General features: G+C 46.0%; 1 long non-coding RNA gene across 1 annotated transcript; it reads right to left on the bottom strand.

The window, feature by feature from the left end:
* Positions 1-31,446: 31,446 nt before the first annotated feature.
* LOC138258709 (uncharacterized) lies at positions 31,447-113,386 on the bottom strand. Its single transcript, XR_011198516.1, has 3 exons — positions 113,274-113,386; positions 71,566-71,666; positions 31,447-31,555 (listed from the first exon to the last, which is right to left on the bottom strand). It is a non-coding gene; the product is annotated as an uncharacterized lncRNA (long non-coding RNA).
* Between the last annotated feature and the right edge of the window lie 30,793 nt (positions 113,387-144,179).

Below are 144,179 nucleotides of genomic sequence, written 5' to 3'. Positions count from 1 at the left end.
TCCCTAGGAACACAAGACAAGCACCGCTGAACAGGGCCCCGCCGTGAGAAGCACCGCTGAACAGGGCCCTGCCGTGAGAAGCACAGCTGAACAGGGCCACGCCCTGAGAAGCACCGCTGAACAGGGCCCCGCCAAGACAAGCACCGCTGAACAGGGCCCCGCCGTGAGAAGCACTGCTGAACAGGGCCCCGCCGTGAGAAGCACCGCTGAACAGGGCCCCGCCGTGAGAAGCACCGCTGAACAGGGCCCCGCCGTGAGAAGCACCGCTGAACAGGGCCCCACCGTGAGAAGCACCGCTGAACAGGGCCCCACCGTGAGAAGCACCGCTGAACAGGGCCCCGCCAAGACAAGCACCGCTGAACAGGGCCCTTCCTGTCAAGCACCGCTCCGCTGGGCCCTTCCTGTCAAGCACTGCTCCGCTGGGCCCTTCCTGTCAAGCACCGCTCCGCTGGGCCCTTCATCTCAAGCACTGCTCCGCTGGGCCCTTCAACTCAAGCACCGCTCCGCTGGGCCCTTCAACTCAAGCACCGCTCCGCTGGGCACCGCCGTCTCTGAACTGCTCTGCTAGGCCCTTCATCTCAAGCACCGCTCCGCTGGGCCCTTCCTGTCAAGCACCGCTCCGCTGGGCCCTTCCTGTCAAGCACCGCTCTGCTAGGCCCTTCCTGTCAAGCACCGCTCCGCTGGGCCCTTCACCTCAAGCCCCGCTCCGCTGGGCCCTTCATCTCAAGCACCGCTCCGCTGGGCCCTTCAACTCAAGCACCGCTCCGCTGGGCCCTTCAACTCAAGCACCGCTCCGCTGGGCACCGCCGTCTCTGAACTGCTCCGCTGGGCCCTTCATCTCAAGCACCGCTCCGCTGGGCCCTTCCTGTCAAGCACCGCTCCGCTGGGCACTTCATCTCAAGCACCGCTCCGCTGGGCCCTTCATCTCAAGCCCCGCTCCGCTGGGCCCTTCATCTCAAGCACCGCTCCGCTGGGCCCTTCATCTCAAGCACTGCTCCGCTGGGCCCTTCAACTCAAGCACCGCTCCGCTGGGCACCGCCGTCTCTGAACTGCTCCGCTGGGCCCTTCATCTCAAGCACCGCTCCGCTGGGCCCTTCCTGTCAAGCACCGCTTTGCTGGGCCCTTCCTGTCAAGCACCGCTCCGCTGGGCCCTTCCTGTCAAGCACCGCTCCGCTGGGCCCTTCATCTCAAGCACCGCTCCGCTGGGCCCTTCATCTCAAGCACCGCTCCGCTGGGCCCTTCAACTCAAGCACCGCTCCGCTGGGCACCGCCGTCTGTGAACTGCTCCGCTGGGCCCTTCATCTCAAGCACCGCGGGCCCATTGGCAGGGCCGGATCTGTGTCGGGCAGGGCTTCACGAAGCACTCTGGCCAACATGCCTCCTCCATAACCAGTGGAGTCTGTAATCCACCTGATGGACTGTGGCTTTGCACTCCCCAGGATGGTACAGTGGGCAATCTACCCACTGTAGAGACTTGACAGACTGTGGCTTTGCACTCCCCAGGATGGTACAGTGGGCATGGAGGCCCATCGTGGTACTGGCGTCGTGGACTCATGTGGCTGAGGTGCCCCCCCTTCCCTTCCCCCTGAGGTGCCTGTCGTTTTATTATCTGATGCCCCAGCAGTGTTCTCTCCAATGGAATCGGGTCTCGTGTATGGGCTTTGCCCATGTGTTTATGCACATTGGCCCACGAACAATGGAATGTTGCCAATATGTGCCGGACTTTTGGACTATGTACATATTGTTCATGTTGTAATATATTTATTTTATAGATTTCATATTTCACTTAACTTCAAATATGCTATAATATACTTCAATTTTAATGATCTTTTTATTTTGTCTTTGCATTATTCCGGGGGGGGTTGGGGGGTGTCACTCTGACTTGTTGCTCTGCATTGGTGTGTAGGGATTTGGGGGGGGGGGGGGGTCGCGTATGTGTGTGCCCGTAACCTTTTCTCCTCCCCCCTCCCCTGTGTCGTAGGTGCAGTACTCACCGTTGTCTCCTGCGGTGGCGTTCGTGCTCCTGGTAGAGGAGCAGGTAGACAATAGCTGGTAGGATGTTTAATTCGGGTTCCATGCTGTCCAGATTCCTCGTGGAGTGTATAGAGGTGAGCGTTTTCCCGTTCGTGCTCTGTTTCCGCCGTGTTTTTATCGACGGGGCTCCCGCCCCGGAAAAGGTGGCAGATTGGTGGGTCGTGATAGGGTGGGCGGTACATTGTCTGCCGCCTGTCTGTTGGCGGTGACCGCCGCGCTGTTTGTTTGTCCCGCCGTGGCGGTCGGAGTGTTAAAGTGGCGGGCTGTGTTGGTGGTTCCCGCCAGGGTCAGAATTCCATTTTTTTAACCGCCTGCCTGTTGGCGGGTTGGCCGCCGCTTTAACACCGACCGCCAGGGTTGGAATGACCCCCTGTGTGTCTTTAATGGAAGAGGGGGATGGCCAGTCTAGGATAGCCTGGACTTTCTCAGGATCCATGAAAATACCAGTTGGACTGATGTGATATCCAAGATATTTCACTTCTGTTCTATCGAATTCGCATTTCTCAGGTTTTCAGAACAGTTGATGTTGTCTAAGTCTGCCTAGGATTTGAGTTCATGCACGGTATGATGTTCAGGATTTCTAGAGTATATCAAGGTGTCATCCAAGTAGATGACCACAGTGTGATTTAACAGATCAGAAAATATTGAATCCATAAATCTCTGAAGTATGGAGGGGGCACTGGTTAAACCAAAAGGCATTACTTGATACTCATAATGACCAAAAGGAGTGCGAAAGGCAGTTTTCCATTTATCGCCTTCTTTTATTCTCAACAGAGCGTAAGCTCCTCTAAGGTCTAACTTTGTAAATCTGTGCGCCCCTTTGACTGATTCCAAGATATCTCTTATTAAGGGTAAGGGGTATCGGTCTTTTATGGTGTGTTTATTTAACCCACGGAAGTCTATACAGGGTCGTAGATCCTTCGTCTTCTTGGGCACAAAGAAAAGAGGAGCCCCAGCTGGGGAAGAAGATGGAGCAATCGGACCACTCTGAAGATTTTCCTGCAGATAGTCCTTGAGTATCTTTTTCTCTGATTCAGTGAGCGAGACATTCTACCAAAGGGAACAACAGCACAAGGTTCCAATGGAATAGTACAATCGTACTCTCTGTGTGGTGGTAGCATTGGTCTTGATGGTTTTTTAAACACGTCTGCATAATCCATATAATGAATAGGTACCCCTTTGATATCATTTATGGAACAACCTACTCCTGGTGCTGTGGGTAACATCTTCTTTGGTGACCAATATGTTCCTGAAGCATAACAATGGTCTTGAAAAAATTGCGAGGAAAGAGAAATAGTTCTGGTTTCCCAGTTGATATATGGTTATGCCTTGTATACCAAGGTATACGTAGGATTATAGTGTGGTTAGGTGTGGATATCAAATCAATAGAAACATGTTATTGATGTCTCCCGAAGTGTAAACACAAAGCAGGGGTAGCGTTGATGACAGGACCGGAGGCTAGCAAAGAACCATCAACGGTATGAACTTGCTCTGGAATATCTTTTAATACTCGAGGGATCCTGTGTTCCATAGCCCATGTCTCATCCATATATATTCCACTGGCCTCACAGTCTAATAAGCCTAAAGTTCTTTTTTCCCAACCGTCAAGTAGCTGTATGGTAATTGGTAACAAAAACAATGTAGTGGCATTCTCGTTAGAAGAACTGACAGAAGATATCGCAGAGAATGCCGTCCCCTCCCTTCTGGTAGAGGATGGCAGTTGGCGTTTCCCGAGGATTTTACAGGACTGACAGGACAAGTACATAGCAGGTGGCAAGCAGCTCCACAATAGAGACACAGGCCCTCAACACAACCCTGGCGGTATATCCCGCTTACCGCTGTGCAGAAGACTGCCAACACACTGCTGCAGCGGTGGAATTCCGCTACAGCTAGTACGACCCACAGCTCGGATTCCGCCAGAATCCAGACACCCACACAAGTCCGCCACACCAAAGGTCAGTGATAAAGTGGCAATAACAAAACCAACACCGTCACGCCAAAAGGAATGCACCCACACTATCACGACCCACGAATCCACGTGGCGGTCTTTCAACCGCAGTATTCCACTGGCGGTACACACCGCTGTGCTCAAAATACACACACATTTACAAAACACAACCACATTGGACAATTCGAAATACACACACCTGATTCACATACACACACCACACCCACACACCCAATCCAATAAAAAAAACACACACCCACATCACCAACAAACTCTTACTACCAGAATTCTGATACCACACCAGAGAGAGACACCACCAGAAACAACACCAGCATCCACAGACACAAAACATCCTCAATCACACAACATCCACGCACCTCAAACAACACACAACACATCTCCTCACACATCAAAACACACACCACCTCACACAGCACCCACACCACATCATGGCACCTCAACGACACCCCAGGTTCTCTGAGGAGGAGCTCAGGGTCATGGTGGAGGAAATTGTCTGGGTAGAGCCACAGCTATTCGGATCACAGGTGCAGCACACCTCCATTGCTAGGTAGATGGAGCTATGGCGCAGAATCGTCGACAGGGTCAATGCAGTGGGACAGCATCCAAGAACTAGGGATGACACCCTGAAGAGGTGGAACGACCTACGAGGGAAGTTGCGTTCTGTGGTCTCCAGACAGCAAATTGCTGTATAGAGGACTGGCGGTGGACCCCCACCTCCTCCCCCACAACTAACAACATGGAAGGAGCAAGTCTTGGCAATACTGCATCCTGAGGGCCTAAGGCAAATCTTTACTACCTTATCCCCCCACCCCACCTGCATGCCATCACATACTCCCACCCTTACCCTTACCCTCACACCCATCACCCCACCAACCCACCGATACCCCACCAACACAACCCACACATCCCAAAACCAAGCCCTGCATGTAACACCAATGCATGGACACCCATCACCCAAGCATGTCCACTACAGATACCCACACAGACCCCAAACTAATTATCACACAAGGACCTAGACAAGAATGCAAGCACTGGAGTAGAGGGTCACTCACCCATTGCACACAATGGCACACACAGATGAAATAATCATGCCTTTACACCCCTCCAGGACCCCTACCCAACGTCACCGAACAGGAGGTACCAGACATATCCAGTCCCCCCACAGAAGAGACCCACAGTGATGACAGCAGCTCTGCACAACTGGATCAAGATGACCAGCCTGGCCCATCAGGGACCTCTGCACAAGCCACCACAGAGCCTCCCCCCTCAGGAAACACCACCACAGCACCCACCCAGCGGGCCCATCCCTCTGTCCCCAGGACACGTCAATCAGCAGTGTGTCCACCACTACAGGGAACCCAGGCAAAACCACCAACCCAAAACAATCAGGGACCTGGGGGCAGTGGGCACACGGTTCAGGGGACAGAGGAACAGGAAAACAGGGTGACTGGGAGGACTGCTGTGCAACAGGGGGAGGACAGGCCCAGGGAACCCACTCTCCACGAGGCCCTCTCCAACATCATGGGAGCGTACCATCATTCCCAGGAGACGATGGCAACGGTACTGGCCAAGTTTCAGGAGACCCAGCGGCTGCAGGAGGAACACTATCTGGGGATCAGGGAGGAACTGAAGTCCATTAACACCAGCCTGGTCACCATTGCAGGGGTGCTGCAAGACCTTGTCAACACCAGGAGGGACACTGTGGCACAACAAGGGGCCCCTGACACTAGCCTGGATGATGAACAGCCCTCCACCTCCGCTGGCGCTAGTGGACAGGAGGCCCCGCCACAGGAACACGATACCAGCACCCCACCCCTGCAGATGGAGAGCCACCCCGCAAACGGTCCCTGGGATCCAGGAACAAGACAGAGAACATTGCCAAGACCCCCGCCAGGAAATGAGACCCCGTGAATGTCACCCTTCTGTCCCACTCTGTCACCCTGTCCATCCATCAACTGACCTTGCTCCACTTCCTATGCACCTTTCGACAATGCACCTGTGAAACAAATAGACTGGACTCTGCCATGGACATTCCTCCACCATCACCCCTGCCCATTTTACAACCCCCTCCACTTATTTGCACAGAAATAAACACACTTCAATCACAAAACAATCTGGAGTCAGTCTGTGCTTTCACAAATGTGTAATTGCAATAACAATGGAATATAGCAATGTCAATTTAATTGTTCACATACCAATGAAACACAGCTGTAGGGCTGGAGGAAATATAGCAGAGGTCACAAAGTGGGACCCACATCTGTTAAATGGAAAGGCAAAGTGACAAGTCAGGGTCCTTACACTGAGTGAAAATGACGGACTTGTGCTAGATCCAACAATAGTATGAGATGTGTGAGGCAGTGACATCTTCTTACCTGTCTCTCACTGGAAGTATTGCTGGATAATGTTGCTTCTGTTGTCGATATCCTCTTCTTCTGCCTCTTCTTCTTCACTGTCCACAGGCTCCACAGCTGCCACAAGACCACCAGCTGGACCATCCTCCTGCAGAAAAGGCACCTGCCCTCGCAAAGCCAGGTTTTGCAGCATACAGCAGGCCACGATGATCTGGCACACCTTCTTTGGTGATTAGTAGAGAGAACCACCTGTCATATGGAGGCACCGGAACCTGGCCTTCAGGAGGCCAAACGTCCCGTTCAATCACCCTCCTAGTTCGCCCATGTGCTTCATTGTAGTGTTCCTCTGCCCTTGTCCTAGGATTTCTCACTGTGGTCAGTAGCCATGACAGGTTGGGGTAACCAGAGTCACCTGCAAATGTCGAGTGACAACTGTTAGACACACACTAACCCATAGGGACAACCCCAGACCCAGACAACTATTCACACTGTATAGGGTTCTTGTCCTCACCTATTAGCCACACACGGTGCCTCTGGAGTTGCCCCATCACATAAGGGATGCTGCTATTCCTCAGAATGTAATGTCATGCACTGAGCCAGGAAATTTGACATTCACATGGGAGATGTACTGATCGGCCAAACACACCATCTGCACATTCATCGAATGGTAGCTCTTCCGGTTTCTGTACACCTGTTCACTCCTGTTGGGGGGTACCAAGGCCACATGTGTCCCATCAATGGCACTTATGATGTTGGGGATATGTCCCAGGGCATAGAAGTCACCTTTCACTGTGGGCAAATCATCCACCTGAGGGGACAAGATGTAGCTGCTCATGTGTTTTAGCAGGGCAGACAACAATCTGGACAACACGTTAGAGAACATTAGCTGGGACATCCCTGATGCAATGGCCACTGTTGTTTGAAAGGAACCGCTTGCCAGGAAATGGAGTACTGACAGGACCTGCACTAGAGGGGGGATCCCTGTGGGGGCGGATGGCTGACATCAGGTCTGGCTCCAACTGGGCACACAGTTCATGGATTGTTGCACGATCAAGTTTGTAGGTGACTATTACGTGTCTCTCTTCCACTGTCGACAGGTCCACCAGCGGTCTGTACACCAGAGGATGCCGCCATCTCATCACCTGCCCCAGCAGACGTGCCCTATGGACAAGAACAGCAAGCAGAGAGTCAGCCAACACTGAGGTATCACAAAATGTCATTTGCACACATTTATTCATTCGCAATGTGCCTATTACTGTGTGTTTGCAAGGCCTACATTAGTGTGACGCAGTTAAAATTAATGCCATGTGGCCCCCTGAAATGGCGGCTGCCTGACTTGTAAGGTGGGACAAGGGGATGTGAGGTAACTGCGCTGGCATTGTACACAGTTGCAGTAGGCGGTCGAAGACCACGTCGCAATCCTGAATTGGTGAACATTGGACCCTATGGGTCCCAGGAGCCAATGACAATGTACGCCGGCGGTGACGGTACACACCGCCGCGGACGTGACCGCCATTTTCTGTCTGTTCCCCCACTTGATACCTGACCTTCAACAGGAGAGGACCTACACTCCAAGAGCTGCTGTGACCTCAGTCTGGAAGCGATGATGGCTCATGTGTCTGGGGAAAGGGCACCTGCCTTCACTTCGGAGGAGTTGGAGAAACTAGTGGATGGGGTCCTCCCCCAGTACACACAACTGTATGGTCCTCCAGACAAACAGGGGTGTACACTGTGAGAATGCTTCATGGGCAATGCCTGTTTGGAGTGGCGTGGATGAAAGAAAAATGGGGGGGGAGCTGAGGCCTGCATGTGCGGACGGTGAGTGTATGTGCGTCAGGGCAAGGGTGGGAATGTGGGCCAAAGAGGATGACGGTCCGGACGGGTAAAGATTTTCCTTTTCCCCTGTACTATTCCTCTAGGTCAGCACCCACCAGAAGAAGGATATTTGGAGTGCCATCGCCAAGGACGTCCGGACCCTTGAGTCCACCACAGACGGAGCACCCACTGCCGGAAAAGATGGGAGGACCTTCGCCGCTGGAGCAAGAAGATGGCGGAGGCCCAGCTGGGGCTGGCCTCCCAACGTGGGAGGAGTGCCCGTTGCACCATGACCCCCCCTGATGTTCCGGATCCTGGCGGTGGCGTATCCGGAGTTGAATGGGCACTTGAGGGCATCACAGCAGCCACAAGAGGGTGAGTACACTATCATTCTGCTGACTTTGCGCGCATTACAAGGTGTCTGGGCGGGGTGGTGGGCAGTGGGTTCCCCTAGACCAGGGCGAGCTTTGTAGGCAAGGTCCCTTGTGAGGCAGGCTCTGTGGCACCCCAACCCCACTAGTGGTTAGTGCCATCTACACATACTCCTGTGACTTCCAGGTGTGCAGCAATCAGGCTTAGGCCTTGTACCCCATGGGCATGTGATAAATCTAGGAACTATAAGTGCATAGAGTAGTACAGAGGGCTGCTGTGTCTGTTGTGTCCGCCAACGGTAGTGGTGTTGCATGCACTGAACATGTCTTTCTTCTGTCTGCCCCCCCCCCCCCTTTTTGTGGTCTCCCTGTTCTTGTGTGCAATAGCATCATCAGGCAGAGGAGCAGTGGCACCAGAGCAGGAGGGCGCTGCATCCCACTTGACCCTGGAGGGCGAAACAATGGAGTCTGAAGCTACCAGTGGGACGGAGGGCGAGGGGAGCTCAACGGCGGGGACAGGAGCAGACAGCAGTGACAGCGACTCCTCCTCTGATGGAGCTCCCTTGCAGTGGCGGGCCCATCTGTGCCCCCCGCATCAACAGGTACAGCCGCCACCCCCCCTACCAGCATGGCCCTCCCAGCAGCCCCTCAGCATGTGTCCCGTGCCCACTCACCCAGGAGGGTGGGCATCTCCTTCACCCCAGGCACCTCAGGCCCTGCCCCAGTCAGCCCTGCTGCCCTCAGTGAGGAGGCTATTGACCTTCTGAGATCCCTCACTGTTGGGCAGTCTACCATTCTGAATGCCATCCAGGGTGTTGAGAGGCATTTGCAACAAACAAATGCATACCTGGAGGGCATTCATTCTGGGCAGGCAGCCCAACAGAGAGCATTTCAGGCTCTGGCCTCAGCACTGATGGCAGCCATTGTCCCTGTGTCCAGCCTCCCCCTCCAACTTCCTCCACCCGGACCCAATCCCCTGTACCTCAGCCTATCCCAAGCACACCATCAGACCAGCATGCACACACCTCAACACACAAGGGTGGCTCTGGCAAACATAAGCACCACACATCCCACAGGTACTCACACAAGCACCATACCCATGCACAGATATCAACATCCACTTCCTCCACTGTGTCCCCCTCCTCCACGTCTCCCTCCTCCCTCCCAGTCTCTTCTCCACTCACACTTGCATGCACTACATCCTCAGCCACTACCACCATCACCAGCACGCCCATCACCACACACCGCTCACGTGCACTCACCACCTCCACTACCATTCACACATCCCCAGTGTCCTCTACCAGTGTGTCTGTGAGCCCTCCTCCCAAAGAACACAAACGCAGGCACACACCCACCCAAAAGCCATCCACCTCACAACAGCCTCCAGCCCATGCACCTTCACCCAAATTCAGCAAAATTACATCTCCTACAACCACTACCTCTTCCTCCACTCCCAAACCCCCTCCATCTACCCATCCCAGTGTGTCTAAAAAACCTTTCCTGTCAAACCTTGACCTCTTCCCTTCACCTCCCCCCACCCATCCTTCCCCTAGGGCCAGGCTTTCCAGGTCCCAGCCCAGCACCTCAGCCACCACATCCCCAGGCACAGTGGTGCTAGCATTTGCAGGGTCATGGAGTGCGCCAACCATCAGGGCTGCCAGTGTGCCACGGAGCGAGGGCAAGAACATTCCGCCACCTGCCAAGGTGAAAAAGGTGCCCACATCCCGGAGGGAGAATTCCCCAGCTACATTTGGCTTGGCCTGCCCAATGCTCTGACGTATTCCTTACACTCCCACAAGGCAAAAGCCAGGACACTTGCTCTATGTTGGTCCAAACAGTTTCTCACTTCTAACTGGGGAACAGACAAAACGCCAACCCACCAAGATTGGCTGTACCAACCATGTGACCTGGTACTGGTAGAGAAACGAATGGCCCCCTCTAGGGAACAAGACTCCTCAGTTTGAAAAGACATGGGTGCCCTGTGTAAGTTGTCTGATAGATTAATTCAGAGACCCCATATATTTAGTAGAACTACAGCTCTCAGCATCTGAGAACTCAATCTCTACACATTGAACTGGACAGGCTCCAGACACCCCAGCCAGTGGACTGATGCAACCCCCGACTTCAACTGTACCTATACAAGACGTCTTCAAACTAGGGGGCGGACTCCCTAAGGGGGCCTCAAGTGATCCCCGGGTGAGAGGGTGGGGGGGGCAGACACTGGTCAAAAGAAGCATTATACAGATAACAGGCCTTTGTTTTATTCAGAAGTATGTTATTGCATTTTTAAAAAGGTAACAGTACTTAACTGCACTGTTTAAATAGGTCTCGAAATATTTAAATATTGCCATCTTTATAAAATAATTGTGAATAATTCTGGGGGGGGCCCAATGATTTTTATTTTTCAACTGGGGGGGTGTGGCATTAAAAAGTTTGGAGACCACTGACCTATACGGTGACACCCTTATAGAGGTCCCCCAAAACCCATAGCCCAGTTACCTTCTTCCTCTCTGACCCACACCTATCTACTTACTCTTGCTCCCTTCCTCACTGACCTCAGGGATGTGGGTGAGCAACATTGTTTAACTCTAAGGGCCATATTTACAAGGTCCTAGCGCCTCCTTGCGCCACACTAGCGTCTTTTTTTTTACGTCAATGTGGCTCAAGGAGGCAATTTTCACCACACCATATTTACAAAGTGGTGCAATGCATGCATTGTGCCACTTTGGGACCTGAGTCAGGCACAATGTATGCAAGGGGGGCATTCCAGTTTTAGGAGGCCCACAAAAATGGCGCAGTGAAATCTACTAGATTTGACTGGGCCATTTTTGGCATAATTTTTAACGCCTGCACAGAACAGGCTTTAAAATGATGCACCCATATTAACCTATGGGCCTCCTTGCACTTTGCTCCACTAGCACCAACATTTTTGATTCTAGTGGAGCAAAGCGCCACAATAGCGTCAAACTTTGTGACGCTATTGACCTAACGACTGCCATGGTGCGCCGTATTATAAATAAGGTGCACACATGGTGTTGTTAGGTGGGGCAAGAGTGATGCAAGAAAACTGGTGCATCAGTACTGACACACCAGTTTCTTGTAAATCTGGACCTAATTTGCAATAAACAGGTTTGAACAACTAAGTAAGTAGCTATTGCATATGTTAAAGAAAGTAGCTATTGCAGATGTTAAGTTTGATCTACATTCCATGTCGGTCAGCCACCAGGTGCTCAAACACCATCCAGCCATAGTATTCCTCTGTTCCACCCTGATCATCACTTCTACCGTCCAGTATGCACGTCTGCAACTCTATGGGTTCCTGATTTTGGATCAGGTGTCTCAATTCCCTCCCTGAAGCCCGTTTCCGGCTTACTGCGGGAATCTTAGTATCACATCAGGTTTCTGCATAATCCTTTTTAGTTTTGCTTTTCACTGTACTTGCCCGGCCCTGTCCTACATTTACGAACCATTCTCATTACGGACCTTTTTAGATATCCATTTTTGCCTTTCTCCCAGGCATCTTACCCATTTACACACTTGCAAAATGTCACCCGACATTAACTTGGCTTACACGTCCAGGGGTGTTATAGCTTTGCAACTCGTCCCCGAAAGTTGATCCATGGCACCAGACACGGTGACATCTTAATCACTGGTCATCTATCTACACCGACAGCCCAGGTCCGCCGTTCCCACCAGAGCGCATTGACGCCCGACATATACAGGTAACCCGTGGACAATGTTTCCACAGCCATCTTCGCTCCCTTTTACTAACCCCGCTTGAATCTACGTATTTGATGAGCCATTGTTCTTTTTCCTGATTTAGCAGATTTGGGAACCCTGCCTGCTACTTTTTGCCTGAGTTTTTCTGTTTGAGAAATTGTGGAATGCCTTTCTTGCAGGTTTATATTCACTCATTGTGCATTTATGAGCTAGTATTTTCCAAGTGACAATTTCAGTTGGTAAGCAGCCTGTCTTCGTTGCTCTCCTTGACCAGATTTCACCATAGTATTCGACAACCTCTTTTTCCCTCGGGAAGTCAGTTTGCTTCGTGTGTGTGCTTGTTGACTTTCTTTACACTTTGTTCTCTCTTTTGTAGTTTCTCTTCTATCGGTGTCTGTGAACCTTGTTTCATAGAGATCACGGTAGCCGTATGGTAACTTAGTGATCCCTTTCTTTTTGCATGTACGTTGTCTGTGGCACTGAGTTGCCTTTATCATGTTCTTGCCTCTATCATTTTCTTGCCTCATACTTTGTGGATTTCCTGTTTCATTCTCTATGTGCACTTCTGTAGCATGTGAGACACTGGAAAAGTATACTTATGAAGGCAGCTATTTAAACCTATGCTTCCTTTTTACTTGAAACATTTTTGTACTGAATAGTTTGTTTGCCAAGTAGGGGGCTTATTATTTTCATGTACTTTCTTCCCGCTTCTGTACTGGCCGAACTTGGTGCCCTCTGTGATGCGCATATTATTCCCTGTGGGACCCGTATGTATGCTGATTTCAATATGTCACTATGGTTTTTGCTCATGAATATCGACTCCTTATGTTATTACTTTATTATGCGGTCTATAACGGGCGTACTGCCCATGGATATACATGATTATGGCTCTCCTATTTGTCAATTAAATAATGCCTGGCGGACGACCTTGCTAACTTTGTACATTACCTGGATATTGGCTATGGGACCAATGGGTCAATTTCCTATATTCATTTTATTTTTTATGGATGGTCCATTTCTAATCGTTCCTATTTTGTGTTTGTTGTGTCACCTGATCTCTACTTCTGCGCCTCTGTATATTTTTCTCTGTGATTCATCTACCATGCTCACACGTGTGGGACTTACATACTGAACTGGTACAACTTCATATTGAATAAATCATATATTTTTGTTTCTAACTGGCTTTTTCAAGTGCCCGGCTTGGTATCTGGCTCATGCTCCCTTCATCAATATGAATTGCTTGAGGTTTTAGAATGCACTACTATGTATTTCTTAACTTAACATACAATTGTATTGTGCTGTCCACTATTTTTGATCCTTCCTCTTTTTTCATTGCTGTTTCCTTTTTCTGTTTCTACCATTTTCTTATTGGCATCCCTGCCTTATTGTTTCTCTCTATATTGTTTTTGTTCATTTCCCTGCTGATGGATATATTTGCCCTTTCTCTATGCATGCACTCCCCATTCTGGGCTTTTCCCTCCTGGTTTCCTCTTTTGATATTTTGGAATTTATGTTGTTGACTTGTATCCTCAGCCTTGAGAAAGTCCGGGGTTTCCGTCCCACAAAGAGGGAGAAACACATGTTTGCTGTGCATGTTTAGGGGATGCCAAATTTTGGGATTCTCATGGGATCACCTGGCACATTAAGTAAACAACAAATGGCAACTCATTAATTGAAATAAATGCACATTCTAATTGTGTATTCGAAAAGAAGTTACGGGTGCTCAAACACTAAGACACATCGTTGCCATGATGTGTAGTACCGGGTTGCTGGAAAGCAAGCCCGTTCTGGAAACAAACAAATAAAATAGTGGAGCACACTCCAATGATCAATATATCTACACTTTGAAAACAAGTAGTGTCTAATACATCAAATTGAGAAATCACAATAAATTACACTATAGTCCCATTTCTTAGACGGTGTTGATGGACATATTCAAACAAAAGAAACAAGTATACAAAAAACAATCTTATCCACAAAACAAACAGTTTTAATACAAAGAAAAAATATTTTTATTTAACCACATAGCTATACATATAAAGACAAAAACCTATATAAATACAAAATACGAAAACCATCAGCCGACACGTGTTTTGTCCACACCGGACTTCTTCAAGGCTTTGATCACTTAACCGCCCGTTACGCTCATAATCCACTTTGGAGCTGTTTGCAACCAAAGTTAACCGTCTCTTAGACTCTTCAGATTAGGTCTCAATACTATGCGTCACAACTTCCTTTTGTTTATCCCGGAACAGGCTCCCTGTGCCTCTTCAACTTTCCTATTTCACCAACGTCGCGCCAACTGGTTTGCCAGGACTTGATGTCCATGAATTCAGCCCCTCGTGTATGACTCCAGGCTTGAGTCATACACCTGTCACACAGAAAATGAAAACGGATCCTGGAAGGGAACCAATTAGCAGTCTTCCCTAGAAACAATGAAGGTCCTCACTCAATGAAGTGACATGCTTTAATCAATGGGCCCCTCCCCACCAGGATTACTCGCAGATTACACAGTGGGGCCCCTGGAGCTCTTCAAGAGGAGAAGAGATTTGTGTCCTTATGATGGTGTATCTGGGGACATGAAAAGATGTTCAAAATGTGAAGGGAAATTAAACGGATTTACAAGATTTTATTGACATGTTTCTGTCTAACTGTTGTTGGCCGTTACTGGTCTCGCACCTTGCCTGTTTGGCGATGTCCGTTCTCTAACTTTAAATTATAATGATCGTGGAGTTAGTTCTAAGGCATAGCATAATTGTGGGTATCAAAACATTACCTCCCAGTATATGGAGTGTATTTTGTAAATTCTCTTCATGCACCATATCTTATAATGAAGCATGAGAACAAATGTGGTTACTGCAAACAACAGAATAAAAATGTGCACCACCAAGCACACATCCCACCGCTATTACAGGGAAAGAAAAGGTTATGTTTTGGGCTTTGAATCATTTGCTCACGAGATAGTGGGGGTTTCAGATGCCTTACCTTTACACACTATGATCGGGCACGCCTTTCTGGCAACTGTGAAGGCCGCACTGAAAGGCTTGTGTTTTAAACGTGACCATTTTTAGCGGCGTCCAACGATCGGAACACCGTGCCACTTGTGTCTGCATGTGGCGTAGCGTCTAACGTTATTCAGGGTCTTGTGCTCGTTAATAGGAACTGGTGGAGCATGCGCCATATTAGTACAGAGTGAATCTAACAGTACTTTAAGACAAAGAGTAGGTCGAAGGAATTATGTAAAACAGCATTAATGTTCATGGTGGTAGCATTAATGCCAAAAACTATAGGCTCTAGTATGTTTAGTGCTGTGGTGAAAATGTTGCAGCAGCTTGTGTCCTAGTCCAGCCCTGCCAAGTTTCCCAGCTTGATGTGCTACCCATGTCCAGGTTTCTTCTTTGAATTCTGGGACTTGTAGTATTGTTTATTCTATGCTAAAATAGGAATATAAATCCAGGAATTCAAAGAAAAAAGCAACTTGGGCTGGAGCAGCACATTACGCATGGACCTGGGAAGGTTGGCAATTACGATATTCACACGTGGTTGTATCAACAATGTAAAGATATTATAACTGAAATCAAGAACGATTTTATAAGCTATCTGTATACTGTAACGTGTGGTTCCGAAGATGGGTTTCGATCTTGACAAAAATGTCTATTCTCGGTTAATTTTGAAGAGGTTACTATCCTGCAGGTTAATTCACTTAGTGATAATTTTAACCACAGGATTTGGCAGGGTGATGCATGTAATGAAGTACCATGCGTGTTGGACTGGACCACTGATTATTGAAAAGCGCTGTTGTCAAAATTCAAGGAACCCACCAAGAAAACAATGATCACAGTCCCAAAGAGACCATAAATGAAAGCTAAGTAATACCTAAATTCAAAATCCAACCACTGCATTCCACTGCACTTGCTCTCAACTACAAATCTCAGTATGCACCACATTGCCTTGCACTCTTTTTGCACTCACTCGCACCTTTTTGCACACTTTGATCCTTATTGCTACTCACTTTGTCATCTTTGAACAGCTGGATTAAGACATGTGCTGGGCCAATTTGAATCTCAGTGCGCAACCACCTGTACCATGAAGGCACAGTTCCTGGACTCTAAAGCCAATTTACCTCTGAAGGTCTAAGCAGTACCTGATGGCTCCAATTGGAACCATCACCTCTCCTCCCAGATCTGTCAGCACTTCTATAAACTGAAATATGCTCTGCAGACACAACCGGTCCAAATCCTCATTGACAGCCCCCCAGATTGCACTTTGCATTTCTTGTTCTCTCTAGGCTGTGCCCCTTTTTTTAGGGAAATTTTATGAACACACCTTATAAGATCTGCAAGACTTTTCTGGAACACTATAGAACAGTTACATTTGTTCACTTCCTCATTTGAGGTCAACACTTGATTGGGGTGACGGGGATCTAATTTGACATCTAATCTTCACTGTTATCTCCAACACTATATATAATTCCATTCTATGTATTCTCTTTCCTTCTGTACTCTGTATATAATTCTTGTAAGACATGGGCTGGGCCAATTTGAATCTTAGGGCGCAACCACCTGTACCATGAAGGCACAGTTCCTGGACTCTAAAGCCAATTTACCTCTGAAGGTCTAAGCAGTACCTGATGGCTCCAATTGGAACCATCACCTCTCCTCCCAGATCTGTCAGCACGCAAACCCGCACCTTTCTTGCTTTACTCCTCGATGCACTGATTTTCTCTGACAGGGAGCAGGGAGTTCCAATACGAATTTTGGTGCTCCCATATAGACGTCCCTATTGTAAATGAAAGTTCAATAGTGCCTTCTCATTCACTCACAATGGAGTCTCAAAAAGGACAGATATGAAAGTCACAAGTTTAAGGTTTACGTCATTAATGTTAAAAAACTAAGGCACAGTTTGCAACTAGTTAAATGGAAATTCAGTGAAAGTGCTAAGCCCACAATTACAGAGAATCATGAACTTCATGAACTCAGGAGTGCTTGAGACAAGATGGCAGATTCACCTGGTTACCGCCATGGTCATCCGCCGGTTCTCCGTTCCGCCCGCCGGGCTGGAGACCTGGGTCTCCAGCCCGGTGGCCGTCACTATACCGCTGGCGGTATTTGGACCCGGCTTACCGCCGTGGATTTCCAGCGGTTTGAACCGCCATGAAATCCATGGCGGTAAGCACTATCAGTGCCAGGGAATTCCTTCCTTGGCACTGATAGGGGTCTCCCCCACCCCCACCCCGACTCCCTCCCCTACACCCCCCACCACCCCTGCCACCCCCCAAAGGTGGCAGGGCACCCCCTCCCCACCCCGACCCCCAACATCACATAACTTACACACACCCGACACACATGCAGGCACCACCAACACACACACGCACACACCCCGACATACATGCCAACATCCACACACACAGTCAGACACGCACACCCACATTCACACATACATGCACACATCCTTACAGACATACCCACAGACATACACGCACTCATTCCCAAAACACGCAACATCCCCGCAAGCATACACGCACTCACACACCCCCTCTACATACACAGACGCACACCCCCATGCACCCACACAACACACAACACCCCTCACCCCCTCCCCTAACGGACGATCGACTTACCTGTTCCGTCGATCCTCCGGCAGGGGAAGGGAGCCATGGGGGCTGCTCCGCCTACACCACACCGCCAACAGAACACTGCCACGCCGAATCACAGGACGTGATTCGGTAGGCGGTGTTCTGTTGGCGTGGCGGTGAAGGTGGAGCAACCTCCACTTCCCCACCGCCCGCCAGTATGGCTGTTGGCGGCTCTCCGTCGGAAAAAGGACAGAGAGCAGCCAACAGTCATAATACGCCGAGCGGCAAACCGCCACTACTGGCAATCTTCCGCACGGCGGTCCCTCGGCGGTCTGGTAAAAAGACCGCCGAGGTTGTAATGACCCTCTTAGTGTAGTACAATGTCACATTGAAGACGGACTACTGACACTAAGTTAGCCTGGTTCATTTAAAGCAAGATTTCTGTATCTATCGACATTAACTTCTACACATTTGGGTTCACAACACTGACCCTGTTGATGTTTTTGACAGTGACCATCAGTGACTTTAAGTTATCTTTTGGTTGAGAGGTGGTGGCAAGTATGATCACATCTTGCTTGAATGTGTTGATAGGAAAGTCCTTATGACATTGGAACTACTGGATGGGTATAAATATACAAAAACTAAAAACTTCCTGCACTCCAATTTGGCATAAACCAGCACAGCAGAAGCAGGTGGTGAAATTCCTGGCAAATCAGCAGTGTGGTTACGTGGGGGAAGGGGTTGCGAGGCACTCTGTAAAGAAAAAAGAAGAAGCTGGTTTATAGGGGAACCACTGTAAATATTCCCACAAAAAAAGCACTGGAAAGAGACAAACAACTGAAGCAAAAACATCCTCGTCACAGCCCGTTCTCTTTACACTGCTTTGTATCTCTCATCATGCTGTTCTAGCACTGAACAAAGACAGAAGTGGAGTGGCAGAGCACAAGTAAAGGTAGGGAAGACACACGCTGCACAGGGAATTCACAGCACAACAAGCATTGGTGCAAAACATGTAATGTTGAAAGTTGTGCAGTGAGATATTCTAGAACCATTGGAGAGACTGTTTGCCCTGTTTGTGGCAGGTGGTATGTGTTTGTTAAGTGACGATTGTGTGTATGTGTTTGTTAAATGACGAATTGAGATGGTACAGTGACAAATTCACTCCAGATGGATTGGAGGTGTAGATCTGTTGGTGGGCACGGAGGGAAGGACACGGTTAAGGATACTGATTAGGTTGTTTGAAGGTTCTTGGATGTGCTGAGGGACACTGGAAGGCGTCCAGACACACCAGCGGTGAGATTGACACTTTTGTGTTGTTCCTGTTTCCTAGCCGGTAAAACTTCCTGAGGTAGATGTTCATGAGATTAATCGATATCCTGGTGATGGTCTTAGCTTATCAATCAACAGAGGTATTTCTGTGTGGTTGGTAGAAGAACTTGAAATATATGGTTTGTGATGCAGGGATAAAGAAGTGGTTTAAAGCAGTTACATTTAAGAGAGTTTGCAGGGTTCTCGTAGTGTGCAAGTAATCATCACTGTAGAGTACAGAGATGCTGCCACATAACATTTAAGTGAAGTAAGTGTACTATATTTTGCAGATTATGAAAATGCAGACATACTGAATTTGTGTGGAAGTGGTGGTGAGCATTGCTGTCTGTTATGAGAAGAAACTCAAGGTTGTGCGTACTGATGGGGGACATGCCAGCTGCATGTCAGGTAAATTATTATCATGGACAGTGTAATACGATGAAGTGGAAACGTGTGCTCCTCCATACTACTGCTTTGTAAAAATACATGCACTTTACAGAATCTGGGTGCCTGTATGCCTTGGTAGACTTCCCTGGTTTTAAAAATTTGAAGGGGTGAATCTGGCAAAAAATGATGTATGATGTGGGTGCTCTTGGGGCATCCTCCTTCACATTATTGGATATTGTGCATATAGAATCCAATATGAAGTTTGTTTCACTACAAGAATTATATACAGAGTACAGAAGGGAAGAGAATACAGAGAATGGAATTATATATAGTGTTGGAGATAACAGTGAAGATTAGATGTCAAATTAGATCCCCGTCACCCCAATCAAGTGTTGACCTCAAACGAGGAAGTGAACAAATGTAACTGTTCTATAGTGTTCCAGAAAAGTCTTGCAGATCTTATAAGGTGTGTTCATAAAATTACCCTTAAGAAAGGGGCACAGCCTGGAGAGAACAAGAAATGCAAAGTGCAATCTGGGGGGCTGTCAATGAGGATTTGGACCGGTTGTGTCTGAAAGCATATTTCAGTTTATAGAAGTACCCTGGTGGTTGGTACCTTTAGTTTGGGAATGCAATACCAATAGCAAAATTCACGTGTGTGGATTTATGTGGCTTTAAGTACTTCATGTGAGTAGGCCTTCAACCTCCACCTAATACCACTGAAAATCTGGATATGCTGCAGATCAAAATTAGTAGTATTTTTGCTTTGTTTAATGCCTATCACTAAATTCCATTGTAAAATGATTCATGTAATTTGACATAATTCATTAAGCAGGAAGGTTTTTAAGAAGTTGATGTCTGATGAGCACTCAGCATCAGCGTTAAATGCACAACTTACAAAGTTTGGAAAATGTCACCTATTTTCAGAATTGCATTTTAATGTTTGGGGTGAGATGTAATGCTGATTTACAAAAATCATGACAATTCTCCATAAAATTAAATTATGTATATAAACCAATTAAAAAATCAAATGTACACTGCCACTACACTGCAGTTGGCAGGGTCATAAATATACAAAAACGAAAAACTTGTTAAAATTCGAACAAGCTGCCTGATGTAATAAAAACAAAACAATTATTTTATTTGCTGGCATTGCTACAGGACGTCTTTATCCTTTTAACTATAAATGTAACCACACAACCTACCGCTACTGCTCCGAAATCTTGAGCCCGTCCTATTTTGATCTACTTGGGCTAGTGCAGCACAAATACTTTTATTCTTCCTACTGCAGATAACAGATTTGTTAAATCTGATTGAAGCTGCCGCCTAGTATAACTAGCTATTACATTATAAGACGTTTTCTTCATTTGAAACAGTGTAAGGCCCATTACAAATAAAAGTTATTTCATCTTGCTCTTCACTGCAGCTTTAAAGGTTGGACAGATGTTGAGAGCAACGCAGCACATGGGCTCTCATATACAAAAGTTGTGTAAAATACAAAGCGATTAGCAAAAAGATTATGATCTTTTTGATGTGCGACAGATGATGCTGAACAGCCTTAATTGATGTAATTGCTCAACGTTGCAAGCCAATACTGAAGCATAAAAATACGACCATATGGTGAAATGAAGCATTAATAGTGCTTTGCATACCTTAAGTACAAATGATTCCTAATTTTAAATAATCACAAAACAACCAAATTGCATGTGAAAAATACCCTCAAGTGGAACCATGTGGTAACAAGGAGCAAGGTATAAAGCCACATCTAAAATGAAGCCCATTCATCCATAATTTCTGCTTTCTGTTGTGAAGCGAAGGTGTGCTTTGGGAATACAGCATTGAAGTAGTAACTATAGGAGCAGAATTTTAGACAACCAGCCAACCTATTTGACGACTGAGGAGTTGTTATATGCCGGATACAGGCTGAGCAAGACTGTCATACTTGACTTAATTGAGCTACAGCCAACACTAGCCAGACAGGCTCAACAGCATGGATATCCATGTACATGTTCAGGTTTTATGCTCGCTGCATTCTCTAGTATGGGGGAGTTACGAAGGGACTACTGCAGTAAAAGGAGGCATAGAGGAGTGATTTGTCAATGGTATTTGGAATGTATTTGCCGGATGCCATACTGATCAGATACATGCATTCTCTGAACATCCAACTGGTGTGCACTGAGGGTACACTATTACTGACTTAGTTGCCAGTTACCTTAGGAGTACACACAACTCCGCCACATTTCACCATTGTACAATATGCAATGTATTTCATTTATTTACATAAAGTATGTAAGGAGAGTGCAATCACCCAATGATTTTGTGGTGCTACAGTAGATACCTACATCATTTTTATACATGCAACACAATCTTAATTACCACAACCTAAAATGTCAAGTCATCAGTTTATTTTTGAACAGTAAGAAATTGTTAGAATCCCTGATCTACAAGGGCAAATCATTCCAGGTCACAGCTGCCTCACAGGAAAAATCACAGCCTCCCTGTCTTTTCCTTTTAATCTTTGGGACTGCTAGAATTGATGCTGAATTAGATAAGAACGCACTCATGGGGCAATTCCAATAAAACATTTATTTGGTAAAGGCTGGAGCTTTGCTATTCAGTGACACAATGCTGATGCACGGATTCTTAAAAAATAATCCTCTTCACCAGAAGCCAGATTGTAGAACACCAGGTATTAGAGTCAAGCAAGACAGACTCAGTAGAAGAAGTGTGGTCACATTTTGAGCAAGTTGAAACTGTTTGTTAGAGTGGTTCAATTGCTGAGATTAGGAGTTTAAGCATAATCCATCCAGGAGCCCATTATTGGTTGCAAGATATAGGGGGTCATTAGGACCCTGGCGGATGGCGGTATTTTGGGGAAAGGTACTGCCAACAGGCTTGCGGTACCTTTCCCCAAATTATGACATTGGCGGTTTGGCTCAAGCCAAACTGCCAATGTACCACTCCGTCCGCCAGGGTGGTAACAGCCGCCGGGCTGGAGACTTTGGTCTTCAGCCTGGCGGCCGTCACAATCTCACCCTCGGGATTATGAACCCGCCTACCACCATGGTTTTCGTGGCAAACTTACCACCACGAAAACCATGGCGGTAGGCAGTATCAGTGCCAGGGAATTCCTTCCCTGGCACTGATCGGGGTCTCTTCCCCCCCCCTGCACCTCCCCAGAGTCCTCCCTCACCCTCTTCCCCCTTCCATCCCCGCAGACATCCAAATGTACACACTCATACACATACGCATACCCACATCCACCCATGTATGCATACATACATACACACACACCGCAGCACACACACTAACATACATTGAAGCACACACGCATTCACAACACACAACATACACTTACACTCACATTCATTCATTCACACACGCATTCCACGCGACTCACACCTGCATGCATGCATAGAAAAACAGACACACTCACCCCACACACACAACACCCCCTCTCCTGCCGGAGAACCCAACTTCCCTGCTTGCAGGGGGTCCTCCGGCAGGAGATGGGACGTGGCGCTGCTGCCACCAGCAGTGTCCACCTGCAGAACACCGCCAGGCCGTATCATGGAACATGATACAGTAGGCAGTGTTTTGCTGGAGTGGCGCTGCTGCTGGCAGCAGCACCACCTTACCGCCGTCACCGCCATGACCATCGACAGAATTCTGCCAATTCCTGTTTATTCACTGTTTCATCTTAACATTGAAACAAGAAAATGGGTGGATCACAGATGGTGCCTCACCAACAGCAAAGGCAATTGTATTTTTTAAAAGAAATAAACAAGTTATAAACAGCCAAATATATATCTCACAGTTTTGCCTTTGATGCTAGTTGACCTGTTCATGCCCACCTGTCTTGGACCACCTTATACATCACCACTTCCCCTGCCTTTTCCAACTGCATTCTCTTACACTGACACACTACTCACACTTGACGCCTCCTCATTCTCTGAAAGTGGTAGCAGAGCCGTAAGGCCAGCATTAGGCATTGTTAATTCCTCTAATACACTTTTAACCTGTACCAGTGTTGTTAGTAAGTCCCCATTTTGGAATGTTAACTCAACTTGTAAGTATGCTGTGCACCTACACATGGTAGACGTGGTTACTGCTATTTGCTGTACAAAATGAGAAAATGCTTCATGGTGACCCGCAGAGTGATGAAAGTTTGGCCTCTGTGCTTTCCTTTCTTCAGCTATAGCTCAACATAGTGTTTCCACTGCATCCAACATGTCAATTCCATCACGTCACCAAGTCAAATACATTTAAACCATCTTTTTGTAATTCCTACCCTGTGTTCCAGTGAGCAAATGGTCTTATGCTTCTTTTTAGATACCCAACAATGCTTTCTACAGCATTCTGAAAAGTGACAATCAGTGTAACCCTCTACTTCAGAGGTTTCAAATAGGTAGCTTGAGAGCTACTGGTAGCTCGCCAGTACCCTGGAAGTCACTCTGTGAAGTGCAAATCAGAGGGTCTAGCCATTTTGAAGATGTACAGCACTACACATCACAAGTAGCCTTGAAGTGGGTGTCAGACAAACATAGCAGAGCCCAATGCTTACACACAAACGTACACTGTGACAGCCTGTGGTACCTACAACATGACCACATGTCCTCGTCCTCAATTTAGCAAAGTTACTTGGAGATTGGTCACTTTGGTAGCCCTACTCTATCGCTCATTCAGTACCAGTTTAAACTGGGCCAGAAAAGAAGTGCCAGCATTTTTATATATTTATGATACATTTATTTATGATATAATCAATATCCTGAATATGTTTTGGCATGACAAAATGTTGTTACTCGATACTGTGACATAAATGTGAGTGTTTGCCACTAGTAATCCTCCAAGGGGTAGACACTATTGTGACTGAATTTGATGTGGTTACTGCTTTAGCCATGGAAAAAGACATTAGTAGATTGGGTCTATCTTCAGTGAACAACGATCAGAAGTAGCTCTTGTAATAGAAAAGGTTTCAAAATATTCTGCAATGCTCCTCAGTCACATCGGTCCCTCTCCTTTATGGGTTACTGTTCCTGTATGTGAACTAGACATAGGGGCTGATACGAGATTGGCGGTCCTGTGACGGCCATGTTGGCGGGCTGACCGCCAACAGTCTGGTGAAGCGGACTGCCATAATATGAGTTTGGTGATGTAACAAACAGAAGACCGCCAGCGGTCCGCGGCCACCACCAGAGAGCACAGACTACCGCGGTCTCATGGAAGCACAAACAGGTTGGCAGACATCATGTTTCCACTGGAATTATTATGAGGTTGCTAACCACCAATGTGACCACTGTGGTCCAACCACCACAGAGCACCAGTCGGAAACAAACAGTATAAATGGAGACACTCACCTGCAGACAGCCATACACGTCCGGAGCCGCCATCAAGCCATTCCTCAACATCATGCTGCTGCTGCTCCTGCTCACAAAAGACAACAAAATTAATGCCGACGTAGACGACAAAAATCTAAGTACTAACACCTACCTGGATTGTTTTAATCTTTAATAAAATTGTACCGCAAACAAACCCATCATAGCGGTGGACGCTAAGGCCAGCACCTAAACCTATCATTCATGACACACACACTAATATACTGCAACCTATACACCAACACATTCACAACCCGTTCACTTCAGCCAGCACATACTCACACTGCACGGCAATATCACACATATATGCACAGCTACACAACACTGGATCAGGGACAGAGAAGCCCACACAACATACAGACATGCACACACAGCAACAACAACACAACTAATGCACATATACAGACACATTCCACACACTCACAGACAACACTGGCCAGGGCCTAGCCCCACATACAACACACATATACACACATCTGCCATGGCCCATACACAACACGAACATCAATCAATACTGCAATCGACACACACATTACACACACACACACACACACACACAGCAAAATGGATCAACTATACCATGCACAATACACACTGACACAAACATACAAAAGGCACAAAGTGAACCAAAACAACACCTGTACAGCTGGAATGGGAGCAGCTTGACCATACTTGGGAGGAGGCTGCATTGGGACACGTCACTTTCATCAAGGCCCCAAACAACATGCGCACTGGAATTGCCCACAACTGGATCGCAGGGACAACCAATTCCAATTTTCAAAAACAGTCACACAATGGGGGAAGGCCAACGCTACAAAGCACACACAACTCACACTCCATGGACATACCCCTACACCAACCAACTGCCAGGAACACACCCCTAAATGGACATATGCACATTCAAATGCAAAGCAAACTACCACAGCCCAACACACTCCACGTCTGCACTGACACAAATCCAGAACACACACACCACATGTACACAGTACCCATATCAGGGAACAAGTCATACACCATACATGTCCACATCACACAACACAAAATAAAACCACATAGCACAGCAAACACACCACAATACCATGACCCCAACATTTCAACTACATACACATACCTATCACACAACAAACACCCTACTCTTGGGAGACAACAGCACTGCACACAAAATCCCAGACTGCAAAAAATGTAACATGGAGCAGCAAGCAGCACAAACAGACACAACTACACGCACACAAATAATGGCAGCCAGGAGCAAAAGAAACCTAGGGAAGGAAATGCAGGACAAAGGTGTAACAAAAACACCAACAGGTTGGGTTTATTATAAAATTATCAATAATGAATAAACAAGTCCAAGGCCATGGGTGAGGGGATTTGGGGGTGGGCTTGGGTTTGGGAGGGGGAGGGTTTGGGAGAGGGGGACCTTTTTCGGAGTGGTAGATTTTTGGGTGGAGGGAGGGGCATGGTGCTTGCAGGGGGGACAGGGGAGGACTTGGAGGTGGAAGGGATGGCCTTGGGGAGGGAAACAGAACTTTTGGGGTAGTACGGGGGGAACAGGGGTAAGATCAAGGTCAAAGAGGAACAATTTTAGACACACAGGGACGTCATCAGAAGGGGGGTGGGATTTCGAGGTAGAAGGAGTGGTTGTATGACGTGTAAGTGTGGATGTTTTGGGTGCGTTTTGAGGGAGGTGTGCATGGTGGATGTCTGTTGGGTGGGTGAATGAGAGTGTTTATGTGTTTGGGATTAAGGTGGGTGGAGGTGCTAGGGGATGCCAATGTCTGATGGGGTGGTGACCTGCAGGTATGGTGGATGTGCTGCATGTAGGTGTCTCTGTGGTTGGGGTGTCTGCAGGTATGATTTGTGTGGTGGCTGGATCAGTGACTGTTGGTTCAGTGTCTGCAGGTGTACCAAATGTTGTGTGTGTGATGCTGGGGGTAAGGGGGTGTCAAGGGAAGTCGTAACAGTTGATATGTCTTCAGGTAGATGTTGTTTGTGTGCATGCCGGTGGCGTGTCTTGTGGTGCTTGTGTGGGCTACCCTTGTCTGTTGAGGTGGATGCATGTGAGTCTGTCTGTGTGCTTTGGTTGGATTGGGAAAGGGGGTTTTGGACTGGGAAAAGTAAGGTGGAGGGGGACGGAAGACAAGGGGTGACTGTATGTTGTCAGTGTGGAGGCCAGAGCCTGAAATGATCTCTGTAGGCCTGAGATTGCATGGTGAATGCCCTCCAAGAACACATTGCTCTGTTGGCTAGATGACATTCACGATGGGCATCTGACCCACAGAGATAGACCTCAGGAGGTCAATACCCTCCTCACTGGGGGAAGCAGGGCTAACAGGTGCTGGGGCAGAAGTGTCTGTGGCAAAGGAGGCACCCACCCTCTTGGGTGCATTGGCACGGCAAACTGGCTGGGGAGCAACAGGGAGGATGGTGATAGAATGGAGGTTGCAGACAAAGAAAGCACAGGGATGGTCCCCGATTGGTGGCCACCGTAGGAAGAATCCATGGATGATGATGTTTATCCTGTCTCCCCGGTGGCACTTCTCTTGCCCTCCGGGCCATTGGATCCCTTTCTGTCGGGGTCACATGATCTGAGGTCCCGTGGCCAGATGCTTCCCCACTTGGCTCGGCCCAGTCTCCTTCGCCTGCAGGTGCTGATGCTGCAGAAAAGAAAGAAAAGTAAGGTCATAACATCTACGTAATGACAGTGCAATTACAAATCAGAGAGGCAAAAAATACCATCATGTCAACTGCCCCCCCCCGAATGAAGTGACAGCAAAGTGCCACCATCATGTGCCAATACTAAACCATGCATGCCATCTGGATTCACAAAGGTAACACATAAGAAAATCTTGGTCTCAGATAACTACAATAGCATGGATAAAGTCTAGCTAGCACACTAACGCTACCACAACTAGGTGACCACTCCACATCAAACTTGTGCAACATGCAGCACGCCACATGGAAGCTGTAGCCAAACTATGGATCCCTTTGTAAGGTACCCTAACAATTACACTGACACAAGCCTTAACACACATCTAAATTGTACTGATATGATGTCTCCACAGCAACTGATGGTGCTAAGAAAAGGCAAACAACAATGCTAAAATCTTGCCATGCCTAGATTAGGTGACATGGAAACATCCATTTCACTAGGGTCACGACACAACAATGTACAGCTCCACAAGTCACACCTTACCAAAATGAGTCAAGGCTGGTAGTTGCATGGCTCATTCAGATGTGCCACACGTCTGATGTTTCAAGAATCTACATTGACATCAGGTCCCAAACCTCATGGAGAGATGTCACCTGATTACACACATGAGTGGTCTAGTAAGGCCCAGTTGTGTTTGTAGGAGACAACTGTACTGTGCAAGGAGGGACACAGATCTTGCCATCACTATCAGGAGGATACCAAATTGCTTTACTATGAAAAACATCACTACCCACATCACAGACATAAGCATGGCATCATGTCATGCAGACATCACTGCAAGTCAATTCCTGATGCATCCATGCAGTCAGGGCACAATTCCTAATCAACACACACATTCTGTGGACCCACAACCATCATACCACATAAAGGGTACAAACCATCATCAACTGGATCAACACCCTGCCCCTAGCTGTCCTGTCCATCATGGCGATGGCTACTGTGACTAACAACATACTATGAGGCATGAATGTGTCTGATTGACTACATATGATGGTGAAACAGTCCTGTCTGGGGCATCACAGTAAATGGACAACCATTGCAAATGTATCATAATAACAACAGGACCCCATGAACATATATGTGTGAGATCGGAGACATCATGTCATCCGCATGGCTACCACATGCCTACATCTCATGCATAGATATGTGTCCTATTGGAAATGGAGCACATGCAGACACGTAGGCACAAGTAATGTTGGCTACACTGATGGCACTTCACTCATGACAATTCACATTCCCCACTTACTAAGGAGAAGTACCTTGCTACAGCTGTCAAGACATTTGCCATGTAAGTCATGTCACATGTACGACGGACAGCCATGCATCACAGACTATTGTGAGGCACAAGCACCTAACATAGAATGGAGAAAACGTGCCCCTGGATTGCAGATGTCAAGCTACACATATCCCTAGACACATGACAGACAACGGTGGCCCATATCCTACTTACCTTTGGACTGTAACATTTGTCAGGAATGATATGTTGTTGGTAACTTAAAACCACCGGGATAGTTAAAAAAATATATGGACAGTAAACACAGTCATATGTGCTCCAAGCTGGACAATTATACTGAGGGTTCACCATTGTTTAGTCCTAGGTCCCAGCTCCAAAAGGATGAGCACACCAGTTGGGAACACATGGCTTGTCTACACCAATTTGATGCCAGAAGATGTGTGACACATGACGCCATACCACCTGGTCGGGGAGCAGTCTGTCCCTCATTCAATCACCTGGCAAAGGGACAAGCATGTATCACATAAATATGTACTCACCCCCTTATGGCTGCTGTGCTGATCTCAAATACCCATTCAAGGCCAAATAGGCTATCGCCAAAATGCAGGCTATTAGGGGGGGTCATGGTCCGACGGGCATCCAGTCCCCATTGGGAGGACATCCCCAGCTGGGCCTCCACAGACATCTAGGCCCAGCGTCTCTGGTCCTCCCACCTCTTCTGACAGAGGGTGCTCCGCTGGCTGTAGACCACCCAGGGTCTGCACCTTCTTGCCGATGGCTCTCCATATCCCCTTCTACTGATGGGCGTTGACCTGCATGGATGCATAAAAACAAGACAAGAAATCATGTCCACAATTCCAGTAAAAAAATGGCAGAGTCACATACATGCCAAGCCTAGAACATCCTGTCTTAACCTTCCTGCCCACTTGTGGCACATAGCAGTCATTGTAGACAGGGAAAAAACTGCAAACACTCCCCAATAAGGTGCACTACACACACCCTGTGGTCATTGGGCCCTCCACTGACCAGTTATAAATACAGTGACATTTGTGGAACATGACATGATCACATGATATTGATTAGGAACACGATGAAACACACTCCACAAAGTGGCAAGTGACAGCTAAACCTCACTGCAAACAATGCACAAAAGCCTACACTACCTCCAAATATCACATGCTGCCAATACGCATGAGATGTAACAACAAGCCTACTGATAGACCCATTGTGCTTGAACCAGATGGAAGAGAGTAACATGTGGAGCACACGTAGAGGGAATCCTGTCCATGCGGTCACATGTGCTGAGACAGATGCAGCACATGCTACTTCAGGGGGTGGGGGTTTCAGTGTTACATCAATCAGAAGGTACATATATCCATATGTATGTGTACACAGAAACTATGACACTATAGGAAAATACCTGGTTCGGCATTGTACTCTTCCAACTTCAAAACCATAAACACATCAAAGCTGTATGATAGAGAGAACATGGCTGAGTGATCAAGAGCTCTGTCATGGCTATGTGACACACATTGTATGAGATGATATTAGCATTCAGACACATATAATGAGCCTGCCCCCGATGTAAATCCCGTAGTAATCAGTGGACATGAGACTAAGAAGCTGTTTATATGCTGAGAGGCATGAACTGACACCATCACATGCTATCCAGGGAAACAAGGAGTGGGCACAGTGTCACTCTTGCAGTGCAAAAGGGAATCAATACCAGGACAGATGTCTAGTTTTGCAGTGAGCAAACATACACAGGCACTAGTGAGCATCAATGTTTAGTCATTCTTGGCTATGAGAGTCCAGAGATTTTTGCAGCCTTTGGGCTGTACAGTGTAAATAAACAGTTTGGGGTGACAGGTCACTTCTGTTATTGTTTTGGTAGTGATCCTCAGCCTGACACAATCCGTGGCATATCCCTCCTTACATTGGCATTCTCATAAAGACCTCATTTGCATCACATGATTTTCACATGGAACATCTCAAAATATTTGAATAAACAATGTTAGGGATAGATTGAGTGCTAGTTGTGTTTATTTACAGGTGTTTTGAACTCAAAGGTGTATATTAAGGGAAAAAAGAGAAAAACAGTGAAAGGATCAGTCATGGTGGATGTAATCAGAATATCTGCCACAACATTTGAAGTCCAAAGTCCAGTGTCCTACTATCCTGGAAAATGGTAAGTGGTTGAAAAACAGTCAACAGAGTGAATCTGTGGCAGACAAAGGAGTTCCATCAGAAGAGCTCACTTCCTGGCAGTGTTGAGGTCTTGGCATCTGCACCTCCTGGATTTTTGGGTGGACATCCCCGCTTGCAGGGGGGTTCTTCAGCTGTACAGGCAGCAGTTTCTGAGGCAGGCCCCTACCACTGGGTCCAGGTCCATCATTGTCCAAGGTTTCTAGATGGGACTCAGGTACATGGATTGGGAGGCACAAAATGGTGAAATCTGTCCTCGAGACACAGGTTTGGGGGGTGACTGGTTCGCTGAGATGTCGCAACGGGGCTGGGAGGAGGCGATGTGGTCAGGGTGAGGCTGACCGATGTCATCTAACCAGGTTCCCCTGATGAGCCAGCGTCGTCATCAATGTCCACATGTCCAGGAGTTGTATCCTAACTGAGGAACTGAGGGCTTCATCTGGGGGGGAAGGTGGCGGTCAGTCTCTTGAGGGATCTCCATATTCCCAGTGGTAGATAGACCTGTTGAAGCGAGAGACAGTATGTTAAAGGTTGTATTGTGATATGTACCTCCAACAGTTTACAGTGACATTTGCTTAACTAGAAGTACACTTTAGTTTTGCATTTTTCCCTTTATGTGAGAGGCACACCTGCTATCAGCTGTATGGACCTGACGTTTGAGGTAGTGAGCAATTCTATTTCAAGTCACCTTGCTACAGAATGTGTGATTATCTTGGTACTTGGATGACTATTCATGGACTCCTATCATTCCAGCAGTGCAGTCAAAACAGTGGCTGGGCATGATGTGGCTTAGGTCATCTTGGGACCTAGTAGACTGTCATGTATGCAGAGCCAGAACCATTTAGTTACATATGTTAGCTATCAACAAATTGTCAGTGCATTGTGAATTTGTATACTGCCACATGCATTTAGATGAGGCATCTTGATACCTTTGCTTGTCTTTCATTGATTTTGTACACAGGTTTGGCTGTCCTTTTTGCCCACACTGTTTACATCTTGGCTAAGCAGCTCACGATGGATCTTGTTGATTGTGCACATCGCAGAGTGTAGCATGGTCTGTTTCTTGCTCCCTCCCACGTGTGTAAAATGCACTGGTGAGTTAACAGACAGCAGCACAATCTCATGTGGACAGTGTGCTGGTTATTGTAGTCAGAGGGACTGTTCCTCCTGGAATTACCATTAATGTTACACCAAGTACTACAAACAGCATATGTATGTCATCCTCTCAGGTGAGTATATTTTCATTGCAAATTGATGTGATAGGATGTTTGAACAGAAGCATAGTGTGCAGGTGTTTTGCATTGGGTAGACACTGCCTGCTGGCCTTTAGCATTGCTATCATAGTCTGCCCTCCCCACACACTATACAGTTGAGATCCCCTCAGGTGGGTACATTTGAGTAGCTTAGTAGGGGTACAATGGTCATAGTACCAGAGTACACTGTATTGGCAAAGTGTAGTGAGGGTCCCAGTGCCTGCTGGCCTTATTATTGCTGTCACTGCCTGTCCTACCCACACACTATACTTTGGAAATGCCCTCAGGCGAGTGCAACTGAATGGCTGATTAGAGGGAGAATGTTCATAGTAGAAGAGAACACAGTTGTGGCTGAGTGGAATGACATTACCAGTGCATAGTGGCCTTATCATTACTGTCATTGCCTGTCCTCCCCAAACACTATACATTAGAAATCCCCCCAGGTGAGGATAGTGGAATGGCAGATTTGAGTGAGAATGGTCACAGTAGAAGAGAACACATTTGTGGCTGAGTGGCGTGACATTACCAGCCTCTGCTGGCCTTAGCATTGCAGTCTTTGCCTGTCATTCCCACACACAATACATTTAGGTTGGATCACTCCAATGTGTTGTCAAAGGAGGTCATGTTTAGTAGGATACACTGTTCTGGTATTAGGGATAGTGAAACAGTGCCTGCTGGGCCTTATAGTGCTGTCAATCCCTGAGATACACCCAGTATACTGAGATGTTGTTCCCCCACATGAGTGTACCTTGACATTTTGGAGGCCAAAGAGGGTGGACACTGGGCTTTTGAGTGGGGTGGAATTGTGGGTAGGCAAAGGTGATCAGTGAGCATGCATGCCAATACATTTTGGTGAGCTAATTTTGTAGTTGTGACGTACCCGACTCCACTCCCCCAGGTATTCTGGATGCAGGATGGCTAAGACCTTCTCCTCCCATGATGTGAACTGTGGGGGAAGTGGTGGAGGACCACCACCAGTCTTAACTACCGCCAGCTAGTGCCTGACGACCATGGAAAGGACCTTCCCCCTGAGGTTGTTACACTTTTCCTGACATTGGCCCTCATTCTGACCCTGGCGGTTCTCTACCGCCAGGGCCAACGGGGGCGGGAGCACCGCCGACAGGCCGGCGGTGCTCCCTTGGTCATTCTGACCGCGGCGCTTTGGCCGCGGTCAGAACGGGAAAACCGGCGGTCTCCCGCCGGTTTTCCACTGCCCCTTAGAATCCTCCAAGGCGGCGCAGATCGCTGCGCCGCCGAGGGGATTCTGACCCCCCCTACCGCCATCCTGTTCATGGCGGGAAAGCCGCCATGAACAGGATGGCGGTAGGGGGGGTCGCGGGGCCCCTGGGGGCCCCTGCCGTGCCCATGCCCATGGCATGGGCACGGCAGGGGCCCCCTAACAGGGCCCAACTAGACTTTTCAGTGTCTGCGATGCAGACACTGAAAAGCGCGACGGGTGCTGCTGCACCCGTCGCACGCCTTCCACTCCGCCGGCTCGATTCCGAGCCGGCTTCCTTGTGGAAGGCGCTTTCCCGCTGGGCCGGCGGGTGATCTGAATCAGATCGCCCGCCGGCCCAGCGGGAAAGTCAGAATACCCCTCGCGGTCTATTGACCGCGGGGCGGTATTCAGGCGGCTTCCGACGGGCGGGCGGCAACCGCCGCCCGCCTAGGTCGGAATGACCAACATTGTCCCTTGTGCGCAGATAGCTGCCTACAGAATTCACTCTGTCTACTATTATTTGCCACATTTTTATTTTCCTAGCGATAGTAGTCTGCTGGAATTGGGCGCCAAATAGATGTGGCTCTACTTTAATGATTTCATCCACCATGACCCTTAGCTCCTCATCTGTGAATCATGGATGTTTTGGGGTGACATAGTGACTGAAAAAAAGGTGGGAAAATAAAATAAAACAATTTGTAGGTGCTGAGTGATGAGTGTGTGGTGTGCAGTGAATGTTGTGATAGGGTGCAAACGTGTTTGGGGGGGTGAGGATGTGAAATGTGTGGCTTTTGTGAGGTGGAATGGTGCCTGTTCTAATCTTTGCACTGCTGTTGCTGTATGTGGTGTTGTAGATGCAAAGGACTGTGTTGTGTGAAGGGGTGTTTTTATGGTGTGGTTGGAAGGTGTATCGGGTGTGTGAATGTGTGTCAGCTGTGTTGTTTTCAAATCTATCCAATGTGGTGTTGTGTATTACTGGTGGTCACCGCTGTTGGAAGACCTCCATGGCGATTTGTGACTTGTAATAGGTTTGGTAGTTGGTTGGGGGGCTGCTGGTACCGGTGATCGGACTGCCTCTTTCCTGCCCTCCAGAGTCCTGGCGGTGTCGGCATCTTGGCTGGATTTCGGCGGGCTTGGCTGTGTAACTCGTAATACAGCGGTCTGTATAACCACTAACATGGCGATCTTTTGGGAGCCCCAACTGCAGCAGTCTGGCAGTCAGACAACCAAACTCATAATGAGGCCCCTAATGTGGTGGCGATCCAGGATCGGCAGTTTCCAATTGTCCTATTTACTATAATGGAAGGAAGCAAAAGAAATAACATATTTCGACCATAGTCTTTATCATATCACTAGCCTCTCCTTTTTATCTCTGTCTTTAAATGGCCCTTCTTTCACTACTCTTGTTGCATGTCCTTCTGGTTATCGTAGTGCATTTGCAGAATGTGAAGCTGAAAAGATAATATAACCAAATTGATGCTTAATATCACTACACATTCAATGCAAATTATAGTGTTATAGATTGTTTAGCTCTATGGTATTTGATAAATATTACAGAAAAAGCGTCCTGTTAAGAGCTTTTAAGCCAAAACAGTCAATTAGAACCTGTAAGTGTAAAGCTCAAACCATATCTAAGTTCTTGACCCTCAAATGCATTTTTACCAGTATCAGCCTCAACTAGCTTTACCTCATTCGTCTGTCTAAGGAACAAGGTTCATCCTGCCCTCTAGTGAGCTAAGTTGTGCACATTTCTTTTCATGCACATTCTGATGGCATTGGCAGGGAGGCCCTGCACTTGTTCTCTGCTAGCCTTTTCATGTTGGTGAAACCGCCATGAAAAGGCTGGCGGAGTATAAGGTTGTAATCAGCAGGACAGTGCTGAGTGCAGCGCTGCCCTGGCTGATTGCAACCAAGACTGCCGTCACCCCATTGGGATCTAGGATCGTGGTGGAGATGGCGATCCGATAGCGGTCCGACGGCCAAACTTGTAATATGACATTTGGACCGCCATGGCCACGGCGGTCCGACCATCACAGCAAGGCTGGCGGTCTTGTGAAAGCCACCTCGTACTGATGCCCTTAGTCTTTACCATGCAAAGGAGCATTCAAACCAAACTAAGTACACATTTTTCTAATTCAGCAAACCAGAAAATCATTGATCAATAAAAATCATTATAGTTTTTAGATGCTCAGTAGGATCTAGATCAAAAAATGAATGAGCCTGTCGTTGAGGCAGCATTAAAAAATGATGCAGCATGGTGCAATAATCAGGTCTTCTGGCCCAGGGTGTGAGCTGGTGCATGTTCACGACAAGTTCTAGCACCTTCTACTATTCTGCTTCAGAGGGTTCAGAGAAGATGAGCCCTGGGCTCTTCCCTCCCTAGACTGCTAGAATGAAAGAGTGCCCTGCCTCTTCCTCATCGGTGCTGAGCATGAGGATGAGGCTTGCAGCTGCATCTTACCGTGAACCCAGCACTGTTCTCTCCATTACTGGAGGTGCTTCTCACAGCGCAGTTTGTGCACAGCTCAGATTACAAATGCCATACTTGTCTCTCCAGAGGTATTCAGTGTTACACCTAGGGCAGAACTGGAAAAGTGTAAAATATGTACCATCACCCTAGGTGTAGTCTCCAACATACAAAAGAGAAAACTCAAGGTTGTCAAGGCTGGACTCCGAGGGCATGATGCGTTGAAAGCTAACGATCGGTGACAGTCAAGTCAGAAGTCCTGGGAATCACAGGGGGAAACTTTCCACAGCACAGTGGTGTTGTTCTCATCATGGTGTTCGAAAGGCAAGTAGCTAGCGCCATGAAAACTGGAATGAAGCACATCCATTGTGGACATGTGTCCGATCCCGATAGTGGAAGAAAATAATCTGAGATGGAGGAGGTGCCCTGGTACACTGTCGACCAAGGGTGGAGTCTTGAGACACAAACTGCTTGGAAGAACAAGTTACAAACATCCGGGTCAAAAACTAGATGGAAAGGCCATGCAGAGCATGTGTATCTACAGCCACATATGGTACAATATATGTATATTTCTCCCTGCCTGCACGGGATCCATTGTCTCAAAGTAAATAAATTGATTCAGTGTGACCAAACCATGACGCGTTTCGGGCATGTGACCAGCCTTTCTCACACAAGTAAACACCATATTATTGCTTATTACATTTATATTGTAACATGTTGAACAAACAACAAAAAGAAGAAACACCTAGGAGCGATACATGTCAAAAATGTATGTAATTCATTGCATAATCTAAACTGTTTTAAAAAAAAGCAATATAAATTGAAAGTACAATGATGATCTGTTTACATTTTGCATTTTAACACTACCCCAAGTCGTGTGTGGTCTCAATTTGAAATTTAAAAGTTGCACAACTGCGCGCGTTCTTGAGTGCTCTGTCTAACATAAAAAGTATAACACAAATCATCCTGACACTGAGCCAAAATTAAAATTAAATCACCTAAAGCATATCAACTCAAGCATATACAGCAAGTGTAAAACTTCAAACAACATGGTTAAGTCAAACTCATTTGGCGAAATATTACATATTGTCAATTGCGTCCAATTACACTTAGCATAAAGCCCACGTGGGCTAATAATTTATTGCAGTGTCGACATAAAATCATCCATTTCTGAGTCATACACACATATAGCCCAAGTGGGCATTTACACATTACACTCATCAAAATGCGCCACAAACCATCAAAATGAAATTCCATTAGAGAGTTACATATCTAAATTCAGACACGAAGCACTGTGCTTTCTGTAGATTCAAGGGGTAATTCATGTGTACTACTTTACTTTAGAAACACTAGAAATGTTAAGTGCAGAGGCATGTACCAATCTAATTGGTTGAGAAAACTGAAATGAAAAATAAAATAAAGCACTTCCTTGCACTAGTGTCTCTCATCAGTGATCCAACAAACAAAATACTGAAAAACTAAACAGAACTAAATCACTTCAAAAGTTAAAATGACACTCAAATCACAGTTCCACTTGTTGGCTGAAAGGAACAGAGAAGATGTGCTGAGAAAATCAAATTACAGATATGTGTAAAATGTTTCTTCAGAATTCAGCCCGGTGGGCATTTTACTATTCAAATTGAGCATGTGTCTAGATTCAAACCTCCTCAATCGCTGTTCAAGTTATGAATATGTAGAGTTAAGAATAGTAAATCTTTACTTATCTAAATAAACTTAAATCCACAATATTTTGGGACTCAATAGTTAGGCTACAATATTTTTGTATACTGATATTTCTGCCACAGTATTCTAACATACAACATTTAAAGATAACTATAAGGTTTCACATTTATTTTTATTCATTTATTTACTCATTATCAGCACTGGTAAAGGGGCCAAGTTCAGAAGGCATTATTAACAACTTAATTCTCTTGAATTCTCATGGAAGGCAAAAATAATGTGTAGAGCATTATTGTGCTAGTTCATGCAAAATCAGGAGAGCACAAAATATACCCATAATATTTCTGAAGTGGCTCTGTGCAACTCGCCTCTTTCTGTGCCCTATATTTTTATTTTGGAATGTTTTCTGGCACCAAGGTAACTATAAGTGGCGCCCCCGCCATGCACTGTTTTCTCATCAATAATTTCACTGCAAATGTTGCAGTGATATTATTGATGATGTCATGAGTAATGTAATATGGGAGGAAATTAGTAATGCATGGCGAGGATGCAAGTTATAACTGGTGAATTTCTGTGTTTTTGTGTTTGTAGAATCTGAACCTAACTATAATGCCCCTGTAACCTTTGAATGTTTACCATTTTTAATGCTATCTCCTAACTATAATGCCGCTGTAACCTTAGTTTTTTTAAATATAAATTGTACTCCAATGTGTAAGTGGGTCCATGGGTGGCTGTGTGGGTGTGTGAGTGAGTGTGTGTGTGAGTAGTTTTGTGGGTCTGTGACAGGGTGTGTGAGTGTGTGAATGGGTGTGTGACTGGCTGTGTCAGTGGCTGTGTGTGTCTGTGAGTGGTTATGGTAGTGGTATGGTTGGTCTGTGTGCCGGTGTGTGGGTGTGGGTGTGAGAGTGGGTGTGTGAGTGTGTGACTGGGTGTGTGAGTGGGTGTGTGAGTGGCTGTGTGGGTCTGTAAAAAGGCGTAGTAGTGGTTTGGTGGGTCTGTGAGCAGGTGTGAATGGTTGTGTGAGTGGGTGCGTGAGTGGCTGTGTGGGTTTGTGACTGTGTGTGGTAGTGGTTTTAAGAACTGTGAGTGGGTGTGGGAGTGTGCGAGGGGTGTGAATGGCCAAGTTAGTGGCTATGTGGATTTGTGGTGCATGTGTTAGTGGTTTTGTGGGTCTGTGAGTGTATGTATGACTGTGTGAATGGGTGTATGAGTAGCTGTTTGGGTATGTGAGCGGATGTGGTAGTGGTCTGGTAGGTCTGTCAGCCAGTTTATGAGTGTGTGGGTAAGTGTGTGAGTGGGTGTTTGAGTGTCTGTGTGGGTCTGTGGGTGGGTATGGTAGTGGTTCTGTGAGTGTGTGAGTGGGTGTATGAGTGGTTGCGTCGTGTATAAGTGGTTGTGTGAGTGGTTGTGTGAGTGCTCTGTGGATCTGTGAGCAAGTGTGTGAGTGGTTTTGTGGGTCTAGGAGTGTGTATATGAGTGGCTGTATGGGTGTGCAGATAGGTGTGTGAGTGGTTGTGTGGGTGTGTAAGGAGGCGTGGGAGTGTGTAAGTGTATTAGTAGGTGTGTGGGTCTGTGAGTGGGTGTGTCTGTTTTTTAAAAATTGGAGTCAGGATCCATGAATCCACCCGAATCAGTGAGGATCCATGGATCCACCTGAATCCACCCCAATCCGTGAGGATCCAGGTGGATCTGTAGATCCTTGTGCACAAAAAAAAAACCTTTCTGGACAATTCCTTGCCCATGAGGCACTCCTTCATTTGAGCTTGTCGTTTCTGGTGCTCGGCATCGGCACTTAATTGCCAACACCGGCATTTGACAGCTGCCACATGGTGGTGCTGTTTTTTTGTAATTTAAAGATGAGCAGGACAATAGTTGGTTACTGATTCAAAATACAACTAAGACCTGCCCAAGTCATTCTTATAGATTTGGGGGCCTCAGACAGTATGGACTGTCACACTTGTAGCATTGTGATGGTTAGAAGCTGTGTAGGTAGAGCCATTGGCATCACTGGCAGTGACAATATGTAGTGAAAGCTGCTGTGGCCTCCTGGCAAGGGCCCTGACACATATGATTTTACAAATTAAGCACTGCCCTGAGGGGTTCCTCACAGACCCCCTCAATCAGTTCCATGGGGTCAGAGAACCTCTATTCTAACACCTTCTATCACTTTGAAATGTTAGATTTCCTGCAGGGAACGAAGTCCAGATGAACAAAATGGCGGCTGCAACTTTCCTCTAAGGTTGAGGCCAGCCAATCACTGCGTTGCTATTGGCACGTGGATCCACAAATCCCGGATCTGCAGAGGATCCGTGGAGATCCACATCTCTAGATATACATAAATCTTTCTACTTTAATAGCTCCAAAACTACTGAACAGGTCTGCACCAAATTACAAGAGAGATCTTTCTGGACCAAGTTCTAGCTTCCTGACAAACTTGGTGTAATTTTGTTCAGTGATTTGGGTTGTAGTCAGGTTTAAAGTCCATGCGGGAAATTGCATAGAGAAAGCGTGTTTTGTGACCCCCCCTTCTTCTCGGCAATCACTTGACAGATAACCCTGAAACTTTACAGACAATAGCTGTAGTGACTGGCAAACTAGTTTTGAAAATTCAGTGAGAATTTGTCAAAAGATGCCAAAGATATTAGCAAAACAAAAAACGTTTTTCGTATGGAAACTAGTTTGTAAATATAATTACTTACTGGTAACCGCCGGTAGGTTTTATATATATGTTTATATATATGAGGATGTATAATGTAAGACTGTAAGACTATTAATAAAAAAAATATTTTCTAATTTATCTTAATTGTTTTTATTTTTTTTATTTTCTACTACAAAAACATGATGTATATTTATATAGATTTAAATGAAACATACAAAAAAGAAAACATAAATACAAAACATTAAAGTAAATGACCAAAGAATTAAATATAAAAACTATAAAATAAAAAAGTATTAAACAAAAATATTACAACATTTTTTTAAAATCTGTATGTAAACAAATAATATAAAATTTAAAAAATATATATATATATATGTGTGTGTGAAAAATATTACAAATAAATATTTAAGTCAGAAAATAATAGATACACTATTTCCCCTCGAGTCTGTGCAACAATCGGAAAGGGTTGGACTTCGGATGAGTAAAATTTACTATTACCACTTCAGTCTGTACAACAGTAGGGAAAGAGTTGGACTTCAATGGTATAAATCTTACTATTCCTACTCCAGTCTTTGCAACAGTAGGGTATGCGTTGGACTTGAAGGGGTTAAATTTACTATTACCACTCCAGTCTGTACATCAGTAGGGAAAGTATTGGACTCCAGAGGGCTAACATTTACTAATCCCACTCCTGCCAGTGCAGCAGTAGGGAAATATTTCACTTCAAACACATAACATATTTTAATAACCATATTAGTAGACCACAAATAGAAACCTCTTCTTAAGAATAATATATATATATATATATATATATATATATATATATATATAAAGAAATACAATTAAACAATTTACATGATTATTAAAACATGCAATAAATAATTATGAATTAAAACATGTTATTAATGTATTATTTAATTATGTTCCCACACTATACTCCCACAAACCTAGCAGCCCACACTTAAAATATATGTAAAATAAATAAGTATAACACAATTAACATATTTAATAATTAAATAAATAAATGAATATTTATTTGTTAATTAACTGTTACGTAAATAACTTCCCATCCTATGCCCCTACAAACACAACAGCCCACACCTAATACATAACCTAAAAAACATACAATGATTGCGCAATATACACAATTAATATTCAGTTGAATAATTAATAAGAAACTAATAAATAATGGTTAACTTCTAACCCATACCCCTAGAAACCCAACAACCAGCACCTGATAGATAACTTTAAAAGTATACTTATTTCACAAATTACATAATTAACAACCAATTAAATAATTATTATGTTAATAATTAATGATTAATCAAACAAATAATTTCCCACCCTATACCCCTACAAACCCTACAACCTGCACCTAATATATAACTTATAAACATAATAATTACACAATTTACATAATTAACAATCAATAAAATACTTAATAAGAAATTAGTAAATAATTGTTAATTATACTTAATTGAATTCCTACCCTGCACCCATACAAACCACATAAACTGCTACAACATTAATAATTACTATTAGCGATTAAATAAAAAATGATAAATCACTAAAAGCTACAAACAATGGGCCACGGGCATGGGCAGTGCAGAAGCACCCCTGTGGCCCCTGCATCTGTGTTCCGCCAGCCTTTTCATAACAGTAAAACTACCATGAAAAGGCTGATGGAGAACCAGATTTTTTTTTAGTTTATTCGTCTAAAATTAGACCATTAAAAAGCATAAAAATGAACCATACATCCAAAGAAAAACAGAGATACAATTAATACACTCCTTGTCCAACAGACCAAATGTTAAATGATACTCCTTAGTTGATGGCTCCTAGCTTATTGGATACCATTTACCAAGACAGTTTAAAAAAGAAACAGATAGTATACTAAATCTTTTCTAATGTTACCTATAAAAACTGTTCTAATGCAAATTATACATAAAAAGTGGTTCGTAATAGTTCATAAAATATTTCATACTTGCGAGAATTAAAAACCAAACATTTAAAAGGGTACCATAAAATTAACCTAATTTCTTGAGTAAATTATGAATGAGAAATTAATTTTACCATTTACAAAGAGCTATATGCTGCGCTACTATGAATCAGTTACATGAGAAAACCCAGTAAAAAACACAGACAAGGATAAAATCTAATATCATAGGTGAACCAACACAAATAATCGTATTTAGGTTCCCTAATCGTCTAAAATCCTTGTCCACTAGCTGCTGGTCCTCTCTTCAGCAATTAGACTAAGATCTAAAATAGTCCTGCTACGAATTGTCCATGCTGCTGACAAATATTTGGAGACAGAGCTTACTATCAACGTGGAAGTATCATATTTGCATAATCTATGGGCAGTGGTTCGATCATGCAGTAGCAGTACCTTGCACAAGGGGATAATCCACTTTCCTCTAGGGAATGTATACAAGGGGCAGAAAAATAAAACATGCTCAGGAGTTTCCTTACATAAGTGTCAGTTCATGCATTTATCAGACATGGGACTGATGATCGACCAACGGGCCGTGTAGCTGTTGACTGCTAATGTTCCATATCTGAACTGAAGGAATAAGGCTCGGGCACGTGCTGGTATGGGGAGATCCAAGAAATTCTCGGGCCGGGGTTCGTGTTTGGCCAGCAGAAACTCTGTTGTCAGCCGATCTAGCCCATTGCGGTGAAAAAAATCATCATAAATTGTTCCCCAATGTCTCTCAATCAATAGTTTATTCGGTCCAAATTTGGGCCATTTAAAAGATTTAAAAATATATACATACGTACAGAAAGATAAAAACCATAAACCAGTACACAATAAAAGGAACAATAGTAAAAAAAGTAGGGGTCCAGTAGCTGCCTGAGAAAGATTACATAAATAGGTGGGGTGAAAGAGGTGCTCGGAATAGTCTCTGGATCTTACCCTGTACATAACCCTGAACAGTAAAATAATAATAACGTAAAAGCTGTTGTGTGGCACATCTCTATATAAAATCAGGCATTGAAACTCCAGACAGTAAAACTGATTAAAAATTTAAGAAGTCAGACAGTGATAGATGTCTCTCTTTGATCAACAATCTAGCGTTAGCAGGGATCATCTCAGGATTCTCCCAATAATGGGGGCAGCCCAGCTTAACCGAGGCTGATTTCATCTCCCTCAACCAACGAACCTTTTCCCATCCCTGGGAAGGTGGTATAAGATCTTTGATTGCTGTCCTGAAGGGCTCAAGTTCTTCCGTTTTCCATAATCGAACCCAATATAGAAGTGGCCTTAAGCTTCCTGTCTTTAATGCTATTTATACCCAGGTCTAATCTTAGGGGAATCATAGGTGTGCCCTATCCTAGTCTAGATATGTGTCTGAACAAATTGTTTTTTTTGGTTTGAAGGGTATCCAATTGTCTGTATGAACCCCAGAGTTCCGCTCCATACAGGGCAGCAGCACGGATTTGGACTTTATAAATTTCAGAAATAAGGATCAGAGGGGGGCTTGCTACGGTATTAGCCTTTCGTTCTAGCACTCCACCTCTTTGGCTGATAATAAGTGCCCCTTTTCTTATGGCTGCATCCCAAGTTCCCTTGTCCGATAATCTAATGCCCAGATAATCGTACTCCGTTGCCCTCTCCAAAAGGACTGAATCCATTACTATATTTGCTTTTATCTTCTTGTTCGGGGTGCTATATATCATAAGTTTTGTTTTCTTGGCATTAATATCCACCCCATAATCTCTACAAAATAGACAAAACTGATTAACCAGATTTTGGATTCCCATAGATGTTTTGGCCAACAGGATAGTGTCATCCGCATACAGCAGGCATGGCACTTTATTCCCGGCCAATTTAGGAGAATTATTGGTGCAGTTTGCTAGATAATTATTGCAATTATTTATGTATAGGAGGAAAAGGGTAAGGGCTAGGACACAACCCTGTCTGACTCCTCTTTCAATGGCGACTGGATCTGTTAACTCGCCGTCCTTACCACTCCTAATTTGTGCGTAGGTGTTCTCGTATAGTCGGACCATAAGTTTCAGAAGACCATTGGGGATACCCATATCGGCTAATGTCAGCCATAGCTGGTTCCTGGGGACCAGATCAAATGTGGCTCTGAGGTCAATGAAGACCACAAACAGGTTACCCCCTCCTACTTCCACAGTCTTCCATTTGATTGTTAGGAATCTTAAGACTTGATCTATGGTACTGACTGCTGGCCTAAACCCTGCTTGCAAATTAGAAATGGCATTAGTTTCTAGAATTCATTCTTCAAGATGAAACAGGACTTGCTTTGCAACAATTTTTTGAAAATTGTCAAGTAAGGAAATTGGACTGTAATTGGCAGGGTCAGAGGGACTGCCTTTTTAAAAAATAGGAACTATCTCCGCTCCCTTCCAGGAGCTCGGAACAGGCGCTCCTGCAGCAACTACGTTAGAAACCAAATTCAGGTATGTGGCCCATATATCTGGATTTGACTTGTACAGGTCACCTGGAATTTTATCAAGACCTGGGGCCTTTCCCCATTTCAGTGAAACAATTGCAGCCTTGGTTTCTGCCAGGGTGAATTTAATCGGGGTGGCCTCAAAGGTCATAATATGGTTCAGTTCCCCAGTAGTAACATCTATAGGCCCTGAATATAATCGGCCAAAGTGATCTGTCCACTCTACGGGGAGTATTGAAGCACCAGGCAGACGGCTAGGTTCCCCACTGGCGTCGGCCACCAGTTTCCAGAATCTCGCGGTATCATTAACTTTTGCAGACTCCAGAAGGGAAGCCCATCTAGACTCATCCCATCCCCTGCGGACCCTGCTAAGTACCTGCTTATAATCTTTCCTTGCTTGCCTTATAAGCTCTGACTGGCTCCCTCTTAGAGCTCTGAGTAGTTTGTGCTGTGCTTCCCTGCATGCAGCACTAAACCACCTTGCCTTACACTTCTTTTTTGCTTTACTAGCAATCTCTTTGGTAAAAAGGTGTTTTAAATAATTAAATAATTGTGTATGGGCTGCTATGAGCCCTTCACCATCTTCTGAAAGCAGGGACATGCACTCCATTTGATCAGCCAACAGGCTATACAAAGATGTCATAGAACCTAAGTCAGTGTTCACAAATTCCCATTTGACATTCCGTCTATTATTTGTCAGTGCAAGCTGTTGTTCGTAAATCTTAGGACAAGGGGCTTCAAGTAGAGGTAATAGACCCCTGACCGATAAGATCAATGGCTCATGATCACTTTCCTCATGTTCTAAAGTCTTCATATCAGCCATATGACCCCACAACCGAATGTCAAGCAAAATATAATCTATCTGGCTCTTCTGGGCTCCACGCCTGAATGTAGGATGAAGATCAACGTCCGAGCGGGAACGACCGTTGCAGGCCCGAAGACGATGTGCCAGTGTGATGTCCACGACTTGGTGTGTTAATCTGTTCATTCTCAGTCTTTTGCTTGACACCAATTGAGGGATGCCCCAATATGCGTCCTCTTCTTTATATAGTTCCTGGGCCATCGAGTAGGGCTCAAAGGTAACATTAAAATCCCCTGCGATAAGAACATGGTGGGAGGAGGTTTTGCAGGAGAGAAAACTGTCCAAAATAGTCAAAGAGTCTGACTCATATTTACTGCCCAGGCTCCTATTGTAGATGTTAATTATTAGGAGCGGTTTCTCCTTCAGGGATGGTATTGTTAAACCCATGAGATCGGGACAGCCCATATCTACTGCTTCAACCCGACTTTTGAGGGAGCAGCTGAGCCATATGAGCAGCCCGCCTGATGGTCTCCCGGAGGTCACCTTGGTTGCTGGGATCCAATAACTTTTGAAACCAATTCTATATTTGGGCTCCAATGACCACGTTTCTTGAAAAAGGCATATTTTGTGTTCATCTATAAATTTGCCCCATTCAGGGATACCCATTTTATTCTCCAGCCCTTCGATGTTCCAGCTAAGAACTGTGTCTAAACCGTCTGTTCTGCCTTGGAGAGTTTTAGCCGTAAAACACCCTCTAGCGAGTGAAGTGCCATGGGAAGATTTGGTACCCGTAACTAGACTAGCCTTGATTAGAATTTCTGCTACATTATCACCCTAAGTGTTACTTGCCCCACTTAAATTGGGGCCTGGCATGGTCAGTTCAGGTACCTGGACCAGTTGGGCAGACCCATGGTTGTTAGAACCTATTGATTCCGGGGCTGGGTTGCTCTCATGAGCCTCGCCCTCCTTACTAGCTCCCCAAGTACAGATCTCCCTACTCTGACCACAAAGGGAAGGAGGGAGGCTATTTTCCATCCTGGAAAATTCTGTCTGGGCTGGTGAAAGGATTAGTGTGGGGCCTCTGATATCTACAATAAAGGTCTGGTCAGTCTCAGGAGTACCTATTCCTATTCCTTGTGTTCCACTGGTTCTGGTTACAAAATAGTTCTTATCCCAGTTTCTAGTTCCTTGAGGCTTAGGTGGGCCATACGCGGGACTAACTTTTAGTCAGTCAACTTCAGAAAGAGAGGGTGAGAGGGAGCTGCATCCTATCTGGGGGGCAGGCTGCGTCTGAGAACTAGTATAACCGCTGGGTGGCATTGGCGCCCCCTTAATAGCTGATGTAACTGTGTGAGGGTAGAAAGCCTGGAGTCTACACAAAGATACTTCTTCCCCTAGAGGATTGGATTTGCACACATTCGAAGAGAGCTGCTGAACAAGGGTGGGTGAATCAAAATTGATAACAATACAATCCTGTGCCGGGGTTCTTAATTGGATCCACCCAACCCACCCTCCTCACCATTATTATTGAGGATACCATATGGAATGCAAATCTGACATTACTGTGTAACCAATGTATGACCTTGTTTTTCAGTTCTATACATGATTCGGAGATGTTGGTTTTAAGTTTAGGGACACTCGTGATAACAAGAACATATGGACAGGATTCCGGCAGTAGGTGTAAAGTTCTCAAGTTGGTTCCTTCGTCCCTATACATCCGATCTATTGATGAATAGTTCTGATCAGGAATTTCTTTGTAGGATTTCATTCTCTTAACGTTGGAAGAAACAGCTCCTCCATTCCCCCTCGAAAAGGGAATGGCGGTCTTGGGACCCTTGTCCTTTGAGGCGGTAGCCAGCCTGCCAGTTAAAACCCTCTCTGGTTGGTACCGAGGATCAGGACGTTCATTGAAGGGTTGTGATCCATACCTGAAGGTAAGGGGAGGTTACTGGTGCTGTTGCCCGGTAGGCTCGAGGGGAGAATTTGGCAGGGAAGCTGCAGGTCTGGTGAGTGGGGAGTGGCCATCTGCTTGGACTCGATAAGACCTCCCAGTTTCTTCTCAATGGCTTGTAGGCGAGCTACTATAGGGTGTAGCCTCTTGGAAAACTCATCTTTGATGTGTTCTATTATATAATCAATTGCTAGACGATCATCAATAGATGCTTGAGCTAATATGTGATCCTTGCTCCGAGTTGATACGCCATGATTGGGGGAGCTCAAGGTACGGGCCCTTTTGTTCCTTAAATTTACCTCACCTCGTTTTCTTTTACCCTTTGTGTTGTGCTCTGGATTGGGTACGGACCTATCTAAGAGCGGCTGTGTCAAATCTGGTGGCTGGTTGGCATTGTCCTGGATCTCCACAATAGACTCTTGGGAAATTGGAGGTGAAATAGCCGAAGCAGACTGTAAATCGGGTGGGTGAAGGGGTTGTGTTGGGATTTGCGGTGGGGATAAGGATAGGCGAATAACTGCCATCAGTGGGGGGGCAGTTAGACGGCGCTCCACCAGTTCAATTTCCGACCGCTTTCTGGACAAATCCATCTAAGGTCTTATTGTTACCGGCCTTTTCCAAGGGTGCCCCCCCCTTCCTTCTGCCCATCTTATATCTTTAGATTCCTTTTAACCAACGGGTGTTTTTAATCTCCTTGGCCAGTCTTTTGCTATAGGCACTTGCCTCCCCTGTTCCCACCCTATTTCCACCCCACTGGGGCCTTGTTTGGAAGACTGAAACGTCAAAAGGTACAAATAGTGCAAATACAGCTCACCTATAGCGGTGTATTGTCCTAACGTCTGCGGTGGGTTCGACCGCTGGTCACCAACCCCAATACCAAGAAGAAAATAGTATGGCCCAGCCTCCTCCGGTCTCCAACGAGGGCACAAGAGTTCTTAAAGGGGCCTTCGTCCCGCCCCTACTGCCTGCTGCCGTCTCCAAGTGCGTCCCGCAAAGAAGTGGGTGCGTGAAAGTTCTTGAAGGGGCCTTCGTCCCACTCCTGCTGCCTGCAGCCGTCTCCAGGCGCCTTAATTTAGTACCCTCGGGTAATATCCATGCTGGTTGGGAACTTGCGAACTAGGTCCTACGTTCGTAGGGAAGTTCTCAGAGGGGTGGCCCAGCCCAGCCTCTGCCAGCCGCTGACGGGCGCAGGACGGGCCCGCCCTTGGCCCGAGCACCGCCCGCGAGCGTCCCGCGAGGATTCATTTAAAGGGCTCCTGCCCTTCGTGAAAGTGGTGCCGCCTCCTCCTCCAAAACAATCGCGCGTCCCGTGAGGCGGGAGCGCGAGGATTAATTTAAAGAGCTCCTGCCCTTCGTGAAAGTGGTGCCGCCGCCGCCTCCTCCTCCAAAACAATCGTGCGTCCCGAGAGAACCAGGTTGTAATCAGCATGGCAACGCATCGTGCAGCGCTGCCCTGGTTGATTGCAACCTGCACCTGCTGTCAGCCCATCGGGATCACCGATTCTGGTAGAGACAGCGGTACCCTGGTGGTCATAATGTGGAGGTCGGACTACCACAGCAGCTGCATTCCAGACCGCCACTGCGAGTCTGGCGGTCTAGTGACCGCCAGACTCGTAATTAGGACCAAAGTATTAATTCTCTTTGTAAAGTGGCTCTGCACGTTTCTTTAGATTCAATAGTTATTTTACTAAACATGCCATTAGAAATCAATGCATTAATTTAATCAATGTTCTTTTCCACCCCTAATTTGTAAAGTGTGAATAACCCTCTCTGGGTACAAGGCTTTGCGCTACTACAAAATGACGCATAAGAGAATTTACTATCCAACAGAAACGGTGTTTTGTGCTGATAAGGTGTTTTTGTTCTCACCAAAGAAACACCTTTGGGGTGCTCTATGCTAACGGGCGTTAATGGTGTGAACCAGCACAAACACCCATGGGTATTTTGAAGCAAAGCTCACTCTATTGAGATAGCCAGACGGGGCTTTTCGCCAATAAATAATGCCTTCTTGAAGGACGTGTTAACAAAGGGAAATACATTTATTTCTCAAAAGACCCATGCAAGTCATGTGTGCTGCAGTGCACAGCACACATCCAAAGCATAGGATTCTTCTGAGTTTGTCTAGGCATGGGAATTAGTACTGGAAGGATACACTTCCCATACAAATCCTTCACTAAATAGCCCACACTCACCTTGTATCATGGTGCAAGGCTGTGCATTGCGTAAGGCACTCTGCATGCCAGCGCAGGGGATGATACCAGCAGGATTCCAAATGTAGTAGCTATAGCTCTGCCCTGTGTCTTCCCTCCTGCACAAAACAGCACATTTGACTGCTGAGCTGCACTGCATGAAAATGAGTAAATCCTACCATTTTTGTGTAATTTGGGTATAAACGTTGGTTTTGGGGGTGAAATTTATACTTTGATGAAAGTTTGATGTATGGCACATTTGCAAATTTGAGTTCAGTCTCCCACACTTGAACAGCACCATGGGATCTGCAGCGCATGGAAGCTTGGGACTGTAGATGCAGATCCTTTACAGTGTTCATAACGTAGTCACCGGTAAATGGCTGTGGAGTTAAAATGTCATCTAGGTTCAAAAGGAGGGTGTGTAGTACCTGAACAACCTCTGCTAGACCCTAGATTGTATATTCCAATCCCTCCCAATAAACACCATGTTGCAGCATGTCAACTATCAGGTCAGTCAGATATGCGTTCGATACATTTCTAGTGAGACTGGAGTCTATCTGCTTGATTAGCTTGCTTAGTGATAGCTCAGGATCCTCGATTTCTGAAGTATACTTGCCCTGCACCATCCTTACTATGAACACAACTGGTATTAGATAAATCAGAAACAAGATCAGTGTTAACACTATCTAGAACTTAAGTACATGAGTACAATACATATATGTACAAAGCATGTTTAAAATGTACTTATTTATTTTGCATCAACCTTTCTGAAAGTTAGTTCATATCTATATCTTGACTGTTCTGCACATAATTCCTTGACAGCAAATGCTTTACATTTTGACAACTCTGAATCAGAATCTTGTGAATCTGATGCTCGGAATTAGCTAATTTTCAGCAAGTTTTGAACTTAATTCTCCCTACTCAAGCAACAGCCACAATTTCACACCAGGTGAAGTCACAAGCAAACTCCAAATTAACCTGAGCTTATCTCTCTGGAAGCTTGGCACAAAGCAGCCAGGCTTAACTTAGAGGCATTATGTTAAGCATTTAAGCAGCACCTCAAATGGTAATAAAGTGGAAACACAACACAAGAAAAATCACTCACCAATTTACAAACATATAGTGAAATGTATTAAATTATTTGACACCAAATGACAATAATCCACTCAGTAGAACCAGAGCTATGCAATTTTAAGGATTTAAGTAAAAATAGTGCCTAGAAGCACAAAGGACCAATTGTGGTTATCTGGTCATATCGGACAGGGACGAAGTCACAAGTTCAGGCCGATCACCATGGACTGCGGACCAGTTACAGGGACCCAGTTAAGCTTGCTCAACAAAGTACCCTAAATCCTGGTTTGTGAAGCATTGCGTGATCCTGTGTTGAGGTTGCTTCGTGCAGCTGCAGTTCCGGGGAAGCTGCTGAGCTTCGACGGGGAGGCTGCATCATCATCGAGGATGCCCTCGATGAGGGACTTACATTGAGAAGTCTGGCGTAGAGGATGCTTTACGCAGAGGCGGTTCTGAAGAAACTGGGGAGCTGTGATGCAATGTCCTGAGCCGTCATTGAGGATGATGTTGATGAGGAGCTTGCGATGCAAAGGCCTGTGTTGAGGAGTCGTTTCACAGCAGCGCTTTTAAGGAGACTGTGGGCTGTGATGCTAGGTTACGCGTCGGGGATGCATCACACTGTGGTAGTTCTGATGCAACTGCAAACAGATGCATTGAGTTGGTTCTGCTCACAGGACCACAGCTGGGCTGGTGGACTACCTTTAGGCCCACTTCGAGGGGTCCAGGACTGGAATGGCACCACTTGGGGGCAGGACTCACAGCAGAGTCCAGGTGCTGGGTTCAAGGTGGTTGGGGCCTTTTCTGACCCTTAGGCTATGTTCAGGAGGCAAGCCATCTAACCCTTGAAGTCACCTTAATGTTCCTGGGATCAAGATGCAGATCCAGTCCTTCTAACTCAGGTAGCAGGACAGCGGAGTAGCAGTCGATCTTGTAGAGCAGCACAGCAGTCCTTCTGAGTCTTCCACTGGTCCACATGTGTACTGAAGATTTGGGTCTGAGGGTCCATTAATTATACCTGGTGCCCACTTTGAAGTAGGAGATGGTTCTGGAGGTTTCCACCCCAGAGGCGTTTGGAATTTCCTGCCTCCATGCCCTGACTCCAGTTTGTCTGGAGTCACACAAGACTAGTGTAAAAACCCTTTGTGAGTGTGCTGGACATGGCCTTTTGATGTGCAATGTGGTAGGTGCAGGTCCTTTGTCTCATCAAGTCAGAGATGACCCACCTGCCAGCATCTATTTCCCCTTTGTCTCACTGTCTAGGAGTAATATACAGAAGATCTACTGCCAGCCATACCTATTTATGTGACCCAGGATACAAACTACAAGCCTTAAATAGTTGGGAGAAGACAAGGCAAACTTTCTAAAAGTGGCACTTTTAAAACTGTGACATAAAATCTGACTTTATCACTAAAGAGGATTTTTAATTACAATTCTTTTGACATCAAACTCAACATTCCTACCTGCTCCCAATTTAAACTTATCACCTATTAAATGTAATAAGTTAACCCAATCTTATCCAATGGGAGAGGCAGGCCTCGCAGTAGTGAAAACTACATTTAAGAGTTTTTCATTACCAGGACCTGTAAAAGTTAACCGTGCATGTCCAAATTCTGAAAACACTGCACCCTGCCCTATGGGCTATCCAGGGCCTACTCCGGGGTGACCTATATGTATTAAAAAGGAAAGTATAGGCCTGGCAAAAAGTTTATTTTGACAGGTCTGAAAGGCAGTTTAAAATTGCACACACAGGCAGCAGGGCAGACCTGAGACATATTTTAAAAGAATACTTAAGTGGGTGGCACAATGAGTGCTGCAGGCCCACAGTAGCATTTAATTTATAGGCCCTGGGTACATACAGCACTACTTTACTAGGGTTTCCAAGTAAATTAAAAGTGTCAATTGGGTGTAAGCTAATGTTACCATGTTTTTGGGAGACAGCACAAGCACTTCAACACTAGTTAGAAGTGGTACAGTGTGCCGAGTTCTAAAAGCCAAAAAAACAGGTTCAGAAAAGAGGAAGATGAAGACCAAAAAGTCTGGGGATGACCTTTGCAAGCTTCGTGGGGTCAGTAAGCTTGCAGTCAACCAAGTTTTAGCGCAACTCTGTGAAACAGTTACTGAGCATGTGCACTCTCCAAATTAGATTACACAGCCCTTCAGAACTAGTCACTAAGATGCTTTTCACCCTGCCATTCAGTGCATTTCTGAAGAAGTTTAGAAAATCTACCCAAGAATGGCGAGTCAGTCTGTTACTGTCCCTGAAAATTAGGCAGTAGCCCTCTGAGGTGAAGCTAAACTTAGCGATCAGGGCTGCTTTCCTGATGCTTTGGGACCTCTGGTAAGCCACCATTAAATCCATCCCTATAGCTGGCATGTGCCTCCACGTACTGCCCCTACAAAACTCCCCTGAACACTACATATTCTAAGGGCCACCTCATAGGCTGCAAACCATACATTAATATCATCCCCACCTCATAGTTGGGCACCAGGTCTTTAGGTATGTTGACTTTTTGATCTCATTTGGACACTTGTATAACTGCCACCATTTCAGCTGGACTCTGACAGCTGTTTGACCTTCAAGTCCAGTTCCTTTAGACTCAGTTTATGAGCCAACACATTTTTTTTCTCATCTAAGGCTCTTCCTGCCTCAGACTTCATTGCCAGTTTATTTTCATCCATCTTAGGTTTGGCCATATGCAGCCTAAACTTCCTACCAGCTTTCTTGTCCACCAGCTCCTTGTGGGACAGATCTTGGGAGGACCAATTGCTTTCCATTCAAGGTTGGTTCTCCAGTTGTGGAGGCAAGCCACCCCCTCACCTGTGTACTGCATCTCAGGACCTGCATCTAGGTCCTCTCCTGCTCGTCCACATTATCCTCCTCATCCTGATCATCTGTTGCTGTCAGCCACTGGTGAGCCTCCATCAAACTTCTCAGAGCTTTCTGAAGCTCCAACTTTTTAGTGCCTTTTTTGTTTGGAAGTCCCCTTTCCTTAAAGAACTCATTCAGCTCAGCCAAAGTGTAGCTTTCCAGACTGATGAGCTTAAGTTTCACTTCTATTGGTATGGTAACTGACAGACAGGCCAATCAAGGAGAATGTAAATAAAACTATAAATAGTGTCAAATTATTTATCTGGGATTTTAGTGGCACACAATCAAGGAGAATGTAAATAAAACTAGAAATAGTGTCAAAATATTTATCTGGGATTTTAGTGGTCCACTGTATGGCACTGCACAAACACAAGTCTTAATTCTCACAGCTGAACACAAATGTTGGAAATGTGGCTACTGGTTGAGGGGGGTGAAACCCTAGTCAAGCAGTAGCCACAATTTGGGTCAGGGTGAAGCCACAAGCATACTCCAATTTAACCTGTGCTTTACCCCCTGGTAGCTTGGCACAAAGCAGTCAGGTTTAACGTAGTGGCAGTGTGTAAAGTATTAATGCAGCATTTCAAACAGTAATAAAATGAAAACACAACACAGGAAGAATTCCAAACCAAATAGGAAAAAAAGAGTAAATGTAAATTAATTGACACCAAAATGACAATTCAATCAGTAGAACCAGAGATATGCAATTTTAAAGATTGAAGTGAAAATAGGGCCTAAAAGCACAAAGCGCCAAGTGTAGTTATCTGGTCGCACCGGACTGGGGCAAAGTCACAAGTTCAGGCCAACTGCCATGGAATGTGGGCCGGATACAGGGACCCAATTAGGCTCCCTGAACAAAGTACCTTAAATCCTGGCTTGCGGTGCATTGTGAAATCCAGTGTTGAGGTTCCGTCGTGCAGTGGCGGTCCGGGGAAGCTGCTGGGTTTGAGATGGGTAGTCCTGTATCATCATCGAACATGCCATCAACAAGGGGATTCAGTATAGAGGATGCGTAACACAGCTGTAGTGCAGAAGAAACTGAGAGGCTGTGATGCAATGTCCTGCATTGTCATTGAGGTTGTTGTTGGCAAGGTGCTTGCAATGTAAATACCTGCATCGAGGATGCGTCACACAGGGGTGGTTCTGGGGAAGCTGCTGGGCTGAGTTGAGAAGTTCTGCATCATTGTTGATGATGCTGTTGACGAGGGGCTTGCGATGCGTGGTCTGGAGTCGTGACCGCGACCAGATGTGTCGTGCTCTGTCAGTTCTGCTCACAGAATCACAGCTGGGCTGGTAGAGTACCTTCAGGCCCCCTTCCAAGTGTCCAGGACTGGGGTGGCACCACTTGGGGGGTAGGACGCACAGCAGACACAATCGAGGCAATGGGTTCAAGGTGGTTGGGGCCTTTTCTGTCCCTGAGGCTCTGGTTACAAGGGCAGCCAACTTGCCCTTGGCATCACTCTGGTGGTCCCGGGATCAAGATGCAGACCCAGTCATTCTTACTCAGGCAGCAGGACAGTAGCTAATTAGCAGTGGTAAAGTGTGCAGAATCCTAAAAGCCAAAAAAACACGTTCAGAAAACAGGAGGGCAGAGGCATGAAAGTCTGGGGATGACTCTGTAGAAAGACCAACAATGCTGTTGATGAGAATCTGGCAGCCTCGCTCCAGTTTTTTCAGATGAGCTGCAAATCCTGCAGTCGATGAAGGTATGACTGATCATAGAGATTCTTCCCATCTGATAAATCTAGTACGTGTATCCTTGCTCAGAATGGCAGTTCATAAGACGTATGATTTAACAAAATGGGTCTTGCCATTATATTTACAACTCTCTGTGCACTATATAGCTTTTTTTACTCAGGGTGCACAATTATATATGACCCTTATAATCTAGGCTTACTTAAACATACTGCTAGGTCGCTCAATAACCCAATTTGACTTAGGCCTTATAAGGTTTGAGAACAAAAAACATGCCGCCACTTCACAAGTGTTCTGCTCTTTATATTTCAAAGAGCAATTTCATCTACGTTATCAATGTTACCTATCAATTTCATACCCAGGCCCACAGTAAGTGAATCATCATGCTCCTTCCCAATTTGCTTCACAACTCAAGCAACACGTGTGTTGAGGGTCTGACATTTGCAGTGGTTTAAATTATAGAAAATATACTTTACTATTACGAACTTAGGTGGTCATTACAACCCTGGCGGACGGTGTTAAAGCTGCGGTAATACCGCAAACAGGCAAGCGGACAAAATAAGGGAATTACGACCCTGGCGGAAACCGCCAACTAAGACAGCCACTTTAACACACCGCCCGCCACGGCGGTACAAACAGCGCGGCGGTCACCGCCAACAGACAGGCGGAAGACAATGTACCGCCCACACTATCACAACACACCAATCCGCCACCTTTTCCGGGGCGAATTCACCGTGGATAAAAACACGGCGGAAACAGCTTTTGCTATGGGAAAACGCTCACCTCAACACATCCCACGAGGAACGAGGACACCATGGATCCAGAACTACAAATACTCCCTGCCCTTGCATTCATCTACGACCAACAGCGACGTAGGCGCAGAACATACCGGTGAGTACAGCACCTACGACATGGGGGAGGGGGGAGGCAAAAGTTACGGGGACACCCACCAAACACCCCCACCCCCACCCTTGCATATTACAACATACACACCAATGCATTCACAAAAATCACAGTAACAACCCACAATCCCCCTGGAAGAATGCAAAGACAAAGCGAATAGCGGTCAAACTTTGTATTGTGCCAATATACTACTCATTAAAAAATATACGGATATATATATCACGAAAGCTGTCAAAAATAAATGTACAATACAAGAAGTAGTGCAGATATGTACACAACAATGTCCGTGCACCAACAGTCCAAAAATGCATGGGCGACGCCCACAATAGATACCTGACCAAAATCCGAGAGAACACTGCCGGGGCATCAGATAGAAACACTACAGGCACCTCAGGGGGAAGGGAAGGGGGGGCACCTCAGCCAGATGAATGCGAAGCCAGATCCACGACGGGGCTCCATGCCCATTGATGTATCCTGGGGAGTGCAAAGCCACAGTCTCTCAAGTCACTTCAGTGGGTGGGTTGCCCACTGTGCCATCCTGGGGAGTGCAAAGCCACAGTCTCTCAAGTCTCTACAGTGGGTGGCTTGCCCACTGTTACATCCTGGGGAATGCAAAGCCACAGTCTCTCAAGTCTAACAAGTGGATGGGTTGCCCACTGTTACATCCTGGGGAGTGCAAAGCCACAGTCTCTCAAGTCTAACAAGTGGGTGGGTTGCCCACTGTTACATCCTGGGGAGTGCAAAGCCACAGTCTCTCAAGTCACTTCAGTGGGTGGGTTGCCCACTGTGCCATCCTGGGGAGTGCAAAGCCACAGTCTCTCAAGTCTCTACAGTGGGTGGCTTGCCCACTGTTACATCCTGGGGAGTGCAAAGCCACAGTCTCTCAACTCTCTACAGTGGGTGGGTTGCCCACTGTTACATCCTGGGGAGTGCAAAGCCACAGTCTCTCGACTCTCTACAGTGGGTGGGTTGCCCACTGTGCCATCCTGGGGAGTGCAAAGACACATCTTCGCAAGTAGATGCAGTTCTCTACTGGTACTGGGTGGGACTGGTGCCCAGACTGGATGAGTCTTCCCGTGAGTCTCTCACAGTCCCAGCTGCACATGGGAGAACGATGCCTGATGTGCCGGACTATTCATACCCACACGGTCTTTGCCCTGTTCAGCGGTGCTTTGCCATGGAAGTCTTTGCCCTGTTCAGCGGTCTTCACCATGGCAGTCTTGGCCTTGTTCAGCGGTGCTTTGCCATGGCGGTCTTTGCCCTGTTCAGCGGTCTTCACCATGGCGGTCTTTGCCCTGCTCAGCGGTCTTCACCATGGCGGTCTTGGCCTTGTTCAGCGGTGCTTTGCCATGGCAGTCTTTGCCCTGTTCAGCGGTCTTCACCATGGCGGTCTTGGCCTTGTTCAGCGGTGCTTTGCCATGGCTGGCTATGGACTGTTCAGCGGTGCTTTGCCATGGCAGTCTTTGCCCTGTTCAGCGGTCTTCACCATGGCGGTCTTGGCCTTGTTCAGCGGTGCTTTGCCATGGCAGTCTTTGCCCTGTTCAGCGGTCTTCACCATGGCGGTCTTGGCCTTCTTCAGCGGTGCTTTGCCATGGCTGGCTATGGACTGTTCAGCGGTCTTCAAAATGGCGGTCTTGGCCTTGTTCAGCGGTGCTTTGCCATGGCTGGCTATGGACTGTTCAGCGGTGCTTTGCCATGGCAGTCTTTGCCCTGTTCAGCGGTCTTCACCATGGCGGTCTTGGCCTTGTTCAGCGGTGCTTTGCCATGGCAGTCTTTGCCCTGTTCAGCGGTCTTCACCATGGCGGTCTTGGCTTTGTTCAGCGGTGCTTTGCCATGGCTGGCTATGGACTGTTCAGCGGTCTTCACCATGGCGGTCTTGGCCTTGTTCAGCGGTGCTTTGCCATGGCTGGCTATGGACTGTTCAACGGTGCTTTGCCATGGCAGTCTTTGCCCTGTTCAGCGGTCTTCACCACGGCGGTCTTGGCCTTGTTCAGCGGTGCTTTGCCATGGCTGGCTAAGGACTGTTCAGCGGTGCTTTGCCATGGCAGTCTTTGCCCTGTTCAGCGGTCTTCACCATGGCGGTCTTGGCCTTGTTCAGCGGTGCTTTGCCATGGCGGTTCTGGTACGGATATTGATGTGTGGCATGACGATCTCCACAATGGACATTGGTGTGTGGCATTACGATCTCCACAATGGACATTGGTGTGTGGCATGACGATCTCCACAATGGACATTGGTGTGTGGCATGACGAGCTCCACAATGGACATTGGTGTGTGGCATGACGATCTCCACACTGGACATTGGTGTGTGGCATGACGAACTCCACACTGGACGTTGGTGTGTGGCATGACGAACTCCAAACTGGACGTTGGTGTGTGGCTTGACGTTCCATCATTGCCCAGCGGGGCTGTGGGATTCTGGACCGTCATGGGCTGTGACTCCGGCGGTGGCGGTGGTCTCCTGATCAGTAACGATACTTGGGCCCTCCTGGGCTATGACTCTGGCGGTGGTCTCCTGACCAGTTACGATACTTGAGCCCTCCTGGGCTGTGACTCCGGCGGTGGCGGTGGTCTCTTGACCAGTAACGATACTTGGGCCCTCCTGGGCTATGACTCTGGCGGTGGTCTCCAGACCAGTTACGATACTTGAGCCCTCCTGGGCTGTGACTCCGGCGGTGGTCTCCTGACCAGTAACGATACTTGGGCCCTCGTGGGCTATGACTCTGGCGGTGGTCTCCTGACCAGTTACGATACTTGAGCCCTCCTGGGCGGTGACTCCGGCGGTGGCGGTGGTCTCCTGACCAGTAACGATACTTGGGCCCTCCTGGGCTATGACTCTGGTGGTTGTCTCCTGACCAGTTACGATACTTGAGCCCTCCTGGGCTGTGACTCCGGCGGTGGCGGTGGTCTCCTGACCAGTAACGATACTTGGGCCCTCCTGGGCTATGACTCTGGCGGTGGCGGTGGTCTCCTGACCAGTAACGATACTTGGGCCCTCCTGGGCTATGACTCTGGCGGTGGTCTCCTGACCAGTTACGATACTTGAGGCCTCCTGGGCTGTGACTCCGGTGGTGGCGGTGGTCTCCTGACCAGTAACGATACTTGGGCCCTCCTGGGCTATGACTCTGGCGGTGGCGGTGGTCTCCTGACCAGTAACGATCTTGGGCCCTCCTGGGCTATGACTCTGGCGATGGTCTCCTGACCAGTTACGATACTTGAGCCCTCCTGGGCTATGACTCTGGCGGTGGCGGTGGTCTCCTGACCAGTAACGATACTTGGGCCCTCCTGGGCTATGACTCTGGCGGTGGTCTCCTGACCAGTTACGATACTTGAGCCCTCCTGGGCTGTGACTCCGGTGGTGGCGGTGGTCTCCTGACCAGTAACGATACTTGGGCCCTCCTGGGCTATGACTCTGGCGGTGGCGGTGGTCTCCTGACCAGTAACGATCTTGGGCCCTCCTGGGCTATGACTCTGGCGGTGGTCTCCTGACCAGTTACGATACTTGAGCCCTCCTGGGCTATGACTCTGGCGGTGGTCTCTGGACCAGTGACGACGGTGCTGGCGGTTGTGTCTGGACCGCCGGTAATGATGGCGCACTTCTCCGCCATGACACTCACAACAGGTTGGGGAGACTTCCTCGGGACCTTCCCCACCTTCTTTTGAGTTACAGATGACTCACCAATCGCCTTGGATCCCATTTCACTGTTTGTCCCACCAGGAGTCTTGACACGGTCCCGTCGTCCACTCTCCAATTTCGGAGCCTTTACAGGGGGTGGGCTGACAGTGCCTTGGCTCCGGGTCCTACTGCCTGCCCTGGTGGACGTGGCACTCCAAAAACCTGGTACACGCACCTCTGGTACTGGAGGCTTTTTGGCTGAGGCGCTACGACGGGACTGATGAATTGGAGGGGGGTGGGGGCAAAAAGATCAATTTGACATAGGGACAGTTTCTGACGTACACTGGGATGGGTAGCTGGAGGGGCTCTGGGAGTGGAGGAAGAGGAGGTGGTTGTAGGAGGTGTCACTTTAGCTGTTTTGGGTGCAGGTGCAGGTACTGGAGGCTGTCGTGAGGTGGATGGATGTTGGGTGAGTGATTGCTGGCGTTTGTGTACTTTGGGAGGGGGCGTCACAGACACACTGGGAGAGGACACAGGGGACGTGTATATGGCAGTGGAGGTGGTGAGTGCAGGTGAGCGGCTTGTGGTACTGGGTGTCCTGCTGCGAGTCCTAGTGCCTGTAGATGTGGTGCATGCAGGTGTGTGTGTAGACGACACTGGGAGGGAGGAGGGAGAAGAGGAGGAGGGGGACACAGTGGAGACAGTGGATGTTGCTGTGTCTGTATGGGTCTGATGCTTGTGTGAGTGCATGTGGTGTGTGTGGTGCCTATGTTTGCTTGAGCTACTTGTGTGTGTTGACTTGTGTGCATGCTGGTCTGTAGGTGTGCTTGGGATGGGCTGGGGTACAGGGGATTGGGTCTGGGTGGAGGAAGTTGGAGGGGGAGGCTGGACTCAGGGACAATGGCTGCCATCAGTGCTGAGGCCAGAGATTGCAGGGTTCGCTGAAGGACAGCCTGACCAGAATGAATGCCTTCCAGGAATGCATTACAGTGTTTCAACTCTCGTTCTACACCCTGGATGGCATTCACAATGGTAGACTGCCCAACAGTGAGTGACCTTAGGAGGTCAATGGCCTCCTCACTGAGGGCAGCAGGGGTGACTGGGGCAGGGCCTGAGGTGCCTGGGGCGAAGGTGATGCCCACCCTCCTGGGTGAGCGGGCACGGGGCGAACGCTGAGGGGCTGCTGGGAGGGCGGTGCTGGTAGGGGAGGTGGCAGCTGTACCTGTAGAAGTGGGGCGCACAGATGGTGCCGCCACCACAGGGGAGCTCCCATCGGCGGACGAGTCCGTGTCGCTGTTTGGTGATCCTGTGGCCGACGTGAAGCTCCCCTCGCCCTCTGTCCCACTGGTGAATTCAGAGTCTGTGGTGTGGCCCTCCATGGCCATGCGGGATGCAGCTCCCTCGTGCTCCGGTGCCACTGTACCTCCACCTGTTGATGCTGATGGACAGAAGGACAGGGAGAGCAGAAAAAGGGTGGAGACAGAAGAAAGAGAGTTTTAGTGCATGGCATACCACTACCGTTGGCGGACAAGACAAATGCAGCAGCCCCCTGCATTACGCCGTGCTCCTGCCCTCTGCACATGCATTTTCTGGGATATGGCCTACATGGCAATGGTAGAAATCTGCCCACATGGAGGGCAAAGGGGCAACTATACATCAATTTGCCTTTTTTTTTTAGCTGGGGTAGAGTGCCACATGGCCTACATAACGGAGGGGCCTTGCCTACCTAACTCACCCTGGCCTAGGGACACCCACAGCCCACCACCCCCACCCAGACAGCTCCACTGCACGCAAAGTCCATAGGATGAGGTTGTACTCACCCCCTTGTGTCTGCTGTGATGTCCTTAAGCGCCCATCCAACTCCGGGTAGGCCACCGCCAGGATCTGGAACATCAGGGGGGTCATGGTGCGACGGGCACCCCTCCCACGTTGGGAGGCCATCCCCAGCTGAGCCTCCGCCGCCTTCTTGCTGCAGTGGCGAATGTCCTCCCATCTCTTCCGGCAGTGGGTGCCCCGTCTCTGGTGGGCCCCCAGGGTCTGGACTTCCTTGGCGATGGCACGCCAAATGTCCCTCTTCTGGTGGGCGCTGACCTACATGACATGCACAAGGAAAGAGGAAAAGTCATTACCTACAGCACTGTTGTTGTAATTGGCCCCCTCCCAACTCTATCCCTGTGGCCCATTCATCCCCATGCATGACTGTTCTATGTACTCTGCCCCCTTCCCTCATCCACCCAGCCCTGTCCACCCAGGCCTAGCCCATACAACGTGCTCCCTGTGTACTAACCTGGTGGTCTGGAGGACCGTAGAGTAGCGTATACTGGGGGAGGACCCCATCCACAAGTTTCTCCAACTCCTGTGCAGTGAAGGCAGGGGCCCTTTCCCCAGACGCAGCAGCCATCGTCGCTTCCAGACCGAGGTCACAGTAGCACTAGCAGTGTAGGTCCTCTCCTGTCGAAGGTCAGGTATCTAGTGATTGAAGAGATAGAAAATGGTGGTGACGTCCGTGGCGCTGACGTCCGCGGCGGTGCGCATCATCACCACCAGCGCACCTGTTCATTGGCTCCTGGGACCCATAGGGTCCAATGCTAACCAATGCAGCATTGCGCCATGCTCTACAACCTCCTACCGCGACGGTGTCCAACGCCAGCACAGTTACCCCACAATTCCATTGTCCCAGTTTAGAGGTCAGGCAGCCGCCATTTCAGGGGCCCACATGGCTTCAATTACTGGCGTCACACATACCGAGGCCTACACTCAAAACCTTTCCCGGATGGGTTAATTGTCTGGTGTAGTCTTGTGTGTGACTGTGGGTACATACCTGGAGGAATGCTGACAGTTTTCTCGCTGTTGCCCTTCTTAGGCACCGTCAGTTGGGACATATTGGAAGATGGTGGAATCCGCCGCTGTACCGACCGCTGGTGGACCTGTTGACAATGGAAGAGCGACATGTCATCGTGACCTACCGGTTTGACCGTGCCACAATCCGGGAACTATGTACCCAGTTGGAGCCAGACCTGATGTCACCAATCCGCCGTCCGACTGGAATCCCCCCTGACGTGCAGGTGCTGTCAGTGCTCCATTTCTTTGCAAGTGGGTCTTTTCAGACAACAGTGGCCATGGCATTAGGGATGTCCCAGCCTATGTTTTCCAACGTGTTGTCCAGAGTGTTGTCTGCCCTGCTGAAACACGTAAGGAGATACATCATTTTCCCTGAGGTGGCGGATTTGCCTACAGTGAAAGGTGACTTCTATGCCCTTGCACATATCCCCAACGTCATAGGTGCCATTGATGGGACCCATGTAGCTCTGGTCCCCCCACAGTAATGAACAGGTGTACAGGAACAGGAAGAGTTATCATTCGATGAATGTCCAGATGGTCTGTTTGGCAGACCAGTACATCTCGCAGGTAAATGCAATGCTCCCTGGCTCAGTGCATGACGCCTACATCCTGCGGAATAGCAGCATCCCTGATATGATGGGTGAACTCCAGAGGCCCCGTGTATGGCTATTGGGGGACTCTGGTTACCCCAACCTGTCCTGGCTACTGACCCCAGTGAGGAATCCCAGGACCAGGGCAGAGGAACGGTACAATGAGGCCCATGGGCGGACTAGGAGGGTGATCGAGCGTACCTTCGGCCTCCTGAAGGCCAGGTTCAGGTGCCTCCATATGACAGGTGGGTCCCTATTCTACTCACCGAAGAAGGTGTGCGACATCATCATCGCCTGCTCCATGCTCCATAACTTGGCATTGCGACGCCAGGTGCCTTTTCTGCAGGAGGATGATCCAGATGACGGTGTTGTTGCAGCGGGTGAGCCTGTGGAGCCTGTGGACAGTGATGAGGAGGAAGCTGATGAAGATGAAAACGACAACAGGGAGTCAGTCATACAGCAATATTTTCAATGAGACACAGGTGAGTACAATTTCATGTTTCACATTATATTACATTTCACACGTCTACCTCTATCCTCTACCTACATCTCACTCCCTATTTGGTAACTGAGTTGTCCCCTTCCATTTCAGTTTCAGTAATGTGGTAACCTACGTGTCAACAGCTTGCACCCTTGAAAGGCTTGTGATGTGTGACATTGGTATGCTGACCTTCCAATGGGTAACCTTTTTTAACACTGTAATTGACAATACAAAGTTCACAATCATTGACTTACTCCAATATTATTGAGGTTTCAAGGGTGTTTATTGAAGTGCATAAAAATATAGGGGGGTTGTGAAATGGGGAGAGGTCATGGTGGAAGAGTGTCCATGGCAGAGTCCTGTCTATTAGTCTCACAGGTACATTGCACATCTGGCCATTGGAAGTGGAGCTGGGGCAGTTCCAATCGGGACAGGATAACAAAGTGGGACAGTGGGGGGACAATCAGGGTGGTCTTATTTCCTGGCGGGGGTCTTGCCATCTTGCTCTGTCCTGTTCCTGGATCTCAGGGCCCGCTTTTGTGGTGGTTGTCCGTCTGCATGGGGTGGGGTGCTGGTGTGGTGGTCCTGTGGCGGGGCGTCCTGTCCACTAGCGCCGGCGGAGGTGGTGGGCATTTCATCGTCCTGGCTAGTGTCAGGGGCCCCTTGGAGTGCCACGGTGTCCCTCAAGGTCTTTTGAATGTCCGTCAGCACCCCTACGATGGTGCCCAGGGCGGAGGCGATGGTCCTGAGCTCCTCCCTGAACCCCAAATACTGCTTCTTCTGCAGACGCAGGGTCTCCTGCAACTTGTCCAGGATCGTTGCCATCGTCTCCTGGGAGTGGTGGTATGCTCCCATGATGGAGGATAGGGCCTCGTGGAGAGTGGGTTCCCTTGGCCTGTCCTCCCTCTGTCGCACAGCAGCCCTCCCAGTTCCCCGGTGTTCCTGTGCCTCCGTCCCCTGGACCGTGTGCCCACTACCACTGCCCCCAGGTCCCTGTTGTTGTTGGGGTGGTGGGTTAGCCTGGGTGCCCTGTAGTGGTGGACACACCGCTGATTGACCTGTCCTGGGTAGGGAGGTATGGGCCCGCTGGGTGGGTGCTGTGCTGGGGTTACCAGAGGGTGGAAGCTCGGTGTTGGGCTGTGGCTGGGCAAGGGGAATCGACTGTACTGAGGCCCACGATGGTCCGGGCTGGTCATCAAGATCCAGTAGGGCAGAGCTGCTGTCGTCACTGTGGGCCTCTTCTGGGGGTGGAGTGGTGTTGTCTGGACCCTCTGGTGTGGTGACTTTCCTTCGGGTTCCTGCGGGGGTATAAGTACATGATTATTGCATGTGTGTGTTTCATGGTGTGCAATGGTTGGGTGTGCGTGAACCCCAGTGCAGGCATTCCTGTGTGGGGGCTTGTGTGGTGATGGTTGGGGGGTGTTGTGGGTCTGTGCAGTGGGCATGCTTTAGTGATGGGTGTCCATGCTTAGTTGTGTCATGCAGGTCTTGGGGTTGGGATGGGTGGTTGGTGTTATGGGTAGATTAGTGTGGAATTAGGGTGATAGGGGAAGGTGTGAGGGTGGGGGTGTGTGATAGCATGCAGGTAGGGTGGGGGATATGATAGTGAAGATTTGACTTACCAGTGTCCGTTCCTCCAACGACTCCTGCGAGGCCCTCAGGATGCAAGATGGACAAGACTTGCTCCTCCCATGTTGTTAGTTGTGGGGGAGGAGGTGGGGATCCGCCGCCAGTCCGCTGTACCGCGATGTGATGCCTGGATACCGTGGAACGCACCTTCCCCCGTAGGTCGTTCCACCTCTTCCTGATGTCCTCCCTATTTCTTGAATGCTGTCCCACAGCGTTGACCCTGACGACTATTCTTTGCCATAGCTCCATCTTCCTGGCTATGGATGTGTACTGTACCTGAGAGACAAATAGCTGTGGCTCTACCCTGATGATTTCCTCCACCATGACCCTGAGCTCCTCCTCGGAGAAGCGGGGGTGTCTTTGGCGTGACAGGGGGTGGTGTGTGTGATGTGTGGGGTGGTGTATGTATTGATGAGTGTGATGAGTGTAGTGGTATGTGGTGTTTTGTGCGTGGATGTTGTGTGGGTGATGGTGTAGTGTGCCTCTGTGTGATGGTGTTATCTATTCTGTGCTGTCTCTCTCTGGCCTTCATCTCTAATTTGTGGTCGTAGGGGTTTGTGGGTGATGTGGGTGTGTGTTTTATATTGTGTTGGGTGTGTGGGAGTGGTGTGTGTATGTGTATCAGGTGTGTGTATTTGGAATTGTCCAATGTGGCGGTGTTTTGGAGATGTGTGTGTATTTTGAGCGCGGCAGTGTGTATCGCCAATGGAATACCGCGGTTGAAAGACCGCCGCGTGGATTCGTGGGTCGTAATAGCATGGGCGTGTTTCTGTTGGCGTGGAGGTGGAGGATTTGTTTCCGCATATTTATCGCTGACCTTTGGTGTGGCGGACTTGTGTGGGTGTCTGAATTTCGGCGGATTCCGTGATGTGTGTCATAATAGCTGTGGCGGTCTCCCGCGGCGGCGGCGGCGGTGTATTGGCGGTCTTCTGCACGGCGGTAAGCGGCTTTTACCGCCAATGTTGTAATGACCCCTTTAGTAGTGTATTCGGTACCATTCCCATTGAAAGTTACATGTTCATTATCCGGTGATTATTTTGGGGAGTTCAGTGAAGGTACACTGCTTCCATACTATACCCTTTCTTGGCTACTCGAAATGAGATTCAATTTTATTTAGTTAGGAAATGTCCCATTATTGTAGTTACAGTTTGTGGATTATTGGCAGTTGCTTAGGTGTGCACGGGTATCTGAATTGTGCATGTGCCCTCAGTGCCTCATTGTTTATGTTTTATTTCTGTCAACATCTCTCTGGTTTCTACTATGTGAAGTAGATTCCTATGAAGGTACTGTGCATATGTGACTAAAGCATGCCATCTCTGTTCTGGCAGTCAAAAAGACCTAAGCATACATTCTGCATCGTGTGTGGTAATAACTTTTGAAATTTGGTTATGTGCTCTATATAGGTTAATGGTAAAAAAGAAAGACATACAAATCATATTGGGCAAGAGAACTGCAATGGCATATTTTGCAATCAGCCCTGCCTCATCAGCATCTCCCATTTCCATCCATGAGTAGAATACTTCAACAGTATACACAGGGCCTGCTCTGATCACCAGTGTGATTTTGACCACAATTATTGGGAATCCCTTTTCTGGGAAATGGGCAGTAGGGACGGAGTGCACATTTTCTGGTATGGTATTGTCTCCTATTCTACCTTTTCAATTTCATTCACCATTGCTCACAATCCGTACTAGAGACTTGGGCAGATCCTTTGTAACTGTTAAGAGTTTAGAAGCCCGCAGTCACATAAGCAAAATGTCTTTCCATTTGGTGAGGTGGATTTTACAATACTTCTGGACGTCTCTAGTTGAGTACATGTGTGCTACTTATTATTTGGGGATCTCGAGCTCCATGTTGAGTAATATGTTTTGTTCAGCCCAATGTTAATGGGTCACATCCGGTAGATTCCTTTAACCCCAAAGGTAAATGTACCATTTTTAGAGAAAAGAAGAACCGACCAGTGTTTCGCACTCCTCTTCTAGAAAGTTATAATCTGTCAGACAGGGAGTGTTAAAAGTCTGATAAACCCTTCATATTGGTATCTAGCAATCATATGATTATTTATTACACAGTATTTAGCTACAAATCAATTGTATCAAAATTATCATAATTATAATAAGTACCACAACACATAATATGTAAATCAGGGGAAAAATTTGAGAAGCCCTAATCGTATTTATTCACATATCCAGAACCAATCAGTCTATTTCCCGCTCAAAATACCTAAAATGTTGTCATCCATCTACGTTATAAAGGCTGCATTTGTTTACTAAGGTTATATTATGCCAAGTCATGTATAGTTTACCCATGTATCTTCTGTTGTCGTTGGGGCAGCAGATAGAAATCAGTCATGCAGCATCTCCTCCCAACAAACGGAACTTATGTACCTATATCACCACTGATAACTTGTGGCGTGACTAGAGCTTCACCCATGCACACACCTACTTTTCTAGACAATGCACAAACAGTGCCTCTTAGCAGAAGCATACAGAAAGTAAGGGCCTGATTCAGAGTTAGGTGGATTGGGTTACTCCATCACAAACGTGACAGATATCCCACCTGTCATCTTTCCTTGCAGCTGCTATTACAATGCATGCACCAGAGAAATGGAAAGTTTTCCTTCTCTTCCATGTTGGTTTCAACAGTATCATAAAAGGAAAAGTTACATGTCTGTAGTCCTAGTTCTGCATCATAGGTATCTTCATTGGAGTCATAAACACTGAATATTTTCCTGCAGCCTGTGCAGACCCCGGAACTCCTTCTTTAATATAAACTTCAACTTTATGAAAACTAAACTGAAGAATGTTCATCACTGAAAATAAGTTTCCCTAAAGTCTCAGTGTAGTCTGTCACCAATGTATTTTCCTTCTGAATGCTGTAGAAGAATTGTTGAAAAACACTAACATAGCCTTTGCATGCTCAACCCTTTGTCATTGAAAAAAGGCTGCTGTGTACAAAGAGTATGAGGAGAGAATGCAGCCTGAAGCTGGTAGAAGCTAAAAAAGAAGCTTGTTCCTTTAAGAACCTCAGAATCACCTTATCCCACAATGCACTGTAGTGGCTGTTTGCCTGTGAGTGTTAGTTCTTTTTTATTTGAAGTACACAATACATTTGTTCTGACAGCCAGGGACGACAGAGGGTGGTTTATGACTTCAATAACGATGCCTATGATGCAGAACTAGGACTACAGGTATGTAAATTCCTTCTGCATTCTAGGATCGTCATTGATAGTCATAAAAAATATTGTACTCAACAAGCTGACTTCTGATGCTCAAAAAGTCTGTGTGGTGTGCCTTATACATTCACACCACACAAAAGGACGTGACATTTGTCAAAAATCTCAAAGAGGACAATTAAGGACAAAGAGGGCATCAGACTGTGTAGTTTGATGAAAGAGATGAAGGCCAAAGAAGAGAGAAAGAAAAGAAAGGATTGGAAAGATTATCCTCTCACCATTCTGTTAAGAAGTGTTGAAAATCAGGTATGGATTCCCACAGAGGGAGATCTAAAGGCAGAAAATCTAATTCTCAACATTGGCATCAATGCCTTTCTCATCAACGTCGTTCACTGATGTCAAGAACATCAAAGTCAAGAGGTTTGGCCCTGTCTTGTTCTCCATCCAAGGAAGGGTCAACCTCGACATGCATTCATTACTGCCCAGCATCCAAGTCAGCGGTGAGATTTTCAACACTACCGTTGATGCTGAAGATTACAACGGCGCTACCTTCACCGCCGTCACACTCTTGTTCTGCATTGAAAAGTCACTGATTAACATCAAGATCCCATTATTCAGCATCAAAGTCACATCACGTGACATCGATATTAAAGATAAAGACTTATTTGACATCAAAAAGACATCTTTCTCTATTGAAGATGCTGATTCCAGCAAAGAAGTCTAGTACTATGTCAATCACAACTCTCTTGACATCGAGGGTACCTCAAGTCAGCCTATCCTCTTCTGTAGAATGGTCCAGATCTCCTTCTACGCATTCCTCTGTCTCTCAGCAGTTAGAATATTAGTTGGCTAAAATGGATACTACCCTTCCTCCTATAAGGCCCATAATACCAACAGACGATCATTTGCAGATTCCTTTATACCCTTTGAATCTGCCTCCAGTGGAAAGGTTTTCAAAAGTCATGTCCATATCGCCTATCAGATAATGGAACTCTCCATCTCCGATAAGAGCTCAGCCACCAAGGATGCCTTCTGACAGAGGATCCGTGACCCCCTCACGCTCCAAATCAAGGTCAAGATCACCTTATGCCACCTCAAAGCACTTGTCCTATACTCCAACTTCTCCTTCTGAATCACTGGCTAGGATTTCACCTAGGATTTCACCAGGGGAGAATATTCACTTTTCAGGATGCGTTAATAAGAGGTGCTACAAAGCTAAATATTACTGTAGATACGCCTCAACCAACAGTATCAGTTATCTTGGAAACTCTACAGCCAAGCGCAATGTCAAGACCTCTTCTTGATCTTCTTCCCAATGTCCTGAATATAATGAAGGAAAAGTTCCTTATTCAAGCCGCAGTGAAGTCTGCTATGCCAAGGCTCCTAACAAAGTACACGCCTCCGCAACAGGATCCAGATTTTCTTAGGACAGATGTGAAATAGGATTCAATAATTGAAACGGCGGTGAGGCGAAGATATGCTTATTAAAGAAAGTGCTGAGGCTTCCGCACAGGCTGCAGGAAATTATTCAACGTTTATGACTATCAATGAAGATCCAACGATGAAGAACATAGAGTTGCTAAAGAGAAAGATTGGTGATTGACAACACATTTGTTAGCATCACCATTCATGCAGTTAGTCTGCTTTTCTAGGCATTGTGCCTATGTTTTTTTACACATTCTCTGATATCAAATACAGCCATGTTTAGATATGGTCAGGCATGTTCTGTATGTAACATGCATTATCATCATACAACACCCCATTATTGTGCAACAATCCTCACCAATGACAATCAGTGTCCTGCTTTGTATGCAGACTAAAAACTTTGAGAACTTCAGTATCTCTCTAACACCAATGTAATGTAGTATACGTATTATCGTATTGAATAAGACTCATAAGTGGACAAAAGTTGTTCAGTGAACATTTAGAGGGCTATTCAAACCATCATTTCTCCATGGTGCTATTCTTAAGTGAATCAGTGGATCACTGAGATCCATTCCTGTTGCACCTCCGTGGAAAAGCAATTCTCAGGTCAGAAACACTCAGATCAACATCAATTGAATTAGTCAGTTGTATTTTTAGCTGATATGTTTGTATTTGTGTATTGTCTTTGACTCATCTTCATTAATTTCTTGATTCAAATTCTGAACATGTTCTTCAGTCTACTGAGCTCATTTATTTTGTGAACAACAAAATCACAACATATGTGGCTGCACACACAACACCATCTTAGTTGAGTAAGTGACAGGTCTTACCACAGTCATTCTAGTTAGTTGGAGATGGAATCTATGTAAATCTATGTAGAGTGGTCAAATGCTAATGGCCTCGGTATAACTGGGAAGAGAGATGAGGATTGTATTTTTGTAGAAATTAATGTATGCTCAGTTGTATGCCAGCCGCTATTATGTTGTCAGAGATTAGCTTTATTTGGTGGGTATAGCAAACAATGAGATTTTAGACCTGATTTAGAACAGGGTATTAATAGAAATGCCTCCTTATCTTTATGAAGAAAGTGGAAAATCCTTCACTGAAATTACCATCCGTACAAGGAAAGTATGACAGATCTGTGGGATGATACTTGGTGAAGAATCCTCCAAAAGATCATCTACAACTTTCTCCACAAATCAAAGGATTTTCCATTACCACCCAATTCTAAATCAGACCAACAGTCGTAAAAGTTTACATGTACAAGTCTATGGCTTGAATGGTTTGATAGCAGTTCATGCTGTCTGCTCCTACAGAGGAATTTGCAGAGTCGTCCTTGGTGGAATAAACGTTTTCTTAAAGCCTTCTTCATGCTGCTACATCACGCTTTTTCAGAGCTTTTGCTAAGCACAGTGCTTGACTTCTGCTTTACTCTGAAAACTTTAATCTCTTCCCTCCTTAGGAGCAGATTATGTTGCACATTTTACCATTTACAACTAAAATGCATATTGTGCTATAATTGTTCGAGAGTTAGACGTGGATTTACCAGTGCTTAATCAAGATAAAATATCTTACCTACAGATTCAAGGAACTTGCCTTCATAATCATGGGTGTTCAAGTAGAGAGTGATGCCACTTGACCTTTACCATGGGCAGTCGAAATAATACACAGATGGGCTGTGTGGGGAGAGAAAACTTGTGTTACCATCTCAAGGCAATCTGAACTTTTTTCACATTTCACTTGTGCGTGAGACAATAGCCTTTAAATTGAAACTGTATTTATGTGTATTTGGCAAAAAGGGATTAATATCTCCAGGAGCTATAAAGGTGATCTTTAGGTCCGCATAGAGGATTTCAGAGAGCGTGACCTGACAAGATGGTTGACCTGATGCACTTGGCTATAGCTCTGAGCTACTCCACCTACTCCTACATGTATCCTGGCAACAGTAACCTATCCACATGTATGCAATCATTAAATACCTGTAACTGAGTTAATGCTAGGGGCGGAAGCACCCTACACACAGCATCAATGGGAATGCCAGCATCTGGACCTCGCAAGTTGAGGGTGGATGATTGCAGCCAAGGCCGCTATGAATTGGGATTCCCAATATCTAGGCCCGACGCAGTATGGTCTGGGGACATGGGTCGAAAACAGAGCAGCATTCGGTTGAGGCGGTCAAAGACCTAGGGTTAGAATGAGAGCTTTGGCTCAGCAACATTGGATAAGGCCTGAGCGACGTGGCTGCTGGGACTCCCCACCTTCCCAATGGTTAGGAGGTGGATGCTTTTGAAGCCCTGTGACCTGGTTATGCTTCCTGTCCTATAGGTGGTAGCGTCAGTCCCCCGATGGGGTAGAGAGACAGTGACAGGCCAGATGGAGTCGGGCTGTGGCTGGCTGACGAGCACTGGAGCCTTCAGTGGGGTAAAGTGATCACCCATGGTCCTGCTGAGCCATCTGGGAACTGCCACAACACTTCACTAGTAGGTGCATGGGTGGGCCCCGGCGATGTGGGAGATGGTCTTGACTGATTGGGGAATCAATGGTCTCTGATCTATATGACCGTGTAACAAGATTGTTTGCCCAAGACATTATGGTTGCTAATGGAACCAATGGACTAAATTGGTTATGACTACAGTACCTACAAAGTACCTGTTTATCCTGTTGTGAGGGTGAACGAGTGTGTCCTTGTAGTGCTTTCCTCTTATTTAGTTTCTAAGCACTAACATAACACAACAGAAATGCACTTCTGAGGTCAAAGAAGACTTTTATTGTTGTTAATTCTTCCCCAACCACAATATTTTATGTATGACGAATTAGTAGCTTTCAAGTCCGCGTTAATCAAACAAAATATATCAGTTTGCAATATACACAGCAGGTTATATTTATAAGATATTGAATGCAAAGCAAAACAAATACTTCACCGTGTGGGAACTATTTACAGCTACATCTTTCTAAGGTCTGCAAGCTGATGACCCCTGTCAGCCGCGAGAAAGAGTTTCATCTACCCACACGGGATGCTGGCAGCTGGCGCCAAGCTCCAGCACGAGGTCCGGCAGATTTGAATCTGACTCTCTGCAGCCTGTTACATTCGTTACAAAGGTGTGCCCCCTCCTCTCAGACCTGGGAAACTGAGCAAGCCTTTTGGAGACTGGCCAGGTCTCCAAGACTACTCCTGTTCCCAAGCTCAAGCGAAGAGAAAACAACACCCATGTACTCTCTCTTATCATGTCTAGTCTACTGTGAGAAAAACATCTTGGTTATCTGGTGCAAAAACACAGCTTGGAAAAATACAGCTTGGATTCTCAACTGCAATGTCTAACTCCACGTTAAAGGCAATGGGCAGCTAACCTAAATATCAAATGCAATGTCATGTTAAAGGCAATAGGCAGCTAACCTAAATATCAAATGCAATGTCTAGTGTCATGTCAAAGCCAATAAGCATCTAAGCTGAATACAAAATGCAATGTCTTATATCATGTCAAAGCCCATAGGCAGCTGAGCTGAATACAAAATGCAATGTATAATATCATGTCAAAGCCAATAGGCAGCTGAGCTGAATACAAAATGCAATGTATAATATCATGTCAAAGCCAATAGGCAGCGGAGCCGAATACAAAATGTAATATATGATATCATGTCAAAGCCAATAGGCAGTTAAGCTGAATACAAAATGTAATATATGAAGCCCATAGGCAGAATATCTAATAGCATGTCAAAGTCAATAGGCAGCTAAATTGAATACATCATGTCAAAGCCAATAGGAATGCAATGTCAAAGCCAATAGGCGGCTAGACTGGATACAGCATGTCAAAGCCAATAGGCAGAATACAGAATGTAATGGCTAATGCAATGTCAAAGCCCATAGGCGGCTAAACTGAATAAAACATACCATGTGCTACTGGTGAACATTGAGCAACTAATATGCGCAGTGGTGAAACACAAAGTCATTGGTCAAAACAAAATTTAACAAATGGCAGTACAGTCCTGTATGCCGGTATGCTCCTGATCAACAACAGTTCTGAATGAGGGCTGATGCTGTACATGGGCTGCTGCAACGAGTCACAATAAAAGGTACAACCTCCACTAAGAGAACATGCAGCAATATGAAGGCTTAAAACTAGGTCCTACCATCTGAAAGTGATAACAGGCAAGGGGACTCAGAAATTGGCAATTTGGTGCACTTAGATGTGCGACAGTGGAGCCATCTTCTACAAGTGGTGATGGAGAGCTTAATAAAAACAACAAAACTGGCAATAACACTGGAGCAAAACTCACTCAGAGCACAAGATAGTGCATTTTTCCACTCCCTGAGGGGATGAAGATCATTCTCTAACCCAGAAGTGGGCAAGGCAACCAGAAACTACAGGAGAGCCTTCCCCATGGTTATTATGACTGCCAAACACAACTCTAGAACAGTACTAGAGGGGAAGATTGACACTGTCACCATTGAGGTCAATCTGCTTTGTGAAGACTTACAGAACGTTGCTGTGCGAGTTACTGAGCATGTCGCCATGTTGCAATATGAAGTAAGTACCCTAAAAGCTATGGTGACTTTCCTGATGGGACATACAGTCACAATGGAGGAAAAATTGAGCACGTAGGGGGATGCTTGAGGTGTACCAACTTGAAATTTCTCTGATTCCTGGAAAAAACTGAGGGCCCTGCTGCTGAAGTGTTCTTCAAGGAATGAATAACAGTTGCCCAGAGGCCAAAGTTCTATGCAATAGAGAGGGACCACAGGTTGCTGGTGGTGCCCCCGGGCATCCTGCCACAGGTATAGATTGCTAGACTTTTCAGGTGTAGTGACCAAGATGCTATTTTGCGACATGTACAAGTGGCTGGTGCACCGCAGTATGAAAATAGAACTACACTCATCTTCACTGACTATATTTAAACAGTGCAAAATGTGCATAAAAACCTTTATGATGGTCAATAAATATTTGAGAGAAATGAAACTAAAACTAAAATACAGTCTAATGTTCCCAGGGAAGTATGATTGCAAGGCCCATTTCTTCACTTCCTAAGATGAAGCAATGGAATGGCAGTGGTGTAAGGAAACTTGAGGGGGCCCACCTGCAAGGTACATGCATGGGCCCCTTCCAGCCTTACTCTTGGGCTCTCAGGCCAGGAGACTGTGTTGAGGGGCTCCCTGGAGTTCCCCCTCCCCCCCGGCAACTCAGGTGCTGCGGTGGCCTTTATTACGCCACTGTGAAATGGATGGAGATTATGGCCGGCATCTGGCTGTGGCTGGCTGGAAAAAGGGGCATCACAAAGGATCAGGGAGGCAGCACAGCGCAACATGATCATCAAGCGCATCACTGATTGTTGGAAGTCATACTGCAATTTTACTGTTGGGGTGAATCACAGTGCAAGGTCAGAAGTGGCGGCGTTGCAAAATCATGGTGAGAGCTATGTAGATAGATCCAGCTCCATCATGCGGGCCAATGAAGAACTTAATGAAGACAGGACAGGAGGAGTCCTGCACCATGATCATGGCACAAGTGGGTTGATAGAAGGTTAGAAGTCAAAGAATCTGACCCATGTATGACCTATGTTGGCTGGGAACAGTAGAAAATATATAAGTGGGTTATGAAACAGGTATTAAGGGATAAGATGAACAGACTGCCTGAATCTTAACTGTGGGCCCTAATGACAACAGAATGAGGGCCCTGCTACTGCATTAATGGATGACAGATAGATCTAAATATCTTATTTATAGTATACTTGTGACGCTGTAAATGTATGTGCCAGATCACATGAAGGTAACGATCTGCAGTGGGTCTAACTGAAAACTCTAGTGTTAGGGTGGCTAAGAAAACTACATATATGCATCGTAGATGCCCACCCAATGATGTGGGGAAGTGCCCTGGGTTAGAATTAGGGCCTCCTCAATGAAATCCTACATTATGGTAGCCTGACAGCTAGTCAGGAAAAGGGGCAGCACTGTTACTAAAAATTGGCACGCCACCACAGGGTGAGGGGGTGGAGGTTGTGGACAGATTGATGAAGTTAAAAGTATGCTAAATGTACACCTGTAGATTTTGAGTAGCCCATACATGCACATTGATAAGCCTCAGACAGCTAATGCTGAGTCAGTCCCAGCTGAGCCTATCAGTAGCCGAGATGAGATGCTTGGTTAAAATATGGGAGGAAGGTGGAAAATGGTCAGGAGACTGACTGGCTTCACCAAGTGGCACAGATTATATGATGCCTGCGCCACAAAAGGGATATGCACAGGAATTGCTACGTTACAGGAGTCATATGTTAGTGGGGAAGGAACAGCTAAATCACTCAAGGGTCGGTTATATGCCAGAGGTGTGATGACCTGATTAGCACCTAGCTTCTTTGAAAATGAACAATGAAAGAACAAATCCAGTGGACAGATATTTGCTAGCGCTTGGAGCGTTAGTGGCTTGTACACAGATGATGGCGAGTGTTTTAAAAATGTGCTGAAAGTAACGTCCTCATACTTGCAAATGGAAGTTATATGGGCAGTTGATCTGACCTGCGTGCTTGATTTTGGACCGAACAGGCACGACCCATGCAATTGTACTAAGTCTGCCATGACAAGAAGTGTCAGAGATGTAATGGCGGGGATGGGTCTAATGAAAGTGTGCTGAGCCCAGTACCCTGGAGACTAGGCCTACTCTCGATTCACGCCCGCAAAGGGGGCACAGTAGATTGGACTACTTCTTACCACAAGCTAACCATAGTTATATTATTGCAGGGATCGCATAACTGGCAAGCTACCGGACGGATCACTTACCACTACTGGTCACGTAGAAAAGTAGAGAGGATAAACCCAGAATGCCAACATGGGGACAGGGTGCGGAGTCCCTGGCTTTCTTCAAGTGGCTCACTGAAACAAGTACACAGTATTTCACAAACAACTGGGGCAGCAGCAGTGCTAGATACACCAAAAGGAAGTGGGTAGTGCTCAAGATGGAATGATTAGCTAAAACATACAGGGGGTCATTCTGACCCCGGCGGGCGGCGGGAGCCGCCCGCCTGGAGGGAGCCGCCATATGGCCGCTCCGCGGTCGAAAGACCGCGGAGGCCATTCTGGCTTTCCCGCTGGGCTGGCGGGCGACCGCCAGAAGGCCGCCCGCCAGCCCAGCGGGAAACCCCTCCCCACGAGGAAGCCGGCTCCGAATGGAGCCGGCAGAGTGGAGGATGTGCGACGGGTGCAGTGGCACCCGTCGCGAATTCCAGTGTCTGCAAAGCAGACACTGGAATTCAAAGTGGGGCCCTCTTATGGGGGCCCCTGCAGTGCCCATGCCATTGGCATGGGCACTGCAGGGGCCCCCAGGGGCCCCACGACACCCCTCACCGCCATCCTGTTCCTGGCGGTCGGAACCGCCAGGAACAGGATGGCGGTGAGGGGGTCGGAATCCCCCATGGCGGCGCAGCAAGCTGCGCCACCATGGGGGATTCCCAGGGCAGCGGAAAACCGGCAGGAGACCGCCGGTTTTCCTGGTCTGACCGCGGCCAAACCGCCGCGGTCAGAATGCCCTGCGGGGCACCGCCAGCCTGTTGGCGGTGCTCCCGCATCCCCGGCCACGGCGGTCCTTGACCGCCGGGGTCGGAATGACCCCCACAGTGTCAAAATGCATCTGGGTGGAAAAACTCGCTAAAGCCACAAGAAAGACGCCTAGAGGTCATATAAAAGGAGCTACCAGTGAATCTGGAAAGTACAGCTGAATGGATATATTTTAAAATAAATATTACTGACACATGGGACAGACTAGACCAATGCACAACCACACCACACAGATACTGCACAGGTAAGGTGGTACAACGGCAGATTACTAGTGTGCCTAGTGAAGAGAAAAACACCTCCTGCCCCCGTAATGATAGTGAGGGACAAACACAGGAGGGATATACAAACAGAGACAGTCATAAATGATGCCTGTTTTACACACTTACAAAAATTATATAGACAATTCCATGGGGCTGACCCTCAGCAAATAAAGACCTACTTAAGGGCACTCCCGCTAATAAAAATTACCCCAGAAGAGAGAAAAATTTTTGAAACACCACTCAACAACCAGGGTATATATGCTGCAAAACATAACATGCAGAAAGCTAAGGCTATGGGTGGCGAAGGCTTCTCTGATGAATTGTATCAAGTCAAAACTGCTGGAAATCTATGCATAGATTTTAACTACAGGAGTACTGCCAGTATTAATGCAGAAAGCGGTGATTGACCTTATTCGAAAGCCAGGCAGGTATCTCACAGATATGTCAGCATATCGTCCATATCCCATGCCCCACAAAATGGAGAGGGAAGATTATGTTCTGGCCCAGTTAGATTTTGAACAGGGATTTGATACTGCTAACTGGTCCTATATGTGGGAGGGACTGCTGGCAGTGGGCCTGGGTGGGATTACATGAAGTGGGTCAGATTACTGTACACAGGCCTTGGCTAGGGTCCGAATTGGAAGTATGGTTTCAGAAAGATCTGGAATGGAAAGGAGTTCAAGGCAAGGCTGCCCTTTGTCCCTGTTGCTATTTGTGTGGACTATTGAACATTGCCATGTAGGCTGGGGAAATTTTTAAAAATTGGAGGGGCATGAAGGAGCTACCAACCACGTAGTTTCACTATACGCAGATTATACATTGGTATTCCTTAGACACCCAGGCTACTCTGCCTGATCCTTTTATCCACATTAACAGAATATGGAGAGGTTTCAGGTTTGTGTATTAACAGAAGCAAATCAAAACTGTTCTCATGTTCCCACGGGGTTGGATCAAGGAACTAGTAAGGGACACATTGCTGGATATAGGCACATCCTGGGTAACCACAGAATTCAGATACCTGGGAATTTGAATATCACCTGAAGAGGTAGGGAGACATAAACTAAATATGGGCAGTGTGATTAGTGGTCTGAGGACCTCCATTAAATTCTGGAATACGCTCCTTCTCTTGGTGAATGGCAGGGTAGTCCTGGCTAAATTGTGTTTTTACCTAGGTACATTCATGTAGTACAGGGATTAATCTCTGAAGTTTTGATTCCCAGGGATATATTCCATGTTGAAACAAAAACTTTGTAATCCTAGTACCCATCTGGCTATTTGGGGAGGGCTGTTTGATGCCCCTTTGTTTGTGAAATTGTAAATGAGAGGTTTATGGTCGGTATGTATATCAAATTGTATGCCCTACAGGTAAAATGTAAAATACTTAATGACCCAGAAGCAATGTAGTGCGTCCTTCTCTACTACAGAATAATTCATTTCAGATTTGTTGAGGGCCCGTGAAGCAAAGGCAACAATTCTTTCTTTGCCTGCAATCATTTGAGAAAATGTGGCACCTAAGCCTCTATTGCTGGTGTCAGTAGTTAGGATGGTTTTCCTATCATGCTCAAAATTACATAAATAAGGAGCTGACACTATGTTTTTTTATAATTTCAAAAGATGTTTGATGATCATCAGTCCATTTATACCGTGTGTGGTTTAGCAGGCTGCTCAGGTTGCGTGTCAAATCTGAAAAGTTCTTAACATATTTGACATGAATTGTGCCAATCATAAAAATGATTTGAGTTCATCCTTAATCCTTGGGGCATTAGCTTTTTTAATAGCTTCTAGTAAACATATTTTGGGCTTGCATCCTTCTTTGGAAATGATGTGTCCAAGATATTCAACTGCACCTACACCAATCTGGCATTTTTCTTTTAAAGTGAGTCCTGCCTTTATGAAACTATTAAGTACTAGTCTAAGATTTTTGTTATGCTCCTCATTGGTGGCACCATAAATCAGAACATCTTCATGAAAGCATTTAGGTAATCCTTCTAAAATATGCTACATGATCTTTTGAAAGACTGCAGCAGCAGTCCAATGCCAGTCCAAATGGCATTCTGCGGACCATGAAGGTGTCCATAGGTGTGATGAATGCAGTAAACCACCTGGGCTCTGGGTGTAATTCTACCTGATGATATGCACTGGATAGGCCTATGATGTAAAAACACACAGCTTCCCCAATTGTGCTTAACATTTCATTAATGCGAGGTTGGGGTGTCTTTCTATCCATATATTCTTATTAAGGTTGTGTAAATCTATGCATAATCTAATATCTTTGCCATATTTTTTCTTTACAGTTACAATGGTAGATAACCAGTCAGAACTTTCAATGGGTTATATTATCTCTAGTTCTTTTAATCTATTGCTTTCTCTCTCTAATGGTTCTTTCATCAGATGAGGTATCAGTCTAGTTTTATCAACAACTGGTTTAGCATCTGACTTAAATTTAATTTTATGACGAAAATGTCTTAGCAAGCCCTCTTCATCATTGAATATTTCAGGAAATGCGTTGCAAATTTGGTCACCAGTAAGGGAACAATTAACAACCAATACTTGCTCTGAGATATTTAGATCTAATTTAATCCTTAGCTCTTTTTGGTGCTGCCATCCTAACAAATTGGGTCCTTTTTTTTGGCAATAAACCTTGCCAACTGTGGAGGGATTCTTGAAAGTTATGCATGTTTAACATACCTTTGAGAGGAACAGGGTCTCTATTATTTCCACGAGGCAATCTAGCAGGAACATGTCGATTCATATTGCTATTGTCTGTCATTTTATGGAATTCAGAGAAATTAATAAAAGTAAATGGAGAGCATGAATCAGAAAACATTTTACCTTCCATGTATATGTCGCAGTCATGGTAGCTAATTTGCTTGACTTTAATTTTTTCATTGACTTGTAAGACTATTTTTCTTACAACTTGGTTATTTTCTTCTGGTGTTGTGTTCTCACTGCGTTTGTCACTTTTGGATTCATCACTACACACCATAGTGTCCATTCGTGTTGCACTTCCTACAAATAGTAGATCTCGCTTGGCAGTTGGAGGTATTGGCAACATGGTTGCTACTACCACAAATGCAGCATTTTAAATTATTATTTTCTGCTTCCTTCCCTTGGCGTACATTAGTGGTGTTTTATTTTTGATATATTCAACTGTGATTTTTCCTCACTTCCTTCTGATACTTGCTCTGTAGTAGAAGGGGATCTCATTTCTTTTAAGCATAAAGCTGCTTGCTCTATGTATATAGCAATTCATGTAAATCAGGTTGTTTCTGAATTTACTTTTCTTGTATTCTGTGGTTATTAGTACAGCGTAGTAGTTGGTCTCTTATGAGAGAGTCATTTAAATCTCTGAAATCACACAATTTACTTAAACCTCCGAGGGCTGCTACATAGTTTGTTACACTTTCAAGCTAGCCTTGTGTGCGGCAGAAACACTTATGACATTCCAGAACAACGTTTATTTTGTCCCGAAACTGATTCTCTAATTTCATGAAGGTAATTTTATATTCATCAATATCCTCTTCATCATGTTGTATTTCTGGTTAAAATTTTCCTGCCATGAATGCCCAAATTGTGAAGTAAAATATGTTGTTTTCTTACAGGGTTGAATTTCTCTCCTCCTATTGCTATCAAGCATGATTCAAAAATCTTTACCCATTCTTTCCAAGGTATATTGGGTTCACCAATCTCATTTAAAAATGGAATTGGTTGTGACATACTTGCAGCTGCCATGACTCAATGGTGAGATTCTGAAAAAACGCACAGTGCTAGAGACTTCAAATATATATATAAAACTAATTATGGTGAAAATGGAAGGTACAGAAATCATTTATCAAGCAGGAATTTAGGGAGGGAAAGAATATATTTCAAATTCACCCGAAATAAGTTGAATTCATTGTATTAAACTACGCTAACATTGAGCTTACACCTAGCTCCGAGACATACAGTATTATGCATACACTTTGTACTAGGTAAAGCAGAGAAAATACAACACTTTGGAAGCTTTGTCACCAAATATATACCAAGAAACTGTTTACATTTGCAAAATCTACAATCTCAAATACCATGCAAATTAGAGCAATAATACATATTAGGCACTTTACTACCATATAATATATGTAATAATTGTATACATTTGCAAAATCTACAAGGTATTTATGCATACACGGAATAAACTTTTTACTAGGTTAAAAAGAAGACATACAAGACCAAACATATAACATGAAACTGTATAAATTTACAAACACCTTAAATCAAGTATTTACTCTCTTTTGTGGTATAAACATAACTCGAAATACTGTCATTCAATTATGTAAATTGTTATAATTTAATAGGTGTGTGTGTCACTGTGAATATGTATATACGCTAGCTTTTGATTAAATTAGCTTCTGTGGGAGTACTAATTAGTAGACACGGAGAATGAAAATAAAGGGGAGCGTGTCACCAAAAAGTTCATACACGCTGTATGGAGATGAAGGTGAGCTTGTCATCGAACAGGTCATACACACTGAATGAAGATAAAGGGGGTCATTCTGACCTTGGCGGTAAAAGGCTCTTACCGCCGGTCAGAAGTCTGCCATTCTACCGCCGCGGTAAACCGCCACGGTCATTCTGACCCACAACTGCCAAACCGCCAAAAACCCGACATCCACGGAAGGCCGCCTCATCAGCGGTCAGCGATAAACTGGAGATGACCAAACCTCCACCGTCACGCCAACACAAACACGCCCACGCCATTACGACCCACGAATCCACGCGGCGGTCTTTCAACCGCAGTATTCCATTGGCGGTACACACCGCTGCGGTCAAAATACACACACCTTTACAAAACACAGCCACATTGGACAATTCGATATACACACACCTGATACACATACACACACCACACCCACACATCCAATCAACTATAAAACACACACCCACATCACCCACAAACCCCCACTACTAGAAATTCGGAGAGAAGGCGAGAGAGAGAGAGAGAGAGCACAGCTATCGAAAACCCCAACACACAGAGGAACACAACATCATCACCCACACTACATCCACGGACAAAACACCACACACCACCACACACACCACCACACACACCACACTCATCACCACAAACACCACCCCACACCACCCCATGGCACCCCAAAGACACCCCAGGTTCTCGGACCAAGAACTCAGGGTCATGGTGGAGGAAACAATTAGGGTAGAGCCCCAGCTATTCGGCACACAGGTGCAGCACACCACAATAGCCAGGAAGGCGGAGCTATGGCAAAGGATCGTCGACAGGGTCAACGCTGTGGGACAGCATCCCAGAAACCGAGAAGACATCCGAAAGCGCTGGAACGACCTACGGGGGAAGGTGCGGTCGATGGTGTCAAGACACAACATCGCTGTGCAGAAGACTGGCGGCGGACCTCCACCCACTCCACCCGAATTCACAGCATGGGAGCAAGAGGTCTTGAACATCCTGCATCCTGAGGGCCTCGCTGGAGTAGGCGGAGGAATGGACTCTGGTAAGTCTAATCCCAACTACTTCACCCCCCCCAACCACCAGCATGCCAACCCACACCCCCACCCTCACCCCCAACCCCCCAGCACACATCCTCCCTGCCAATGTCTCACCAGCACAACCCACCCAACACAACACCAATCCCTGAATGCCAACACAAACCATGGACACCCATCACCCAAGCATGACCACTGCACATACCCATCCCCCCCCACAAACCACCCTCACAACTCCTCCCACAAGGGAATGCCAGCACTGGGGGACAAGGGCACCCACAAATCGCACGCCATGGCACACACAGAAGCAATAACCATACTCTTTTACCCCTGCAGGGCCCGAACGCCAACACACCGGCCAGGAGGGTCCAGATTAGTCCATCCCGCCCCCAGAACAGGCCCCCAGTGATGACAGCAGCTCTGTCGACCTAGAACCTGATGACCAGCCCGGACCATCGGGGACCTCTGGACAGTCGGTTCCCCACACACAGACACAGGCCACAGCAGACCCAACCCCCTCTGGGAATACCAGCACAGCTCCCACCCAGCGGGCCCATGCCTCTGTCTCCAGGACGCGTCAATCAGCGGTGTGGCTGCCACTACAGGGCACCCAGGCTGACCCACCTCCCCAACAACAACAGGGACCTGGGGGCAGTGGTAGTGGGCACACCGTCCAGGGGACAGAGGCCCGGGGAAACAGGGCAACTGGGAGGGCTGCTGTGCGAGAGGGGGTTGACCGGCCCAGGGAACCCACTCTCCAAGAGGCCCTCACCACCATCATGGGAGCATACCACCGCTCCCAGGAGACGATGGCGACGGTACTGGCCAGGTTCCAGGAGATCCAGGCACAGCAGGAGGAACGGTACATGGGGTTCAGAGACGAACTCAGGAACATCGGTACCGCAATGGGGACCATCGTCCTGGCCCTCAACCAGATAGTCACCACATTGCGGGACCATGTGGCACCCCAAAGGGCCCCTGTCACCAGGCCGGACGACGAACAGCCTACCACCTCCGCCGGCGCTAGTGGACAAGAGGCCCCCACACCACGACAGGCCACCAGAACCCCACCTCCTGCTGAAGATCAACCACCCCGCAAGCGGAACCTGAGATCACACAAGAAGACAGAGTAGGATGCCAAGACCCCCGCCAGCAAACGATACCCCCTGATGTCATCCCACTGTCCCACACTGTCACCCTGTCCAACCTTGAACTGCCCCTGCTCCATCCTTCCACAGGCATATGGGCAATGCACCTGTGCGACTGAGAACTGGACTCTGCCATGGACATTACTCCACCCCCACCCATCACCGTTTTACTATCATGGATCTATACGCAGCACTTAAAATAAATCACCAATTGCACTTCAAATGTCAGGAGTCTGCTTGTATTCTTTACAAATGTATTACACATAACGGTGCAATAATGTTCATTTACATTGTGATGACAACATACCAGTGTCAATAAGCATTAGTCCATGGGCAAACAAAAGTCACGCTGTGGGCCATACAGCTCTGAAAAGGGAAGGGAAAGTCAAAAATCAGTGAAAAGGAACTGGGGGGAAACACAGAAAGTAGAGATGCAGGAGGCCAGAAGTAAATGTAAAATGGCGTGGGTGATTCTTACCTGTGTGCTACTGAAAATACTGTTGTATAACTGTGTCCCTGTTGTCCGTGTCGTCCCCGTCATCTTCCTCCTCTTCACTCTCCACAGGCTCCACAGCTGCTACAACACCACCATCTGGACCATCCTGCTGCAGGAAAGGCACCTGGCGTCGCAATGCAAGATTGTGAAGCATACAGCAGGCCACGATGATATGACACACCTTCTTTGGTGAGTACATGAGGGATCCCCCTGTCATATGCAGGCACCTAAACCTGGCCTTCAGGACCCCGAAGGTCCGTTCTATAATCCTCCTAGTTCGCCCATGTGCCTCATTGTACCGTTCCTCTGCCCTGGTCCGGGGATTCCTCACTGGGGTCAATAGCCAAGGCAGGTTGGGGTAACCAGAGTCACCTATTAGCCACACACGGTGTCTCTGTAGCTGTTCCATCACATAAGGGATGCTGCTATTTCGCATGACATACGCGTCATGCACTGACCCCGGGAACTTGGCATTTAGATGGGAGATGTACTGGTCAGCCAAACAGACCACCTGGACATTCATCGAATGGTAATTTTTTCTATTTCTGTACACCTGCTCATTGTCTTTTGGGGGTACTAAAGCCACATGGGTCCCATCAATGGCACCAATGATGTTGGGGATATGTCCAAGGGCATAGAAATCACCCTTCACAGTGGCCAAATCACCCTCCTCAGGGAAAACAATGTATCTCCGCATGTATTTCATCAGGGCAGACAACACTCTGGACAAAACCTTAGAAAACATAGGCTGAGACATCCCTGATGACATGGCCACTGTTGTCTGAAAAGACCCACTTGCCAAAAAATGGAGTACTGACAGAACCTGCACCAGAGGGGGAATCCCTGTGGGTTGGCGGATGGGGGACATCAGGTCTGGCTCCAGCTGGGCACACAGTTCATGTATAGTGGCTCGGTCAAGTCGGTATCGAAGTATAATATGTCGTTCTTCCATTGTCGACAGGTCCACCAGCGGTCGGTACACGGGAGGATTCATCCTTCTCCTCGCAAGTCCCAGCGGACGGTGCCTAGGAAGGACAACATGGAGCACAGAGTCAAGCAACCCACAGGTTCGTTCCCACAGCTTGCACAGTACACGAATCGCTATGCATTGAAAGGCTTGTATGAGTGGCAATGCAAGGCCTAGGCCTGTGTGACGCAGTAGAAATCATGCCATGTGGGCCCTTGAAATGGCGGCTGCCTGACCTGTGAAGTGTGACAGTGGGATGTGAGGTCACTGCGCTGGCGTGGCACACCGTGGCGGTAGGCGGTCGAAGACCGCGGCGCAAAGCAGCATTGGTTAACATTGAACCCTATGGGTCTCAGGAGCCAATGACGATGTGCGCCGGCGGTCGCGGTACGCACCGCCGCGGGCGTGACCGCCATTTTCTATCTGCTTAATCACTCGAGACCTGATCATCCACAGGAGAGGACCTATACTGCAATTGCTGCTGTGACCTCGGTCTGGAAGAGACAATGGCTGCTGCGACTGGGGAAAGGGCCCCTGCCTTCACTTCAGAAGAGTTGGAGAAACTTGTGGATGGGGTCCTGCCCCAGTATGCGCTACTCTACGGTCCTCCAGACCAACAGGTAAGTACACTGGGTGCACGTTGAATGGGCTATGCCTGGGTTGTGTATGGTGGATGTAAGATGGTGGGGTGGGGAGCGAATGAGGAGTGCAAGGCACGACAGATGAGAGCATGTGCCACATGGCAGGGTTGGGGAGGGGGGGGCAATCACAACTAACATGCAGAAAAATGTTGAAATTTCCTTTCCCACCCTGTACATGTCAAATAGGTCAGCGCCCATCAGAAAGTCGACATTTGGTGTGCCATCGCCAAGGAAGTCCGGGACCTGGGGGTCCACAACAGACGGGGCACCCACTGCCGAAAGAGGTGGGAGGACATCCGCCGCAGGACCAGGAAGACCGCCGAGTCACTGCTGGGGATGGCCTCCCAATGTTGGAGGGGTGCCAGTCGTACCTTGACCCCCCTGATGTCCCGGATCCTGGCGGTGGCCTACCCCGATTTGGATGGGCGCGTGAGGACATCACAGCAGACACAAGGGGGTGAGTACCAGCACATTCTGCTATCTTTACACGCAGTGGAGGCGTCTGGGTGGGGGAGGAGGGCTGTGGGTGACATTAGGCCAGGGCGCTTTCTGTAGTGTAGTCCCCTCCTTTAGGCATGGCCCTGTGCCCCCGCCCCCCACCTCTGTAGGGTGCCAAGTACAGCAATCCATGGTCCAGCATCACCCATGTGCGCATTTGTTGTCCATAGACCTGTTGGCCTAGTCACAAGTACTGAGTAGTGTACCCCGATTGCGCGGCGTAGTGCATGAGGCTCCTGTGTCTGTCCTCTCCGCCAACGGTGTTGACAATGCATGCACTCAACCTGTTTTTATTTCTCCCCCCACCCTTTTTCTTTATCTTCTTGTGCATGTGTGCATTAGCATCATCAGGCGGAGGAGAATTGGCATCGGAGCACGAGGGAGCTGCAACTCACAAGGCCCCGGTGGGCCATGGTACAGACACCGAGGTCACCAGTGATACGGAGGGCGAGGGGAGCACCACAACGGGGACCCGTGGTGACACCAGCGACACCGACACGTCCTCGGAAGGGAGCTCCCTAGCGGTGGCGGCAACATCCGGGCCCCCGCCTCTACAGGTACAGCCGCCACCCAGCGCACCAGCTCCACCCTCCCAGCAGCCCCTCAGCTTTCGCTCCGTGCCCGCTCGCCCAAGAAGGCGGGCATCTCCTTCGCCCCAGGCACCTCAGGCCCTGCCCATGTTAGCCCTGCTTCCCTCAGTGAGGAGGTCATTGACCTCCTACAGACCATCATTGTTGGGCAGTCTACCCTTTTGAATGCCATCCAGGGGGTAGAGAGGGAGGTGCATCGGAGCAATGCATACCTGGAGGGCATTCATTCGGGTCAGGCTGCCCATCAACGATCGTTCAATGCTCTGGCCTCAGCACTGACGGCAGCCATTGTCCCTGTTTCCAGCCTCCCTCTTCTAACTACCTCCACCCTGTCTCTGTCTCCTGTTCCTCAGCCTATCCCATCCACACCATCAGACCAGCCTGCACACACCTCAACACCCAAGGGCAGCTCATCCAGCCATAAGCACCACAGATCACACAAGCATTCACCCAAGCAACACCCAGATGCAGACATGCCAACAGTCACTACCACCCCTGTGTCCCCCTCCTCCTTGTCTCCCTCCTCCCTCTCTGTGACGTCTCCACTCACACCTGCATGCACACCACCATCAGCCAGTACTTCCATCACCAGCACACCCTCCAGTACAGTCCGCACACGTGCAGTCACCACCCCCACTGCCATTTACACGTCCCCTGTGTCCTCTCCCACTGTGTCTGTCACCCCCTCTTCCAAGACACACAAATGCAGGCAGCCACCCACCCAACAGCCAACCACCTCACGACAGCCTACGTCACAAGCACCTGCACCCACAGACAGCACACATGACTCTCCTACAACCACATCCTCTTCCTCCACTCCCATACCCACTACACCTACCCTTTACATTGGTCCTAAAAAACTTTACCTCTCCAAACTTAACCTCTTTGCCCCACCTGACCCACCCCCTCCATCTGCTAAGAGTCCCAAGAGGACCTCAGCCACCACCAGCCCTGCTTCAAGTGTCACCATTGTGCACGGGTTTTGGAGTCCACCCTTTCCCAGCACTGATACATCGGCCAGCAGCAAGGGGACAGCCAGCCCCCCCCCTGGAAAGAGGACCCGTAAAATCAAGGGCCGCCGCGAGAAGACTGACACAGCTGCCCCCAAGGAGCAAAGTCCTGGGCCGTCACCTGCCACAACATCCAGGGGAGGCAAGGGCCAGAGAGCCTCATCGAAGGAGGGCAAGGGCAGCAGGGAGGAGAAGTCAGCCAGCAGGGGCGCGGACCAGGAGGGCCCCACAAGCCCCATCCCGGGTGTGAGGGAGGACACCCACGGGCCCAGGACTCCGTCACAGAAGGGTCCAGCAACTGCACGGTCGGAGTCCTGGCCAGGTCTGGCTCCCTTGAATGACTGGACAAGCACCGCTGAAGAGGGCCCCGCCGTGCAGAAAGACACCGCTGAAGAGGGCCCCGCCGTGCAGAAAGGCACCGCTGAAGAGGGCCCGCCGTGCAGGAAGACACCGCTGAAGAGGGCCCCGCCGTGCAGAAAGGCACCGCTCCGCTGGGCCCCGCCGTCTCAAGCACCGCTCCGCTGGGCCCTTCCTGTCAAGCACCGCTCCGCTGGGCCCCGCCGTCTCAAGCACCGCTCCGCTGGGCCCTTCCTGTCAAGCACCGCTCCGCTGGGCCCCGCCGTCTCAAGCACCGCTCCGCTGGGCCCTTCCTGTCAAGCACCGGTCCGCTGGGCCCTTCCTGTCAAGCACCGCTCCGCTGGGCCCCGCCGTCTCAAGCACCGCTCCGCTGGGCCCTTCCTGTCAAGCACCGCTGGCCCATTGACAGTGCCGGTTCTGTATCGAGCTAGTGTTCACGCTGCACTCGGGGCACCCTGCCTCCTCCATTACCTGTGGAGTCTGTGATCCACCTGATGGCCTGTGTCTATGCACTCCCCAGGATGGCACAGTGGGCAGACCACCCACTGTAGAGACTTGTGAGACTGTGGCTTTGCACTCCCCAGGATGGCACAGTGGGCATGGTGGACCCTTCGTGGATCTGGCGTCGTGGACTCATGTGGCTGAGGTGCCCCCCCTTCCCTTCCCCCTGAGGTGCCTGTAGTTTTGTCATCTGATGCCCCAGCAGTGTTCTCTCCAACGGACTCAAGTCTCCTGTGTGGGCTTTGCCCATGTGTTCACACACTTTGGCCCACGGACAGTGGAAATTAAAGTGACTGTGCAGGACTTATTGCCTATGTTTATCGGTTTCGCAATGTTCTTACTTGATTTTTTACAATTCATATTGCTATTTTACCATGACTTCAAAGAACCTCTTTTATACATAAATGTTGTTTCTCACTTTAATTATGTCTTTGCATTATTCCGGGGGGTTTGGGTGGTGTCACTGTGACTTGGTGCTCTGCATTGGTGTGTAGATAGTTTGGGGGGGGGGCGCATATGTGTGTGCCCGTAAGCTTTCCTCCTCCCCCCTCCCCTGTGTCGTAGGTGCAGTACTCACCGTTGTCGTCTGCGCCGGCGTTCGTACTCGTGGTAGATGAGCAGGTAGACAATAGCTGGTAGGATGTTTAATTCGGGTTCCATGATTTTCTCCGTCCTCGTGGAGTGTGTATAGGTGAGCGTTTTCCCGTTCGTAGTCTGTTTCCGCCGCGTTTTTATCGGCGGGGCTCCCGCCCCGGAAAAGGTGGCGGATTGGTGAGTTGTGATAGGGTGGGCGGTACATTGTCTGCCGCCTGTCTGTTGGCGGTGACCGCCGCGCTGTTTGTCTGTCCCGCCGTGGCGGTCGGAGTGTTAAAGTGGCGGCCTGTGTTGGCGGTTCCCGCCAGGGTCAGAATACCTTTTTTTTGACCGCCTGCCTGTTGGCGGGTTGGCCGCCGCTTTATCACCGACCGCCAGGGTCAGAATGACCCCCAAAGTGTGCATGCCACTGAAATATAAATACAAGGTGGAAAATGTTAACTGAACTTGCAATATAATGGGTTCGCGTGTCACGCTAGATGTCTCTGTAAGAGCAAATTCGATAATATTGGTGTGCACGTCACAGAGACTGAAATTCAGTCGACATGCTCTAGATTACCTCAAGAATGGTCGGATAGGGAGGAGTTGCCCGGAGGTAATGCTGATCGAAACCTTCCCATCACACTTCTATCAAAGCAGAGGCTCGCAACGATCGCTCAACAAAAGAAAGCCGGGAAAAGATGAAGGAGTGATAATCACCTCCAGCGAAGAGAAATGTCAGTTAATTCTGCCTAAGGTAATTAACATCTCTGCATGCAGGATGATGAGGCGAACCCTGCCGAAGCCTCATCAGAACCAGGGAGGGCAGCACAGCTGAAAGCAGGGTTTCACCACAGGAAAACTTCTCACACGGAGATGTCTTGTCGACAGATGCAGAAGAAAGACACACACTTGCAGATCAGCGAGCGGCACTTGCAAAATTGAGGCGTCTTCTGAGGTAAGAGGTATGGCATATGACTGTAGGAGATTAGGGTGCAAGGAAGTAGTTAAGAAAACGTAGCCCAGAAATATGTGGAGTAATGGTGAATAAAATATGTTTAGATCAATTGTAAGCTCCATTGAAAAGAATGTAAATTTAACAGCTTGAAGATGAAAAGCGAGAGTTACAAGGCCTTATTCCATGTAATGACAACATGGAAACTATATGACTGTAGAGTTCAAAACTGCACTTCAAGAAAACTGTCTTGTAAGTGTGGAGGACACAGAAGGGGAGGAGAGCAGCACGGCCCACTTTCGCAGACCAACTTGTCGCCAGTGTTGTATGAAGACTAATTCCAGGATCAGGTAGAACAGATCTTTATTGAACATCTCTGCTTCTCCACAATCCTTCACTAACTGTCCTGTCCTCACTGATAGAATTCTCCCAACATTCTAAAGCAGGCATCACTGCTAACTGTAGGAATGTTTCAAGTGTCACAACGAGAAGGGGAACAGAGAAAATGTACTATTGCAATAAAAATAAAACAATCAAACTAATAATATTGTAACACCACTCTGAGAGGGCTTGTGAAACGCATGAGGAAACAGTGCCTTCTAGGGTTGATTTTGAAGAAGAAAACAGGTTGCCTTTCTAGGAGATTTGTGATATTAGCCACAATGTTGGCCAAGAGGCGAATAGCCATACATTGGCTCAGTCTGAGGCTGCCATCTATTAGAAGCTGGTGTTAAGATATGGTGGAATGGACCATAGAGGAGGAAACACAAATGAAAAGAGTGAGAAAAGATGATAAGACACTAGACTTTCTTGAGCAAGTAGGACAATCGGCAGACATTATAGTAAGAATTGGAAAATTGTTTAGTAATATGAGTGGGTTACCCTCGTTCCTGGTTCACTCCATGACAACAGATGTGAGGGGCTCATGGATTACCTGAGACGTACCAACCCTTGAAAGTATGTAACCAATGTACAAATAAAGCAAAATTGGCTCTTGCTGGTGGGAACCTTGAAAGCACAAGCAGTTTCAAGCAACTTTAATGACTTAGAGTAGCCTTGAGAGTCTGAATACAGAATTCTGGACTGTGCCGACAAGATGGTCTATAGCCAATAGCAAGGAAGTACAAACTCTGCCAACTAGTGTAATGTACTAATCAATAAAAAAGCCAATATTAAAATAAGCCTATATAGAGAATACATTTATTAAAATGTGTAGCATCCCAATGGGATATAAATCGTGCCATTGTCAGGATAATTGCCATACCTATATTAGCAACATTAGAATCCTACTAAATGTATAAGGCAGGTTTGGTATTGGTGCCATGGTAGGAGCTAGAAACAATTAGCTGAAGTGAAAATATCAGAGTTGATGGTTCCATGGGCAAGTAGGCTGCTAATAGGGTTGTCAGAGCACAATTGGGGTGACCACGGCACATGCTGGGGCTACTGGGTCTCAACAAAGGAAGTTAAGATTGTTTGCCTCTGATGTCCCGGGCCCATCTTCCTATGACTCCGCAAACTGGGCCAAGTACAACTCCTTTCACACTTGATTTTCAGTGTAGCAAAGGTGAGAATTCAGACTTCTCAGGGAGGAAGTGTTGGGGTTCTCGAGCTCACACCTCAATAAACAATCAATAGACTACTTGCAGTGGTGAGGCAGAGTGTTTATTGCTGCAAACAAAGTACAAGGGGTATATTTGTATTCCCACTATCCTTGCCCAAGGGAAGGGTGGTATGTATAAACTTCCTAGCCCAAACATGGGTGATGAACTTTTCACCCGTTTGCCTTAGAGTTGGGGCTGGTGTTTTGTTCTTCCCCACGCCCCTAAATCCCCCAAGGATGAGGGTGTTTCTGTTTACAAATTTAGAATGGGCCACACTCTGCTCCACACTTCGCCCAGGTGTGGATTTAAACAAAAAAAAACAATTACCCTATCCTTCTTGCCTTCTTGGCTGGAGGGGATTTTGGCCCTGACCCCATCTTGTTTCCTAAGGGTCAGAGGCAGTGGGAAAATATAATTTTAACCTCTCAAAAGATCTGAAATATCATTGAAACTCACTGGCCACGAACCATGGAGGTAACCTAGAGGTACTAAATCTCATGCTCATAAAAAGCAATCCCGGCAGACCACACCTGCATTGCAACTGTCTGCTGGCGAAAGGTTGACACTGGTCATGGTTCCTGGTTGTAGAAGCTGCTGTTTCACCTCTCCTGAAATTGTCTGCAGCACCTGCAAGTCCTGAAACTAAAATCCACCTCAACCTTCTCACGGGTGTCCAATGTGTCTGTTCAATAAAACCTACAAAGGGCAACTAAACCAGATTTGAGTTGAAGCTAGAACTTGGAAGTACATTTCTGACAAGGGTCCTAAAACCTTACATAGCATTAATAACAGATCAGGAAATATAACAATTTGGGACATTTTCTGAGACGTGTCAGGTTAATGGGCAATAGAACTAAATATTCAGGACAATATTTGAGAAGAATCAAGTTTGTGTGCATGGAGAATCACGAATCGGGACAGATTTCATAAAAAAGCAAGGGCACTTAAATGTGGTGGGTTCTGTGAAGTCTGCGGTTGTCGAACGCATGAATAAGCTACCTCAAGGAGCAGGGCTGGTGTACAAGTCTCGAACACATGTTAAAAGGAAGCATAGGATTTCAAGGCGCAGGAGGCTGCCGGCACCCTATAGAAAAAGACGCCGAAATTACAGACGTGACACCCTGGAAACACAGCTTTCAGCAGGGCTCTTCTGCAAAGATACTCACGGCCATTTTGAAGATAAGGCGCTGGACAGGCACAACCAGGGTTTTGTAAAAAAAAAAAAAAGCTTTGCAGGAGACAGTTTGACCTCCAAGGACGTATACAGTCGGACCTTTTTTACCAAGATAAACTACTCATTAATGGTATCAATCTTAAGATGCAGAACAGTAAACACTAGTCATGGTGTCCACCAGATTGTTTGTAAAGAGAGTAAAAGTGTCACCAAGCGTCAGACTGGCTCACGCAGAGGCCTTACAACTATCGAATGCCAAATACGCGGTTGAAAGAGGCACTCTGAAGATATTCAGCATTCCAGATGGTACATGATTACCCCAACAGCAAAATATATTTCTGGGACAGCTACCAAAACGTATTATCATACGTTTTATGGACAATACAGCTTGATAGCCCCCTGTACAACTCAAACTCTTTCAATTTCAAACACTATGACATCAACTATGCGGTGCTGGTAAACAAGGGGACTGTCATTCCTGCAAAGCTGTACACACCAACTTTTGGAAGAGCTAACTTTGTCAGTGAATGTCTTGGCATGTCGATAACAGGGAAACATCTGAGGGACTAAGGAGTTGTTGTATCAAGAGAAGGATATGGTGCAGGCTACACACTGTTCGCTTTCAATCTGAGCCTGACAGGGAAGACAGAGATCACTATAATTTGATGAAAACAGAAATCTAAAAGCTGAAATACGTTTTAGTCAGCCCCTGGCTACCAATGTGAACGTGATAGTATTCTCTGTGTTTGACAGCGTCATTCAGGTCAACCACGCCTGCCAGATTATGTTTGACTATCTTTAAAATACTGTACAATGGGCACTGTTAAGATACGCGAGTTCTTAAGCCATCATAAATATGCTAAGAAATAGGTGTTTTTTCAAGCGACAGACTACCTGCGGAAATAGGTGTAGAAAGACCACGCTTGCTCATCTTTAACACAGATCCACATTATGAAGGTGGAACACACTGGGTGGGTTTGTTTTGGATATTGACAAGTTACAGTGTATGACAGTTCAGCAGCGTTCCCCGAACATAGCATCTATACAAGATCTGTATTCAAGTATATAAAAAAGCTGCTGCTAGGGTAGAGAATAACAAGATGCGAGTGCAGGGTTCTCTAACCATCACATGTGGGGAGCACTGTATATATTTTATTAGTATGAAGTATGAGGGTATGAGGTTTAGAATTGTTTTAAATCTATTTGAGCGATCTAGTAAACAACAACAGTATTGTTGTGAAATATGTAAAAGAAAATGTCAGGTCTACGTCAAGCTCTGTTAAAAAAGAATACAGTGTTTGTCAAAAGTGTAAGCCCTTGTACTACATAGGTGCATGTAATGAAAAGTGTCTACAATAAAATAATTGAAACTTGAAATCAGACTATACATTTTCATCTGCCGCCAGGTCACACATTTAAAAAAAAAGCTTAAAAAGATGACAGAAGCATGTTGAAACAGTTAAAAAGTGTTTAGTACAGATAGTTTTAGTACAAGCATTAAGCCGCCAAACATGCTAAAGAAAATAAATGAAGAAAAATCAGCCAGTCAATACATTATCCATTGTAAAACAATACACACAAGTAATGTAATACATATAAATAGGATACAAAGTCAGAAGTTTCACTCCTTTAACCATGTGTTCCTTTTGGATGAGGACTCTTTTAGGTTCCAAAGGCAGAGGTGTTCCAAGACTGGGATAGCCGGGGAATAAATGGGGGTGTTGGCATTCCAGGGGTGGGTTAAAAACAACAGGTGTTGGTGTACTTGGGTGGCTGTAAGTCGGATCTTTCAAACTTTAAACAGCCAACTGTGTTCGGCATTACCGATGATTGTAGAAGGAACTCTGAGTTCTGCAGGGGCCTGTAGAAACTGGTCCCAACCTCTAGGCAATTTCTGGAGCGACAGTGTGTTGGGGTGCATGAGACCTTTAACTATGTTGATCATGTGGGACCCTACAACCGGCTGACCTTTGTAGAGGAATTCATCTTGTTTTATTCCACAAGGTCAGATCTTTAGAAGCAGCCATTTTACTTAGCAACATTTGTGCCACCCCTCTGTACCTTTGACTTATATTTTTTAAAGGTTCTTCAACAAAGACGTCTGAGGATGGGGATTTTGGTATCACTGGTTGTGGCGGTTGCTGATCTTGAGGTGCTGCGTGGGTTGGTGGAGGCGGATCAGAGGTAGGGGCATGTAGAGTCAGCTTTACCACTGCTTGTAATATTGCAAAAAGTTTTGAAGCGCTCTGGAGTAAAGACCTGCTTTGTCATGAGGTTTTAAATCAGTATGGTTCAAAATGTTTTTAATCTCAGCATCTAGACGTAGCGTTTCATTTTTCCGTATATCCCGGGCGTCGCCTGTAGATGGGCCCCACTGCTCCAGCTGCTGATGCGCCAAGTGCATCTTTTGGGCATAATCTACCAGTTCCCAGCTTGGAGGCTTGTAATTAAAGGTATTGCTATGCCCAGTAGCGAACCTATAAAACCATCCGACTGCTTTACCAGTTTCTTCTTAGAAATGAGGGAGGTCCTTTTATTACTAAGCTTTTTGATGAGGTGGCGCTTCTTCTTCAACACGCGGAACTGGCTCTCTGAAATAGGGACACTGTCTTGTAGGGTGTTTAGGGGGCTTTCTGAAATGGCAGCCACTAAGTCGTTTGAAGCCGTGCATAGGATGGCCTTTCTTTGCTGGGGGCTAGTGATGACTAGCATTTTAAGGAGGGCTTAATTACTGTGTACACGCGCAGACATGGTCAACACTTTATATTATACGGTTTAGAGTGTAAATGTTACAAAAGTCTTTTTAGCAATTCTTTTTATAGGATTGGGGTCTGGTTTTAGGTGTGTATGCTATGGGGAGATCTGGTGGGAAAATATCGGCAACATAGTCTGTAGTGTTTTAAGTCTACCAGCAGGTAGCCGTGCAGTTTAGTGGTAGCGTCGTTAAAGGCTTCCAAGAAAAACTGAGTGTTTCCGGGGTGCTTAGCAGTGATAGATTTTTGCTGTTTGTCATGAGGGTTTTTAAATAAAATAAGATATGAGGCATTGAGAGTTATAGAACAGCTGCTTTTACCCTTGTTCTGCATGATGTAGCATATGCTTAGATTACAATGGTATGACTATTGGATAAAAGCTTTTTCTATCTCGGGGTGATTCCCGCCCTTGCACATAAGATCATCTACAATAACTATGTTTACAAGGTATGTAGGTAGCAATGCATCGTCATTGAGATTATTAGGTATACCTTCTATAAATATGATGTGGGGGAACCTAAGGGATAGTTCTGTATAAAGATCTTGCCAGTATGAATAAAGCCATACAGTATTGTTAGGGGTTTGGGATAAAACAGCTGGAGCATTTTCTAACGACTTCTTTACAAAATAACTTTTACCACAATTTGAGGGACCTGCTCAAACACAGGAGAACAGATGTTGCAAGCGGGTGTCCATAGTCATGGGGATTCGAGGGTCTAATGCACCTTTAATAACCGTACGGTAGAGTTTTACACATAAGGTGTTATGCAATGGCTGGGTTGTGATTTCCCACCGCATTTTGGACCGCACTATGCTAGGCAGTTGTACAATAATTGTTTTATTATTTTCATGGTCATTCAATATAACGTATTCGTTCACCAGATCCTTTAGACTGTCAAAATTTATTTTGACTGTATTGCTAAAATTTAAGGTGATGCTTTTGACTTTCATACACACTGCATTGTTTGATGTTTTATGATAATAGGTTTTGGGTCCAAATGAGGTGAACTCCACTAGGTACTTGTCCATTTCTAGCTCTCTGGTCAAATCTCCTAGATAACCACCTAGTGGAGGATCTTCATCCCCTACATTACTCAAAATAATAACGGAGTCGGTATCATGATACAAACACCTGTCCTGAAGTTTATGCAGCACCCTGTAAAGCTCTAAACAAGTGTGAGCGGTTGGGAAACAGGCTATAAAGATGTTTATATTGTTACACGTTGCAGGGTGCTCTTCCAACACAGAGCTGCGGTCTCATTATCGATAAACTCACAACTGGACACCTCATAACACAGAGCAAAAAAGGTTCTTAAATAACTTGTCGGGATCTGTTATTATGGTTGTGTTTGACAAGTTTGTACGCTGAGCGAGTTTTCCCCATAAGGAGTTTAGGCAGAGTTTGGCTAACTGTCGACGGGCAGGGTTGACCTCAATGAATTCGGGTCTCAATCATATACCTTTGTGAGCATAGTAATCGTTGATGTGCTTTTGCTTAGAGTTCTCATTAACACACCATTCTGGATACCCTGAAGCCTCCTGTTTGTCTCTTAGAAATAAGTGCACATAGTCAGAAAAGAGTTGGGTTGTCGTCCTTTCAAAGTGACATATTTCCACTATTTTAACAAGCCTGTATCCTTTCTCGCTGGCCTTTTGTACCTCAGTGCTACACCATGTACCGGTCAGCATCCTTTGATCTTCACTGTGTCTGCACCCGCTAGTCTCTTTACTTTCAGCGCATATACTACATAGTGGGAACATTAGCTTACCATTGACTCTGTAAGGTAGCACAGGGAAGTAAAGCCGGCGGGGCGGGCGGGTAGATTTGGCATTTAAGGAGCCCAAGGTATTCGACTATGGGTTTAAAGTCCCTATATATAGACGGTGGGGTGGCCTATGGGGTATAACTTCTGCTTATTACAAACGGATACAGACTCATGAAGTCGTAATAGGGTATTTTCTAACCCTCACCCACAGCCCTGTATAACTGCATAACATTTGTACACCCCGCCGAATAATGCGTCGCGGGGCTCCATAAGCTCTGGAAACTGGTGACTCCTAATGAAAGACATGAGTTCCACATCCAATGCATATATAACCACTCATGCTCCCATAGTGTTCTCATGACAAAGCCACAGTTTTCAACATATTGCACCTTTATCAGAGTACGATGGTGTAAGTGTTCAAACTTGGTGCCCAGCAGTATGTTAAACCGGTGGGTTTTGTAACACCGAGGACAATCATGGTAAAAGCACCCATTGTACTCAAAAGCCGTTGGGACACCATTAATTACAACATAACCATCTAGATAATAAGGCCCCAATCGGTATTCACCACCCTGTAAGGTGTGTTGAAAGAAGATGTTTTCCTTGTCATAGACATATATGAGCCATTGGATAAAGGGGGTTGAATAATGCCTCTTTTTGCCATTTTAGAGGTCAGGCGGTACTAAGGCTATGCTGTTGGGTTTCAAAAACATGTGTTTATAGATAGACATACACATGGAAGCCAGCGTAATATTTTGGAAAGGGCCTATGCATTCTCTGGTCTTTGTCATCTGGGTCATGTTGGGCTTCAAAACCTTCAACGGTTTAGTCAACTCCACCACTAAGGGCCTCATTATGACCCTGGCGGGCGGCGGAGGCCGCCCGCCAGGATCCCGCCCTCCAAATTACCGCGCCGCGGTCAAAAGACCGCGGCGGGTATTACGAGTTTTCCCCTGGGCTGGCGGGCGGTTCCAGTTAAACCGCCCGCCAGCCCAGGGGAAAACGACCTTCCCACGAGGATGCCGGCTCGTAATCGAGCCGGCGGAGTGGGAAGGTGCGACGGGTGCTACTGCACCCGTCGCGTATTTCACTGTCTGCAAGGCAGACAGTGAAATACATTTTGGGGCCCTCTTACGGGGGCCCCTGCCGTGCCCATGCCATTGGCATGGGCATGGCAGGGGCCCCCAGGGGCCCCGCGACCCCCCCTACCGCCATCCTGTTCATGGCGGCTTTCCCGCCATGAACTGGATGGCGGTAGGGGGGGTCAGAATCCTCATGGCTGCGGAGCGCGCTCCGCAGCCATGGAGGATTCCAATGAGCAGCGGAAAGTCAGCGGGAGACCGCTGACTTTCCGCTTCTGACCGCGGCTGAACCGCCGCGGTCAGAATGCTCATTGGAGCACCGCCAGCCTGTCGGCGGTGCTCCCGTGGTCGGTGGCCCTGGCGGCCACCGGCCGCCAGGGTCAGAATGACCCTCTAAGTCTCTGAAAAGGTTGCAGGCTTTTTGTAAGATCATTACATCAGCCTAACAGTACACTTTCAACTCGGTTTGAAAATTAAAGCAATTTTCGCGGTTTTCACCGTACCACTGTAGAAAGCTCTCTTTCTCAGCAGGCATCATAAACTTGACACCGTAGCTGTCGGCTGGAGGCATGGGTCCCTCATAATTATGATTAGCCCAGGTGTTAAAAAAGTGGGGGAAATAACCTTTACACCCTAGAAAACCAAAGGCTTTTAGTAATTTGCCCAATTTCATGGAGAGAAACCTCAGGGTGTCGATGAACCTTATTTGTAAAGGCACAGCTGTTAACAGCATCAGTTTAGAGCCCTGGGTGATAAGTTCTACAGGCATCTTTTCGTTATTCATGATCTGCAACATAAAGAAGGAGTCATACGCTTTCGAGTTATGAGCCATCATAGTATACACTTTGAATTTTGGCTGCATGAAAGTGGTGAGGAAATCATTCACGCATGTGCGACCTTCAAACTCCCAGCTGTCATCGAAAGTTAGATGATGGGAATAAATATAGTTGGGCTGGTGTACACCTGTCTCCTGTCTACACATTATATCAAACACTATGTAGTCTTCTGTTTTGGTCTGGGGCTGCCCTTTAACCATGTAACACTTGTGGTCTGTCCCCGCCTGAAAAGACACCTTACACCTGGGGCATTTCAGACCTTTATCTCATATATGATCATCGAGTATGTAACGGCAACATTCCCTACAGTCTGTTTTAAAGCTGCAATGAACAAACCTGTTGTGTATGCTCATGCAGCTTTGTGAGCAACAAAACAGATTACATGTGCGACACCGCACCTTCTGCTCAGCGACTAGAAGGCAACTGTCCCTTTGACATTTTTACAGTGCATTTAACAATGGTGAGTTGCCTGTGTGTTGTACATATGGTCACAGTGTACAAGAAGCCATAACGCCAGACACGTGCTAAATGCATCGTTGTTAAAATTGAGCAACCAGCGTTGTATCTTACCAATGATTTTTACTATACAAGATACTCTTTAATGGTCTGGAAACACCCCCCTCACGGCCCGAACAACAAGGGTGATGACTCTGAAAGTCCAATATGATACTATTTCTGCCTTACTCTGGCTAGAGAGGCTTTCTATAAATTCCACAGCATCAAACACATCGCAGGGTGTTCCCGGGTGAACAAGGGACTGTTAATGCCCTGCACTTGGAAGAGCAGTTGGAAGAAATAATTAGGACCCATATCGTGCAACAACCTTTATATGAGTGTTTGTACGGCTTGGTGGATAGCTAAAACCACGTGAACAGAGGAGTTTATTTGCTCTAGGTTAACAAACCTAAATTCCGTGTAGTGCTCTGTACCGCTAAACTGCTCTACTGGGTTGTGGTCCAAAACATCATATTTTGGGGCATTACTTGCTTTATTAGGGGAGGGGTGAATATTACCATGAGGCATCCCTACTGCATTTCCCCGTTAAACATCAATAACCCCTTTCTGAAGGGGTGGGCCAGGACTGGTAAAAAAAAGACAGGGTCCCAATGCGAACACCAAGGTTCTTCGGAGGACCGTTCCTCGCTAGACTGTGTTCCAAAACTCTGATTTTTCTGACCCGCTACTCCCTGTACTGCTGTCAGGGTATGTTGAGGCTGGGGACGACATGTATACACTTGATGGGGGGTTGGTGGGATCGTACCCCCCCGGTGGTGGTGGTGTCATTGGGGACATCAGATATGGGGAAGTTAAATGGTGGTCTTAATAGATCGTGGCCGCAGAGGTGTAGGGAGCGCTGGGGCTGGGAACAGGTGATTGCTGCACACGTGACTGCAACCCTTGGGGGTCTACACTAAAAGGCCACTGTGTGCGGCAGCTGCTGGTATTTCAGAAATCTCCACCACACTCGCCAGTGCCCTGAGAAGCCCAATACAGAATAAGAGTCCTCTATGGGGTGATCATTTTCTAATCTTGTGTCCAAAACACTATGAGAGATAGTTATACATGGAGCTGGTGCTAGGCCTCTGGGAAGCATATCTACATTAGGCTCCTCATATGTTAAATGTTTAGACCTTTGTGGATTATGGGGACCTGCCTTCCCGTGGTGTAGCTGTGTTTTCAAAAGATAGGTCTAAAGGAACTGTTTATAGCTCATGTGGCGCCTGCTTCTTCTTCCGGTTCTTTAAGGAAAGACGATTTATTTCAGTTTTGTTGCACTGCTTGGGATCCCCTTCAATGGTTTTAAAGGTACCTGCTGATGTGTGCCTGCCGTTATAAGTGCTCCACTGCCTGTGTGTCCAAGCACTTGCACAAATAGAGTTCCTGTAGAAGTGTTCAGTGTACTGGGCATAGCCTTTATTTGTAAAGGGGTACCACTTTTGTAATTACATTTAGCTGGTAATTTTACTTATCATGCAGTTCTTTAGTGTTATGTACATTATTCCCTCTTTTTCCCTTTTTTAATAGTTTTAGTGAGAATTAGCCACTGGGCATTATATATTTGCATGATAAGTAAAATTATCAGCTAAATGTGATTACAAAAGTGGTCTAGTACTGAGAAGAAACTTTGGATGTTAATGGCTAAAAAGATATTATATATCATGGCGGACACTTTGATTTTCCAAGTGGAAATGTAAACCAGAATTTCCACTTCACAAATATATAATTGATTGAAACGATGTAAAAGCAATTTACTATTTAAAAAGGAATTTTACTTTCTAGCTATATATTTAAAAAATGTTCTGTTAAATATGCTTTTGTAAAATGTATCATGTATTGTGGTGAGTATTTTGATTTTCTTAGTTAATGTGACTTGGAGTTTTGGATTTTCTCAAATTTGAAGCACTGTAGTTTTTCTTTTATGCTCATGAAACTGTGGGATATAGTTTCTAAGGGAACTGGGGATTTGTAATCAATTTCCAGCTATGAGGAAGTCTGTTACGGTTGAAACGCGTCAGCTGTGTGGAAATAAATGATTTTGATTGCATTGCCTGGATTGATGGCCGTTCCTTTCATGGATATTAGAAAGAAAGGCATTTAATATTTAGTGGGTCCTGAGCCCGCTGTCGTGCACCAACCCCATCTGGTGGAAGTAGTCGGATATATATAGATATAGTGCACACCCAGATCCTGGGATCCAGTCCTGTTTCCACTCTGCTCCTCATGTGCTTAGGCAGAGCTCTCTCTAAGCCCCAGCCTAGAGGGTGGGAACAGACAGGCAGAGCCATGCTCCACCACACATGTGTATTCATCGTTCCCCCAACAACTGCAGGTTTGTGCATCTGTTTTGTATCCCTTATGTCTGGTTTTTATATGTGAGGGTTTTATCATTGGTTTGGGTTTGTATGGGCGTTTTTATTTGATGATTTCATGGGTTTAGATTAATTAATTGATTTTAATTGTATTGTCAATTCCTTTATATAGATTGATCATTGGAGGTACGGAGTGGTTGATATTGTGTGTTGTGTGTGAATAGTTGATTTGATTCCATTGGGGTATTCTTTTTTCTTTACTTTTCATTTCATGGCCTCTGTTTATTTGACCATTGTTTGTGTGGTTACTTTATACTTTGACATCTGCTCATCACCTTTGAACCCTCTCGTGGGTAGCTTGGGATATGTGTTTTAGGTTTTAATTTCTAAATTGACTAGCTGGCTCTAGCAAAAGACACTTCAGTTTTTTTAAAAAGACACATATGACCAGTCCCCTTTTTGGATTAGACATCACTGTGAAGATTTGGCCAGGCACTTTCACTGCTCCTCCCTTTGAGGAGGCACCCATCAACCACAGGGTCCTGACTCTTTGAACATGTCCAGACTTGTCCTCTTATGTGCAGAAACATGGCGCACACCTATAGCGCCACCATTTCACACAGCCCATAGACCTATACACTATGGCAAGGACCCTGTCACGTGACTAATACATGATCCCATGATGTCACAACCCACGTGACCCACCTACACCTACGTTAGTTCCGGGACAGGTTCTTGGGGGGGGCAGAAGTCCCGGTAACGGATGTGACATCATTTCTGGGGGGCGGGACGCTTGACAACTGTCACTTTGCAGTTTGACGAAGAAAGGTATTTCCATATTCTAGTGTAACTATTGCCAGTGGGGTGAAAGATTGGGGTTACATAGGCGCTCAAGATCATGAATAGCATGAAATCGGGTCAAGTAAACACAGAACCCAGGAAAACAAGGGTGCCTGCACAAGGGAACACCCCCAACCCTTATGGATTAAATAACCCAATAAATTAATGATACAAAGTACGGCACTCCCAACAGAAACTTATTTTGAGCTTATTATAAAAAAAATCAAAAAACAAAGTCAAACATTAATTATTTAATGCATATTTTATAGAGTCCATTCTTATCAGCGCTTTGAATACTTGTTCCTCATGTGTAAATACATTTCTCCATACTGGTGCAAGTCAAGCCGTGTTTAACAACACCTCCATAGTAATACAATTCAAGCCAACACGTGTTTCGTCTTGGGAAAACTCCAATCTGATCCCAATTGACTTCTTCAGGGCTAAAATTGTAAATAGATTTATTGAGTTAATAACCAAAATACTAGAACTAAGTCTTCAAAGTTATCAAAAAAGGAAAAAAGATTTGGTAGAGACTCCAAATGGAGCCCAAATAAAATAGCCAAAGTGATGACCGCATAGTGTCTCGTGTCTTATATAAGTGACCCAAATAACGAAAGGTGGAATGAGAATCAACGATCAATGCATGGGTATAAACTACCCGTGAGTACATAAATATATAAATAAAGCTAAAAACAAACTATATGACCAATAGGACAAACACTAACGTGCACTAGCCACAAGCTCCAATATTCAAGTGCGAAAACACTACTGTGTTAATAAACATGCAACAAGATGTAGAAGTCATACCTTCTTATTTCCAAAATATTAACCAACTTTAAACGTCAATAAACAATGTCCAAACGATGCCAATCGGTAAGCAAGTAGTGATCTCGGAAAACAAAAATAAATAAAAATAACACTATTTGTACCTCCTAGTTCATGAAATACTCCAAAAGACAGTGGGTCAATAAGGCTTTCTGTATAGGATTACCTATTATCACATGGCTTATATGTTCCAATGAACAGTTTCACCCATCAGTGCAGGTAACGGAACCATGAATCAAAATCAATCAGGTACATCAACCTTTATTAGGTCTGAGATCTAGTATAAAGACAAACAAAATAAAGACAAGTACATAACATTACCCTTACAGTAGTCTGCACACCTTGTTAAACCAATAATAATTAGTACACGAAGGACCTCCAAAAGTCCCATACAATCATTTTCTAGTCTAAATACGTATAAATAGAAAACTCCTAAGTATTAAGATATCCTTCAAACTTAATCGGAGGTAAAGCCTGATATGCTATCAAAGAAATCCTTATCATTTATACTGAAAAGGCCAAAGCCGGATCTGTTATAAAAAATAAATAAACATACTCGTATAGTACATCAGAAACACCGATACTGTATGTAGTACTCACCGTAACCAAATTTGAGCAAGGGTGTGCTTCACACACCTCTCCTGCAAAGAGAAGCGAGTACGCTGCTCACAACGCGGTCAAAGCCAAGAAACGTGAGTGCGCGACTCCCGAGCCCGACATCTGTGACCCGGAAGTCAAAATGTACACAAATGTCATAGAAATAAAAAACGGACTAACGAAAAAGCACGCAAACACCAGCACAGAAATAAAAAGCAGACTGAAACTAATTTCCACATTCGAAGTCACCTCGTAATATACCAATGAAAAACATCGATGGTCACCGGCTGAACCAGTCTATTTTGATCAAAGATCAAGAATTCAAAATACCAAGTAAATAATGTTAATCTCAAATAACAATGTACACTTGAATATAAGTTATTTTTTAAGGAAATACAGTATCCAAAACGGGATAACAACCCTAAGCGTCATTATGAAAGAAGAGAATTGCACAGTGAATCCATCTGAAAAAATCCAAGTCAAGTTATGAACTGAAAAAAACACCAAATTCATTCGTCCCAAACTTGTTTCTACACGTGAAACCTTCCAAATTCTAATGCCTCTACGTACAAGGCAATTTAGCTATGTTCACAAATACAAAACAAACCAACAATCACATGGTCTCATTTATAAGGGTCAATGCTCTAACGTTGTAATTTACCGAATTGTGTGAATGTGTAATAAAAACCCCACCGACTTAGTTGAAGCATCTTGATTAGTATCTCAAATGCTAAAAAACCCTTTGACAATAAAGAAATGGAAGACCAATATATACCAAACATCACATCCTATTTAAACACAGGAGACAAATGACAAAAGTAATGAATAGTTAAGTTAACTAACAACAGCTTTGATGCATAGATAATCTGCTTTAATGAACAAGGAAGAATTCCAATTCCCTATCCGTGTTGAGACCGGATTCCACAGCCCTCAATCTCATAATCCAGAGTGCCTCTCTTTGACGCAGGGCTAATTCTCTATTACCACCCCTCGGATCTTTGGGGATGTGTTCCAGCCCAAAAAACTCGAAACTCTTATGATTGGTCTGTGAGTTACAATTCATTATATGAATCACTAATGGATATTTCATGTCAACATTGTTAAGTGCTCTCACATGTTCACCAATCCTGATCCTCAGTGCACGAATTGTGCTACCTACATATATCTTCAGGCATTTGCACCGTATGATATATACGACAAAAGTAGTGTTGCAGTTGATCATTGAACAAATCTTGAATTGTGTTCTCCCATCTGAGAACTCTTTCACATTGTGACAGGCCCAGCGGCAAACTCCGCAGCTTCCGCATCTAAAAAAACCCACCATTTTTGTGGAAAGCCATGTCGCCACAGGAGGATTAGCAGTGAAACTTGGACTCAATATACTTTTTAAGTTCCTGCCCCTCTGAAATGCTACTGGTATTCTTTCTGGCAATATATCCTTCAATGATTCGTCTTGGGACAATGAACTCCAATGTTTGTTCATACATTTTTGCAAAATCAGTGAAGCATCATTAAACTCTGTAATAAATCGAACTGTATTCGGTTGATCAGTCCTCTTGGTAGTGTTGACCTTCTTTAGTGTGGCACATCTCTTTAAACATTTTGCTTTGTGATGGGCCTTCCTGACCAACTTATTCGAGTAGCCTCGTGCTAGGAACCTACTGCCCATATTGTCTAACTCATACAAAAACTCATCATCTAGACTACAATTGCGTCTAGCCCTCACAAATTCTGCATAGGGGATAGATGCTATTTGATGCCTGGGGTGCGAGCTGTCAGCGTGAAGTATGGAATTACAAGATGTAGCTTTACGAAATAGTCTACTCTGGATCTTACCTTCAGCAATGAAAATTTCCACATCGAGAAACTCAATGCTTGTTGAACTAAAATGATGTGTGAATTTCACATTCATATTGTTGGAATTCAAAAATTCACAGAATTCCAATAATTTCTTTTCACCACCTGTCCAAATCAAAAAACAATCGTCTATATATCTTCCCCAGAATAATATATGAGTCTGCCATTCACTTGCACCAGGGCCCCAAATCCATTTGTGCTCAAACCACCCCATAAAGAGATTTGCGTATGAGGGGGAAAATTTGGAACCCATGGCCACACCCTGCTTTTGTCGGAACCAATCTTTGTTAAACATCCAACAAATACATGATACGGCACTCATTGTTTCTCTAGCAGAGAGAGATGAAGATCCTGGTATCGTTTCAAGGATGTTACATGATCTGGACATTGATCCTGACATGAGTGTGTCCAGTGGCTTTAAGAAAAGATCAGGCTGGATACCTAGGTCAGGGAACTTGAATTGTTTTGACAAATTCTTCGACTTGGTTTGTCAGGATTTCGATAAGTGTTTAACCAAGATAAACTATAGGCAATCTACAAAGAATCTCAACTCTGAGGAATTAACTGCATTGACATTTTTGAAGCAGAAAAAATATATCATTATAAAGCAGGCGGATAAAGGAGGTAATGTGGTTCTCATGAACAAAACTGATTATGACAATCAAATTTTATCACAACTTAATGATGTAATTTGTTATGAGAAGGTATGTGTGAATCCTATTCCTAATCTAACTCATGTAATAAATAAAAAATTGATGACTTGGTGGGAAAAGGGGCTTCTGAATAAAGAGGAATACATGTATTTGCGAGTGGACCATCCCAGATATCCATGTCTTTATACGCTTCCTAAAGTACATAAAGGCTTGCCTTTTCCACCAGGCAGACCTATTGTCTCAGGTATTTCAGGTCCTACTGAGAAACTCTCAGAATTTGTAGATTGCTTTCTGCAACCAATAGTATGCAACTTACCATCTTTTATCAAAGATACCACGCATATTCTGAGCATTTTGAATGATGTAGAGTGGGACAATGACATGATGTTGGTAACCTTGGATGTAGTTTCATTATACACATGCATTAACCATGAACTAGGACAAGAAGCCATCCGTTTTTTCCTACACAAAAGATCAGCAAGCTATTGGGAGCATACTGAAATGTTGATTGAAATGATGTATCTTATATTGACCAATAATTTTTTCCTGTTTAACAAAGATTGGTTCCGACAAAAGCAGGGTGTGGCCATGGGTTCCAAATTTTCCCCCTCATACGCAAATCTCTTTATGGGGTGGTTTGAGCACAAATGGATTTGGGGCCCTGGTGCAAGTGAATGGCAGACTCATATATTATTCTGGGGAAGATATATAGACGATTGTTTTTTGATTTGGACAGGTGGTGAAAAGAAATTATTGGAATTCTGTGAATTTTTGAATTCCAACAATATGAATGTGAAATTCACACATCATTTTAGTTCAACAAGCATTGAGTTTCTCGATGTGGAAATTTTCATTGCTGAAGGTAAGATCCAGAGTAGACTATTTCGTAAAGCTACATCTTGTAATTCCATACTTCACGCTGACAGCTCGCACCCCAGGCATCAAATAGCATCTATCCCCTATGCAGAATTTGTGAGGGCTAGACGCAATTGTAGTCTAGATGATGAGTTTTTGTATGAGTTAGACAATATGGGCAGTAGGTTCCTAGCACGAGGCTACTCGAATAAGTTGGTCAGGAAGGCCCATCACAAAGCAAAATGTTTAAAGAGATGTGCCACACTAAAGAAGGTCAACACTACTAAGAGGACTGATCAACCGAATACAGTTCGATTTATTACAGAGTTTAATGATGCTTCACTGATTTTGCAAAAATGTATGAACAAACATTGGAGTTCATTGTCCCAAGACGAATCATTGAAGGATATATTGCCAGAAAGAATACCAGTAGCATTTCGGAGGGGCAGGAACTTAAAAAGTATATTGAGTCCAAGTTTCACTGCTAATCCTCCTGTGGCGACATGGCTTTCCACAAAAATGGTGGGTTTTTTTAGATGCGGAAGCTGCGGAGTTTGCCGCTGGGCCTGTCACAATGTGAAAGAGTTCTCAGATGGGAGAACACAATTCAAGATTTGTTCAATGATCAACTGCAACACTACTTTTGTCGTATATATCATACGGTGCAAATGCCTGAAGATATATGTAGGTAGCACAATTCGTGCACTGAGGATCAGGATTGGTGAACATGTGAGAGCACTTAACAATGTTGACATGAAATATCCATTAGTGATTCATATAATGAATTGTAACTCACAGACCAATCATAAGAGTTTCGAGTTTTTTGGGCTGGAACACATCCCCAAAGATCCGAGGGGTGGTAATAGAGAATTAGCCCTGCGTCAAAGAGAGGCACTCTGGATTATGAGATTGAGGGCTGTGGAATCCGGTCTCAACACGGATAGGGAATTGGAATTCTTCCTTGTTCATTAAAGCAGATTATCTATGCATCAAAGCTGTTGTTAGTTAACTTAACTATTCATTACTTTTGTCATTTGTCTCCTGTGTTTAAATAGGATGTGATGTTTGGTATATATTGGTCTTCCATTTCTTTATTGTCAAAGGGTTTTTTAGCATTTGAGATACTAATCAAGATGCTTCAACTAAGTCGGTGGGGTTTTTATTACACATTCACACAATTTGGTAAATTACAACGTTAGAGCATTGACCCTTATAAATGAGACCATGTGATTGTTGGTTTGTTTTGTATTTGTGAACATAGCTAAATTGCCTTGTACGTAGAGGCATTAGAATTTGGAAGGTTTCACGTGTAGAAACAAGTTTGGGACGAATGAATTTGGTGTTTTTTTCAGTTCATAACTTGACTTGGATTTTTTCAGATGGATTCACTGTGCAATTCTCTTTTTTCATAATGACGCTTAGGGTTGTTATCCCGTTTTGGATACTGTATTTCCTTAAAAAATAACTTATATTCAAGTGTACATTGTTATTTGAGATTAACATTATTTACTTGGTATTTTGAATTCTTGATCTTTGATCAAAATAGACTGGTTCAGCCGGTGACCATCGATGTTTTTCATTGGTATATTACGAGGTGACTTCGAATGTGGAAATTAGTTTCAGTCTGCTTTTTATTTCTGTGCTGGTGTTTGCGTGCTTTTTCGTTAGTCCGTTTTTTATTTCTATGACATTTGTGTACATTTTGACTTCCGGGTCACAGATGTCGGGCTCGGGAGTCGCGCACTCACGTTTCTTGGCTTTGACCGCGTTGTGAGCAGCGTACTCGCTTCTCTTTGCAGGAGAGGTGTGTGAAGCACACCCTTGCTCAAATTTGGTTACGGTGAGTACTACATACAGTATCGGTGTTTCTGATGTACTATACGAGTATGTTTATTTATTTTTTATAACAGATCCGGCTTTGGCCTTTTCAGTATAAATGATAAGGATTTCTTTGATAGCATATCAGGCTTTACCTCCGATTAAGTTTGAAGGATATCTTAATACTTAGGAGTTTTCTATTTATACGTATTTAGACTAGAAAATGATTGTATGGGACTTTTGGAGGTCCTTCGTGTACTAATTATTATTGGTTTAACAAGGTGTGCAGACTACTGTAAGGGTAATGTTATGTACTTGTCTTTATTTTGTTTGTCTTTATACTAGATCTCAGACCTAATAAAGGTTGATGTACCTGATTGATTTTGATTCATGGTTCCGTTACCTGCACTGATGGGTGAAACTGTTCATTGGAACATATAAGCCATGTGATAATAGGTAATCCTATACAGAAAGCCTTATTGACCCACTGTCTTTTGGAGTATTTCATGAACTAGGAGGTACAAATAGTGTTATTTTTATTTATTTTTGTTTTCCGAGATCACTACTTGCTTACCGATTGGCATCGTTTGGACATTGTTTATTGACGTTTAAAGTTGGTTAATATTTTGGAAATAAGAAGGTATGACTTCTACATCTTGTTGCATGTTTATTAACACAGTAGTGTTTTCGCACTTGAATATTGGAGCTTGTGGCTAGTGCACGTTAGTGTTTGTCCTATTGGTCATATAGTTTGTTTTTAGCTTTATTTATATATTTATGTACTCACGGGTAGTTTATACCCATGCATTGATCGTTGGTTCTCATTCCACCTTTCGTTATTTGGGTCACTTATATAAGACACGAGACACTATGCGGTCATCACTTTGGCTATTTTATTTGGGCTCCATTTGGAGTCTCTACCAAATCTTTTTTCCTTTTTTGATAACTTTGAAGACTTAGTTCAAGTATTTTGGTTATTAACTCAATAAATCTATTTACAATTTTAGCCCTGAAGAAGTCAATTGGGATCAGATTGGAGTTTTCCCAAGACGAAACACGTGTTGGCTTGAATTGTATTACTATGGAGGTGTTGTTAAACACGGCTTGACTTGCACCAGTATGGAGAAATGTATTTACACATGAGGAACAAGTATTCAAAGCGCTGATAAGAATGGACTCTATAAAATATGCATTAAATAATTAATGTTTGACTTTGTTTTTTGATTTTTTTTATAATAAGCTCAAAATAAGTTTCTGTTGGGAGTGCCGTACTTTGTACCATATTCTAGTGTAGTCTGCAACGTAATTTTCTGGATCACAAACATTTGCTTATCTACTGCACTGGTACATATGCACTGAACACATTTTTGTGTAAGTCTCCAAATCTGCATAACAAAAATTCACCAAATCAGGGAAAGCAACAAATGCTGCCCTGCTAATAACATCTGGTGTGTTTCGTTCAGCAGCTTTGAAGTTATTGTTGTTCGCAGAGCAAAACATCCTAGAAGTAAACAGATGCCTTTAGGGAAATGACAGTTTTGAGATCCCCCTTGAAACTTTTAATCCATTTGAAATGTGCCACCAGTTTGATACGCTTAAGGCTTTAATTTTTGATGCAGTTTTGTGGCGCAATTTGATCTAAGGGGCGGGGGGGCAGAGATATTAATTGAAAAATGCAGGACTTCCGATGTACTGAGATCTCCTCCTTAGCTATTGATATGCAAGTGCATTTCTGTAATATACGTAATTTGCACATGCAGTTTCCAAATAACGTGTTTTAAACGGATAAATGCAATGTGCATTTATTGGTAGATAAAAGAAATCTATCACTGAATTGCGTTAATTATGCCCTGCCAATTGTGTTTTGGAATTTATCGGAGAAGTCGGAATGAGGATTAGATCTGGGCTCAGAAGGCGTTCATAGCCAGGATGTTGCAGTCAGGTGAAAGAGTAACAGGTGGTAGTTTGGGAAAGGCGAACTCTAGGAGGATAGCAAGTTAAAATGAGGAATTAGAAGATGTCCTGTGCAAAGTGCCCAGATGTGTTTGCTAACATATGGAGTTCACGCAATCTTTCAAACTAGCCCTAAAGCGTGACAATGTGTCTAAATGATATACTTCCTCTCCTGCAAATGTAGTGATGAAAAGAGAATTTTGTTCAATGCTTTTGAACTTTTTGTTAAACTACGTAGTCTTCCTGAAATACAAATTAATAAGGCCGTCATATCTGAAGAGTATGCACATCCATCAAAAGTATAAGTAACATGATCTTCAACAGATTTCCCAGTATAAGTAGGTGGAACAGACCTGACCGGCAAAACAAGCCAGAGAAACCTTATGAGTGCAAAAGACAGCACTACCAACGGATGCGTGACCAAACACACACACACAAACTCTTACATTTACTTGAGAGAGGTGGGAAGATTACTTGACCCAAACAACCATCTTTATCAGGCAGATGGGTAAACACTGATGGAGCAGACACCGCTATGCTAACCGAGACAGACATAAGCACCGAAAGAAATTGCCAGTGGCAGATTTTGTATTTCAGAAACACCATCCAACATACAAATCCACCTACTGGACTGTGCACTACTGTGCTAAACGTTGGAAATGTAAAAAGTATGAACGTAAGACCATAAGGAAGTATCATGTTTAGATTTTCATTGTGTACAGCGACTATCTGGATCCCGGCGCTCTTTTCTCCATTTTTTAGCCATCATGCAACAATTTAATTCTGCAACACCACTGAATGGAGGAAAAACAAGAAGCATAAACTTACATAGTGTGTAGATTAGCAGCATACATAGGAAGGCATACTGAATGATCAGACTTGCAAACGTGACCATGTACAGGATGTTGTTACACTTCCCGTAATAAGTGCTGAAATGCGGAAAGACCCATGCGCTGCCTGCAGAAATAAACAAGACAGCAACAAGATGGTGATATTTTTGGAGCATTATCATTGGCTCACTAACATACCATTTTATTTGTAGAATTGTTTGACATGCAGTTTCAGCTTTTAATCAGATTGAGAAACATCATTAATTACCTACATCAAAAAATGTATTTAATTCTTTCACACACTTCTCTTACTCCAGCTAAAACACTTTTCTGGTATGTGTTAAATATAGATACTACCCAACATTTATAATTCCCCATGATTTATTTTGAGTCCCAAACATTAAAGTCTGAATTGTGTACAGATTTCAGCTAAATAAGGGTGTTCACACGTGGGATAATCTGCACCTTTCCCGAATACCAAAACAGGGGGGGCAGAAGCACGCTGCCTGGTATTTAAGCCCCAAATTTGCCTACGTGCATTGTGTTATCAAGCATGTGCTGTGCTTGCTAACACTCACTTCAGTTAAAAATCTTTATTTTTCACATTGTTGGCGAGGCAGTGCTGTGAATCTCTATACACGTGTTTTAGGATGTTTGTCCTTTTTCAGTAGAGATTAACACTTTAAATGTGGGTTTGATGGCAATAGTGCTCACGTTCTTCTAAAGTTTCTGTACCACTCCTAGAAAGCAGGTGCATCCCATTGGGCTTGTCAGTCCAAGACCACAGCAAGAAACCAATCAAAGCAAGGGGTTTGGGAAGCACACAACCTGGCATACCGGCACACACTACACTCCTTTTTAGGTCGAGCGAGCAAGCACTTTGACCTGTTGTAAGTATTGTGGGATTTTAACCATGCCCATGTTACGCCCATCACTTGCACTTGTTTGTGGGCTTGCCTTTCAAAAATCAGTTCATGCAATTGGTAATTGCTTTACGTTTGTCCCACCTTTAGGCTGTTTTTGTCACACCTTGCAGACTGCCCCTGTTACATGGATTATTGCACGATTGCCAATATATTTCAGGTTGGGCGAACTATTTATTTTGTCTCGGCCCTCCTTGCCGCATGGCGGCCATGGCGCACACAGCGTGAACAGGCACAACAGCGTGAACTCGATCAGCAGAATTGGAGCTCTGGTCACATTTTTCACAATTACCTAATCCAAGACATTTCTTGTGGCTCCCACCTTAAAACTGGGACAGCCAATACTACAGTAATACTACCACAATGCCACAATACCACAATACCACAATGCTGCTTAATTTGCCTTTCATTTGCTGCATAATGTGGACAGCACTGGTACCCAATTTGGTCCTCCCTGCGCATAATTCCAGTGGCCCTGAAAGTAAGGTACCGAGGCATAGGCGGTAGGCAACTAAAGCCACTTGTTTCACTTCTATAGAGGAACAAAGCTCTAGAAGTAGCTGGGCATTGGCTAATTACATCTCTCAAGGTATATAACAAGAGGCAACTGCCCGCATTGGTAGTTCCGTGAGGTCTACAGTTGTTGCTTGGTTCGCAGTGCTGCCCTTGTCTGTTACACGCGTGTGCCCCACTGTTAAAGCTAGGGTGCTGGATCCTTTCCACTGAGAATACCAGAGCGGTGTACTTGCTGCAGGCATCACCTCCCCCCCAAGCATTGTGCTCTGCGGCACCTACAAGAGACAGCACCTGGCACAAGTTCAACAGCTGAGCTGTATGTTAGAGGACTGGTTTGCTCTGCACTGAAGCACAAGCATGGCACATCGGGGACAGTACGCTATGCCCCCAGCCCAGTGCTCAGAGTGTAAGGCAGCAAACCCCCAGTCCAGACTGATATAGCAGCCGACCACTCAGAGCCAGGCATTAGCACCACCCATTCTTAGAAATGGCCTTGCTAGCGCACACACACACCCTACACTCAAACATCTCTGCTTTGACACAGACAGCCCACCGTTCCTCGTGGAGACAGGCGTGCCACACTCCTCATTTCCAATGGTCATTAACAACCCATGTTCTGACAGCGCTGCACTGACACTCATTGTCTCTTCCTCATGTGCCAGGATAGACATCCACTGACAACCCCCACAATCAGCCTTACTACTGTGCACATCCAGCTGTGCACCAGAGCAGGCACAGTACCCCAGAGACATTAATGAAGTGTACCCCTTTACTCTGTTGTTCAGAGACAGCCATACAGAGATCATCTTCTCAGTGTTTTAAATAGGCATTCTTCCACCACTTAACATTAAGAGTGCAATACTGTTAATGGGATGGTACTGGCAGTTCTTAGCAGCAAACAGGCATACCAGAATAGTTTAAGTGTCTACAGCGAAAGTTCCATTTCAAGTACTGCACTGCATATAATGCTCCTTCGCATTATACACAGTCCGCCCTGTACTGTAACACTTATTTTGCTTTTTACTCATCGTTCATGGCACTGCACTAATAGATGTACAGACACACATTTCACACCTATACATAGACATCCCCACAAAGCCACATCATCTCCTCTCCTTTTTAGGTCGAGATCACAAATGCTTTGACCTGTTGAAAATATTGTTGGCTTTTAATCACGCCCATGTTCAGGCCAACTTAACATCCTTATTACACTATGAATGTCTGAACACTCTTGATATGGTTAGGTGACCCTTCTAGTTTATTTTTCCTCTGTGGCTGTCTTGTGTCTTTTTTGGGGAATTGTGTTAGAGAGCCAGGACCTCTGATGGTGGGGTGGTGAAAGTGATATTATATTGGAATTAGCATGGCAGATTTAAATTAGGATTCTAAATGACAACATTTTCATTTTTTGCTGCAGTTAGAGAAAGAATGTAAATGCAAATGTAAGACCTATTGCATTGCAAATGCTTGTTGAATATTTTCACAGCCTGAGAAGGCTCTCTTGTCTTTGAGACTGGGTTACTGCAGCTATAAAGACCATCACCCTCCCTAGTTATTAGAGTCCCAGTCCTGCCATCCAGTTCTCAAAATATATTTGGTGTGTTTGGGTGACATATTATTGAATTCATTCTCTGAAAATTATGTTAAAAACATGCCTGCTTATGCCAGCCGAGCATACTGAGATCATCAATGGCGTTCCAAAACAGTTGCCCACGTGGATATCACTTGTTGTCTTTGCTATTGTAATCTTACTCAGTTTGATCTTACCTCACTTCCATGTGTTAATGAAGGTAATTTAGAATGTAGATGTTTCATTCGTGTACAGGGCGAACAAGTAACATTTTCCATTTCCTCCAAAATTAAATGGATGGACTAGATCAACGTTTCAAGCAGAACCAATGACACCTTTCTGGCTGCTTATTAGGTTGACTTGTACGCATGAGTCAGTCTACCTGCGAGAACTCCTTTTTTCAGTGGTCCATTACCTTAAATGTGTATAGAAATATTGGCAGATAATGGCGCAACTGATCCACAACTTTACAAATGAACCTGACATCCACCAGAATATGTTTGGTACCTAACCCGGTCTCATAAGTAGCATCCAGACATGAAACAAAAGGCCTTCCAAAGAAGATAACTTGGGTTAGCATAAAATAACACATTTTCTAGACAAGATTAGCTTCACCCAAATTCCCTTATATTGGATTAGCCCATAACAACGTTTCTAGATTGATGCAATGCATTCCACATTACAGAAAGAGAATAACAACACATCTTTCACATAAAACAAAGATTTAAAGGAAACTTTAAACATATTTACCACAGATCAGGCCTAAATATACATGAATCCCTCCTCACATATGTAATCTATGCACCTGCAAGGAGTAACTCATGCATCGACCCGCCTATAAGCACCATACATTGAGAAAAATTTACTCTTCTTTTGAAGGGTATTACCCGGTATACAGCATATCATAAGTCATAAGAGGCGTTACACGGAGATAAGGGCTATCATGGTCCTTAAACGTATAATATATATGGAATAAAGTACCTCCTGCTGTCCACATTACTGAGGAGTTCCATGACCACACTGAGAAACAAGACTGAAGGCCCAGTTCCTTTATGAGGTCATAGATCTCTAAAATGACTTAAAATATCCTTATCGTGCAAGGCAGGGAGTACTTTATTCCCTATAAAACATGGTCACATCATATATGTCCCAAAAGCCACTTAAAACTTTGGTGAGTAGCTCTTTCACATGAAAGAGAGACATGTTTGCAAATATGAAGAATAAAACAGAATCTTTATTGCGAAATTAAGCACACTAACAAAGCTGTTTGCTGTTGCAAAAATATATTAGGAGCAGTTTAATATGTCAAAGTCAAATACACTTTATTCATCTGAAAGACATAAATGAAAAATAAAATACATACAGAATAAACAGTTTAATAAAATTCATCATTAAAAATGCAACTACCAGATATAAAAAAAACAAGATGTCAAATACACAAAGTGTCAAGTGCATCAAAGTGAGAGAAAACATCAATTCGTCACATACCTCAGCATATGATCAATTCCATGTTAGGCACATAATAAGGCTTAAAGATTGGTTTACAAGCCAGATTGCCTAGACCTAAGAACACACTGCATGTTACTAACAATGGAATAGCAAGCATTTATTGAAGGTAGGAATTGCAAATAAAGCATAGCTGTCTTGTAGTCGGAGATATTATTCTCCTTAAAAAGAGGGACTGAAAACTGCTTCCTAAAAAGGCAATATAATTTACAAAACAACATTGAGTGCAAGGTTGATTGCACAGATAGATTGTCAAATGGACACAGGGCAAGCGCTGTAGGATGCTTAACGAGATCAGGGAGATAATGCAGAGGCGTCCCTGACAACACACCTCTTTCTGCCCGGAGGAGGAGGATCCCATTTCGCGCCGTGCCTGGCCCCTGGCTGGAGACTGAAATCGACGCGTTCCCTCGCGGGACGCGTCCCTGACAACACACCGCTTTCTGCCCGGGGGAGGAGGACTCGTTTTCCCGGCATGCCTGGCCCCTGGCTGGAGACTGAAATTGATGCGTTCCCTCGCGGGACACATCCCTGACAACACACCACTTTCTGCCCGGGGGAGGAGGACTCAATTTCCCGGCGTGCCTGGCCCCTGGCTAGAGACTGAAATCGACGCACTCCCTCGCGGGACGCGGGACACGCCCGGGCACACGCCAAGACGGGCCCGTCTTCGCCCGTCATCGCCCGATCGAGGCCGGGCAGGGCCACCCCCCTGGCAGAAGGCTTAAGCATCTAGTAAGAGCCTGTGACATTTTCCTTTCATTCCTTCAAATTGTGGTTACTAATTTTTATCTCTTTTTAACCACTATGGGGAAAAGAAAGGCTGTGGATCCCCCCATTATGTTGAACGATAAGAAAAAATCGAAAACTCGTCCCAGGATACCAGCAACGGGTAGGGATTGTGGCCCAAAAGCATTAGATGAGATTGACTTATTACTTGAGGAAGTAGAGGCCATACTGAAAGGCGACTCTGATTTAAGTACCAATGTAAGTCTAACCACTAAGAGGACTCCGACCCAAGTAAGGAAGATACCAGATTTTTTTTCCAGGAAGAAGAGGGGTAGAAAAAAGGACCCAGTTACCAAGGGGAATGGTGAGGAAGGTCTGTTAAATCTCTGCCCTACTATTCTTTCACCCTCCCAAGGTACTTTGTATAGTGCCCCTAGTTCCTCCCCCAGTCAGGGGGTATTACTTGCAGAAGATGTTGAAGCCGTAACAACTGTGCCTTTACCCCTCAGCCCAGTAATAAGGGTTATTCCATAACATAATATGTTCTAACCGGTACGGTCCTTTGGCAGAGGGCTGTGGTATTATCTTGGACCAGTAGCATCCCATGACCAATTCTGCCATTGAAGATAATATTCAGTCTAAAGATCTTTTACTGGATAGTCCCCTCTTATCTAATGGTTCTGAAGCTCCTCCTGGTTGCAAAGTTAATTTGGCCCTTATTCTAAAGAGGGTTGATGAAGTGTTGTGTCTGGTATTGCATTTAGCCAAATTGGTAAAGGGTAAAATGGTACACCAGTGTGGATGCAGCAGTTCACAGGATGAGATGGTGGGAAAGGGGGGGGGGTAAGTCTGCTGCGATAAAGTCAACTACCCCTATCAATACCTCTTCTGGGGGACCCGTAAATCTTTCCCAGAGTGTGGGTTGGCCTCTCCCTCGCTTGGATGATAATCAAACTAATTTTGCAAATAAGAAACGGGGACAAATAACCTAATCAAATAGGAATTGTAAGGTGAGTTCTGCCGGTGAATTTACTAAGCCTAATATCACTTTGGATAGGCAAAGTTCAAGGGGTTGTAAAGCTATTACTGATCATGTAGTTGAGGGGGCAGATATTATCACTACTCATACCCTCATAAATGGGCAACTAGAACCTTCTACTATTGCTAATCTTCCCCTTGGTAATGACTTAGGTGGCCCAACACCCCTGATCAAAAAATTGGGCATAAAATGTGGCAACAATATTATCTTTATGACTAATGTACCCAAGTTGCCGTCCGGCCTAGTTGAGGACCAGGAGTCTTGGATCAACAAGGTCATACGCTGGTGACATTTTCAACGGAATTGCCTCTCAGTCATCCGCCCGGATATCTATGAAGTAAAGAGATTCAGTCCCCTGGGGTCTAATTGTGATTTCATTTCCATCCAATTTTTTGATAAAGTATTGGTGGGTCAGCTTATAGCTTTTGATTTACGCACCCGCCAATCCAGGGGACTGAACAGGGGAGGGATTACCCTTGCCCTAAAACCTGATGATGTTTTCCAATCTGCCACATATGGACGTATGGGCCATCAACAAGGAAGGGGCCTTACAGGTGCAGTAGGAAAATTGCGGACTGACCACGTATGACTAACCACTACAAAGGAAGTACCTAGTGAGGTCATTCCTGCGGCTATCCACATGGATGGATCCATTTGAATTACCAAGGAGGTGACAACAGAGATTACAAAGATGGAAGCTAGCCCCCAGACCCATAGATGTGAGATAGACGATGCCGGCTTATCATTAATGACTTGGAATGTAGCTGGGCTTGTGAGGAAACTGGATGATCCGGATTGGAGTGCTTATATAAATACTCAAGATATCTGCCTCTTTCAGGAGACCTGGGCAGTGGACCCTATAAATGTTGACGGCTTTCTCTCATTCAATACTGTTGCGCAACCATCAGAGAAGGCTGCTGGCTGTGCAAAAGGAGGGCTTTTAATTCTTTTAAATAAGAAATTGCAATGTGATTTTAAAATTCTGGATATTGATTGAGTTGATTTAATGGGGATATTAATTTCGTTTCGACAAAACTTGAACATTTTTATTATTAATGTTTATGCCACGTCAGTCTCTCGAGGTTCTGAGTCTCAGTAACATTATTTGATTTTCTAGACACTTTACACTCCTCGTTCACCCTGATTATAGCGGGTGATTTGAACTGTACTTTTGAACCTTTAGATATGTTTACTGGGCTAACGGTTGAGGAGGATGAAATTTGGGGCATCGCACAGATAACAAGTCATCGCTCATGTCTGCTCTCTCGAGTGGCTGTACAGTTGGCGTCTTTATGTTTTAAGTATGGTCTTAGAGCCTGCAACGGTTGTTTGCCCTCAGATTTGGATACTGCCCACACATTTAAACGTGGTAGGTCGACAAGTGTAATCGACTATTTCTTGGTGGATGTGAGATTATGGCCCCTTCTGAGGGACATGAGGGTGGATTCGAGATGTGAAAGCGATCACTTTCCCTTGCTCCTTACCTTCTTAGGCGGTGCTTTTAGGAGGACCTGCAATAACCTACGCACAATAGTCCCCTCTCCCAATTTGAACAACAGCTCTAAGAAGGTAGGGTGGCCAAAGGTGATGTCCAATCCCTATTTGCTATGTGGGATCTACCAGTCGTTTTATTGATAATTTGGCAGTTTATGAAGACTTAAATCCAAACGATATCCCTCTTCTTGGTCTGCACAACACTATGATTTTAAAAATGCAACGTTTTTTAAATAAAAACTCTGGGGCTAGACAGTGTGGTGCTGTTCTGGTAAGTGATGGATGGTTCGATGAAGCTTGTTCCAGGGCCAAGTCTGGGTTAAAAAAAAAGCCATCTTGTCTGGGTCTTTGGGGGAGATACAACAGGCTAGACGTATTTATAAGGAAACTACCAAAGGAGCGAAAAAAACTTGGGAAGATTCCATTTGGAAGGATATAGTGGATGCTTCAAATTCAAATAATAATACATTATTTTGGGAATTGCCGTCTAGATGTCAAAGAGGGGGAAGGAACATAATTAAGAACCATATCCAACCGGAAAGTTGGGTGGATCATTTTTCTCATCTTTACGAAGAAGTTGGTACTAGGTTGGTAACTAACACTAATGATTCAAACCAGGGATCTTTGTCCACGTTAACTGTGAACTTTGGTTCTGATTCCTCAGGAGAGGGCTTCCATGATTATGAGGACTATATTTATTTTACACTGGAGGAAACTCTTGACGCAATTAATTCCCTCAAGCCAGGAAAAGCTCCAGGACCGGATAAGATTCCAGGTGATCTTTATAGATCTGAACCTGTTATTTGGGCCTGGTACATAAACTTATTGTCGAACCAAATAGCAAAAGGGGGCCCAATCCCACCCACGTGGAAGGGGGCAGAAATTATTCCTATTTACAAGAAGGGCAATGTAAATCTTCCAACCAATTATAGACCGATTAGTCTAATTGATACTATACAAAAAATCTTTGCTAAACAACTTTTGGGGAGACTAACCAATTGGGCCACTGATCATCAGATTCTTTCACCCCTCCAGGCAGGGTTTCGACCCAGGATTAGTACGGTGGATCAGGTATTTAGGCTGGCCATTTTGAAATGGAAATATGTAATCCTCGCCAAGCAACCTCTGTATGTTGTTTTCGTTGATTTGAGATCTGCTTTTGATTTGGTCCCTAGGGATAAATTATAGGAAGTGTTGTATAAAATAGGGACCCCTGTTAGTATTATTCAGATCCTAAAACGGTTGCACGAAGACACATATGCACAAGTGAGATGGGGGAACCAAGGCGAGTTGACTGGGAAAATCCCTATTAACAGGGGGGGTTTGCCAGGGTTACGTTCTTGCTCCATTCTTGTTTTCTCTCTTTATTAATGAGGTGGTACAAGATATGCTTTCGTGCCTGAATGATGCCCCCACTTTAAATGCCCAGAAAATTCCTATTCTTTTATTTGCCGATGACTCGCTTTCTATTTCAAAGACGCCAATGGGGCTCCAAATCCTTGTTGATAGATTTAATTTATTCTGTCAGAATTATGGCCTGGAGCTGAATTTTAATAAAACCAAATTGATGGTTTTTCAGTCGGGCCCATGTAAGAAGAAATGTACCATCATTTTGGATGGTGTCCCCTTGAATAAGGTTAGTACATTTGATTATCTGGGTGTCAGGCTATCTAGTAAATTGAGTTGGGAGGACCGGATTAATAAAAGAGCGGTTTTTCTGCAACATAGAGCGGCTTCTATTTTGCGTTTTTTTATGAGCACGACTTTTAAAACGGTATCACCAACAATCAAGATTTATGTGGCCAAGGCACAGAGTGCTGCTGTTTATGGTGCGGAAGTATGGGGACCTACCAAATATAATAGATTAACTGTGGGCAAGAATAATTTTGCGAGGGCCCTGGTTGCATGCCCTTGTACTACTCCACTGATCCCAATATTTTTAGATCTGGGTTTAAATCGAATAGCAGATATAATTGCTCTTAGACCCTTAATATATTGGGTAAGGCTTTGGATTTTTCCCGAACTGGAGATTTTTTAAGAGCTTACTTCTCGAGCTGTTAGGGAGGCCTAACTCGGCCTCTATGTTTTGGGTAAAGCACGTATCCAATTGGTTCCGCACTTTAGGCTTGAGAGACTTTTGGGAGAATCCCCACATTTTAAAGAAATTCCATATAAAAGTTTTGAAGGCTGCATATTGGTCTCATGTGAGGAACGACTATATTTGCTGCAAATCTCTAGGCCGACTAATTGTTTTATTGATTTTAAATGGTACCCTCAGTTCGAATCTTACCTAGATGTGATACCTGATCTTTTAGGCAAAGGACTATGGGGGTCATTCCTACCCTGGCGGTCCGAGACCGCCAGGGTAGGGGACGGAGGAAGCACCGCCAACAGGCTGGTGGTGCTTCTGGGGCTATTCTGACCGCGGCGGTAAAGCCGCGGTCAGAAAAGGGAAGCCGGCGGTTTCCCGCCGGTTTCCCGCTGCCCCTGTGAATCCTCCACGGCGGCGCTGCAAGCAGCGCCGCCATGGGGATTCCGACCCCCTTCCCGCCAGCCTGGTTCTGGCGGTTTTCACCGCCAGAACCAGGCTGGCGGGAACGGGTGTCGTGTGGCCCCTGGGGGCCCCGGCAGTGCCCATGCCACTGGCATGGGCACTGCAGGGGCCCCCTAACAGGGCCCCACATTGATTTTCAGTGTCTGCTTGGCAGACACTGAAAATCGCGACGGGTGCAACTGCACCCGTCGCACACCAGCAACTCCGCCGGCTCCATTCGGAGCCGGCTTCCTCGTTGCTGGTGCTTTCCCGCTGGGCGGGCGGCCTTTTGGCGGTCGCCCGCCAGCCCAGCGGGAAAGTCAGAATGACCGCTGCGGTCTTCTGGCGGTTCCCGCGCCGCCCGCCAAAGTAGGAATGAGGGCCTATATGCCAGATTTCACTTTGGGTCCCTGCCCCTGAAGTCTCTGTCGAGTTGTTGGGGACATACTGTTACTTCCGAAATATGTCCTGTGTGCGGTGGTGCCCCTGAAACAGTCGAACATTTTGGGGCATATTTATACTCCGTTTGCGCCGGAATTGCATCGTTTTTTTTTACGCAATTTCGACTCAAAACTAACTCCATATTTATACTTTGGCATTAGACGCGTCTAGCGCCAAAGTCCATGGAGTTAGCGTCATTTTTTAGCGTGGGCACCTACTTTGCGTTAATTATATGCAAGGTAGGCGTTCCCGTCTAAAAAATCGACTCCGAGGCATGTGCGTCGGATTTATACTCCCGGGCAAAATTCACGCCCGGGAGTGGGCGGGTCAAAAAACATGACGTACGGCCGCTTTTGCGCCGTTTTTTAGCGCCTGCAAAAGGCAGGCGTTAAGGGACCTGTGGGCTCTGAAGGAGCCCAGAGGTGCCCTCCCATGCCCCCAGGGACACCCCCTGTCACCCTTGCCAACCCCAAGAGGACACCCAAGGCTGGAGGGACCCATCCCAGGGACATTAAGGTAAGTTCAGGTAAGTGTTTTTTTTCATTTTTTTTTGTGGCATAGGGGGGCCTGATTTGTGCCCCCCTACATGCCACTATGCCCAATGACCATGCCCAGGGGACAGAAGTCCCCTGGGCATGGCCATTGGGCAAGGGGGCATGACTCCTGTCTTTGCTAAGACAGGAGTCTTTTCTATGGGGGTTGGGAGTCGAAAAAAATGGCGCAAATCGGGTTGAGGCGAAAAAATTGCCTCAACCTGACTTGCCCCATTTCTTGACGCCAAAGCCCCATATCCCCCTACACCGGCGCTGCCTGGTGTACGTCGTTTTTTTCCACGCACACCAGGCAGCGCCGGCGGCTAACGCCGGCTAACGTCATTGATTAAATACGGCGCCCGCATGGCGCTTCAGAATGGCGTTAGCCGGCGCTAATTTTTTTGACGCAAAACTGCGTTAGCGCAGTTTTGCGTCAAAAAGTATAAATATGGCCCTTTATGTTTTTTTGCCCTGCTTATTTTCTTCCGAGGTCCAAATGGATTTGTACGATTTGTCGGGAAATGGGGATGAACAAATGTGCAATAGCATTGAGGATTTTAAAAAGCCACAGGTCTACTCTATTAATCATTGCCGTTAGTAAGTTTTTAGTAGCAGCATTGTATATACGTAAAATGTTTCTGCAAACAGGGAGTGATGTGGCTGATTTATGAGTTTTAAATGAGTAATTGTGTTTTAAATTGGACTTATTTAAATGTTTTAACTGGTAATGTATTGCTTCCTTTATATGTTTTTTTATTATGCTTATTTATTATTGTGTTGCTTTGATGGCTTGTGACCGACTAAAGCTTGTGTTATGTTGATGATGATGACAATTCAGAGTATTGAATCCCAGCCGAGTTAGCAGAGTCTGCTGATAACTATTGCAGACCCATATGAGAAAGGATTCAATTACTGATCCAGTATCCAAGGGACAATACAAGCAAACCGTACTTTTATCTGAATCAGTGCAGACTCCGGAGAGCTTGTCCCATTTCCCCAAAAAGTCTTTAATTATCTGGTGGGTTGCTAGCGAGAGGACCTTGGGGCAGTTATAAAAATCAGGGAAGCCTAATGTATTACTCAAGTTTTTAATATATCTTAGCCAGTGGATATGGCTAACCTTATCAAAGTTTATGCAGTCCCTAATCAAACTGCAACTAAAATGTGCTTTAGGCTTAACTCAGATTGTCTGCCATCAGTGGCGGCTGGTAATTTTACGAGGGAGGGGGGCAAGAGGGGGGACCCATTCACATCAACCACTAACAAATACACATACATTCATACATGCACCCATGCAAGAAACATAAAAAAACTTACCTCAAGAGCAGCAGCCCCGACAGGGAAGCCTTGAGGTCCCAAGACGGTTGGGACTGCTGTCTTCCTGACCAAACTGCAACTAAAGTGTGCTTTAGGCTTAATTCAGATTGCCTGCCATCAGTGGTTGCTGGTAATTGTACGAGGGGGGGCAAGAGAGGGGGAGGTTATACATGCACACATACACCGAACTCACACCCATTCATTCACACATGCACACACACCCATTCACAACAGCCACTAACAAATACGCATACATTCATACATTCATACATGCACCCATGCACGAAACCTAAACAAAAAAAAATTACCTTAAGAGCAGCAGCTCCGACAGGGAAGCCTTGAAGGTCCCAGGAGGGTTGGGACTGCTGCCTTCCCTGACCTGAGGTCAGCCACTGAGGGAAGGCAGCAGTCCCAAGCCTCGGAGGTACCAGGAGGGTTGGGACTGCTGCCTTCCCTCATTGGCTGACTTAAGGTCTGCCAATGAGGGAAGGCAGCAGTCCCAATATCGTCATAGAGTAGGATGAGGTCAATGAGACTGCTGACCCCTCCCCACTCTGGGACAAGGTGTCACTGATTGACACTCAGCCCTGGGCACTTTATGGCTTAAAACTGAAGCGCCTAGTTCGGAGGCAATCAGTGACATTCCCCTCGTCATGAGGGGGAGGGACTCGAGGCACCTTTGCCAGGCTGAAGAGGTTGTGCCCACAGGAGCTGTGACATCATCAGACCAGCAAAGTTCAGCTCAGCCAGCCAGGAGTCTGCCTATTTAGCGCATGTCCAGCTTCTGGCTGCGCTGACCTGAACCAGAAGAGTATCTGTCAGGCTTAATTTTTTCAGCCTGACAGACAGGCCTGACAGACACTCTTCACGTAAGGAAAAAGGTAGGGGGACATGGCCCTTCAGCCTCTACAGACGGGCCTCTGCTGCCAGCCATAAAAAAGGGGGCATATTTGAATAAAGTCGGAGACATCATCAAGGCTGAGTTCTGCATGACATCAATAATTCACAGAACTACATGCATCCCCCAACAAACTTTTCAACCAGTTGTTCTCAACAAATCTTTAGTCCTCCAGAATTCAGAGCCATAAGCAGCTACTGAGGATGAGGAATTTAATAAAATATCTACTTGTCCATGGGGCAAGTTGCTTCCTAAATCTGCTTGTCCTTTAAAAAAGTCTACTTGTCCCTTTGGTGCCATGTAGTGCGGCACCAAATTATGGCAGCAATCTTATTCTGTAAGCCTCTCTGATCATGCCAGGGCTACTACAATAGTGGGGCTTGAATACTTGCAATTTCAATCCCTACTATTGCAATCTCCTTATTTTGCCACCTTTCTGCAGCTATACATACTGGGGCTGTAGGAAGCAGTAAGCAATAGTTCCAGGGCTGGAATGCATTTGAGTCTGCAAACCTACTAACTTGCATGTTTTCAAGGATTTTCACCAGGTCTTATCTAATCTTTTCCCACAATGACAAAGGTTGAAAATGTACTCCTGACAATGGCAGAAGTAGACATTTTTCAAGGGTTGGGTAAAAAGTGGTTGGGAGGGAAAGTGAACTTGTAAACGCTCAACAGATTTTCACATGAGCAAATCTACACATGCTTATTTGCTCATGCTAAAATACAGTTCACAAATATTTTCTAGGAGTACGATTTCCTGGTCTACGTCTGTAAGTTCTCGTGAATTTATGGAAGCCACTAATTCAAAGACTTATACCATGGGTGCACTTGAATGACTTGAAGAATGAGGTCACTAATTAGGTCTGCCATTAACAAAGACATTTTGTTTTTATTAAACTTCTATTTCTCTCTCTATCTATTGGCTGGCTATAATGTGAGTGATCACATTCTGCTCTTCCACAAGGAGCATATTGGCACACAAAGTAGTTTTGTTCAGTGCCAGGAACTACTGCGGCAATCAGTGGCATAACGAAACTGGAGGGGGCCTCCCCTGCAAAGAATATGGAGGGCCGCCCCCAGACTCACTCAGGGATGGTGTTGTGAGGAGGGAGCCCCCTGTAGGGGGGCTGAGAGGCCTTTGTTACACCACTGGTGGCAATGTGTGCTTTCTGAGACCAACAACCTTATTGTCTTTTTGCCAGTGTTTGTTACAATGATGAGGGCCTGGCAGCTCCCACAACAATAAAGTGTTACGAAAGCTATGTCAAAACAAGACGCACATTGACAAAACCAAAAAACTCACAAAATATCTCTGATCGGTTGGCTTTGCCACTGCTTGTTTATTTTCATGCTTACCATAATCTTGTTGAAAATGGTTACACTGATTTCCCATTAGGAATATGCTTTGGAAATACTAGCATTCATCAACACATTTTAGTAAATGACGCTTCAAAGAAATAGCGCCTAACATTTCACAGTAGCAAAACGTTTTTTCCTACTTACATTTTTTCTGAAAATGTTATTTTGAAAGCAAAGAATCATCACTCTTGCTTACAAGCTTCTGCAAAGATTTGCATCTAATCAGAGAGCATTCTGGGAGCATTATACTTAGCCTCATATTGGTAAACTTTTCAAATGTGTGTACACTTTTTTTTCTTTACTGGAACCACTGTACGTAGTGCAGTATGACCTTAAAACATTTATTGACAGCGCTCAGCATTTAAGTTAACTAATTGGTGTTCAAGACCATTGGTATAAAGTAAGAATGAAAAAAGTGCTAAAATGCAGCCCAGCTGTACATCCATAGAAAGGAGAAACCTATCAGTAATTTCCCTGACAGAGCAGTACCTAACAGTGGCTGTGACTTAACAATGTAACTCTCTAAGAAAGTTGATCACAGCCGGCTCAACTCTCATTGCCGACATAATGCTCCAGACTTTAGCACAATTCACATTGTTGAAAGCGGACTTTAAGTCCATAAAAGCAAGGTAAATCTTGTCCTTGTTTGACCAGGATATATTTGTTAATAATTAACTGAAGGTTTGGGCACTGTGCCACAGTTCCTAAACTTGCCCTGAAGCCAAATTGCAAATCTGACAGGATGGTATTGTCCAGGGCCCAGACTTCAAACCCTTTTAAGATAATTCTACCCATGATCTTTGATGTTGAATTAATCAGGGAAATTGACCAATAACATTTTGGGTTTCCTCTAACCCCTCCGTTTAAAATCGGTACGATTACAGAGTATGACCAGGATTTCAGGAGTCCAATCATGGAAGCACAGTTCAGGACACTTGTTAGGAGAGGGGCCCAAAAAACAATATTATCTTTGAAAATGTCAGCTGGGATCCAATCAGAGTCTGATGCCTTACCAGTGGGGCATCTACTAATAGCTGTCCTGACTTCATCCAGCTGAATGGCCAGTCTGCCATTTAATATGACTGAATCGCCCGTTGCAGTACGCTTAGAAAAGGAATCTTGATGGGCAGTACCGTAGACTTCTTTAAAGTGCTCAACCCAACTAGTGGGGCATTCTCGGGTACAGGGAAATCTGAAAGGGACATTAATCCCTTCCCAAAAAAACAGAGAATCCCTACTATTACTGGCAGCGAGCAGTGATTCAAAGGCCTCTGATCTGATCTCATTCTTTTTGTTTCCAAGGCCAACTTATAGATCTGACGACTTGACCTTATGAGATCGCTGTCACGGGGGACCAATTTAACTGCTTTGAGAAAGGCTGAGTATGCCTTAGTACAATTTGTATCGAACCACCTAGCAGTTGTTTTGGGGTGTTTGACAACTTGAAAAGTGAGCAATTCCTGGACCGTATTACAGAGTGCCTCAAATGAGGATACCGTAACTAAGGGTGCTCTACTTGGATCCAAACACAAGGACACTGCATCTCCATTATTCATCACTAAGTTGGTAAACAACTGTGTCTTATCAACTCTGGACCATTTTGGAGGACATTTTTATTTTTAGTGATGTCAATTAATGTTAATGTATTACAGTCATGCCTAAGGTGATAAAAGCCTAAAAGGTACACAGCTAAAGGATTATGGTCGCTAGGAGCATTAACCTCAATCTCATACCCTGTTAGTGTACCTAACAAATCCCAACTAAACAAAATGAAATCAATAATACTGTGGCAATCTCTGCCAATGAAAGTTGGATTAAGAACAGGAAGGCTGATAGTAGCATCAAAAGCAAATAGCAGTCGGTACTTCACAATTAGTTCACTGAGGATCTCCTCATAAGGATTATGTACAAAGTGCATCAAAGGATCACCATAGGTGTCACTTAGGCCTCAACCCACCGTGTTGTCCAACTTACAGCAATGAGTATTGAAATCACCCAACCAAATAATAGAAGGGCAAGTCCCCACCCCTGATAATGCACCCTTGAGCTCACTTCTCAGGGTATTAATGAAGGTACAATTATTAACATCAAAACAGTTGTTATATACATCATTAATCAAGATCTTTGTTAACTGGTATTCCAGCCAAATGAGTTGAAAATTACTATGATTCAGATCCACTCTATAGACATGCCCTGAAAAGGTGACTGATATAAGGGTTAACAATCCCCATTTAGCTTTACCATAGAAATCCGGTGAGCCAGGGGTAAAATAGGACATAAAGCTTTGAATCTGAAAGGGTTTGATTAGCCAGGTCTCTTGAAGGGCAATAAGATCATAGCTAGTGATAATATCAAGCCATTGAGAACAATTTAACTTGAAACCCAAACCAGCAACGTTCGAGGAGGCAATTTTTCCTTTACGATTTATGTCAGTGGTTGTCATACTTCCCTTGTCATCCAAAACCTGAGAGTTAACAGCAGCAGAGTCTAGACTGAGGTCTGGTGTACTATACACCAAAGGACCCCTTATAGAATCACCACACAGTGGTTCGAGTATCCTTACAATCAATTACTTGTCAATCCACAGCGTCACATGTGGCCAGGAGAGCAAATCTGTTGTAGAGTGGTAGGGGGAAGTTTTGACTAGAAACACAATAGTAATTACAAGCCCTGGAATGAGTCTGTATACTTAGGGAAAGAATGGGCCTGTAAAAAAAAAGCAGCAAGCCACTTCAATGCCATTTATGGGCTTAGGTGTATTAGAAATCAAACTATTGACCAAAGTCTCAGATATAAAATTGACAACGACACAGTCATGATTATCTGGTTTCAGGCTTTTTCTAACCCAGGCGACGGGTTGTGTTGGAGTGTGTCTTTTAAAATTAATATTAACATGAAAAGCTTGCAATATATTGTGTAATGAAGCTGCATAGAAAATGTGTTAACATAGAAAATAATGCGTGCGGTTGAAATGTGCCCATGGGGAGTGGCCACCAATGTATACGAAGACTAATGAAACTTATTGATGATGAATGAATAATGTACTAATGTGTATTAGCATATCATAATTAGAGTCATATATTAGGGGGTTGTTAACTAAGTTACTAGGCCTTAGTTAGCGAGGATCTGGGCCTAGCTGCCTGGTCTCATATTAAACTGTGTTTTTCCTACTGTGCAATGTGCTGTTTTTCTGAAGGACACGAAACTGTACTTTTCCAGAAGTTAGATGTGTGTGTAGCCGTAGTAATTTCTTTCTCATGGGACCCGACTTGCTTAAGGAGACATTCTTGCTGAATGCGACAGTGTAATTCGTAACAGGTGCAAGGCTGCCTGGAGTAGGAGAAAACAATGGGACTACAGACTTGAGCATAAAGTGTAACTTTTCTTACCTGACATTCCACATGATGAAGACGTCAATAACGTGGGCCAATAAATGACATGAGAACTGTGTTTTGTGGAAGTTTCTAGTGAACTGCGTGGAGAATTATTGGACCAAGATAATGATGCACCAAATATTATCCAATGGGAAATTTAGGATTAGTTCGACAGTTTTGATATAACCGCACGACCTGAGGAGAAATCAGCCATTATTCGGACATTCTACCTTAAGCCATACTTTGCCATTTTGAGACTTTGCCGGTTATTCTTCCTGTTACTCTAACCATCCTTACTGATGCTTGCTTCTCCTCCATATGAGGGAAGAGCCGTATTCTTTAGCTATGTCATACTGAGACTTTGCCCTGTCCTATCCTTGCTGATGGTGAATCAACTGATATCCTGAGGGCGAAGACTGACTCTGTTTGCTGATTCGTTGGAGGTGTAACTATCTGATGATAATTGTAATTGCCGATGCTAATTCGAGGCTAGTTAAGGTGTTCACTAATATCTGACGCAAATAGACAACTAACTGAGTTCTTGCTTTGTTGAATCATGTACTACTGAGACTTTGCTAAGTTGCTTCATATTAATGATGTGTGAATATTCTCTATGTATTGAAATTGTGTTCTAATTGCTAATTTGATGAGTTCTTAATGAGATTGATTACTAATGAGTTTAACAGAGATGATATTAGATTGTAACTAATAGGGAAATAAATATCCTAAACTTAACTAGATTGGTGTAGTCATTCATGACTGAAAGGTCATGGTGTGTTCACTTTATTGATTCTTATTGAATGTTGTTGATTCACTTGTTGATTAGTTACTAAGAATATTGATTGGGTTATTGAAATATCTATTTTGTGATGCCAGAAAGATATCTCGTACTGGGAAGTCTCTGAACGTGGTCAAAAGGTTCATCGGCCTAGGCGTGTCTCCTTGTAAGTTTACTTATCAAGGTCTTGATGCGCTATCAGTTTTTGGTAGCAGAGGTAATGGTTTCGCTCTTTGGGGCCTCATTACGAAAGATTACAGGTTGATAAGGTCTGCTAGAAATTGAGGGGCATAGTTTGGAAGTAAGCAAGGTGTATCAAAAAATTGGGTTTTGGGAAAATTTTTCTTTTTCAATGATGCAAATTGGAGAGATGATGTGCCCCTAAGTCCCAAATGACTTTCCCGGAATCTCAGAGCTTGCTGAAGGGAGTTTGAGTATGTTCTCGGCATTCTAGTGATGGTGTGAATGAAGTAGGGTTTGCGCTTGCACAGATTATGCATACCGGAGGTGAAGTGTGAAGTCTGTGAGGAGTTTAGGCCAAATTATGATGTTTTAGTAGGCGTGTGCGTACTCCGCAGTATGAGAGTAGGGAAGTCGGCGAACTTCATGTGAGTGTGGCGCTTTGTGCTCAAAAATTGTCCACGTGGTTGTTGATGATGTACGGGCCCTGCGTGGTCTAAGACTCCGGAGTATATTGATAAGTGTATAAGACACTTGGTTTATGTTGTAATTTGCGCGGTTTAATAGGTTGATGGTGAGATCGACGAGTCAAGATTGAGTCAAAGTGAGTGAATGAAAACTTCGATGGAGATTTGGTGAGTTCTAAAGTGCACTAGAACAACCCATTAACAAGTCCAGAGTAAAATTTTCGGATGAAATTTTGCTTGCGAGTGCGGTATCTGAGAAGGAGAAAGTAGCAGCCGAGGCTAAGCAAAATCTCTGTAAAGTTCTGAAGCGATTGTGTTACCCTTTCCTGTAGTAAACTGGCAAATTTGAGTTTTGTTGGTGCTCGCAATATATTGCATTAGTTTTGTGTGAATCGAGAGTGAGGAAGACAAGCCGCAAGACTTTGTCAGCCGCAGTGTGTGTGAGTGTGACGTCATTGGAGCCACGCTGGGATGGGTCGGTGAGTAAGAAGGGTCGCGCACGGATTGGCAGCCGTCCTTGAGAGGCAATTGGTTGAGAAGGTAGGCAAAGAGAGTTATGGGAATTAAAGTAACTTCCTGATACAATTGTGAACGAAATAAAAGACGCAAAAATAACATTTTTCAAGGCTTTAAAGAGCGCTTTGAGGTGAGATATATATATTACTGCGAGTGTAGGGGAAGTTACACCGCCAGAAGATACACGGGCTTATGCCGTAATGGAGGAAAGGGGTGTTGCACCATGTCTTTGGCTAAAGCAATGGTGCAAAGCAACAGAGAAAGAAGGGTTTTAGCGTTTCCGGAGCACGGAACGTTCAATATAAGGGTTTTGGAAAATTTGTGGAGGGTGCTAAATGAGCTAAAGCTACCTCCTAGGCCAGCACAGTTTGAGGCGTTAGCAATTTGGGAACTGATGGCAATACGACAACAGCAACAGAAATTTGAGAGGAGAATGAGGAAAGCAGAAAAGACACTAGCGGAGGCTAGGTGGGATAGTGCACAGAGAGTTTGGAGGAGAGAAACAAAAGATGGAATTAGGATGTTTCCAGCAATAGCTCAAGAAGGTGAAGACAAAGGAGGGAAAGCTACTTGTAAGACTGACAAAAGTTCTTCCAAAGACAAAGAGGCTAAGAAGCCCTGGTCAGAGATGGATGACTCAGACAATGATGAGCTCCTTAATCAGTTACTGAACGACCGACCACTGCCATATGCAATAGATGACAATAGACCGAGTACTAATATATGTCCTGTAAGTTTGACTCAAAACAAAGGGACAATGAAGGGTAGGTCGCTCCCCCTGCCGCTGCAGCTCCTCCAGGTTCCTGAGTTCCTGAGACCCACCCCACAGTAAGTACCCCCCACCTCCCAGCCCCTCGTTCTGCCCCGCGCTACTCACCCTCTCTCCTGCTCCTGCTTCTTTTCCTCTTTTCTTCTTCTCTGTTCTTCCTCCTCGCTCCTCGTCTGTATTCTTCTTCTGTACTCCTCTTCTCCCCGTCTTCTCTCCTCTTCTCTTCTTCCTCATCTTCTGCTGTGGTCTTCTGCACTCTGTTTCTTCATTTTTTGTATCTTCCTCCGTGTTCTTCTGTGTTCCTCTGTCTTCTTCTGTCTTCCTCTGTCTTCTTCTGTCTTCCTCTGTGTTCTTCTGTCTTCCTCGGTGTTCTTCTGTCTCCCTCTGTGTTATTCTGTATTCTTCTCTGTTCTTCTGTCTTCCTCTGTCTTCTTCTGTCTTCCTCTGTGTTCTTCCGTCTTCCTCTGTGTTCTTCTGTCTTCCTCGGTGTTCTTCTGTCTTCCTCTGTGTTCTTCTGTCTTCCTCGGTGTTCTTCTGTATTCCTCTGTGTTCTTCTGTCTTCCTCGGTGTTCTTCTGTATTCCTCTCTGTTCTTCTGTGTGTCTTCAGTTCTTCCGGTCTTCTGCTCTTCTGTTCTTCTTTTCTTCTGTTCTTCTTTTCTTCTTGTCTTCTTGTCTTCTGCCTTCGGCTCTTCTGCCTCCTCCGTCCTCTTCTCCCCGCGCCTGTCCTCCTGCTCCTGCCTCATCCCCCTCCCCCACTCGCATCCCCCCCTCTATCTCCCCTATCTAACCCGTTCACTTTCTACCTCCCTCACTCCTCCTATCTACCTATCTCTCCATCTCTCTATCCCACTATCCAACTTTCTCACTCTCCACCTCCTCCTATCTTCCTATCTCTCTATCTTTTTCCCTATCTATCGATTTCTCTATCTACCTTTTCTCTCTACCTATTTCTCTATCTCTCCCCCCCTCCCGCCACCCCCTCTATTACCTATCTTCCTATCCCCTCACTCTACCTCTCACCCTCACCCACCTCTACAACCCCCCCCCATCTTCACAACCCTACACCTATCTTTCTCCCTAATCTCCTAAACCTCCTAACACTCTCCCCCCTCCACCCTTAAACCCCCCTCCCCCAGCTCTTCTCACTCTACCTGTCCCCCCCTCGCGCTTTCCCGCCGCGACCTCCTGCACGCCCCCGCCCCCCAGCTCCCATTCGCCCCCAGCTGACCCCTCCCCCCCTCCTACCTCATATGGCGGCCGCTGCGCAAGAGCGCAGCGGGTGCGCCGGAGGCGCGCCAGAGGCAAGCCCATCTGCGCCCGTCCGCGCCTGGCCCGCGCCCAGCGCCACGACCCCTGGTCCCCAGCGCTCCCAAGCCCCGATGATCCGCTACGACCCCACCACCCTCCATGCCCTCAACCCAGGACGCTCCAACACCTGCTTCCAAGCTCACCCCAAACGCACCCATGGACCCTTCGCCTGCAACTCCTGCAAACGCATCTTCCACCACGCAACAACTACGACCACAAGCCCACGTGCCATCAACCACCTCAAGTGCATCCTAGTCAACGCTCGCTCCGTTCACAAACACGCCGTTGAACTCTGGGACCTCCTAGACTCCACAGCACCGGACGTCGCCTTCATCACGGAGACCTGGATGAACGCCTCCTCTGCTCCAGACATCGCCACCGCCATTCCCGAAGGCTACAAGATCTCCAGGAAAGACCGCACCAACCAAGTAGGAGGAGGTATCGCCATCGTCTTCAAAGACTCCATCAGCGTCACCACCTCCACTGAAGACTCCCCTCTCGCCGCTGAACACCTGCATTTTCAGATTCGCACCGACCCGAGGACCACCCTCAGAGGATCCCTCGTCTACCGTCCTCCCGGACCTCGCGCCCCTTTCAGCGACGCCATCGCCAACTTCATCTCCCCGCACGCCCTCGCCTCACCGGACTACATCCTCCTAGGCGACCTCAACTTCCATCTGGAACAAAACAACGACCCCAACACCACCACCCTGCTCGCCAACCTCGCCAACCTCGCCAACCTCGGCCTCAAACAACTGGTGAACACTGCCACCCACATCGCCGGACACACACTCGACCCTATCTTCTCTGCCAGCAAACAAGTCTTCTTCAGCCACGCCTCCGCCCTTCATTGGACCGACCACAGCTGCGTCCACTTCACATTCCGACACGAGACCCGACACCTCCGCACTCAACCCATCCCTCGCCGACAGTGGAACAAGATCCCTGAAGAGCAACTCTTCGCCGCACTCGCCGCCAACCAACCCACCCTCACCACCGACCCCAACGTCGCAGCCCTCAACCTCACAAACTGGATCTCCAACTGCGCAGACAACCTTGCTCCCCTCAAACGCTCGCAGCGACAGAACAACACCAAGAAACCCCTCTGGTTCTCTGACACCCTCAAAGAATCAAAGAAAACTTGTTGCGCACTTGAGAAAGCCTGGCGCAAGGACCGCACCGCTGACAACATGACCGCCCTCAAGAACGCTACCCGCAAACACCACCTCCTGATCCGCACTGCCAAAAGGAATTTTTTCACCGACAGACTGGACAAAAACAGCCACAACAGCAGAGAACTCTTCAGCATCGTCAAGGAGTCCTCCAACCCCAGCGCCAACGCCAACGCCAACGCCATCACGCCCTCACAGGATCTATGCGAATCCCTTGCCACTTTCTTCCATCGCAAGATCAGCGACCTCCACGACAGCTTCGGACACCAGACCCAACCAAACACCACAGAACCCACCTCCCCGACCATCACCCTCAACAACTGGACCCACATCAGCACGGAAGAAACCAAATCCATCATGAACTCTATCCACTCCGGCGCCCCTTCGGACCCCTGCCCGCACTTCATCTTTAACAAAGCCGACGACATCATCGCCCCGCACCTCCAGACCGTCATCAACTCTTCTTTTTCTTCTGCTACCTTCCCCGAATGCTGGAAACACGCCGAAGTCAACGCCCTACTAAAGAAACCTACGGCTGACCCGAGCGACCTGAAAAACTCCCGCCCCATCTCCCTTCTGCCTTTCCCAGCCAAAGTAATAGAGAAGACCGTCAACAAACAGCTGACCACCTTCCTAGAAGACAACAACCTGCTCGACCCCTCACAGACCGGATTCCGAACCAACCACAGCACTGAAACCGCCCTCATCTCAGTCACAGACGACATCAGAACCCTGATGGACAACGGTGAAACAGTCGCCCTCATTCTTCTCGACCTCTCGGCTGCCTTTGACACCGTCTGTCACCGCACCCTAATCACCCGCCTCCGCTCCACCGGGATCCAAGACCAGGCCCTGGACTGGATCGCCTCCTTCCTCGCAAACCGCTCCCAAAGAGTCTACCTCCCTCCGTTTCGCTCAGAACCCACTGAGATCATCTGCGGCGTACCTCAAGGCTCATCACTCAGCCCGACACTCTTCAATGTCTACATGAGCCCCCTCGCCAACATCGTACGCAAGCACGACATCATCATCACCTCCTACGCCGACGACACGCAACTTATACTTTCCCTCACCAAGGACCCCGCCAGCGCCAAGACCAACCTACAAGAGGGTATGAAGGACGTCGCAGATTGGATGAGGCCAAGCCGCCTAAAGCTGAACTCTGAAAAAACGGAAGTCCTCATCCTCGGCAACACCCCGTCCGCCTGGGACGACTCCTGGTGGCCCACGGCCCTCGGCACCGCACCGACCCCCGCAGACCATGCCCGCAACCTCGGCTTCAGCTTGGACCCCCTTCTCACCATGACCAAGCAAGTCAACGCCGTGTCCTCCGCCTGCTTCCTCACCCTCCGCATGCTCCGCAAGATCTTCCGCTGGATCCCCGCCGACACCAGAAAAACCGTGACCCACGCCCTCGTCACGAGCCGCCTGGACTACGGCAACACCCTCTACGCCGGGACCACAGCCAAACCCCAAAATCGCCTACAACGCATTCAAAACACCTCGGCCCGCCTCATCCTCGATGTACCCCGCAGCAGCCACATCTCCGCACACCTGAGACACCTGCATTGGCTCCCAGTCAGCAAAAGGATCACCTTCCGACTTCTCACCCACGCACACAAAGCCCTCCACGACAAGGGACCGGAATACCTCAACAGACGCCTCAACTTCTACGTCCCCACCCGCCCCCTCCGCTCCTCTGGCCTCGCACTCGCCGCCGTCCCTCGCATCCGACGCTCCATGGCGGGTGGGAGATCTTTCTCCTTCCTGGCGGCCAAGACCTGGAACTCCCTCCCCACCAGCCTCAGGACCACCCAGGACCACTCCGCTTTCCGGAGACTCCTAAAGACCTGGCTGTTCGAGCAGCGATAACCACCCCCTTTGTCCCTAGCGCCTTGAGACCCGCACGGGTGAGTAGCGCGCTTTATAAATGCTAATGATTTGATAATGATTTGAATATGGTACAGGTTAGTTCTGTCTCGACACCAGTTCCGGTGCAGAGTAGTATTAGTGTGTCCACTGCTCCAGAGATGCAATCTCAGCTGCAGCCACCGCAGGTTCAGAGACTTTACCCTGATGCCCCAATCTTAGAGACTACAATGAATCTGATGGTGCCGTCTGAGCCGGCATATACAAAACCAAAGCTGATTCAGACTGATCCAACTCCACCTTTACTGCCCCAGGTACAGCAGCAAATGATTCCGAATTACACTTCGGTCACAGGACCGCAGTCAACCATGGCACCAGTAATGAACCAGAATATGGGAGTTAATGGTCCACAGGTTTTGGGAAATAGGCAGCCGCCAGCCGCCATATCCTTGCCCATTATAGTTGGTCCACCAGTACCATTGTATGCGCAGGCGAAGCCTAGTGTATGCGATCAGGGGATAATGACCCAAGAGATGACAAGAGGAGGGTTCGTAGGGAGCTCTCAAGGGATGACTTCAGTGGAACCGACATTTGAGAGATTTAGGTCCCTGTTAGACTTTTGCCCAATTGGGGCTCCTCCGGATACTATGAGACAATCAGGTTTGGGACTGCTGACACCGCAGATCTCAAATGCGAACATGCCGCAGACACCCATAGCAGAGGCTGGGAATATCTCACTACAGGGTTTGACAGCCCAACAGCTGAGTGACTGGTTAGATAAGTTAAATTCACTACAGTCTACTCCTGTAGCGGCAGGGAGGACGGAAGGAGAAGAGTACCTGAATTTTGTGAGGTTGGGCATGGAGGCAAATGAACTTGTTGAAGGGAGCATGGGAGTGAACAGGTTAGAGTCATACACGGAAGCAGAATTGAGATACTTGTGTCCAAAGATAACTAAAGAAGTGAGCAGAGTGCACCAGAGGTTGGCACATTTGGCAGATAAATATGGAATAGACTTAGAAAATACCAAACATCTGAAGAGGAGTTACAGGTTAGACTTTGAGCCTAAGGATTTTGAGCACATGAGGTCTACTGGGATGAAAGCACATCTTAAAGAAATACTGCAGAGTGCACAAGTTTGGGGAGCCTTATAGAAGTGGGAAGGTAGATAGGCGAAGAAAAGAGATAAGAGGAAAAGCGACTCCTTAGAGCAGCCAGCAAAGGCCCCACAGGATGCTAGTGCAGTGAAGATGTTACCAATGAGTGATACAGCCACAGGGATTCTTGTCCATGTGCCGTGGACTAGAGGTGATATTTTGTCATTTACAAATGACTTTCCCAGGCTGAGGGAGAAGCCAATAGAGCAGTATCAGCAGACGGACAGGTTTATGAAGCTTTCAAAATGTCTCTGGGAAGACCTGAATACTATCTTTGAGATCATAGCCCCGGCTGATTTATGGCTTGAGTGCAAGAGAAGTGTGGATTGGCCGGCTGCGGAAATGGCAAGGGATAGAGTCACAGGAGCACCGTCTCCTGAGGTGATGAAGTGCTACTATAAGGTGATTGAATTCTTAAAACAGAGAGTTTCGCCAAAGAATATTGATTGGCAAAAGATTGATCGGACAGCGCAGGAAGCCAAGGAGTCGATACACGCCTATTATGAGAGGTTGTTGAAGGCGTTGAAGCACTACAGCGGTACAGAGGTTGTTGAGGCAAAGGACATGAATCACCTTGTGTTTAGGTTTGTTGAAGGGTTGAGACCTGAAATTAATCAGATGATTAAGAATCACTTGATTTGCTGGCAAGCAAAGCCGATTGACAAGGTGTTGCAGTATACGAAGTACTGTAGTGACGAAATTGAGATGAAGCAGAGAAAGTTGAAGGAGAAAGCGATGGTGATGCAAATTAAGGCAGCACAGTCAGGAATGCAGGGAGGTTGTCTACAACAGATGGTGCAACAGCCGCAAGGTAACAGGATGTTTCAGGCGCAAGTGAGAGGCAGAGGTCGAGGAGGTTTTGTGAACAGGAGTCCAGATTTGAACACTATAGTAGTTCAAAACGATGTACAGGGGATGAAGAAAATGTTACCTTGTTATGCTTGCAGGGTCATTGGACATTGGAAGAGGGAGTGCCCGATGATGGTGCAGGAGTGTGTTGTTCAACAAAGCAATGATGTCAGTGCATTCCAAAATGTGAAAGGACCGAGGCTGAGAGGTCCTAATCCGAACTCTAAAAATAATATAAATCAGATGCAGGGTTTACAACCCATGCAGCAGGTGCAGATGCCACGCATACAGCCGATGCAGATGCAACAAATGCAACAGCAGGTTCCCATGGTACCTAGATAGCAAATGCAAGTGCCTTTAGTGCCAATGGAACAGTAACAGGTGATGCTTCCTCAACAGGTCACAGGTCAAAGAATGAGTCAAAATAACACAGTGCAACATTTCCCATTGCGTGGTGAGAATGAGATAAACGATGAATGGTCGGATGAGAGTTCAGATAGCGAGGAGTGTAGGCATGCAGCGTCCCTAGAAGTAGATCAGAAAGGGCCCTATGTTCAGGGGAAAGTAATGGGTCACAAGGTTTCATTCTTGGTTGACACAGGAGCTGCACGCTCTACAGTCAGAAGTGCAGAGGTTCTGAAACTGCCACTTTCTGGACGTACAGTCAAAGTAGTAGGAGTGGCAAACCAACTCCTGACAAACCCGATCACAGATCCAGTTCAGGTTGAGCGTGGCACTTTTCAGGGATTTCACAGGTTTGTGGTTTGCGACTCGAGTCCTGTGTTCCTACTGGGGAGAGACTTACTATGCAAGACAAGGTGTTCTATCACCTGTTCAAATGAGGGAATTGAGGTTCAGACAAACAGTGATGAGGGAGAAGAGGAGCAGGTTTCAGAGCCTGAAACGGAGACCACAGATGAGGAATATCCTCTGATTAACTTCCTTCCGATGTTTACTGTGGCTGACTTGCAGGGAAAAGTCCAAGAGAAAGTGTGGGACTTGACAGGGAAAGAAGTAGGACTGATAAAAGGAGTAGAACCAGTTAAAGTCAATGTGAAGCCCAACGCTGTGTTTCCCCAGGTACTGCAGTATCATGTGGCGCAAGATGTCCTTATAAACGTTGCGCAATTGATTGCAGACTTTGTGAAACAAGGAGTCTTGAAGGAAGTGATGAGCAGTCCATGTAATTCACCAATAATGGGATTGAGAAAGCCTTGTGGGAAGGTTTGAATTGTCCAAGACTTGAGAAAGATCAATGACATAGTGGTGTAATGTTGCCCAGTGGTGCCAAATCCAGCTGTGATTATGTTCCAGGTTCCATGTGAGGCAGAGTGGTTCACAGTAATTGATTTGTCCCAAGCGTTCTTTTCTGTGCCTCTTCATGAGGACAGACAATTTCTCTTCAGTTTCAAATTCCTGGATAAGGTTTACAATTGGTGTCGAATTCCTCAAAGGTTTTCGGAATCACCTTCCATTTTCAATCAAATACTGAAGAAGGATTTGGAGTCATTGGAATTGCCTTTTCAATCGTCTATAGTGCAGTATATTGATGATATGTTGATCGCATCCAAAACGAGAGATGAGTGCACGTATGATTTGATTGCCTTACTGAACCACTTGGGAAAGAACGGGCACAAGGTGTCCCAAAGACGTTGCAATATTGCCGGAAAGAGATGAAGTACTTGGGTCATCAAATTGAGAAAGGGTCAAGGAAGTTATCCAGGGAAAGAGTAACTGCACTGTTACAGATGAATCCCCCAACAACACGGAGAGATGTTAGGATGTTTCTCGGAATGGTAGGTTACTGTCGTCAGTGGATCCCGAATTTCTCAGTCATCTCCAAGCCATTGGTGAGACTGACAGTCAAAGAAGGGCCAGATGTCATGGTACTGTCAGAGAAAGAAATAAAGGTGTTTACTGAGCTAAGGGAGAGCATGGGCAGGGCTCCAGCTTCAGGTATGCCTGATTACGCGAAGCCTTTTGTTCTGTTTTGTCACAAACGTGATGCATGTTCTTTGTATGTCCTGACACCGGTCCATGGAGGTGTAAACCAACCAGTAGCATATTTTTCAGCTACTTTGGACCCAGTTGCAGCAGCCTTACCGGGTTGTCTGTGTGCAGTAGCAGCAGTTGGTCAAAGCCTCACACAGGGTGCAGGCATAGTGATGGGACATCCTCTAACAGTCATGGTCCCTCACTCAGTTGAGATTCTGTTGACCCGTACCAAAATGCAGCACATGACAAATGCAAGATTGACAAAATATGAAATGATTATATTGGGGTCACCAAATGTAACGTTGAAAAGATGTACAGTGTTGAACCCGGCAACATTGCTTCCAGATGAAAACACAGAAGTTGAAGATGTTGAAGATGTAGAACATGATTGTCTTGAGGTAACAGAAATGTGCATCAAACCGAGGCCTGATATTAAAGATACCCAATTGGAAGAAAATGACCAAATTATCTTTGTCAATGGCTCATGTTTGAGAGACTCGATAGGAGTGCTGAGAGCCGGATATGCTGCATGTACGATCTCTGGTATCCTGCAAGCGTCTTGGCTTGAGAGAGTATATTCTGCTCAAGTGGCTCCAGTGGCTGAATTGGTTGCTCTTACTAGAACTTGCCATGCCGCTGCCCAGCTGAGAGTGACTATCTATACTGATAGCCGATACGGATTTGGGATTGTCTGTGATTTTGTCCAACTATTGTCACAGAGGGGATTCCTGACCTCTTCTGGTTCGCCAGTGAAAAATGGTGAGAGAATCAAGGAGTTGTTGCACGCGATTCAGTTACCTCATGAAATTGCCATGGTGAAATGCAGTGCTCACCTGAAATTACAAGACTTTGTTTAGATGGGAAATGGATATGCGGATCTAGTCGCAAGATTTTGCGCATTGAACTGTATATCGTTTAAGGATCAGTGGGAATTGTTACCTGAAACAGAAAATGAGACATGCACAGGTTACGCCTTAAGGGTGATTGACATGTTAGAAGAATTGAGATTGTTGCAGGGACGTGCCAGCAAAGTTTAGAAGTGTTCTTGGGTTAAAATGCAATGTGTACAAAGATCAGATGACTTGTGGGTTTCAGATGAAGGGAAAATGGTTTTGTCGAACAGTCTCCTGTCACAGTTTGCAAGGTTTTACCATGGTCAAGCACATATTGGGAGAGATGCCATGATAAGGTTGTTCAAAATTGACTGGTTTAACCCGAAGTTCAGACAAGCTGCAGAAGTGATTTGCCATAGGTGTATCATCTGTCAACAGATGAATGCGGGGAAAGGGACAGTGGTGAATTTGAGCCACATTGGGAGAGCAGGAGGTTCATTTAGCAGAATGCAATTGGATTTTATTGAGATGCCCGTGTGTGGAGGATTAAGATATGTGTTGGTGATTGTGTGTATCTTTAGTCATTGGATCGAAGCATACCCTACACGTAGGAATGACAGTCTCACAGCTGCGAAGCTGCTGCTTGGGAATTGATACCACGTTTCGGGTTTCCGATCTCTTTAGAATCAGATAGGGGAAGTCACTTCAACAACGAGGTGGTTAAGCTATTGTGTGCGGCATTGAACATTGAACAGAAGCTGCATTGTAGTTACCC

This window comes from Pleurodeles waltl, chromosome 9 (assembly GCF_031143425.1).
Source record: "Pleurodeles waltl isolate 20211129_DDA chromosome 9, aPleWal1.hap1.20221129, whole genome shotgun sequence".
Lineage (NCBI taxonomy): Eukaryota > Metazoa > Chordata > Amphibia > Caudata > Salamandridae > Pleurodeles > Pleurodeles waltl.
The sequence above is the reverse complement of the archived record's forward strand: the minus strand, read 5'-3'. Positions and strand labels throughout refer to the sequence as shown.